The sequence below is a fragment of the Ruditapes philippinarum genome, unplaced genomic scaffold (assembly GCF_026571515.1).
Source record: "Ruditapes philippinarum isolate M1 unplaced genomic scaffold, ASM2657151v2 ctg2126_1_1_1_1, whole genome shotgun sequence".
In the NCBI taxonomy this organism is placed as follows: Eukaryota; Metazoa; Mollusca; class Bivalvia; order Venerida; family Veneridae; genus Ruditapes; species Ruditapes philippinarum.
Genome location: NW_026864613.1, coordinates 1 through 138731, shown reverse-complemented (window position 1 = coordinate 138731; position 138731 = coordinate 1). Strand labels below are relative to the sequence as shown.

Here is a 138731-nt window from a genome sequence, read left to right as displayed (position 1 = left end):
CCCCCAGTCAGTTCTATAAATTTATTTCAAGTTATCAGTTGACTCACAATTAAAAGTTTTAATATTTAGACTATTCTTATAGTGTATCCTTATCATTTGCCATCAAAGTTTGCTCAATTGCCATTTTCAATATATATAGCTTATTCAACTCAAAATCACAACGAAAATAAATCCAATCATGTTACTTTAAAACAATCCGGTTTGGCTTGTTTATTTATTTCATCTACAATTGCAACTCGTTGGATAGATAGATTGTTGCAATGCCATTGTAATACCATTGGATAGTATCATTTTGTGAATAATTGATCACATGACTTTGATGAGGAGCGAAGATAATGAGCTATTTTAATGATTAGAAAAAAGTAAACATTTAAGACTAAGAATATTTAAAATTCTGTTTAATCAGCACTGACTCTATTGCCTAAATAAATAATACCATTTATTGATTAATACTGTAATGATCTTTGCTAAGCATTTCTGTTACATATTGATCTTTAATTGTTTCAAGAAAACGCCGCCTTAACGATTAACAAGTATCTTTTGTTTATTTGTAATGCATTAGGGGTATGCTCATTTGAGCAGGATTTAATTAAAGGAAATTTTAGAAAAAATGCTTAAAACGTATATTATTTGCTTCAATTAGATATCAAAATAAGATAAAAAAAAACTATTTGGTCAAACATTCACTTGACTTGTCCCATATCAATTATCTTGTTTCAACCTGCACATGCAGACTTTAATTGAAATACACTTCAAACTGCTAGGATGATTTGACCGATAAAAGTCATTGGCGCGCCTTTATCGTTGTAGTCTAAATTAAATTAGAAACGTTACTTGCAATTATTTACATGAGGTCTAATTCCTGTGTGGACAAGCTCAATTGAGTGATGGTTACCTATGGCATACAAACAATTGGGTGTTGGCTGGTTTCCTAAAAGTAATTGCTACAATCAAGTACTATTTCATGTCATCGCAAAAGTCGAGTAAGTTTTTTAAAGTTGGGCGTATTAAATATTAGACCGCCGTGTTTGCAAGATAACGATAAACGAAAACATTTTCTTTGCATGCGTACAATTATATCAGATATGAATGAAATATAAAAAATGCGAAAAGTATTGTCCTTTTGTGATAATTTGATTCAACTGTATGTTTATTTTGATACGCTTATCTTTCAAGTGCTACTCTTATCAACAGCATGTTCTTCTCAAGTTATTTACAGAGCATTGAAAATGTCTGTAAACATAACTTAATTTTTTTGGAACATATTGAAAGCACAGATGAACTTTTTGTCCTCTACAATTTTTTCTACTTCAAGTAGATTTTAAGTATTCAATTTCAAACACAGAACTCTGCAGGTTTAGGTTTTTGTTGATACTGCATGTAAAAACATCAGTTGAGTCCCTTTATAACGTTTTTGTCCATTTCCTTCAACACATTTTTACATCCTTCCAAATATTAACAGAAAAGTATTTTCTCACGCACTTAAAGAAAACTCAGTTATGGCATTCAGATTAGTTAATCATGTTCCATATACAAATGCCAATTTGCCGACATATATTAACATTGATTTATAAAACATAAGTAAGCTTAAATGGCATGTTCCTTTCCCCTGTATATGGAAACTAATATTGATACACCAGTCCGATTTTTCGTTGTGATGTATGACTTACCTATTTTAGTCAAGTCATATCGCACTAGCATTTCCTAACATGTAAAAATGAAATCTTCCTACATTTGTCCCTCAATTTATGGAATTGTATCGTTCGTTATTTTATTATTATCATACTTTTTTGAATACATTTCCATTTCTTCAAAAAGAAGTTTATTTTGTTTCTGCACATTCAATGTTGCTATATTATTCATAGCTAGAGACAGATGTCTTTCTGATAGCGAAATAATAATTTTACATATAGTACGAAGGCGTAATTTATCTTGTGCATAATTTGGCACGCATGATTATTATAACAGAGATAGAGATGTATTAGAGTAATAATGTTAAAGCATTCCTTCTGTAATTATTGTCATGTCATAAACAAAGTCATTTGAGACATGCTATTATTGATTGTGTCGATGCCAAACGTGAGGAAGAAACCCCCTTGTTATCTAAACGATGTAAGTTAGCACAGACTGCTCATATTGCGACTAACAAAATAAATATAATGAAAGCATTTTGTCTCATGAAGTGAGCTTTTAAATAATTTAGTTTATAATGTATGTACATTTTATATAAAAGTTCTGGGCGGAAGATTGAGAAACGAAAATCAATTATCGTTAGTTCAAATGCTATTGTATATAGCATTAAATATCATAAGTTAATATACGTATTCAATTAATTCATTTATGACATAAGGCAAAAAAATGTTTCTTTAAATTTTCGGCTAAAATGTTTTTTTATTTTTCATGGACGCTAGTTGTTGTGCAAGCTTCAGTTCACCCCTAGTTCCGGCTTAAGCTGTATTCAGTATTTAAACGTTTAAAGAAAAAGGTAAAGTTTTAACTAAGAATCGTAGAATCGTACATACGAAATCATATTATCACCGGAAAGCAAACATTCCTTCACGTACGCAGTTTTCAATTTAATTTTGTAGGGAAATATACAGATAATGTTTGTTTTATTTTGATAGAACAACATGTATCACATTGTTAAGCATTTTCAGCTCAAATATATTTTCATTCGCACGACATATAAACCTGACCTACTTTTAAGAAGGTATGTGCATAAATTACAACGAACCATCTACATCTAAGGTATTTCTTATATTTTGCTGTTTGAGAGAGATCAGATAACAATCATTGATTAAATATTTCTTCATATATTAATCAGGGCATTAGTAAGTGTTATTATACAATTTGACGTTATAATGTTAGGAACGTGTATTATAATAAAACAAGGTCATAAATTGATATTTCCGTTCAATTTTCTTCTTCTCCTGGATTTGAATGGCGTGTTTATTTAATTTACTGGCATGGTTTATTGATTACATTTCCATGTAAAGACGCGAATTTTCTCTTAATATCAGCGTGTGTGTCTCTTTGTGTCTTTAATTGATATTTACAGAATGTAGAGTCTATAACTAAATTTCATGTCACTGTAAGGTAAACTCGACGTGTTATGAGTGGTAATTATATCAAGAGTACTCCAGAAGAGGTTGTCATATTGACGTCAACTGTATCTTGTTTGCATTATTGCTTAATCTGGTGAAAATACGAACACACAGAAACGAAAACGCTTTCAAACCTTATTTAGAAATTGAGAATAAAAGAAATTTACTACAAGACACAATACATAAAAAGGCAGATTATCAACCCGTGTTATAGACGACTTGTATATGCTTGATTCGTCCGATATCAGATTAATATTAACATCTAAGGTAAAAATTGTTTCATGACGTCTTACCTCGCGTGTTCTCTGACTGTTTTATCTTGAATCTATAGATTTTCCACAGGAATCCTCTGTTTACTTGAATGATTTGAAGTCCGAGCGTGTAATGTCCATAAAGATGTTAAGAGGTGCGCCTTAGTGGTTGATTTTTTCTCATTGTTTGAATTAAATATGTGATACTCTCTGTTCGTAACAGGGGATCTAATTGTAATGTCGACAATCCCAACATGTTTCATTGTGTCGGTTAGTATAATACTGATTAAACCATGTCTGCTACATACTATTAAAAAGAATAAACGGTACGGTTATTTTACTTTTGTAATTGAAACGTCGTCTGAATCTCACTCAATGCTTAGTATGAACCTTGTGTTAAATGTAAACAAAGAGCGAAGGAACAATTAAGATTATTTCATTGGTAGTTGTGAGATATTTATCGACCCTGAAATTTGTGTCTTTCATTAACACATATAACTGGACTTTGATTTATAAATTTTAAAGGGAATGTAATTCTATTTTCTTTTCTTTCTCTTGTGTGCTTTGAAACCTTTATTAATACTGGAGCTTGTTTTATTCCTTGTAAAATGACTTTCTATTGTAAAATTTATTGCACTTAATGCAATATTTGAAAATTATTTAAATTCCAAGTGATGACTGTACAAGACGCATCTTAAGTTAACAAACAGAAATGAATTAAACAAAAAGCATGTCTTATAGACAAATGTACACTCTGACTATCCAAACTATGAGAATCATACAAATAAGATTTTATGTAAAGGAACATACAGTACATGTTTAATTAAAAGCAATTAGCATTACTGTTGATTTTGGGTTCTGTAATATTGTCTAACTAAATGACAAGACACATTTGAAATATCTTTCACGGATATCTTAACGGAATTGATTCATAATTAAACATTTAAAAAAATGAATTTGACTTTACTGCGACTCATTGTTGACATACGTTTTTTAGCTCAGTTGATAAGTTACCAACACTTGTTTGCATGCATTTACATGCTTATGATATTATTTCATAATAGACAAGTTTATTAAAGGCCCGTTGTCCCTAAGAATGTTGTCATTGTATTTTTTTTTTCAAAAAGCTATTCTTTTATGTTTTTGATTTGGTGTTCTGTTTCTGTTCCCCAATAAATTACATTTTGCGTTTTGGCAAGAAGAACAGTTATAGAGAAAATGTATTTTGTATGAAAGTCAAAATACTACTTCCTCTAAATCAAGCTACATTTAACACAAATTATTTCACGTTCAATGCTATTTTCATTAGGTTATAACAATGGTAGGATACTACGTCATCGCGCACCTGCTAAATGCTCCCACTTGGACCATTTTTTCGTCGACTCGAAGGTAAAATACAATTTTATTATAAGAAAAACGTAAGAGTATTAATAAATCATGTAGCGCACCAAAGAATGGCTATAGTACTTGAGATAATTGTAAAAAAAGTTTATAGATTTATTGCCTGGTTTAGGCCTGAAAACGGGATAAGTGTTTTTCTCTGAATGCTCCCACTCGGACTTCTCCCGAAACATATATGAAATAAGGTTGAAAACCTTCTTTAAAATTATTTTTAACGTATCGGAACATAAACCGAGTCATGTATACCCATTATTCTTTATTAGATTCAAAAATTTCTATTCAAAAGTCAGTCTTTTAAAAAAATTTTTATGAAAATGGAAAATGCTCCCACTCGGACTCAAATTCAGAGATGCTCCCACTCGGACCCAAATTTATACATTTTGAAAGCACATTGCTGTGTTAGCTTTTATGGATAATTCTCACAATTTTAACACCATTTTGTCAATAACTACTGTGTTTGGCAACATTAACTTTTCATTCTTTTTACAGAGATCACTTCTTTGATTCTGTAGAATGACGTCGTTGGGCAGGAACAAGGTGCCATGGCAAAGTTTCAACTGACAGGATCACTATACAAAATGGTGCACTTGGCTTGTGTTGCATCCGAAGGGATAATTCAAAATTATTGCCAACAACAAGCTAGGACTATAAGACTTTAAATGAGCAGTTTGGACTTCAAGAATAAAGTTTTGTTTAGATGTTAAAAATTGTGGTGTTTTACAAAGAAGTCATTATACATTGTTTAGTACCATACCGGATTAAGATTCTGTTGGACTCGTGCACATATTAGAGGCCAGCATTTATTCAATAATTGCTGACTTTAATATATTGTTAATAATTTAAAACCCAATGGTTTGCGTGTTTGTTAAACTTGTGATTTAGGTTTTAAAACAGCATAATGGTACGTTTATGAACATAAAGAAGTCAATATCTATCGGTTGATTTGAATAGTTTATTAAAGAACAACATGTAAATCAGTTTTGTCATGAACTGGTAAAAAAGTCAATGTACTGCCATTCTACGGCGTCACAATTATTAACAACTTTGACAATTTTAAGTATGAAAGTTATCATGTGTATGTATTTTTACCTAAATAAAAAAATAAAAAAAATAAGAAAACAAAGATCATTGTTATTTCTTTATCACAGTCTTTACCATATTTTGGTAATTAAAGATCATGTAAGCTATATTTCAGGCTGTTACCAATTGAAATTGTCTATAAATTAAATTTATTAATATTTATGGTACAAAACAATTTTCAAACATAAAGGAATATGTAAAATACGTACTGCAAATGCTTGTCCACATTATATGTAATCATTAAAATATACATGTATGCATAATGCATTCATTTCTTTTTGAAAGATTCAACTTACACTTAATAGAAAATATATTTCTAATTACCTCCCTTTATGAAATGTAAATTCGGTATTATCTTTACAAATAATGCTTTTCGGAACATACGATATTGATAAATCTTCATTTGAGCATTATATTTATGAATAAAATCATAAAAAATGATTTCAGGATATTTGAATGACGTTAAAATAATAACAATAATACAAGAAGGAATCACAGAAAGCAAAATCCCCCGCCAAAAGGAGGAAGTACATTTCAAAGGGGAAGTAACCCTTACATACGTGAAAAAAATCAAAGTAATGTTACTCGTGAAAATTAATGAAAAGTTATAGCCTAGACATAATAAATCATGACAAAAATAACACTCCCATGAAAAAACAACAAAGAAAAACAACAAAGAAGCATTAATTGAACACTTCTGGTCCTTATGGTCTGCTATTCACTTCTATTAAACATGTTCAATATAAAGTTTTAAGTTTATATCTCAAATAGCTTTAGAGGTATGGTCCTTGCAAGCTAATGATAGTGTATACAAAGAGCAATAACTCCAAAACCGGAGAGTTGTCATTCTTGTTTGCGGTATTTTACTTTATTGAAATTTATCCTCCAGTGAAAATTCAGATGATTTGATCCTCTATGACACACTGTCCAAAAATTAACGCAAAAAACTGAACAAAAGACAATTACTTCAAAGAACTATTATTCTTGTGTTTTCTAGAGTACTCCTCCTCAATGAGATATATCCATAGTTGGTATCTAAAATATTTGCTCCAGCTTTGCCGTGCCAAGATGTCCTGCCATGTGCGTCCTTACGTCGCAATGTGGTTTATACCTTTTCCCATACTGGTCACAAATTCAAATACTTTCTGCAAAACAAAACATTATTACATTTTTAAAATGTATAAACAATTTGTTTCTTATTTAAGCGACTCTTTTAAACGAGGAATTGTTTCAACACAACTTTTTTCCCTTATACTAATCCTCTAAGAAGACATATTTACGAGACTGTTTAGTAATTTAAATATTAGTATCGTATTTTAAAAATGCTGTTCCATTGAATTCTTACTGATTATATGAATATATGAACGTGAATATAAAGATATTTTGAAAAAAATAATAATATCTTAAGACAGCAATGTGCTTTCAAAATTTTTCAAAATATTTAGGTCCGAGTGGGAGCATCTTTGAAGTTGAGTCCGAGAGGGAGCATTTTCCATTTTTATAAAAAGAATTAAGAAAAACTGACTTTTGAATAGAAACATTTGAAACTAATATAGAATAATGGGTATACATGGCTCGGTTTATGTTCCGGTACGTTAAAAATAATTTTAAAGAAGGTTTTCAACCTTATTTCATATATGTTTCGGGAGAAGTCCGAGTGGGAGCATTCAGAGAAAAACACTTATCCCGTTTTCAGGCCTAAACCAGGCAATAAATCTATAAACCTTTTTTTACAATTATCTCAAGTACTATAGCCATTCTTTGGTGCGCTACATGATTCATTAATACTCTTACGTTTTCTTATAATAAAATTGTATTTTACCTTTGAGTCGACGAAAAAATGGTCCAAGTGAGAGCATTCAGCAGGTGCGCGATGACGTAGTATCCTACCATTGTATAAGCAACTCACAGTTTCTAAATTTGTATTTACAACATTAAAATTACATGTTTGCCCTTTCTTTTGACACAAATGTTCATATCTGTGGAATAATGTTCCTTTAAAGTTTGAGATAACAATACGCTTTCTTCGTATGCGCCGTGGGAACCGATGCATATATATATATATCGTCCGTACTTAAGTGTCATAGGTTTTTAAGATACTACAAGAATACAATATTAATATGAAGCGTTTTATAAGTTTTAGTTATTCATTTTTTGTTGTGACTAAAACCCGAATACCCGATAGATAAGGTAAGGGTATAAGCGCTAATACTGCTATTACTTTTCAAAAGCATTACTTTAGGTGTCCTGTAATAGTTTCAAAAATATCAATATTTAGCCATTTATCTGGACCATCTTTTAATATCTTTTTATTTTATGTATTCTATTTTTGGCGGGGGCCAATTAGAACAGTTATAGTAATTTAGTATTTTATATGGAAATCAAAGTACAAAGTACTACTTTTCTGTTTTTCATTTTTAGATATATATTCCTTTTTCGCGGTCCAAATTTTGTTTCATTTGTCATACACAGATTTTCAATAAAGTACATTTAGAATTTTCTTTACATCTTAGTAGCTACGAAATGTACCTTAATTGTTGTAGTTAGCTGCTATTGTTCTTGAATTATTTTTACCGTTCTTATCCTGTTAAGGTATTTAATTTCAATGCCAACCTTACGAGCCTTATTGTATTGATTGTGTCGAGTGGTGCATTACTGATTAACTCGTGTCATATGAAAACCTGAGTTCAATCACAAACAAATACTTCACATTAACTTGTTTTACATCACTGAGAATTTTCAAGTGCGTTAATTGAATTTAGACTGATCAAATGTCAGAATTATATGCAAGAATGAAAAAGCAACTAAACTATCAATTAAAACGCTCTATTCCCATGTGAACAGAATGTTGAGAAAAAAAGAGAGAAATCAATTGTTACAGGCAAAAGTTTGCATGTGAATATTACCTTAACTTGATAAAACAGTTTTATGGAACACTTCGTACTTTTTTAAATTCAAGAATCATAAAAAATGTATGTAGACAATGCCACTGAATATTGTAAATATGTTCCATTTGATTTTAGAGTTTGACATTTTACTTTGTAACATTTATTTTTTCATCTTATTATATCGAAATTTAAAAAAAAATGCAAATGGTATTGCATCTCTATCAAGTCCTCGGTTATTTCTTTAAAGTTTTGTCATGATATTCTTTTTTGAACTTGCATTTCCTTATTGATCTTAACTTTTATTTCTGTATTTAAACTCTTAGTTATTGAATTTTTATTTTGCTTTTTGTAACCATCTTCTTAAACCATAATATTCCATTATAATTAAACATTCTGTTGTGAATACAAATATTCAGGTTCCTTTCCATTCTTTCCATTCTAGATAGTTACGACAGAACGTTTAAAGGTTTCTTTATTCGCCGACATATAAATATTATAAACATATAATGGAATAATTTATTTCTGAGTAATATTGTGTTTATTATTTGACATGGCCATCGTTTGTCAAATTCATAAAAGGTGGTTTACTTGTATAATATTCAAAATTCTACTTGAAAAACCTTTGACTTTACTGTTCTGTATAATATATGTTGTGTAATAAATCATGTCTTAATAGACAGTGAGTGTTCTTATGCGTCCAAACAATTAAAGTTACTGATCATTTATTTAAAATATGTTGCATCAGTTCATTTCAATCAATTTTCAATACATTTTAATTTCAATACATTTTGTTCTTCGATTAAGTAATACAATCATATATAAGATGCAATAGAAATAAAATCTCGTTTTCATCGAAAATATCAAAACAAACAAGCACACTTGTGCGTATATTATGAATATAAATCATTTATAAAGGTCTTGCAGGAACACGATTGTGTGAATGATGATGTTGTTAACCCACCGATACATGCCACCAATTGACATTTCCTTTCACTGTTTTCATCTCCCGGATTTGAATAGCGCCTTTATTTAATTTACTGAAATAGTTTATTAATTACATTTCCTTGAGTATTGCACCGAAGCGTTTCAAAATGATTATAATTTTACAAAATATAGATGTAGTAACTTAATCTCTTGTCACTGTTGGATAATCTCAATATGACCAACAAAGATTGAACATGATGCTGTTTACATTCCGTGAATTCCGTGATTTAACACTTATTGACATTTCCCGTGCCTCCTATTGAATGCCAGATTTATTTACCGCCAATTAACTGGTAAGGTTGGATGCTTATAATTTTCTTTGAGAACGCAAGTTTGCCCTACACATCTAATATGCCTTTATAAAATCATTTGTCAGGAATAATTGCTTTGTTTACTTACAGCATTGGGTTAACGACTGTGAACTCATTCGCATTTCAATCCACTTAAATTTAGTAAACATAGACCGGGAATATTGTTCTGCTATTGTTTTAATCACCGATGTTTGAAAAACCAAAATAATACCTTTGAACTTTATCATCATGGAATATATTTGTTAAATTTATATAATTATACTAAGGAAGAAAGAAAAACAACCTTTACATTTATTTGGATTCTTATCACTTAATTGTGTTTCTACTCACAATTTAATTTGGTATAATAATTGTTTTAAATTTTGCATTCTGCTTCACAAAAATAGGCAATTACTCACATGACTGCCGGACAGTTCTGTTATTTTTTTTTTAACAAAAATTTATTTTTTATTTTTAGGCTAATTTTATAGTGTATCCTTATCATTTATCAGTTCTAAAGTTGTGCTCAATTGCCGTTCCAAATATAACTTATTCAACTCAAATTGACCACGAAAATAAATGCAATCATGTTATTTTTCAGCAATTCGGTTTGTTTTGTTTATTTATTTCATCTACAATTGCAATACGTTGGATAGATAGAGTGTTGCAATGTCATTGTAATACCATTGGATAGTAGCATTTTGTGAATAATTGATCACATGACTTTGATGAGGAGCGAAGATAATGAGCTATTTCAATGATTAGAAAAAGTAAACATTTAAGACTAAGTGTATTTAAAATTCTGTTTAATCAGCACTGACTCTATTGCTTAAAAACAATAATACGATTTATTGATTAATACTGTAATGATCTTTGCTAAGCATTTATGTTACATATTGATCTTTAATTGTTTCACGAAAACGCCGCCTTAACGATTAACAAGTATCTTTTGTTTATTTGTAATGCATTAGGAGTATGCTCCTTTGAGCAGGGTTTAATTAAAGGAAATTTAAGAAAAAATGCTAAAAACGTATATTATTTACTTCAATTAGATATTAAAATAAGGTTAAAAAAATTATATGGTAAAACATTCACGTGACTTGCCCCATATCGAGTATCTAGTTTTAACCTGCACCTGCAGACTTTAATTGAAATACTCTCAAACTGCTAGGATGATTTGGCTGATAAAAGCCATTGGCGCGCCTTTATCGTTGTAGTCTAAATTAAATTAGAAACGTTACTTACAATCATTTACATGAGGTCTAATTCCTGTGTGGACAAGCTCAATTGAGTGATGGTTCCGTATGGCATACAACCAATTTGGTGTTGGCTGGTTTCCTAAAAGTATTTGCTACTATCAAGTACTATTTCATGTCATCGCAAAAGTCGAGTAAGTTATTTAAAGTTGGACGTATTATTACTAGACCGCCGTGTTTGCAAGATAACGATACACGAAAACATTTTTTTGCATGCGTACAATTATATCAGATATGAATGAAATATAAAAATTGCCAAAAGTATTGTCTTTTTGTGATAATTTGATTATACTGTATGTTTATTTTTCATACGCTTATCTTTCAAGTATTGCTCTTATCAACAGCATGTTCTTCTCAAGTTATTTATAGAGCATTGAAAATGTCTGTAAACATAACTTAATTTTTTTGGAACATATTGAAAGCACAGATGAACTTTTTGGCCTCTACAATTTTTACTACTTCAAGTAGATTTTAAGTAATCAATTTCAAACACAGAACTCTGCAGGTGCAGTTTTTAGGTTTTTGTTGATACTGCATGTCAAAACATCAGTTGAGTCCCTTTATAACGTTTTTGTCCATTTCCTTCAATACATTTTTACATCCTTCAAAATATTAACAGAAAAGTATTTTCTCACACACTTAAAGAAAACTCAGTTATGGCATTCACATTAGTTAATCATGTTCCATATACAAATGCCAATTTGCCGCCATATATTAACATTGATTTATAAAACATTAGTAAGCTTAAATGGCATGTTCCTTTCCCCTGTATATGGAAATTAATATTGATACACCAGTCCGATTTTTCGTTGTGATATATGAATTACCTATTTTAGTCAAGTCATATCGCACTAGCATTTCTTAACATGTAAAAATGATATCTTCCTACATTTGTCCCTCAATTTATGGAATTGTATCGTCCGTTATTTGATTATCATCATATTTCATTGAATACATTTACATTTCTTCAAAAAGAAGTTTATTTTGTTTCTGCACATTCAATGTTGCTATATTTGTCATAGCTAGAGACAGATGTCTTTCTGGTAGCGAAAGAATAATTTTACATATAGTACGAAGGCGTAATTTATCTTGTGCATAATTTGGCACGCATGATTATTGTAACCGAGCTAGAGATGTATTAGAGTAATAATATTAAAGCATTCCTTCTGTAATTATTGTCATGTCATAAACAAAGTCATTTGAGACATGCTATTATTGATTGTGTCGATGCCAAACGTGAGGAAGAAACTCCCTTGTTATCTAAACGATGTAAGCTAGCTACAGACTGTTCATATTGCGACTAACAAAATAAATATAATGAAAGCATTTTGTCTCATGAAGTGAGCTTTTAAATAATTTAGTTTATAATATATGTACATTTTATATAATAGTTTTGGCTGGGATATTGAGAAAACGAAAATCAAGTATCGTTAGTTCAAATGCTATTGTATATAGCATTAAATATCATAAGTTAATACACGTATTCAATTAATTCATTTATGACATAAGGCAGAGTAAATGTTTCAGTAAATTTTCGGTAAAATGTTGTTCATTTTTCATGAACGCTAGTTGTTTTTGAAAGCTTCAGTCCACCCCTAGTGCCGGCTTAAGCAGTATTCAGTATTTAAACTTTTAAAGAAAAAAAGGTTAAGTTCTATCTAAGTATCGTAGAATCGTACATACGAAATCATATTATATAATTGGAAAGCAAACATTCCTTCACGTACGACGCAGTTTTGAATTTATTTTTGTAGGGAAATATACAGATAATATTTGTTTTAATTTTAATAGAACAACATGTATCACATTGTTAAGCATGTTCAACTCAAAAATATTTTCATTCGCACGACATATAAAACTGACCTACTTTTGAGAATGAATTTGCCGGAACACAGAAGGATAGCATCTGACTTATTTGATGCTTAATTGTTTTATTTGTTTGGGTCGTCAGACCAAACAAATAATGGTAGCGAAATTTCAGAGTCTAATGTTGTTAATTGCAAATGCCGAAAGTAGTCCACTTTTTTGAAACGGTTACTTCCCTTTTGTATGTACACTAACGCCGAAAAATTCAGGGGAGATCACTGCGTAAAGATGGTCAAAGACAGGCGCGTTAATTTTCAAGCAAAGTGATTTCCGAATGGTCGAAGATTTCTAATATTGTTTTATTGTATTTTCTGAATCGAAAAAATAAGTAAATTACAAAGCGGAAATTCAATCTCTGACACAGAAGTTTACGACAAACCTAACAACAAGTAGTTCTTCAAAACAGCTAAAAACTAGCGATTTAAAAGAAAGAAATATTTTATTTTGGTTACAAGTATCCAACAAATTACAACGCATTCAAGTTAAACAATAGCGTTGGCTTATAGAATTGTCAATAAATGCACAATCACAAATTACGGGCGGATGAATATGATTTTATCAATGAAAATAACTATTTTTAGCGATGTGGATTACCGAATACTACACAAAACCGAGTAGTGGAATATATAGATTCTACATGTCGGACTGTTTGGGCGAGAGATTTTCGCTAAAATTTACTTTAATTTTTAACAACAGTTTATCCTGAACAAAATACCTCGAAATTAATAAGGGATTACAAACTCGAAATGCAATGAAAGTTCTAAATTTAGAATGACTTGATGTTATTCAGACTTTGCGTGTATAACTTCATCCGTGGTATAGTGGTAACGCGGCTCGCTTAGAGAGTGAGAGGTCTTGAGTTCGAATCCCAGTCGAGGAAACTTTTTATTTTGTTAAATTCTTTTTTAAGTGTCTTTGTTAAGGAAGTAGCCATGATATGCAAGGATAAAGTGTGGCTGTCGTAAAAAATGAACATAAATGATTTTTTGATGCAACTCTAGTTATGCAGAATTCCGTATGTATCAAACTCTGGTGCCTTGCAAAATGAATTATAATACATGTACATAAAATAAACTTATACAGGAAAATGCATACAGATATACAGTACGATTTAGATTGCAAAGATCAGAAAATACCACAGAACTTGCAGCCCTTTGATTCTTTATAAATATACATGCTTATAGTAAGCTCCAGGATAATTTACATCTGTGTTAAACAACAGTTAAGTCGTTACAAGCCCTAATTTAGAATAATATGGTTTTCTTTAGGCTGTTCACATATAAATTCACCGTGGCTGAAGGGTTTTCGGGCTCGCTTAGGAAGCGAGAGGTCTGGAGTTGAAATCCCAGTAAAGGTAACTCATTTTTTTTCAAATTGTTAAAGTCAAATAAACATTGGATTTGAATATCAGTGTGAAATTAGTCTTATAGCCAATTACTACAATTAAAATGCTGGAAAGCATTGGTGGCACTATACATATAATCTCACAACCTGCAACTTTCTTACATTCTGAGACCCAAACAAATTCAGCGCCTTCTGTGCTTTGATTTTGAATTGAGGTTGGTCTCATAAAGTATTGATGCCATCTACAAATGTTCAATTTATTATCATAATCGCTACTGTTTCTATTTCTTTTATTAATATAAAATCGGGTGTTTGTATTAGTTTTCTTTTATTGTTTTTTTTAATGGGATTTGATCAAGTTTTCAAAAAATTGATTCCCAGATGTTGTAGCATTTATTCAATACTGTATATCAATTAAGGTGGATTGCGGTGAATTTTCTTGTAAGGCTTTCAAAACATTCCTACCCAAACATACTATGAAATCAATGTAACCAATATTTATTTATTTCAAATTATATATCCTTATTATTTAGAAATGGCAAATAGACACTTTAAATTGCTCACTATTGTCTCTTAACCTATAGCTCTTCAGCGCTTCTTATGTAAAATTCTTCCAAGTATAATTTCCAATAACCGTAAATTATACCATACCCAGACTATGGTATAATTTTCAGTTTTGAAAATCGAAGGAGTAAGTGTTTCTGGGCGGAGCTATAGGTTAAAACAGATACACCATTGGTGCGTTGACGATTTCTGGGTTTGCGTAAATTATACCATAATCACGTGACCTTTCTTATGCAACCTCACTCGACTTCGTCTCGTGAGGTTAAGGCATAAGAAAGGTCACGTGATTATGGTATAATTTACGCAAACCCAGAAATCGTCAACGCAGCAATGGTATATCTATTACTTATAATTTATTATCACAATATTGACTCCTGAAATTACTAAGATAATTATATGTTAATAGATTCACCTGTTTATGTGATAGACATTGTGCATTTTAGAGGCCTCCTTGGGTACGTATAGTTAATGTATCATCCAGTGACTATGGTAGTGTAAACAGGGAAATTATCCAGTTAACTTGTTCTGCTCTGGTAAGCATTCATACCTGACAGAATAATAATTCTCTATTCCAGTAAAGCAATATGACCCTTATGGTATCAGTTTAACTTAGAACCCGACAAAATGAAATAAAATGCTTTACTGATTTCGTATCGATATGCACTTAGGTTCTTACGTTTTATGGTAAGGTAAACATAGAGAAGCTGTTTTTTGTTTAATCATGTTATTGAATCATTGAATATTTGGTATTCATCGGTGTGTATCTGCCTTTTGTGTGTGTGGTTTTATAGTTGTTTTTGTTGTCTTTGTCATCGCCATGTATGATTTTGAAAACTACAATCCCAAGTGTATAGTAATTCTGGAATGTTTTCAGGTAATTGGTCTGTTTAACATGGACTTTATAGACTTGTAATATCATCTCAGTCAGTTATGCTTTAGATCTAATTTTTTAAAAATTGACATCAAATGCGATTGGAAACTTATCATAATGCATTATTAAGCTAGATGTTCTGTTTTTAAACGTTACAAACGCACCCATAACGATAAATTAAGTTATGTTATGGCTTACATTGCATCATCGTCTCCATTGTTGTTACAATTTATGAATGAATATTACGTCTTGCACTGAATGATTTTTCCGTTACCAAACTAAACATGATCAGTCTCATGTACATATATTGAAAAAAAAAATAAACGGATTTAAATTGAAATAAATTGAAAGATAATGAGTTATGAGATAAAAAGTTCTTGTTTTTTAAATAGGTATGTGCATATATTACAACGAACCATCTTCATCTAAGGTATTTCTTATATTTTGCTGTTTGAGAGAGATCAGATAACAATCATTGATTAAAATATTTCTTCATATATTAATCAGGGCATTAGTAAGTGTTATTATACAATTTGACGTTATAAATGTTAGGGAACGTGTTTTTATAATTAAACAAGGTCATAAATTGATATTTCCGTTCATATTTTCTTCTTCTCCTGGATTTGAATGGCGTGTTTATTTAATTTACTGGCATGGTTTATTGATTACATTTCCATGTAAAGACGCGAGTTTTCTCTTAATATCAGCGTGTGTGTCTCTTTGTGTCTTTCAAATTGATATTTACAGAATGTACAGTCTATAACTAAATTTCATGTCACTGCTAGGTAAAATCGACATGTTTATGAGTGGTAATTATATCAAGAGTACTCCAGAAGAGGTTGTCATATTGACGTCAACTGTATCTTGTTTGCATTATTGCTTAAACCGGTGAAAATACGAACACACAAAAACGAAAAAGCTCTCAAAATTAATTTAGAAAATGAGAATAAAAGAAATTTATTACAAAGAACAATACATACTTGATATGGTTTGGTAAATAAAAATGAAATACCATTCAAATATCTTTGTGGATAATGCTATGGATAAAAATACGAAATTGTAGATCGTTGCATTATTTATTTGATTTAGTAACGGAACACAAAGAATCAAAAGTATCGGTTAATCATATAGTAATTTTGAAACCAAATGCTACAGTAATTCACTAATTTAATTATCGTTTAAGTGATTTATTGACAAATACATATTAATCTTAATCTGTTTTTGTAGGAATCTTAATAATAAAAAGACAATAATCGTGTCAAGATCGATCATCTGCTGATTAAAGACCTTGATAAACAAATGATGTTAATATCATACGAGTTAAAAGATCGTTCTATACATTACTTCATTTATTCTTCTAATCGGGCTTAAGGCACCTTGTTTATCAGAATGGCGCGAAATTGATATTGAATATCCATAATCTTAATACGGATATTAATTTAATTTGTATTGAAAAAGTTAATATTGTAATGACAAAATTCATATTTGTAATTTAGCCGGTAAAGTTAGAGTGTGATGTTACATTTTACTAAAAATTCAAATTCCTTTGTCCAATGAATAGTATTCATGCATTTCCGTGAGCTTGGGCCGCTAGAATTTTATTCAGTTTTGCCGTCTTTGTGTTTAAACCCATTAAACAATATAAAACAAATGCATTCCTCCCTTTCAGCCATACTGTTCCGAAAATGTTATAAAATAGCAAATATTTAAGTAATTCATCCAGCTATCATGTAATTGAGAAGATTATAATAAAAATGACATCAATTTCATGCAATATATTTTAATCACTGATGTGCGCCTCGCGTAGTGGTGTTCTTGATCGAACATTCTACTATGTGAACTGGATTCTTTCATGTGAGGAAACTATCCAGCTAGCTAACGAAACGTCGGCGATTCTACTCAGGGACCCGTTCGTGCCTGAAATAATGCATGTAAGGGTACCTGAGGTACACCAGTAAAGTTTGAACGTCGCTATGACCTATTCGAGTGTCAGTGTGACGTAAACCCCAAAACAAACAAGAACAAACAAACATCTTAATGCATTTGATTCAAGGATAAATTACCATATGCTCAAAATTGATATTTGAAATTACCGGTGATTGCTTTACAGTCTCTTAATTATAAAATAAAAATTTGTTTAGCACAAAAAAGACGTGTTGTTTTTTTAAACTCTACATACTTAAGGTAAGCACAGTCAATATGAATACAAAGTTCCATTAGGAGTATAGCACTTCTATTTGATAAAAAAACACATATACATTTCCAAATAAAGCTTCCTTAAACATTGTTCATGCAGTCTTTTATACTAAGTTGGGCATTTTCAATAAGATTTTCTAAGATTTTCATATATACGTCTGCAATAAAAATCATATACCAAAACATGGACATATTATATCGTTAAAAGATATGAAATTATATTTTTTAAAAGTAGTATTCGAGTTTAAAAACATAGATGATACTGATAAAAGTTGACATATGTTGTATAGATTCATGATTGTATACTATGTTTAGTTAAGTATACGGACGTATGTGTAGAAAATTTTATAATAATTTAACGATTTTCACAATTTTACACGAAAAAAATCAAAATGTTGCAAGCATTGCCATCGCAATTAAAATTTTGAGTTTAAACTCGGTTAATACGGTGCCAGTGCCGACTTTCTGTAAATCTACCATCTCCATAGAGTTAATTAAAAGTCAAATTAAAAATCAATTTGTGAAATATCTATAAAGCAGAAAAATGCCTGGGTGTATTTATAATAATCATGCGGAGCAATCAATCGTCTGTGATCGGAAACAATCACTTTCGTTTGTCATTCAATTAAACTACTGCTAACACTGTATCGTACCAGAAGAAATAATTACTTTGCACTAAGCCACATTTAATTTTATTGTTTTATTTCTATAACGATATGTTTGCTTCAGTTTTGTTACATCTTTAATTTCAATTGACTCATCCTTTGAAGTTTTCAGAAATATAGGTGCGAAATGTTTATTTGTCGATGGTTCATCAAGGTTGGTTAAGTACTCAAATTAACAAAGCTAAACAACATACAAATGCAACATACTCTAATGTCTGAATAGTACCAGGTTGTCCATAACTAATAAACTGTGTCCCATGAATAAATAAAATCAATTACATTCACGTATTTTTTTTACAATGACTTTATCAATGTCACTGGGAAGACTGAGCACATAAATTGATTTTTTAAAGTAATTGCATGCCATAATTTAATACAGTAGTTGTTAAAAGTAAACAATTGCATTACTGTCCTGTGGAGTTTTTACATTGAGAACAGGTAAAAGTTTTATTCCTTGCATTTTAAAAGAAACCAATATAAGTGAGTGCATGTCATTAGGGGTTGATGCATTTTTTACAATATATTCATATAACTTTAATCACATGAATTAGAAAAAATGATGAAATGTTATGTTATTGTATGATTTGAATCTTCATTAAGAGAATATGTATTATTTTAGCGTGTTCTTGCAATCGATGGTGAACTTCATTGAGCACAGATGTAATTTTCATAATTTCATTTGGTTTATTGACGTAGCATCCGACGCCTCATAGCGTGTTAAGTTTTGTGTAATAATACATTCAAATACATTTCCTTAGTCTGTCAAAAGAAAGGAAGTGTGTGAAGTGTCTTAGGATCATTTATTTATTATTGATGATACATGCGTATATGCTTGATGTTTTGAATATATTGTTTTAAATTTGTTACATTCGCCAAACGTTTCCTGACACACTAGGAAGGATTCATAACATTTGCTATGTTAAATAAATTATCAAATTGTTTCATAGAAAACTAAACTGTTTTCACATATAATAAGAATACCAATTAATTAACTTAATGCTTTCTTTAAAAGCCCTAAATATCCTAAATAGACGAACTCCCAGTATTTTCATAATTTAGCAGTTTATGTGAAATAAGTACCAGTTATATTTTAAGCGAAATATTAGAGAGCTTTGATAAAATTGGAAAAAGGTGAGAAAGCTTGCGTTTTCAGGAAAGAGAATGATTAGGAGTTCACTTGATCGCGTGCGTAGTTTTCCTCCATTAATAAATAATACAATGAGTACAACCAGGCATCTAAAGCTATCGAACTTTATAGTTAAATCAATAGAAGCTATTTTTTCTCTTTTTTGATTGATAATATCTATTTTTGTTTAAAAAGGTTAATAAACCTGTTTTCAGCGATATATGCGATACCGTTAACCATGCAATATAAATGGAATAAAAGATAGCTGTTTTTCTCCTCTGTACGTTTGATATTCAGACGAAAAGCGAAATGCACCACCTTTCTTAAAATACTTCTCTGCTAATTAAAAACAAAACAAACACAGCTTTAACTGTTCTGTGTGCAATCTCAAAGTCATTTTTATCACTATATAAATCAAATATTTTTGTTATTTATTCAATTTTCTTTTAATTCAGATTTTTTAAAGTGTACAGTATGTCTGATATAAAATATCCAATACAATGATAAATATATGTATTTTTAATATATAACTTATTGTTTGAATTATTTGTAATGCTTTTTTGTTGTTGTTACCAGACAAAACTATAAACGAACAGAAACATAAGTATAAGCTCAAGGAATTGTGTGTAAACCATTGCAAAATGCTGAAGTGTTTCAAGTTGTTCTGTTGTATATTTGAATGAAATGTAAATTACATAGCATAGACTTACATCTAATTATGCGTTTCGTCAAGTATTTATTTATTTATATATTTATTTATTTATTCATTTATTTTTATTATTTAAGTTTGTTTTTGTTTGTACTCTAACAATGTAAATCAAGTCATTGGAAGAATATTCAAAATAATAAGTTATACTAGCCTTGCTGATAATTACTTTGATGGAATAACATTTACATGCTTAGTCAGCAATATTTAACAAATCTTAATAATCAAACTTAATATTAATTCCATGAACATGTAATATAAAATACTTTATCCATAATTAAGTTATAAACGACCTTTTGTGGATAAATAAATTTATTCCTAAATATTCATCCAGAATAGCTCTGTCGGGGAATTAGATTACCAATGAATTCAGAAATTGCATTGTTATGCAATAGTTTTGGTTTTTGCTCCTCACAATGTTGTGCTTTAAGATTCAAATAAAGACAGAAAATGATGCCCTTGATTAGCGTTAAAAAGGTATGGCATTGGTTGTGAGAACAATAATTTGCTTTTAATAGGTGATTTTATTTTTCATTATGTGAATATTTGACTTTAAGGTATCATAACTGTAACGATGCATTTTTTAAACTTAATCCATTGATAATTCCAGAGACTTATGCTAGTTATTGTTTCAGGATTTCTCCTTTTATTTACTTTAAACAATATACATTCCATCATAAGTAGATATTAAAACAATAAATATATAACTCATTTTGAAAGATCTTATCAACTGCTTGTATTTTATATATTCATACATGTAAATATACAGGTAAAACTCAGCGGCAGAAATATAGTGTCTACAAGCGTCATTTACACATAACGAAAATTCATCTGCCTGTAAGATCCTTATTCCAGGAGAAAATGACATTTGCAAAAAGGTCTTTGTTTGAGTAAAGAATTAGATAATAGTATGACGAAGAAAAGAAACTAATAAATCATCAGGTTCAAAATGTAACGTTAGGTGTAAAGTGATCAATATTTATGGAACGCCGTGACTGCCTTATGCTATCAATGTTTTTGCTATCTTGTGAAATGATGATATTATTTTGTCATTTAAGCATATTAACATGTGCAATTTACATCATATATTGTCTAAAGACAATGCTGACTTGTTCAAACAGCATGTTAACTTGTCGAATAATCATTATGACATGTGCAGACAACATGTTAACTTGTCAAAGTATCATGATGACTTTTGCAAACGACATGTTAACTTGTCAAAATATCATAATGACTTGTGCAAACGACGTGTTAACTTGTCAAAATTTCATGATGACATGTGCAAACAGCATGTTAACTTGTCGAATTATTGTGATGACATGCTCATAATACCTTAACAAGTTAACATGTGTTTTGCACAAGTCATCACGATTTTTTGACAAATTCACATGTTGTCTGCACAAGTCATCATGATAATTTGACAAGTTAACATGTCGTTTGCACAAGTCATCATGATATTTTGACAAGTTACCAATGCATTTGCACATGTTATCACGATACCTTGACAAGTTAACATGTTGTTTGCACATGTCATCATGAAATTTTGACAAGTTAACATGATACTTGGACAAGTTAGCATGTTGTTTGCACATGTTATCACGATGATTTGACAAGTTATCATACTGTTTGCACATGTCATCATGAAATTTTGACAAGTTAGCATGGCATTTGCACAAGTCATCATTATACTTGGACAAGTTAACATGTCGTTTGCACAAGTCATCATGATACTTGGACAAGTTAACTTGCTGTATGCACATGTCATAACGATAATTCGACAAGTTAACATGCTGTTTACACATGTCATCATGGAATTTTGACATGTTAGCATGGCATTTGCACAAGTTATCATAATACTTTGACAAGTTAACAGTACGTTTTGACATGTCAGCATGATACAAGATAACATGTCATTTGCACAAGTCATCACGATTCTTTGACAAGTTCACATGTTGTCTTCACAGATCATCATGGTTATTTGACATGTTAACATGCTGTTTGCACAAGTCATCATTATACTTTGACAAGTCAACATGTCCTATTCACAAGTCATCATTATACTTTGACAAGTTAACTTGGCGTTTGCACAAGTCATCATGACATTTTGACAAGTTAACAAGCTGTTTGCACATGTCATCACAATATTTCGACAAGTTAACATGTCGTTTGCTCAAGTCATCAATACATTTTGACAATTTACCATGTCATTTGCACAAGTCATCATTATACTTTGACAAGTTACCATGTCATTTGCACAAGTCATCATTATACTTTGACAAGTTACCATGTCATTTGCACAAGTCATCACGATACTTTGACAAGTTAGCAGGTTGTCTGCACATGTCATCATAATAATTTGACAAGTTAACATGATGTTTGTACATGTAAGCATGTTCCTTTGACAAGACATGATATAAATTGCACATGTTAACATGCTCATACGACAAAATAATATCATCGTTTCACAAGATAACAAAAACATTGATTACATAAGACAGTCACGGCGTTCCATAAATATTTGTATGACAAGTTCTGTGAATTAATTCACTTAATCTAAAAGCATGGTGTTTAAACTTTTGAAAAACTGTAAAATGTTCAGTTTAAATGCATTACTAGTGCAAATACATTTATTAACGTTTAAAGTGAATTGGTCTACACTAGACATACGCCTGTTATACGATAAATAATTGATAGAATTTAGTATCGCACATAATAAACCACAAAAGAATTATATGTAGATGTTTTAGGCAAGTGTGAAATACATGATCCGGTATCATATAATTATGCATCAGATTATTAGTATGTCTAGAAAAAATATCATTATTCATTAAAAAAAATGTTATTACTAAATCACTTAAAAATGATAAAGAAGATCAACAAGGAAAGGCGGCGTTCAATGAACGCAACGCCCACACGACCTAGCAACAAGAACCAGTGGCAAGGAGCCTATCAACGTTTTTTATCCTTGAGCAGTAGTTTATAAAAATACCCAAGTAATTCATTTGTATAGTTTTTTGTCAAAATTTGAAATACACTTTGAAAATGTGTCCATTGTAGAACAATTTACTTTAAGGTAAAACAATTCTAGTAAAGATGAAATTTTGAAATTATAACACTACAACTATTGTAACATCATGGGTTGTGCTACATTAAACCTTTTATAAGAAACCAATCGTTAATGGCTTTACGGCATGTAGGGTACAAGCCGACCAATCAAAAACAACGTTACATAAAACATACATCATGTGTAAATTAGAGATTCAGACAGCATTTTTTCTCAGAGAGTAAAACCTAAACTAAAAAAGCGATTTGATGCGCTTTTTAGAAACATTTATATACCCGCTTTAAAATGGAAACGCTTGCCCAAAAAAAGGTTTACAACTTCTACGCTTCTTAGGATTTGTTTTCGTGAAAAGGGAAACTTGCCAAATGAAGAATTTTAATTTGGTCATATAATAAAATCGGTGAAGACCATGCTAATATGATATTCACATTAGCCAAGTCCTTTGATCCTCATCACCATACAATAATTGTACATGTATATTATAAGCTTGTTGCTGTTTAAATCTAATGACAATGATTGGAAGGTAATAGCGTTTCTTTTCTGATAAATCACATATTCATTAATGATTGATTTGAATTTATATGGAACATATTCTTATGTAAGCGAAACATTGATTCATCCAAAAGCATAATCCTGGTAACATGCAAATATTGCATTAATCAAGTACCGGTATGTTTATATTTCTTTGCATCGTTTGAATGGGAGCAGCCAATATAGGGGCATGTTTATTGATTTTATTTTCATGGTGTTATTTCTTTTCTAATATATGTTGACTGGTAGTGTACGAAATAATTCAAGTTGTCATTTATAAGATTATGAATCTAAAGTACGAGAAATTTTCATTGCAATATACCGGTATTGACTCCCACGAAAAATAAGTAGCGGGTCGTTAATGCTGTTGTGTTGTCTTTTCTCTCTCTGTTTTTTGCGGGGGGGGGTGTTCTGTCGTTTTGTTGATTTTTGTCGGAGGATGGTTATGTTTTGTTGTTGTTGTTGCTTATTTTTATTTGATATTGTGTAATAAAATGATAAAACAGTGTAATACAACATTGTTTCAAAGGATGTTATGGTGACGATTTAAAGCTATAACAGGCATAATATTTTCTCTTTACACTAATTTTACTACAAAATTTAGTTATTTATTGAAACGAATATTTAATGTTTTTTGATGTCACAACTTAACTATTTTCAGCTTCTTTTTCTACTATACACCAGACGTCCACCATCTCTCGTAACGATCCACTTTACAACCTTCATAATGTCAGTATAAAATAAAACTTACCAAACAGATGTGTTTCTACCATATTAAAAGACAATTTTATTAAAACATGCAGTGTTATATACACATTGAATGTAAAGAGAGTACAAGTAAAATGGTTTCCTGTGGTGAACATTTTAATGATATAAAGATATTTCATTTAACTATTTTCAACATTATTTGGGGATGGGGAATAAATAAACGTTTGTATCAGGAATATAGTTGACAATTGAATAAACGATCAATATAGAAGAAGGTCTTTGGAAACTGGTGACCGTTGAAGACCGGAGAAGGTCGAACATAAAACAATTATTTCTTTTTAAGAAAATGATTAAATAGGCCTACCATTTTATGAATAATTCCGAGCAAACAATAAATAAAGTAAACACACAAGTTTACGCAGAAAATATCTCTATTTATTATGGCAGATGCCACTACAAATATTTTAATTTTGTAGATTTTCAGTATAAACAATTTATTGTTTGTAAAATTTGAGATAGATATTAAAGAAACATTGATAATTTTCAAACACATCATTCAAGTTTTTCCACCTTAAACGGTAAAATAATTATAGAAAATTAGAAATATCACGTAATAGTTTTTTGTTCTTAATTAGGTGTAATTCGGACTAATTCCCTACAGGTAAATCCGTAACGTACCGGCAAACGGTATTTAGCTAGGTTTTCGAAAAGGTCAATTAACCAATCATGTACGGTTTACAGATCACATGCTCCTCCATGTACCGAAAACCGGTCACGTGCTCCTCCATGCCTCAAAAGTTAAACGCGTACTAATACCCTGCGGTCTCCAGACCGCAGGGAATGATTATTCTTTAGAAGCGTCTTATCTATATTGCCATTATCTAAGCCTTACAACTTCTTCTTAATGTCACAATAAAGTGTCACGATAAAACTAAATAGCAGAACAAGAGACATTTATTGATTATCAATTATTCCTACGAGTTTTCATGTTTAGCAGGTAATAAATCTTTGTTTGTCGGACAGACTTCCGTGTTAAATGTCGATAAGCCAGAAGAATGTTACGCAACAAAGAATTTATAGAAAAACTATTATCTAATTGTTAACAAATTGAAGCCTTCAAGATTTGATTTCTATATTCGGCATTTTAATTGCTTTGTCACACTGTGAAACATTTTCTGAAGATAAAGATAGTTCGTTCCTTATTTTCTCTAGTTTTTAGAACAATTATGAAATACAGTGAAAATATCAGATTTATTTGTATAGTAGCTGAAAGAAGATTTGCTCATCCCGGTGTCCATTCAAGATCGTATTGTTTTGATTTTTTTTGTTATTTAAGTTGCTTATCCGAAACGTCTATAAGATGGGTTTCATTTTAAGTCGAACTACAGTTTGACTTTCAATTCTTATCGGCCATTTTATATTCACTTGAGATATAAATCATATGATTGAAATAATGTCATGAATTAGCAAAAGTAAAAACAAAAAGTATCAATAATATGTTTCTTAAAACATGTTTTTTTCTGAATATTCCATTATGTTTTTACCGCACAGATTCTGGTTTTCTCTATTTTCTGTCCGTTTAAGTTAGAATAATATCTAGATTTGCCATGATAAGTTAAAGAAGATTCTTGCTTATAATATTCAGATATATGTTGCTATTGCTCCTACATTACCCTACAAACTAAGTCATTCGAATCTTTCTAATACAGTATTAATCGAATTTGATAGAAAATTAAACTTCTCCAGCAGCGCATGTCTTGTCAATTTCTTTAATTGAAGCGCATCCAATCCGTTTGGTAAACAAGTTAGGTCGACATTCAATCCTGCAGACTGCCAATCAACCTGATGCGCGGGAAGTTATCATTAAATAAATCATCTAGTTTTCGAGAGGTATACAATGAGGAAAATGTGCCATGTCGAAAATAATGTAACTCACAGAAACACAAAATGATTGCTTCAATGTATTGAGTCAACTTTTGGAATAAAACGTGTATTTTTAAACCTTAATCTTTCGTTCGTTTTCTATTTGCATGTATCTTAATGTATCTTTGCGCTCATCATCTAATAGAAGTTAGTTAATTTACAGTTTTATGGTTTGAGGGCATGATGTGAACTTACAAAATAGTTCCAAAATTTATGACAAACATTTTATAAAACAAATAAATCAGAAACACTCATGTGTAAAGTCAGTGATACGTTCGATCGAACTAGAACAACAAAATTTTCTCCACTTTCCACATGTAACTTTCGATCATACCTGATACTGTATGTGTTGTACGTCATTGATATTTGGTGATTTGGGTCAATGTGTAGCCACTCGTTTTCACCAGAGTGCATATCGTAGCGAAGTAATTGTGTTATACTTTCGCAAAATGTCTGAAAATGGACCGTAATTGATCTCTTACACCTAATCTATTATAAGTCCAGTTTTATGGATAGCTTTTCCCTACAAATCACATTACCCGCAACGCAATTCTATTCTTGTCGATATTACATTAGCCTGTTATAATTGCTCTTCCTTTTTGATATTTGGATAAAATATATACTGTACTTGAATATTGTATATATTTCTAAGAATCTAACATGCTATTAAATGTTAAATAAATAAATCAGTATTATTAATTAGAATATGAAAATGTACTTACATTGTATATGTATTTTATTGAAAATTGTAGTACCGAAAACTATATTCAAAAGAAAATGGATTTATGTTTGCTCAGCATGGCACACTTGAATATTATACATGCTCTGTTTGATTGTTAATTACAGATTTCATTATTTACTTTATTTTATTTTTCATTTAATATTTTTGATCGAGATGAAAATCTATATTGTATTAATGAGTATTTTTTGACAATATTCATCATTATGTTAATTCTATTAAATATCTCGACTCATTACCTGTTACAGAACATAGTTCTGGGTTTATTTTATTAATACAAAAATATTAGTTTTGCTCATTGCGTCTAGACTGTTTGAATGATTATTTCCTGAAAGATTTCTGATTATAAAAGAGGTTCTTTTTTCGCAGAAAGATCAGAAGATATAACAATAGAAGAAAAAAAGAAAATAAGTGTGACATTAAATTAATCTGTATCCCTGTATTCAAGGACATAAATCATACACATGAAGTTATTGTAGTATCACTGAACTAACTTACAGACTTGTAATATAACATCTACAGCTCAAGGGAATGGCATTGATATGAAACGTTTCCTTGTATTTAATCACTAAATATTTTATATTTCTGCTGGTCCTCTAGCTGCAAAGGGAAATCTTTGCATAATGTCCTTATATAATGAATGTATAGAGTAAAATAGTACTTTTAAGTCTCGAGAGAGGCTATGTTCATATGTATGTGATTCGATTAACTGGTAGTCATGAATATTATAAATGAAAAGGCTTTTTGGACAGTTCAGTTTAGGTAATATGTTGCCTTTGAGTTCGTTTTTATATAATATTGATCAAAATTATTCATTCCCACACCAATGTTAGACGATTATTTTATTGAATATCTGCAAATATCTGCGAATACTAATAGTGTAATGTACTGAATACCCATAAGTGTATTTTCTTTAATTGAAAAGAAGTTCATTTCTCCTTTATTAATTATTAATAACTCTTTCTTGAGAAAGTGGTGCTGAAGGACTTATATCTAATATTAACGTAAAATAGGAGTGATTTCAACAATACAAATTGGAAAGAATAGGTATGTAATATACCTATGAGGTTTCCAGATCCAGATTTAAATATATTAAATATGAGAAAGTAATTAATATTGACACGCAAGGGAATAAAGTTGCAATAACGTGTTTTTTTTATTCAAACAGACTCTTGTCGTTCCTCATATTTATCAATGTGTTCACATAAGAAAATTCTAACGTGGATGTTTCACTTTGTGTACATACATTAGCATACCTGTATTTAAACATTTTTATCGGATGATTTAAAGTTACATTTAATAAAATTCATAAAAAGAGAAATAGCGACATTTCATTAATAAATTGGGTTTCATATCGACTCCAGATCTTATTTTGGTGTCCAGACAACCAAAATGAGTTTTATAAGCATAAAAATGGACAACCTCATTGTGGCGAATTCGGAAGTACAATATCTGTTTGCATGAGAAACTCCGCCTTCAGATCATGCGTACATCAATATTAAATCAACAAACATGACTATAAGTAGCAGTTCTAGTTTAACGGTATATTTCCGCATTGTAACGGATGTTTTCATACAAATTCATTCTGATTTTATGAGATGATTACATTTTACTGAACATCGGGCCTAATGCACCGTGAAGTTAAACGGTTAAAATGTGTTTGCACAAGAAAATTTCATATTTGAGCTGCTATAACACTGTGACGTAGCGCATACACAAGCCGATTATAATCTTCATTTGCATGTTAAAATTCGTATACGAACTTTAGTGTTACCGTGGGGTTTTCCGTTTTAAATCCTAATTTATGAACAATATTTGATGATATTTACAACAATACTGTTAAACAGGTTACTGATACTGTAAAATGCTTGATTTTTAGGTCGACGGCAAAATATTTTTACATATTTATTTAATGTAACTTTAACCATAACAGTATAAAAAATAATAATTATATTGATTGGAGAATAAAGATGATGGTTTATAAAAAAAAACCGATAGGCTGTTGTAGATGAGGCTATATCAGCGAAAGATGTTTGTACCACAAACAAGAAAGAAATGTTTGATAATGTCACAGGTTTATTATCGTGATAGGTTAGCCGCAGTTATCGAAATCTATAAATATATAATCGTTTATGTAATATATCAATTGCAATTTCAAAAGAAAATAAAAAAAAACGCAAAGGAATGCTTATAAAAATCTCAGGAAACATATTTTTATTGTCACTTGATTTATTTTCAAGTTCTTTATTCAGCACGTTGCTTTGTTGTTGTTTTATTTATTGTAATTAGAGTTTCCTACTGTCAATGTACAATGATTAACGTACTACAAAATGAGATGAACAGACGAGCAAGTATAGTTCTAATTCTTGCAAATTGAAGCTACAATAAACCTGTCTCCGTTTACCGATATCTTAATTGTCGAGTTTTTAGTATCTCTACATTAATCAACTTTTGTATGGATTGCTACACGCATTCTGTAAATCACTCTACTGGGAATTGTTTGTCGGATTTAATTTTGGTATTCACATATCTTGTTCATATTTGTTTCATTTTATGCCGTTAGCAAGTTTTCTTTGAAATATCTAAGTATTGAGGCTATAAAAGGGCGAATACGTAGTGCATTTTAAATTGCATTGCTGTCCGCATATACAATATATTTGATTGCATTTTTCAGAATCAAAGGTACAGTTGTGTTTTGCTTATTTGAGGAAAATATAAGATGGTCTCCAAATAATTATTCAATATGCAATTAATGCATTGCTTTATTAGTTACATTCAGTTGATGTCTTTTGTATAATAAGTGTACATATATGTATCATTTAAAGAAAATTTTCTCTGTCGACAACGTGTTTCTTTAACAAAATGCGCGCTTATTTGACACTGTCCCTGTGGAAAACATTGTAAAATATATATTTGATGTAGCATCGAATCTAAGGCATAATTCACTTCATTCCATGTTGAGAAACGTAATATTGATAATGGAATTTGATTTTGAAATATGAAGCACTTAGTTAGATGGAGAATGATGTGTGTGAATCTGGGACATAACCTAAAAGGCTTCATTTAATAAACGAGTTGCAAATATCGGAGAAATGTTGAATTGCATGAGCTTATATTGCAAAAGAACAGTACTGAAGATTTTCTAAAGCGCTGTCGACATGTTTTAAATAAAATGCTCAGCTGCTGTTTCAAGAGACATATAGTCCTAAAATGCTAAATATTGTCTATTTTGACCAAATTACATGTATTATGTTTGTGTATTTATTGCATGCAGTATATCAGATCATGCTTATCATAACTAAGAAAGTAGCCATTAATACAATTTGCTCGGTTTTTAAATTTAAATGTCCATATTATCAATAAACAGGTTATGTGTAATCAAATAAGGGTATCACTCATCGGTATCATTTGCTAAAATTGAGCTTATTTTCCCAAGTCAGTTATTTACGACGTCTAAAACTATTTTAAGTCAATTACCGAAAAGTCCAGTATTGGTAATGGGAAACATGTATACCTCAATTAAATCATGAACACAATGACAAGAGCATTTGATTGTTTGCGCTGTAAATAAAGGTTAGACTTTAATAATGATGAAACAAATGCTGTTTCACAATTATATTAATGGATATCAATTATTGACATTTCCTTTTATATGGTAAATTTTCTTTTTTTTTCCAAAGCTCGCTACAGACGATCATTATCAATATCCGATATCTCATTGAACAAAGCAGTAAAATATACAAATTATTGATTATAACCGTTCTATCAGGAGAAATAATTTACAAATAGGTTTAGTCAATGCATATCTAAGAAAGAATTGCATAAAAGTTTATCTTGAATTCAGTAAATAAATTGTGCATTTATTTGTGTTTGATTAAAAGCATTAAAACACGCACATAGCAATACAATTTAATGTTGATAATTGAATACTTTGGTTAAAATGTGTAAGCAAAAACAAAATAAACAGACACACGGGGGAGGAAGTGTTACACGAAGGATGGAGTTCTTATGATAACTTGTTTGGAGTTCTTATGATAACTGTCACGGAGTTCCTGGAAAACGTTACGGATTTCTGTGGAAAACTTTTCTATGTACTTGGAGAACTCGCGTAAAAAATGGTTATTTTTTACTTTAAATGGGGAGTTTGAGGTGCTTAATTAAACTTTGATAATTAAGCTTGCGCTACATATTGTATTATGTTTCAGAAAAAAATCTTTTTGTCCATATTTCGTCGCCGTTTAAAAAAATCTGGTAGTTTTGAGAAAAATTTCCGAATTACTCGCTAATTCGTTCATATTGACCTTTTTATTTGTGATCTTCTTCGTTACTATACATAATCACCTAATTATAGTGGAGAGTTGCAAACATAAAGCCCGGGCTAATAAATGTATACCCGATTTTTCAAATGTTACTCCGTAACATTTGAAAAATCAGGTATAAATTTATTAGCGTGGGCTTTATGTTTGCAACTCTCCATAATAATTAGGTAATTAAGTATAGCAACGAAGAAGATCACAAATGAAAAGGTCAATATGTACGAATTAGCGAGTAATTCGGAAATTTTTCTCAAAACTACCAGATTTTTTTTAAAAAGGCGACAAAATGAACTAAAGGATTTTTTCTGAAACAAAATACAATATGTAGGGCAAGCTTAATTATCAAAGTTTAATTTAGCACCTCAAACTCCTCATTTAAAGTTAAAAATAACCATTTTTTACGCGAGTTCTCCAAGTATATAGAAAAGTTTTCCACAGAAATCCGTAACGTTTTCCAGGAACTCAGTGACAGTTATCATAAGAACTCCAAACAAGTTATCATAAGAACTCCATCTTTCGTGTAACACTTCCTCCCCCGTGAGACAAGCCACACAAACACGAACATTCAGTAATTATTTATTGCATACGTTTCGGCTATATGCCTTCATCAGTGCATTTTTTAAAGCAAAAACAAACAGATTATAATTGTGTTATCCCCATAGTCTAAACGTTGTTCTTGCTGTAAAATATGTATCATATAAGCCTGGGTCTATATTATATGATTTCGGTGACCAATTAGAATATTAACAAGTCTGGCACTTTCATCAATTAACGTTTAGAAGTTAGATAATAGTTAATCCCTTGAGCTTCGCGTCATGTCAGTACAGTGATCCTAATGTGTCTAAGGTGGAACGTGTTGAGTGCAGCAAAACTTTCGTTTGACTTTCAAGAACTACTATATACATAGTCACATATTTAAAGAAAGTTCACATCATGGCTTATGAGTCAGAAATATGCTACAACTGGCTAACCTTAATGTTTGATTTTTGAAAAACCTGAATATTTACATATAACTTTGATACGTAATTTTTTATTGAACACGCGTGAAGCATTGCATTTCTTTCCCTTTTTTTTCTTTTGAATGATATGCTAAAATCTTTAATTTCAGTTTGTTGTTCAAGATTTTTCATGCAAAATGCGATTATCAGAAACATTGAAATATGTGCATTAAAGAATAAAATCACTGTTCAAATCAATCCCTTTTGCATTTTTAGTTATGTTAAACTTTCCGCGTAGATGATCAAATTCATTATCATTAATATCAATTGTTTCACGCATAAGAGGACGACAATGCATCATAACGTCATTATTAATTGCGCTTAATCAACGGTAAGCATATGCTTTGTACTCTTTCTAATTAACTATATTAATGATGTGTTTAAAAAAAAAATTATAATTAACTATATTTTTGATGTGTTTTGAAAAAAGATTTTTACTGTTTGTTTAATTTACTAATCATCGGCACACATATTCATCGCACTTTATGAAATTTGAGAATGACCTTTTGTGAATATTGTATCGTAGATTGTAGTATATACACATTGATCACGAAAATCAAATACTAAAAGCCGAGGATGATTTTTGTTAAACATTTAATTCTTGTAAAATAAGTTGTACAATTATTAATAGAAAAGACGGACTATACAGTCTTATTGACTAATTAGACTAAGAAAACAAAATATTCACATTTATTTAAATTACATTTGCAAACAACGTTAATTGAACAATATCACAAAGTTTAACTCGTGCTATAACAGAAAGGAATTCTCTAGTTCTATATTACTACACTTAAAAACGTAAAATAAGAGTATGCCATTGATCATAATTTGTACGAGCATTAAGAACATTGAAGATCATTGTTTGTAAAGTGCTAAGTGTCATATGCGTGCAAAGAAAAGTATATTACTATTACTATAATTGTTGAACATTAGTAGGCTTGTCTCTATAATTACATGAATTACACGAAAATTGCAGACTCGGCTTGACTTGACTGAGTCTGTACAAGAGTGATAATGAAAAAGTGCAAGGATTTTTACGTTGTGTAGTTGCTTGAGCATTGACAATCATTCATTGTCTGGTTGACAAGTACTTAAACGCACGCATAACCTCCTCAGAAATGAGTACATTTGTCTTCTTTAAAAAGCTCAAACATGTCTATACTATTTTGATAATGGATTTAGAGAATTTTGACAATTGAAACCATTCACTGAGTAAGAATAATGTGTTAAAAAGTATCCAAATGTAAACAAAGTGGTACTTCGACTAAGTTTAAACATTTCATTCGATAAATTGAACTCGTACAACATTTGTATTTATCCAACAAAAAAGACTTGATTGGAAATATTTCATTTCCAGTTAATATAAATACAAAACTGGTATACAAAAACTTATGCAGTTGTAAAGTTATCAAATAAATAAACATTAAAAATGATAAAAGTTTCTTTTTTATATAATAGAAATGTTGAGTATTTGATGTCAATACAAAATACTTATTCACTTAAACTGCATTAAATTTCAAAATGTTAAGGGGGAAGGAAAAGGTTCAGCAATAAAGTCCACGAGTAACATTTTGGAAACAAGGAAACAGAAAGATTTTGTGAAACAAGGTTATATCATTTCTAGGTCTTACAACTTACGCTTACGAAATAAAACTGATGAATCACGATTTAGTCATTCATGCCACAATTGTTTTGTTGAAAAGCCGACTGGGTTAATAAATGCATTTTGTAGGTTTTGAAATTTAAATATCAAATTATAGAAACATTGAGTGCATTGTATTTAAGTACAGCTTTTACATGTCGTCAGCTTGTTTATACTGTCTCGCTATAGAAATTGTGAGCTTACTTTTAACCACTCAATTTCACTTTTAAATTGAATCCTGATAATGGAAATAGAATTGTAAATAAGAAGCACTTGATAAAATAGAAGTTTTATGTAAATCTTGATAGTTTTACGAAATAAAATATTCCTTGCATATACAAATTGTATAGTTTTATATAATTCCTTTGAGACTTTGCTCTGTCTTATATTAAGATAAAGTTGATTTCGATTTTATCAATTATTAATTGCTCAATCTTTAAGAGGCAGTGCTTAAGGACATTTAAATGTCATTAACTTTATTTCCATTCCATTTGTATTTTACAAGAAGGAGCTTTATTTATGTAGGTTTTCATGACAAAATAGAATAGAAGCACAATAAAATAACGAAAGAATGGAAAAAATGTTCATTACGACATTTATTTTGATACTGCAAAACATCGTTGTTGTATTGTATATAACATATATTTCGTTTTCCATAATTAATATAATGTGATTATAGTTATAATAAATCTAGAAAAAGTACAATTATAATTCTATTTAGTGATATGGAATTAAAAAGAAAACGTGAAACAACAAAATACATGCAATTTAAATATGTAACCATATGCGTGTTTAGGGCATATCACATGTCTATACAAGATAAGTAATAGAAAGAGCACCGAAACACGAGGCTATCTGATTTGTACGAGGGGGCGTAGCCCCGAGTATTAATCAGATTGCCGAGTGTTTTGGTGTTCTTTCTCTTTTGTATCATAGTCAAACATAAAAGCATGTTCCCTGTTGTCACAATATGAAACCCCGGCAAAAATGAACCAATGAACGAACATCTGAATATGACATTTCTGTCGCTCGTCACAGTATGTAAACCCCAGCAAAAATGAGCCAATCAATGGGCATGCTCTGGAGTGCGGGTAACTAATACCCGCACTCCAGTTAACGCACTGTGCATGTATATGTAAACGATTTAACCCTGACACATTTTCAACAGAAAGGTCTCCAAACTATGATACAAGTACATTTATGTTTATGATTGTGCATACATTTAATAATGTATAATTATAGCGATATTTTCACACTAAGAAGTCAGATACACGTATTCTCAATATCGTTCAGACAATCAATAAAGTGTTTGTTCTAATTGAAACGAACTTTTTCTTTTTGTAGTAATAATTAATGTTGCCCGATACATGTGAGATAAACCGCTGAGTATTTGTTTTAATTGGAATAAACTGTGTACAACGAATTTTATACTTTCGTCATTTAACTTAGATACGTGTTTGCTGTGGATATATATTTGTTTTAATTGTAAGAAACATCGATTTTTTTTAAATTTTTGTCCTTTAAATTTGATACGTGTTTGCTGTAGATATGTGAAAGCAGTGTCCAACATATGACTCCTCTATAAGAACAATCATCTCCGTTTATCATAATATATATTGCAGCGTCTTTACTTTCTTCGCGTTAGTCTAGTTTGTATGGATTGCCACCCACGTTCTCTAAATAGTTCCACTGGGAAATGTTTGTCGGGATTGATTTTGGGATTCACTTATTTTGTTCATATTAGTATCACTTTATATGCCGTTAGCAGGTTTTCTTAAAAGCCTTTCAGTCACAGGTTATGTTTTTCTGGAAAATAAGAAGAAGAATATTAAATCTTTCTCACGAGTCAACTGAAATATCTTTGTGTACACTGGTTTGATCATTTAACCTGAGTCATCATTTATCATTTATGTACTTATGCTATAGTAGAATATTCTTTTTAGTTCTTGGTATTGACTCGGGTTTCTTGATGTTTAGATATTCATAGATATTTTGATAATGTAACATGATATTATGAAAAGAGTAAGTATTTAAATTCGTTTACCCTCTAGAATGAATCTGTTAAAATTGAATTGAAATCCTTACCCCGGATCTTAGCAGACAATAATGCTTTACAATTTTATCTTAACAAACGTGAAAAATGATGTTTTTATGGGCTATTTTTGTTTGTTAGTTTCTTTGCTTGTTTGTTTTGCTTTTTTTTTTTTGGGGGGGGGGGGTGTTCTTTGATATAAAAACATTAAAAACATTTTAAAACTCATTCAAAAACTGTCTTTAAATTTTACAAAGGGCATAACATGAATAGCAAGATTAACATGTTAAAGCCAGCTATTACCCAATGCATGACGTAATAATGTCTTGTGTTCTCTAGGAGGAATTCAATTTACTCTGAACGAAAAAAATTATCTTATACATATCCTATTTTAGAATAAATATTACAATGAAAAGGGAATGAAGATATAATACTAACAGACATGTATTGATCATTATATATCTCGAGGGACTAGGCATGGAACAACTTGATTATCTTTATATGCAGTGAATTTTTGTGAATGCTGTCGATATGCATAAAAGCAACCTATGTTATTATAGAAAAAACTGAAGTAAAAAGCTGTTTTTATTTATTAATATTCAAATTATAGGGTTATTGTCTTTTTTCATATGAGGCATGTTTTTGCAAAGTGCATTAATTTATTTATATTGTAAGCTTATGGGAAGTATTTGCCACTATTAATTTTGTGATTTACATATATTGAGTCATTCGATCAGCCTTCAGCTATGTTTTTAGACATTACGATCACAAAATTCTTTTTTGTATGCGTTTGTGAATGGAGAATTAATTAATTAAATATTGTCTATTTGATTTACTTGTAGCGTTGCTGCTTGATAACTGTATTACAATTAGTATCATGTATTTGATTTTCATACATTAATGCCAAATCTTGAAATTAACCCTGCTGAAATTTTAACAGTAATGTAATAAATCAATTGTTATAATATACAAAAAAAAAGGACGCGACCTGCTACAAAATTAGTTTGCGTTACCATAAATTGAATCCAATTGAAGATGTGTCTTATTTTCCATGTGACTTGAACGGTATCCTAATATTCGATATATCAAGTTAAGATCTAAAAAGAATTACAAAAATCTTGCTATTGATATTAAACTAACGGTTCTGTTAAAAGTTCAACTTTGTTTCAATAATTAGCAATCCTTCCTAAAGAAACTGGATTTTTACAACTTAAATAATAATGAGACATTTATCATTCTTGTTGATATTATTTGAATATCTTTCTTAGCACACTAATATTCAATGGTCTTTTTATAAGTATACTGGCTAGAAATAATGTAAAATGTTGAAGAAGAAGATAAGCACTCAAAAGATATTATTAAAACATATTATCATATAATCCTCTGTTCTTATTCTGAAAGACTCGATCTTCCAAATTGATTTTTAATATTTCTATACGCAATTAATACATTATTACTATTTGTTTTCGATAACTACCTAATTTTCAATAATAAAATGTAACACGCACTACAATGTATTTTAAAGTGCATTTGCAAAGAACGCATGTGTATTATTTGTCTCAATTTGCAAAATGCACGCCTTCTTGTTACCGTCCCTGTGGGAACTATTTCAATGCATATTTGTGAAACAGCATCTAATCTAAAGCAAAATTTACTTCATTTAATGTTAAGAAATATAATAGTGGTAATGGAATTGGGTTTTAAAACACGAAGCACTTAGTTAGATGGAGTTTGATGTAAATCTGGAACATGACATATTAGGCTTCCTTGCATAAACGAGGTGCAAATATGGAGAAAATGTTGAGCTAAATAAGATGATGTTTTTCTCATAAAATAAACTTTTATCACATTCTCTGTATCTTAGTTTGAAATTTGTATTATAAAGTGAGCAACAAATCTATCGTTGCGTACTAGTAGCGACAAAAGATCATTGGTGTCATACATGCTTTGTCTTAAGTGAATGCAATACTAGTAGTATCAGACTCATCTATATGAGCATCATATTCAACTGTTTTGGGGGATAAAAATATGACAACAAAGATCAGCATGTCTGTTATTTCTTTCACAAATTATTCGCAATTGTTGATGCAATGTCTTTTTAAATTGCTAATGACTTTCACAATAAGCTAAATAGCTGCAGAAAGGCAGTAAAAGAGGGACGGAAAGAATATCCGAGCTTATTAAATCATGAGAACAATGACAGGCCGGTTATATTGTCCACCTTTTAAATCAAAGCTAGGCAGTGGTATTGATGCACAACACAATGATGAAGCTGAGAATGCAGATCATTATAAGTTTTCGATTTCTTATCAAACAAACTATTAAAATATATTTGCGAATAACTTCTCTTCCCGTTTGATACCATAAGAAAGGCGTACATGTTTGAGAAATGCCAGTATCAAAATAGTTCCGATAAAGAAGTATGATAATAATATTAAGTAATTCGACTACTAGTAATCAGAATCTTACAAATTTCATTGAAGTCCCTGCTTAACATAAGATAAATCTGAGGTGTTAGATGTCTTATGGCAGCATAATTGATTAAAATATATAAGTGTTGTACATGTAGCAATTCGAAAATTCGAACATTTGACGGTATAATAGAGACAAACAATATAAGCAACCATCGCTATAAACTATTTTTATACTAAATGTCATAAGAGTGAAAGATTGATTTATTCATTAATATTTTTTTATCATTTTATTAATTTTGTGTTGGTGGGGAAGGTGAACGTTGTTTTTGTTTTCTATCATGTTTTTATTTCATTATGCTGCTCTGAGATTGCTTTTTCATTATTTCATTATTTTAAAATATCCGAATTACTTCCACAGTTATGAGAGCCTATATGATATCATTTTGTTTTACGCATCAAAGGACATAAACTATTACAACGTATTTTGAAATCATCGTGTTAAAAGGAAGAATAAGCTAGCTTAAATCATGCATTTTAACTAATGTCTCATTGATTGATCCGAAAAGCTATTTTGTAAACGTGATTAAGAAAGCCTCAATAAATTCAATATCCCCTAACCGTTATAGAGGTTTAAATGAAGGTAACAATGTAACCTGTCTGTGTCAGGTAATTGAAAGACTTTGTTTACTGTAACAAAGAAGTGACATATCAGAATAAAATTTCAAGAATCAGTATTCATCACAGTGTGTACCTCATTTAAATAAGAGCAGTACCTTGTTTTATGTCAATATGCTTGTCATTTTTTCTACTACAAAGAAGACCTCAAAAAGATGGCTCCGTTTAAGACATTGAAAAGATGTCTCTGTTTAATGATACTTTTAATTGCAGTGACTTTGCCTAATTCGCCGTAGTAAAGTTTGTATGAATTGCTACACGCGTTCTTTAAATCACTCTACTGGGAATTGTCTGTCGAGATTAATGTTAGGATTCACCTATCTTGTTTATATCGGTATCATTGCATACGCCGTTAGCAAGGTTTATTTAGGGGTACTACCAGAATAGTGTAGTTACTGAAATGAATAAAGAGTTTCTTTCTGTTTCTTTGAATGAATGCAATATCTTGATATTCAATGGCCCTTTACACTGTCTTTATAAAGATTTACATAGAGATGTGCATGTATTTTTTAGCAAAAGAAGGTATCCAAGTCAAATCTATGTTTTGTATAATTTTGTGCTATAAGACTTATTTTGAGTAATATAATAATGATATATATGAAACAAACGATTAACTGAATTATTGCATCCCAATTAATAAAATGCTCAAGACCTATACATCTATATTTATTTAGTTTATTCACTTATAAGATGGAATAAGCATTCCTTGTTTAAACGGTTTGAATCATCGTGAATGTGTCAAGATCCAAGAGATAAGGAAATTTACTACTAAGTAGACTAACAATGCAATGTTTTTCTAAGTGCTCGCAAACAGCGAGTTAAAACGTACAATGTCTTTGAAGTCACGTCAATTATTCTCCAAGTTAAATGTCCTTGGTTATCACTTGCCTTGCTTCACATTAATTGCCAGTAAAATCAATCAACAAATAGTTAGTGTAAAGGATAGGTTCTGTCTTAGAATCGTGAGTTATATTTCCTATGGTTTTCTCGAGAGTCAATGCTAACATTCACATTTTCGCTTTTCTTAATAGTTAAGTAAAATGCATTGAAAACTACCAATCATGAATTTGTATTTTATCAGTGAGAAGTCACCCAAGTATGATTCTACGATATGTTGTTGACTTAATATTTGTCTATAAAACACACAACTTCTGAATAAGCTTCTTTTATATCACAGGCTTGTGCATATAACGTCTCATATTACTACATTTATTGTTAACCACTCCACAGGGATATACTTAAATAATCTGTCTGGCTCAGCATCTTATGTTAAATAAAATTTGTCCCTCAATTATTTTGAACATAATTATGCAAGTGGAACTTGAAGATAAATTAAGAATCACTCTGTTTCGTGTTCTTTGATATGAATTGCTCCACGCTTCATTTATTAAGGGTTTACAACATTGCTTACATTTCACTTGCGTTTGGAGTTCAAGTTCTGATATAATTATTTCACGAGAAATTTAATTAGATCTTATTTATTTCATCTACTTTTCCACTCTACATTTCATTTTCTTACATTAACAAAATTTTTAACAAAGACAACGCCGGAAATTCAAACTAGCGTGGATATTTTTAACTTTGCTTGATTAAAAGAATCATAATTAAAAAGTGTTGCTAAGGCGAGATGATAGAAATTCTCCTCTAGTTTGCATCCGTTGCTTTTTCGATGAAAAACAATGCAGTGTGTTTACTCATTGAAGGAAAGCAAATTGAGTCGTAGAATAGTATTGAAGTGTCTTTAATGACTATATATGAAATAATAAGAAATTTTTAAAAATCAAATGCTTGATTTACAGTTATCTGATCTTGCAAATGTCTGAAATGAATAAGACACTTTTTGTCATTCACTTTTTTAAATTATTGTTTATTTTCTTATACGAAGTTTATGAAAATTCTCATTAATCAAAGTTTTACTTCTTTTCATTAATAAAATATGCTTATAATATACAAATTGAGAATTTTTTAGGATTTTTAGCATTGTACATTCTATTGTCGGGTTCTACAATTAAAGTTGATATAGAAAGACAACAAATGGTAAATTAATGATAGTAGTTTACTAGCATCATTGTAACATACATCAGGGCAAATTTGCTGCTATACACGAGTACTAAATTAGGTTTTCTTTCCCGATGAAAGGATCAAGATATTTATTGTCTTTTCTTGTTAGCTTGTTATCTATACTGCCAATACATCGGTAATTAACAACCAGTGATTTAACATCAGAACGTCGTATATGGGCAATGGAAAGAGGACCTGCGCACATTAAATCATTGCAACAATGACAGGTCCATTTGATTATTTGCGTCTGAGATGAGAGCGAGACATGTAAATAATTAATAATTGTTGTTTTACAGTTACAAATAACTCTCTTGTTTATTTGAGTTTCCGTTATCGTTGAACTTGTATCACTTTCTAGTGGATAAAATTTATAACCTAGAGTTTATGCTTCACCAAACAACCAGGTAAATATATACTTAAAATGTATCGATTACGTGTCAGTTACCTGGTATAAATAATGATTCCGCATTTTATAAATTATTGATTCAAATGAAACACGTAAAAGAATGTTGTCAGTTGATTTCAATTTTGAAATAATCTCGTCTTTTCTGAAAAGTACAAGTCTCAAAAATAAAGGAAATTTACACTATTATAACAGATTTGACATGATCGGCTTTCGCATGTCTCATATTTTTTAAAATTTGCGTTTTACTGTTTACCGGATACAATTAAGACGGGCGTCCGTGGCTGAGTGGTTATGTTTTAACCAAAAAGGTTTACTAGATAACATTTTGTTTTAGGACAAACGACAAAGAAACAAAAACAAATAAGCTTAAGTGATCAGAATGTAAGCATCTCTTGACAATAAAAACATTATTTAATTGCAGATATATGAGAACGATGCAGCGACCATTCTTTGTATCTGATGTACAATGATGCGATAAATAACTATATTTAATTCATCCGCATGACGCTTAACACTGTCGATGGGAACAGTGGTATTGCCATGCTGATGCATGATCAGGCTTTGTACATACTTTAATTTAGCCAATCAAATTGCCTGTCAATAAATGCAAATGTTTATTTTGATTTGATCATTTAAGAGAAAACAGAATTTTAATGTTAATTGCAACATTAAAAAGCATTGTCCGCATTTGTTGAAAATCGAATACTGCTTAAGCCGGTGCTAGGGTGGGGTATGAGAAATGTTATCATTATTATGTCTCTTAAACAGATTTAATCAAACCGATTCTACATTTTTTCCTTTTTATTTTGTTTTAAGTACTCTCGAGTGGTCTCTATCAAATGTCTATACATAAAACAGCAGGTGTTTACTGTTGTGCAGAACAGCCGTAAAGAATTGACCCGTCCTTCATCTCAATAATGTTATACTTCCCGTCCCTCCAGATCATCGATGCCAATAGTGTTAAAAATTGAATACTGCTTTAACCAGTGCTTGGTTGTGTTAAGATATGGTGCACATTTAATTATCTCACATGCAATGTTCATGATCAGGACTCTCACCAGTTAAACCCTCTACCCTAATGGGAGCACCCTTTGTTAGACCTGGTAATTTCAAAGTAATTGTAATTGTAATTAAACATAAGGATAACCTTTCCTATACCATATGGAAAATAAAACAATTCCATACTTCTTCAGTGCACATAGTTTTCTTTATATGCACTTATTTTATTGAAAGGAGCATAGTTATGATCATAAGACCTGTTTGTCTCTATAATGCTTGAAATATTGTCCAATATATGTCTCCGCTTGTAAACGAACTTTGGCGTTTTGCCATAAAATTGTCAGAGTATAAGAGTTGGACCCAGGATTGCCATAATTCAAGCTTCAATTATCACTGACATGTCACATCTGACTGAATTATTACAATCAAAAGAGTATTCGCCATGTCTTCCATTGAACAACGTTGACAGTTATTAAAACAACAAAAGTTTCCTTTCTTTTACGAAAGGATTTATTTGTTTATGCTCCTTTGTATTATTTGCGGTGATTATGTTCCATAGACTTTTTCTTGCTTTGTTGCGTTCACACTTCATTGGCATTTTAGAGCTTGCTTATAAAGAATGAATCAGCAAAATTGGGACTGAATTTTGAAAGACAGGCAGAACCAGTGTGTCTAGAAATAAATGGAATTCAAATATGGCTTGAATTGTATGGCAGTTATTCAATAATAACGAGGAGTACTACGTAATCTTTGATTTCTGTCTTTTATATTCTTATTTAAGTAGTTGCATATTTCCATTTCGAGTTAATAAAAATCATAAAAAGGTACGACATTGCATTTTGTTTACATGAAGAATAGGAATAACTGAATTGAAAATGCATTGTAAATGATGATCAAGATATAGATAAGTCTATCACTCTGAACTATTGAATCTCTTTAACTAGACTGACGCTCTTAGACGATTTGTAACTGTGACAATGTATCATAACTGCTGTGTTGTTTGAAATGTTTTATATAATATTATGTAAAATATAGTTCATTTACAATACATTATCGCAAAATATGAATTAAATTGTTTTAGCAAAGGACAAAGCCTTAAAAGTATTATGCTTTTGCAAATCTCAGAATAGTTTTATTGGGCTGATTTCGAGTATAGCAGCGTACAACTTGCTAAACAATACATCATTAATGATAATTGGTTATTGATAATGTGTTTGATCTTCAACAAAGAGAGGAAGGGTACGGGATACTGCAACCAGAACAATAATTCCTCAAAACCAGGAAGCGGACTCGAGAGTGATTAAAAGAAGCTGCAAGCGTTTTTGGTTCAATCCAACTTTTAATTATATGTTTCAACTTAAATATATCGTTCTACGTTACAATATTGCTAATTGTGCATTATACTTATATCACATCCATAAAATTTATAATTATTGTTGAAATTTTTGTTTTCCATCCGAAATATCGTTTTCTTTATAATAAGGTATTTATCAAATGGATTTTTTACAGATTACCTAAATGTGATAGATATGATCAAAATTTATGCATTACTTGCATAGTCATTAAAGCTTACTTTTTCTCTCTGATCAAATAATTATGGACCCGTTATGTAAATTAAGACCGCCCCCACATATAATTTAACATGATTTCATTACTCACTAAAATTTTGTAAAATAGTTCCGGTTCTTTTTCTTCTTAAAATATTACTGTAAATTGCAGTTAACATTTAAAAAAAATACTTTTTTTAAATATTTTCAATATCAAATTCCATGATTGCATTAGCTTATCCCAGGATCATAATTTACTGTGCACGTAAAAGCTGTAATTAAACAGGTTTAAAAGTCCCTATCCACTTAATGAAATATTAGTTTTAGACGATAATGTGCCCGAATTTCCCCATCCTTTATGGCAAATTTCATCTTTTTTTTATAGAAATACAATAATAATGTTCATTCTATGGGAAAAAGTATTTATAAGCAGTTAATGTTCTGTCAATAACGGTTTGTATTCTGGCAGTGTTCGCCTGATCTTCATTGATTTTAGCGTCGGTACTATCTACAGACACATTCTGCCCAGAGAACCGAGACCAATAAGACTGTTCTCTCACATGAAACGAGAGGTATTGTCTCTTTGACTTCTGTAACATATTGGTTAATTTAAGATTACAGTCGTTTTTTCATTTGTGTTTGTATTTCGTAGCGGATTATGTACTCTTTCTATGAGAGATCTCTTCGAGTTGATTAATGCTTTTATCCCGTGGAACTTCTTTGGCTGGAATAAGTTCGTTTTCTCAAGATTGTTTGTGTTAAGTGTTGACAGTAAAGTACGCGTAAATGATATACAATTCATCTTTGTACACATCATCTTAGTTTAAAGTTTTTTTTTTTCAAAAGTTTATGAATATATAGTTATGGTATCGTAAATCGGACTATTGCACTATTTGGAACAGTTATTGAGGTATGTTTTAAACGATTTATTGTACTTTAATAGAATTATTTTTGTTTTGTTTGATTGCTTTGTAATTTATCTTTTCATACTTATCAACGTAAAGGTAATCAATGAAAAATATTGATAAATATATTATTTTTAATGAAAAACGTGGCTTTGAACTGTCAGTGTATTAATTATGTATAACTTAAAAATGCAATCAATTATATTTTGAGGTACAATGGACATTTTGAAAACACTGCGCGACATTGCCATGAATAAATGAATGAGCTAGTACTGATCATGTGATTTACATATATATTTGCAAACGAAAAACTTCTTATTAAATTGATAATATATTATAGACTAATGAAATCTTAATATTTTCAACGACTTTCTTGGTATTGATGTTATTTTATCGGTAAACAAATTTAATACGAGGTACAAAATTACTAAGACTACACCAATTTTCTCTATGTGCGTTTTCATTATTATGTACATGAGAAAAAACAAATGATGGATCAATGAGATCAAATATAGTGTCAGTAAGAAAATAAAGGATAATGTTTTGAGAGGTAGAGCAAACGTTCTGAAACATTTTATAAAGCTCGGTTTTGAATTAAGCCGAGAAGTTTTTACTTTCAAGTAAAATTTACATAGGGATAAAAAAATGTAAAGAACTTTTCATTTATGTAAACCGTGGGAAGAAATTTCAGATGCAAAAGTGTGCGATTAAATCATTAAATCTACGTTTTAAGTGTATTATTAACATGCTCAGACTTTAATAATATGTGGGAAAGATTATGTGTGTTGTGTTTATATTTGACATTCGAGATTGTTGCAGTAGTGAACAAACCTTTTTTACATTTCGATGATAAGGTTTAGTAAAAGATGTTTGTGTTGCTAAAATGAACATTTACTTTAATATAACTTTAGTTTTTTGCCTTATTAGTATAAATGTTTTATGTAATTATGTTATTATCCCGTTTGTTTGTTTTTTGTTGTTTTCTTGTTTTGTTCAGTCAAAACATGTTTCATTGCTTAGTGTCAGTCTATAAAAGCCAAGTTTTATATTACAATGTGTATTATGCAAACATGTCAGACTTAATAAATTGACCACGATTGAACTTCTTTAATTAATCCAAATTATATGATTGTTTTATAAAAAATAATACACGAGCCCGAAATAAATTTGAGATGAGTATAGAACATTTGTCTTATCTTTAATTCTGTCCAATCGTATGTAAGATATGTTCTGAATTTAAAAATCTCTAAAAAGTCGTATGTTACGAAGTGTGATAACATGTCTCAGACAATGAAAAATGTGACAGAAAAGATAAACTGATACGAGCAGTCTTCGTTAATGTGCAAAACGTTATTCTTATCGCCATTTGAATCAACATTCCGTAATCTTGATTTAGCAAAAGCAAACTTTATTCGGACTTAACTTCTTTTTCAATACTTCTGTAAGAGCATAATTACATGTTGTCTACAATAACAAGAATTTACATTATAGAGAACTCAAATAGAACATTAAAAGGTTTTCATTAAAGCTCATAGAAAGATACGGCGTCGGAGATTTGCATGCCCCTATTTTCATTTATCACAAGATTAAATTACAGCCTGCATGTAGCAATTTTCGGTGATAAATACATGTTAGAGTATGCCTAGATGGTTGTTTTGGAGCCACCAAATTTCTCTGTCATCACCGTTTTCTGGTACAAACACTACAAACGTGTGAGTGTTATCGCTTGAATGGTTGACATAAATAGTTAAGTGAATATAATTTTGCAAGAATTATGTAACACATTGGATTATGTCTTTGTACGTCACAGTGAGACAAGAACAAACGTAGACATAGGCTAGAGCTTAAAAATAGCCACCAGTTTATTGCTACACATTTGAAAAATCATGGTTTCAGAAAAAGAAACAGTGATAAAATAAACTTCCCACGATATTTTTACGAAATTAATAATATTTGGGTCATGATAGTGTAAACTATTTTTTGAATTCATGTTAGCATGAAGAAATACAAGTGCGATTGACGTGACTGAATTTTTCCACGTTTAACTCGATAGTGTACCAGCATAAACAATTCTTGCATATTTTTTAATCTTATTAATATACTTATTTACAAATTCGTAAAATTTATTCTAGCTCAACGAGTGCATGAAATTTTGAAATCTGGTTTTGATTCTGTATGCGCTTATGTGCCATTTATCAACAGATTTCATTCTGTCAAGGTTGTTTTACATAATATAGATATATTTTCGTCTCGGTTTCAGATTAGATATGTTTATTTACACAAACTGGATGGCATAGCATTTCCAATGCATTTTATCCCGAAAGAAGGAACTTTTCATTTACTCCAATTTTTATTCATGTACATCTAATTAGACATATCTTTAAGATTTATTTCTCTGAACATTTGACATTTAATTTCATTGATGTATGTTATTAAAATGTTTTCTCCGGAACATAATGCGTTCATTGGTGTTGTCCTAACACGTTCTCGTGAAAGGTAGAAAGAAAATTGACAATTTTCAGTAAGTGATACGCAAATCTCGGAGACGAGGAAAACCCAAGGGAGAGTCGTGATATAAAACCGTGATGTATGGCCGCGAGCGACAATTCTGTAAGGACTTGCAGTAAATGGAACTGTATTAAATAGCATTATCGGTAGTCAATTATTCTACTCGGAATGCTTAAAGGAAGCTATACGCCGGAAAGGCATTTCCTTCATGGAAGTTAATGTCTTTTTGGCATAGTAAGTGAAATATTGTCTTTTCTTTTGAAGGACTAGGAGTTATATTTATCAGTTTTAAAACATGTCATCCTACGTTTTATTGAATTATTCATTTATAAAACTCATCTCATGTTTATGAAATTGAGACATACGCCGTAAAAAGCTTTTTGTTAGCATTTTATATACGGTACATAAATTGTTATGCGTATACATCTTGAGTCAGCTATCATTGTTTAATCAATGCTTGCTAATAAATATATTTCCTAGCTGAATGATAGCACTATTGAGAGTTAATTACTGTAACACACACCATAAATAACTGAGATACATTGATTGCATTAATAAAATCGCAATTTATTTGACACGCTTGCATGATGCAACTGGTTAACTTGCCAACACTTGAATATATGAACCTTTCCTTCATTCTTGATTTACTCTTTATCGCGGGCTTTATATAATATCATTTTTAAACAGTTGCTACATGATGATTTCATCATGAATGCCCGTTTAACGTCCTTCAATCGTGATAAATAGGAATAACTTTCATTCTGATTTCTTCCCCTCGCAGAAGAACGAAATTCCACAGTGTTTCTTCGTATTTATCATACATTTGTTCTTCCTAACAATAAGCAAACTTTGGAAGTTTTGTGAAGCGTTCCTTTCTCTTTTGTAATCTACGTGTACCATCCGAAGATTTGACAATAAATCAGCATACACGTATCAAAGCTACAGATAGGAATATAAATGTTTGTGTAAAATACGAGTTATACAATTTGTATATTTTCATTCTAATTGATTAAAAGCATTGAATAACAAACAAAAGTTATGGCAATTCTTACTCTGATGCAGTATATAAGTAAATTTACATGATTCACTGTACTTGTTTCCTGCTTTAATAAATTCAATGTATTTTAGAAAGAAAAAACATGGTTATTTCACAGATGAGCTGGTTCAGAATATTTAACGCATATGTTTTCCTGTAGTCGTTCATCTTACGTGTTTTATCAAGAACTGCAATGTAATACAACTGTATGTATTTTGACTTTAATTGCTGGAGTCGGCGAATCAACTTACTTTGGCATTAAAAAGTCATTTCAATCGGTTAGACATTTTCTTGATAGGAACCCATTAAATATTTACCAGCAATTCCTTCCAATTTATTACTGTTTCCAGGCCATGCCTTTACATCTGTTCGGAATGAAATGTCGATATCTAATAAATCACACGTTTTCCGAGCTATCTTATCTTTTAGAGTAAGAATTAAAGACAGAAGTAAATGTTCAGTTTTACTGTTCCGAGCAGTGGATGATAAATATTTTAGTAAGATTCTTGTGGATTTACTTTCTTCATTGAATCAGAGCTAGCAGATAATTCTGCTGGCAATAAATATTCCCCACACGTCAAATAAAATCTTTGGCTAGAACAATAATTTTTGAACTTTCTTTAAAAGGTTTAAAAGTGTTTTTCTTTCCAAAGAAATGTTATCTGTCTGCTTTAGAGTAATCAAACATTGTATGCTTATTTCATCGGCCGCAGCGATTTAATGGAAGGCATTTACTTATGATATGTTAATAAGACTTAACTTGCCTGTTTTTTTACTTTCTTTAAGTCATAGAACCCCATACAACAATGATTATAAACTGTATTTGCCATTAATGACGAAATAAATTAGCAGATGTATATTTGAATGATAATAAAATACACGTTTTGAGCGTGTAATAATGTAAACTTAATTGATTAATATATGACAATTATATTAGTGTTCTGTGTAAGCCTTAAGTAAACGTATGACGTGGTGTTTTTTTCTCTATGCTTCAGTAATAAAACAATCTCGCGAAAATATCAATCGGTCGTCGTTTTATTACTGAACAATTCTGTATGAAATGAGCCGTGTCATGACAAAACCAACATAATGGGTTTGCGACCAGCATGGATTCAGACAAGCCTGCGCATCCGCGCAGTCTGATCAGGATCCATGCTGTTCGCTTACCAACCATTTTACAAGTAGAGAAACTGATAGCGAACAGCATGGATCCTGATCAGACTGCGCAGGCTGGTCTGGATCCATGCTGGTCGCAAACGCATTATGTTGGTTTTGTCGTGACACGGCTCAAATGTTATATCTGTTTGTTTCATCATGTGATTAATTCTAACTACTGATGAATATCTTTCACATTGTTGCTGATTGCATTGCTGTATGAAAACAACTAAATAGACATTTGAAAATGACTTGATTGACAGTTACGAACATCTAAAATTGAATTTGATTAATCAAACTTGTAGATGAATATCAGAAACAGAGATTATATAAATGCCACTTCTAATTATAGTTATAATTTTTAGATTATACTTTTATATCAATACAATCATTTACAAATTTTATTAAATTATGTCATTTCTCAGCGTTACAAAACAATAAATTCGTAATTAAAAGCCGAAAGGTATGCCGTTTGGGTCCATCGACAGCTAACATTAACAATTCTCTCTATTTCTCTTAGCTTAGTATGACATTAACTACTTATAATCAAATTGTACCATAAATATATTACTCATATCAAATTCATATTCAAGTTTACTATCAACATATGAAGAATATCAATACTATTCAATTTTATTACCATCAACATAGGACTAATATCAAATACATATTCAAATTTTACCATCATTATAAAACGAATATCAAATACATATTCAATTTTTCTATCAATAAATGAATAATATCAAATACATATCCAATTTTGCCCTCAACATGTACAATTAAATAATATTGAATATATATTCACATTAACCATCAACGATCGCCATTTACTGTTCACTTATTTTTTTACAACATGTTTAATCTACTAATCGTATTTGACTACCATTTTAATTTAGTTATTTCTTTGCATTATTTATTAGAACTTATTCAAACGGAAAGCACAAAAATAGAGTCGTATTATAGTAGAGGAGAGTGACTCACAATAACAAGAATAGTTAATAAATCGCTTTCCCTTAGATACACGACTTCTCTAAATAAGATCAAAGGCAGGTCATATACCGGAAACGAATTAATTAGGACGGTAACACGTGCTTGAATTTATAATGTTTGTGATTTTTGTTCAAAGTATTTTTCATCTCAATATTACATTATTTGTTATATAGGAAACTTATACAATACAATATAATACATGTTAAACCATTAAATTTCATGAGTTTTAAAACATCATACTGTACACTTAATTTACTCTATACTCTCTTGTAGACGTTAACTTGGGCGAAATTATTACATCAGTTTGCTCTTGTCACATTTATATTCACTGCAATTTGTATACACTAAGAAAAAACACTGTTTGATCCACAGTGCTAGAATTAGAGTGTCATGGTGTTAATTTGATAGCCGATGTTATGAACAGGCAAGTTAAGCCGTCTCTTCTGCAGTCTTCACTTTGTTAATGTTGCTCAAAACAATTTTTCTCACAACTTTTATAACAAACAACCAAATTTTATAGTCAAATAAACACTTTCTTTGTCATTTATTACCGTGTATATTCAGTAACACACGGATGTGAAAAATAAAGTAGGAAATGTACAATAGAAACCAAGAATTGTGTAATTCTAGGTCCGAGACGAGAAAAGCGTTAGTAAAAGAACTGATATATTTGAAAGTAAACCAAATTAAAAGAAATCTATAAGCGCATACGGCTTCTTGGACAACATGTTTTAAGCTTTATTCGGAAAACTTTCTGGAAAATGCTTGTTTTGTGAAGATCATTCGTGAAAATGAAGATCATTCGTGGAAAACACGATCTAGCTGGCGTAATGAAGGCGACTTTTGTGTTTCGTCGATATATATAAATACAATAACGTATATAACACTATTGTTGTTTATATTCGGCATAAATGAAACATTTGCCAAACTACGCGTGTCATATATATATTGAAACTGAGACAGTCTTATGTGGTAACGCAGATTTCATGAATGATGCACAAATGCAAGCCTGGTTACCTCATAGAAATTACCTAAACTATATTTAATCAGCTACCTTTTAGTATTATAAGATGACACTAGCAGTTTGACAAATATCTAAGGAATACCAAATATCAATGCAATTTTTGAATGCGTTAACAACAAACAACAACACAGAAGTCGTCTTCAAAACGATAGTTAGATCACCATTTTTAGGAAAGACCTTCAAAAGTAAAAGTAAACATATCCATTGCTGGGTGAATTATAATGTTATTGCAGCCGTATGCGCCACTTAGTCGTTTCATTTAATACAACTTTGATCCTTAAATTACCGTGATACTCATTTGCCCATTGCCTTACATCGATTCGGCTTACTTTAACACAATTCATGCGTTATTTTGTCATTCTTGCGTAACCGGATATACACGATGCTTATTGAATCGTAACAATGAATGCATAGTCGTATAATACAGGTCTTCTTTAATTAAAGCTTAAAATTTCCCCTCCAGCTACCTACCCACAAAAATCACTGCTTCCAAAAATATTTATGTTCAAATAAAAATACACACATTTTTACTAAATATGGAAGTAAATCTATCAATGAGAATCTTAATTTTTAAATCGTGTTTCTGCATTGTAAATATACAAACTGTGATATATGGTGAGGAACACTTAAAAACTTCTAAACTGAACCGGATGTTAAGTATTCACATTTTTAATCAGTATAACTTTATATAGAAAATATAATTTGATGGAAAACATATATTTTTCTTATCTACCTTATCCAAACTGGCATCTGTCTCGGGAGGTAACACCTATATAATTCTAAGTCATGCCTAATGCTTGAAATAAATTTAAAGAAATGACCCGAGTCTCATGATATGCTAAAGAATTGTAAATGCTCCATTCTTTTGGCAGTCGGACTTCTTCACCATGTTAACAAGGGCTTTACAGCACAAACGTCGATATGTAAGCATCCATATACATTGTGTTATTGTATATTAAGACAGGAGAATATCTATCTTTATATTTTGATATTAAATATAGATTTTTACTGTACGAATCTCGATTGAATCCTCAGAGGACTTGGCTAAAGCCTTCAATAATTATGCAATATCAGAAGCAAAGTTTATTACCATCGGTTTTTTGTCTAGAGTTTTCTGATATCAGAATCGTGATAAAATTGACGGAAACAAATCACGTAATTATAAAGACACTAGCCGTGAGATTTAGCGGTCTGTATAAATGCGAAACAGTGATGCATTGCTATTAAAGGATTCAGTATTTAATCATTGAGGCTTATGTTTTGTAATTTACTAGCTAACTTTGATTGATGAACCGATCTGATGTCATAGAAAACGTTGGTATAAAAATATTTTTGAAATATGATGTATATTTACAAAAACACTGTCCGTCATATCGACACAGTGTGTATGAGAAAATAGAGAGAAATAAAGAATCCCCAAAAGAAAGTCCAACAAGACAACATTCAAAATGTTGCAGGCTGGGTTTGATTGAGCCTGTTCATGGATAGTAATGGAAAGTGCAAGTAACCGTCCACGCCACCTAGCACCGGCTTAGGCAGAACTCATTTAATCTTGGTAATGGTGAAATTTTGAATTTAAAAATATCCGCAGATGTGTTCATACGGCGGTTATCATGGAACCTTCAATGTGTCACTTAAGTGTCATTCCATGAAAAGCGGCGTATGGTCCCAAAGTAAAAGAATGGTGTGCCCTAAACGAGAAAACAATGGGCAGAACTAAATAAAATGGAATTTTGAAAGGAGATCAGAGGTTATGAAGCTTGCATATCACAGATATGACGTCAATGTGTGAGAGAAGTTATTAATTGTAAAATTTACGTATTTTGTAACCTCTGCTTTGCTTAAACGCATAGAGTATAGTACATTGTGTGTGCAAATACTAAAAGTTCATATATGGGTCTAACTTTCAGATATATTCAAAGTTGCACTTTAGATATGGGCGATATATTAGAATATTTGGATCGATGATCAGCAACCTATTTTAACGAACTCAATATTATACATCTATTTTTAAAAGTACCATGCTGTTAAAAAGTAATACGCATTTTCTTTATCTATAAGTTATTGACACCTCAGTATAGGGATATATCAATAAATACAGAAATAGGGAAAATAAATAAGTAGCAAGTACATATTTATTGTTTGTATTTAAGAATTAAAAATTAATAGAATATCATTAGATTAGATAGAGGATAAGGAAATTCCTTTCCAGAGCGTGATCGGTGCGTGAATTGATTATTAATATTTGCCTATTCTAGTAACAATATTGTTGCGGAAGTGGGCGGGATTTAAGTATTGTAAGGCGGGATGACAATTATAAACATTATTTGAGCCGCGTCACGACAAAACCAACATAGTGGGTTTGCCTGCGAATCCGCGGAGTCTGATCAGGATCCATGCTGTTCGCTTACCAACTCTTTTACAACTAGAGAAACTGAGCGAACAGCATGGATCCTGATCAGACTGCACGGATTCGCAGGCTGGTCTGGATCCATGCTGGTCGCAAACCCATTATGTTGGTTTATTGTAATGGCGCGGCTCATTTGTTTTCTTGACAAAAACATTGACCGTTAGCAATGAATATCCAGTGCTTTAGTTACATTTACCAAATTCTCATTGAAAAACGAGATTATTTAATTCATAATCAATGTTACTTTGATAATATCACGAATTTGTACAAATGAATGCAAAATTTAGTCATATGTAAAATTGTGTTTTTTTATACGTTTTGTAACCAGCTGTAAACTACCGATACGGCGAATTGTTTTTGCATAAATCAAACCAAGAATGCTATAAAAATCCATTTCAACTCCGTGTTCACCCTAACGCTTACTTTTAAAACATTTTAGCCGTAAACATATTCATTATTGCTTACAAAAGAAGTCTATATGTAGAAATACGTTAAAAACTCATAAAGTGTAATATTTATACGCATATATGAGCTAAGATTTTCTAGCACCGCCGCTTTTAGTAAATCTACTAATTTTAAATCCAGTTAGTGAGGTTATTTGATTGGTTTCAACATTCATTGTGCAGACACTATATGCTTTAAAGCCTTTCTCAACTATTTTAAAGATCTGCTTTAATTGGAAAATGATAAAAAAAAGAAAAACGTCGATAAAAAAGTTTTCTTATTTTAAATACACGTAGTTACATACGAGGTATATTTCAAGTCTTTCAAGATTTCCGGCATACACCGGTGCCACGGTATCATATGAGATTGAAAAGTAAATAAAAATTAAACTATCTTGACAAAATTTGTGTTTTGCTGTGGGCGTCCACAACAAATTACATTTCGCCACTGACGTCCATACAATCAAACCGGTTTTAACTTACTAGTACCTTGTTTGTCGACCTTTGAGATTTCCAATTTTACTTTCTTAAAGATGTTTTAAACATCATGTTAAATAAAAGTTATCCACGCACTGTTTTCGCTTTTTAGCTGCCTCTACCAAATGTCCTGTATTGCCAATATCCATATTGTAATACATATCCATTTTACAAAGCCTTAAGGTGATGAAATGCATTTGAAGTGACAATGCTATTTGGTCACCTTTATATAAATGAACGCACTCTGTTCGTGAAAAGAACATTAAATAGGGCATAGAGATTTTTAAGAACTGTTCATTATTGAGATAAAATAACACAATAATTACATTACAGCTACTAACTTGATTTCGGCAGAGCTGAAAGTACTTTTCGGTATTGATTTTTTGTTCTAGGTGCCATAAGTAATATAAAATGACATAGCATAAAAGAAAATATATGTTTGATATAAGACGTTTAAGTCATTTTGATCAATGTTAACACAATGTCATTGTGAATATTTCCATTTTCTGTCTGAGTTATAAAGTACAGCATTTAACTATAGAATTTACTCGTCTGTGATGGTGTTATGGTATATTATCAAAGATTGTAGACTAACAGACATATAACACCTGTTCTACATGTCAATTTACAAACATTTATACTTTATTATTTTTCCGCTGCATTTCAAAGGTCTTTAGGTGTTAATGATATCACTTGGTGTTTTACATTCTCGATAGTAGAGGGCAAACGAAGAAATTAATGATTTTGTCGTTTACAATTAAATGTCAAATTTCTCTGCTCTTTGGTATAATGATCTGTCTCACAGAAAAGGTATGCCGGCTCGTCACATCTAAATTCAGTTGTTTTGTCATCAAAATCTGCTCATGTTCAATATTATATATCTAAATTGACGTGTCAGACAAATGTAATAACTCAAACATTTTACGTTTGATCACTTATTTATGTTTGGGATTAAACAGAAAGATCCTATGCATAAGCAATCCAGTCGACCACATCTAAATTAATTTCAGTGTCTGATTTTGTTTGATAATTGCATCGCATCAATGTCGTGCTGACGTTCTTCTTTTATCTTTTAGTTAATAATGCATACAATTTTGATATGTTTCTCAGCCATTTTGTATTTGGGAACGAGTTGTCTATTGATGACAAGCTTTTTCTGTATAAAGACTAAATAGGTTATCAGAATTATTTTCTTATATATTAATTTATTCATTTTGGTGGTGTTAGAGATAATGAAGATGTTTAATTTTTAAGATCAATGCTTTGACCACTCTAAGATCTATTGAAGTATCGCATTGATTTTAGAACGCGTGGCACTTAAAATGTACGATTTGTGTGTACATAACGACTTGGTCCTGTGGTATTTGTTTGATATCATTGTTAACAGCTTCTCTGAAATACCAAATGAAAGGATGTCATTGTATACCATTATTCTTAATCGATGTAATAGGATGAGATATGTTGTGTTTAGAATGGTGTTTTTTGCTGTTGTCATTCCCATTTAAAACAGATCGACATCTCCAACTTATATTGATAATTCTTCATGATGATCAATAAACGCTGCACACCTCACTGGTGATGTATCTGCTACATTGTTTGTCCCAAGAGCCATTGCGACACGACAATATGACTTTTTATCGTGAAAATTACTTTGAATTAATAATAAGTTTGTTAAACGGCTGACTTAAATTGCAATATTTTCTCATTATGAATAATAATTCACAAACATTTGAAATAAACGAGAATGGCTTTGCATGAACAGGTTTAACCAAACCGAGCCTGCAACATTTTCAATTTTGTCGTTTTGGAGTTCTTTATGGATTCTGTTTTTCTCTATTTTAACTTCCAGTAAATACTTTTCAAATAAAACAGTACATACATTGCTTGTATTCCAAGAACCGATGAAATAGTCATATATTTAACCTAATTGTTAGGACTCTGTGCCCAGTTATAGTTTTAAATTTTTAAATCATTTGATTTATTATTCTCAAATTATTTTTTATTGTGTCTAAGTACATGCACTAACTTTTGCCATCTTAACACAGCATACACGATTATTTTTAGAACAACATATACATTACTTTCTTTGTCTGACTTTTATTGAATTTCTTGTTAACCATTCTACAATATATTTCCTTCTAGACGCTTTTGATGTATCTGCCAGTTTTGTTTAGAGAAATTGAAAAATAATTTCATTTTTCGACATGCACTACGATTGCTTTCGTTAGTTTTACACGGGCCAATGGTATTAATGGTATTTGAGAGAGGGTATTTAACTTTCTAGTGGCAACTTAAGTCATTGTTTGTTCCGTATATTACATAAATCCTTGCATCGTTCCTATTGTAAGATATTTGGACATAAAACATAAAGCAGTGATTATATCGAGAAAATGTACACTTGATAATATTACATGTGTAATAAAATAATCGGATAACTGTGAAACAGTCACAATATTCACATTTTGAATAAGCAGAACAACTGGGACTAATACGGAATGAAATCTGTGATGAAAAGTGATTCCTGATTTGCAATATGTTAGTATTAAATGGTTTACCCTATTCGCATAAGATTAAGCGGAAAACTCTAAGCGAATATGTAAGCAGTTGCGGTATCAAGAATTTGGCACAAATTGTAAAATTCATGAATGGAATGAATATAAAAGGAAATCGGTGGCATAAAGTTATCAAATTTTGCAAAAAAAAATAACATCAGTATTAGATTTTACAATTCGCATTAAACTAAGCGGAACTCTTTAAGTGATTACGTTATCAGTTGACCGTATCCAGAAATTTGGCATAAATAATAGAATTCAAGTCACGTAGCTTATTTGGAGCGATCTAATCTATTGAAAAGAATCAGCATGTGTCGAGACGCGGCGAAATTAACGATCAAGATTTTATGTATTAAAATGTGTTGTCTGCCGTCGAAATAATCTTCTTAAAAATTTCACCTTATTTGAGTATTACAATTGAAATAGAAATCCTTTATAAAGTAACCATGTACAAAGCATGAGATTTGTACAAGCAAGACATTAGAGTTTTCAATTATGTTACTTCCGAAATATATCTGAGATATCATAGGAAATTGCAATGTGCTCTTGAACAAAAAAAAGGAATCACACTCTTTTTACCTAATGAGACTCTTAGAACGATTTAAACTCTTTTCTGTCTTAAAGTCTGGCTTTTCTCAAGACAATGGTTGCAACCTGTTTGCGCATGCGCATTACATACAGTGGATCTTACAAAATAAGCTCCACACCGGTACATTCTATATATATTTAATGTTTTGACCAAACAAATTACAAACGCTGTCGGGTTTGTCTTCACTCTAGTCCGGAATGGCTGCAAAGTATATACATGTATAACGTATACTTTGCGGATTTACTCTTAACGACGACGGACGTAGCGTAATAACGCTTTAAAATGTAACTAATAGTAAAGCCTGAATAATAACCTAAACATTAAGAAAAGATTTGTATGACTCTTGAAATGAAAATGGAATAGAAACTATTCCTTTTAAATATTATCTAAATTTATATAGCTTACATTATACAATTTAAAGACACACAAACACATTTTAAGGTTGTTTTTTTTGTGATGATATTTTAATGCTTTTTATCTCGTCCTACATTTATTACATTTCTTAAACTGATCTTTGATAATCAGATTGTTAAAACGTTAAAACAAATGCATCGTAAATAATTGTCGATGCTCGACTTGCTGCTATTGTAGGTTTGTGCATGAATTCCTAACGAATGAAATTGTCCGTGTATTATGGAATGGTATAAGAATCCCTGATTATGACGTTAATTCAGACAAGATTGCTCAAGCTAGTACTATTTTGCGTGCTAATCTCATCTGATAGAATGATTGCACAATGTTTCGCCCACATGTAAATGAAAAAAGTCAATATTGCTTTATATAGATAGCGGCATGTAACGCCGTCTACATTTATTTTAATATAAAAATCTATTGTGTGGTTTGACTTCTGTAACTCCGTTGAAAAAATATAATCTACAGACGTCAATGTATAATAGTATAGAGAAATATCGTTCAGATAGACTATTTAAATTCTAAACTTAAAAACCGAGTTAAGGGGATATAACAAGTGGAACAGATCTTAAAATAGTAACAGTGATTGACGGCCGGGCCAGTCTATAGAAACAAAACTTAGGTTTTGGACAGAAAAGAATGAATATCGCCCAGAAAGAGACAGACATATCTCCGTGTAGTGTGATATTACTGAAATTGTAGAAGGTCGTCAAAGCAATGTGCCAACTCAAATGTTCCGTGTCCCAAGAGTCTCATTTCGATCGATTGCAGCACAAACAATAACGCAAAATTGTTCTTAAAACGTGCAGTTATCTTAGGAAGTTTTTATCAAATCCTTTAAAGTGAGACAAGTTTTTTGAAAATGAAACTTGTATATTTCAATTGTTTTAAATCATGTTATGTGTGGTGTACTTTTTATTTAAAGTTATGCTAAGGCAAACATCACAAGTCACCAAAATAAAAATAAAACGTATTCTTTTAACTAAGGCAGTCTTACAACATTATCTCACTGGACTTTATATCAATATTATATAATACTTTACTCACACGATGTTAACACCAGTTCTTTGAGTGCAATGATATAGTCATACCAATACAAAATAATGCATCAATTCTCATTTATTGTATCAATTAAGACAACGTTTCAAACATAATGTAAAGTGTAGTTCAATGGGAAAAGAACTACATGAAAAATAAAGGTCGAGTGATTCGAGCATTTACGTGCTTCTTCTTCAAGCGACCGCCCGTTAATAATTAATGTAAGCACGCTATATATGATTGATTTCTAATGTACCATGGCCATAATTAGTTGCCAATTTTCATGTTTACATCAAACGATTTTCCCGCCTTATTAGTAAACTCAGAAGTTCGTGCTTTCACATTACTAACGTATATGCTGATTAAAAAACGTGCATTTTAAATCAACAAATTAACAAAAACAAAATGCAGACAACAAAAAGTGGCAAGAACCCGTAAAAGATTACAGTGTCGGTAAAGATTTTTTTTTTTAAATGGTGATTTTCAGAGAGCGTTATCAGCATTGTATTTTAGTGTTTATATTACAATATCCTTAGTTTAAATGTTAAATATTGATTCCTATCTTACATGTATACAGTTATTATTCTATGTTCTTTTTAAAGTAATTGAATTAGTTAGAATAGATAAGTTCATGTTGCAGCATTAAAATATGTGATAAATGCACACACTTTGATAATTATATTCTAGAAAAAATGTCTTAAAATTGTAAAATTTAGTAATTCTTGTCAGTAAATAATTGATGTTTATGATTCATAATTATTACATACTAGTAAAACTTTTTCTTATTTACCAACATGGAAATATACCAGAAAAAAGCTTTATCTTACATGTCATTGAATATTAATTTAAAAGATTATCAAAGAAGATCGATGTAATAAAATACCGCATGCAGCGGCACATATTGATACAAAAGATGCCGCTCAAACTTGGGCGAGCGAATACTCGTACAAACTGTGCAGCCCTTCACGTTAAATTTATGACAATATTTTTTATAAATTAATCAAGTAGCAATTGACCAGAAAAACCGTTGATTTGAATATTCAAATAAATATCTGCATTTATCCTATTTCACATTTTATTCGCACACTTTTTGTATAACACAATTAATCACTATAATGTTTTTGAATTATTTCTGCCTGTATTGTCTTTATAATACTTCCCACGAGCATTAAATCTCTTTTTATGTGAATTATTAATGTTGGCTGATTGTATTTGGCTCCAAAATGCATTGCATTGAGATAATGCATTCAAAGTGTGAAAGCTATTTTCATTTGTCAATTTTGCATTGGTTTAATGTCATGAATGCGTGTGTCTCGCTGAAGTTCCTGTGAGCGGTGTAATGCTGGTATAAAATTGGCCTTTATGTTGGATGGTCTTCTTATATTACTTTTATTCTATATATAACAATACAATATTTTGGGTTTATAATTATTTGTTTGTAAAAACTACTTCTTTTGAAAGTTTTACCTACTCAGGCATGTTGTCATGAAACTCTGGTTTTATGTTGGAACGTATATTAAACCTTTTCATGACATTTGTAAAAAGATGCAATTATGACCCAACGATACTTTCATTTCAAATTGACATAACCTTGTAAAACTATTTACATAGATAATCATTAACGAAATATTTCTTAAGATGCTTATAAATAAGGATCATCTGATAATGTATTTCTTGTACTACTTTCTTATGTTCCTTTTACTTACTGATGATAGCAACCAAATACTACTTATGTTTATATTAAATGTCTTGATTTGGACTAAATTAAAAACACAGTTTCATCTGTTATATATTTCACGCCAGTTTTTTGCTATTAAATTAAACATGTCCAGCAAAGTGTAAATATCTCTCAACAAACATATTGATTACAGAGCTCTGTCGGAGTCGCTCAGGTCGGAAATTGAGAATGTTTTGACGTAAAAAAGACTAGAATCTCAGGAAAACTTGGATAATGCCATTGATTAATGTCTTTAAGGTTTTAACTTAAATACACTAAATATCATCATGTTGAAAGAAAACTGGAGGAACTAAAGTTCACGCCTATAGAACGTCTTAAATATTTAAAAGATATAAAGGAATGTTAAAGTTGACAGTAAATTGGAACAAGTTTTTTCAGAGTGATTTACTTGCAAACCATTTCTTCAATTTTCTCCAATTCACATTCGAAATATTAATGGATTTAAGAGAGGCTTCCATCAATATTTTTGTATTGCAGTATTGTAGATTAGTAAAATTCATAAATATTATTCTGGATGTTGTTGATAGGCAGTAAAGTTTGTATGTTTAGACTCTGACACGCAAAAGATATAACTCAAAATATTTTTCTAAAGATTCATCAAACTTTTTATATGGTTTATTATTCATTCGATGCCCTGCAAATTCAAATAATAATTTCCTCGTTTTTTACAATGGAGCATAAAGAACAGTCAAGCTTGGTTTATGCAATTTAATATCACTGCCAACCATATTTACTACCAGCTTTAAAATCATTTTGCGAATGTTATTGTCCTTGCTTCATTGGTCTAGAAATGTCTAGATAGCTTAAAAGCTTTATCGATAATTACTTTTTTCCCATTAGAGAAAAAATAATTATTGTTATGCGTAATTTAGTAGTATCAGCTTCTCCTATATGATATTCCTATCTCATCGAATGCTCAATAATTTCACTAAAGTCGATCTTGCATTGAATCAGACAAGACAACTTTCAAAGCATAAAACTTTTATCACTATGATTAAGTCTTGGCACAAATTTATGTGCAACACTTCATCATTTTTCTTTTGTCATTTAGATCTTGAATTTTAAAGGATTGTAAAAGTAAGACTACTTAACTTACAAAACTATGAACTTTGCATTTTATTTATTTATTTTTTAATTTTTTTTTTTTTTTTGAGTTTCCATCCATTCCTTATTCAAGCTCTAAACAAGGAAAACAACGTTTAAAATGTAATTTGTCGCAGAAAAGCTGGTTTTATATTTTCTATGAAAATTATGGGTGTTCTAATAATGCAAAAATATTGTCTTTGCACATGTTATGAGCGTATACAACTATTTTACTTGCGTATTTTAAGTAAGTAGAACTATGCGACTTCATATCCTAAGTTATCATAAAAAATACAATTTCGGGCATTATCTATTCTGAAATCAAAAGTAAAGTTAAAAGACAAATAAAGAAAATTAAATGTCAAAATAATAGTTTGTTCGAGACATATTTAAAACAATTATTTTATTCCCATGCATTTTGGTTTAATACAATTTAATACAAGTTATGAAAATAATTGCTCAAAATTATGCTGGTTCTCGTTTTGGAATTATTTCCGTGAGCTTTAAATATTTCTCTTTTTTCTAAATTATTGATGCGATGTGATTGTATCCTAACATAACTGAATTAAAAGGGGATAATGATTTGTCAGAACTGAAATTTGCCTTAATCAACAACTGTGTAGTGAGATTGTGCCATGTTTCCTTCATCATTCATTGCATACCATTTGTTAAACGAAAGAAGATACTATGATGAATGCTATGATAAGGTTTAATTTTAGTTTGTTTCAGGCAGCAATGCAAGGAATTTTAATTATTAATTTTTATTTAAGTACATCGTTGCTAACTTCTCCCTTGTGCCTGAGCGGTTGCGTTAAACGGTTGAGGCATCAGAATCACAGCCACCGTTTATTCCTGCGTGATCGTAAGAGGCGCCTGAATGGGTCCAAATTACTAGAGTCTATGCATCACTTAGCTCAAGTAGGTGAGATGGTTTTGACCACAGGTGTTGCTTTAAATTGTAACATCCGTGGTTAGCCAAAATCATAATTCCTGTTTCAGTGCCATATGGCCTAAATTGTGTTTAGGTGATGATTGACAAATAAAAAATTAAAAATGTTTAAGATAAGATATAAAAGTTGCCTGAAATATAAAAAAGAGTATCCCTCCTATTTCTTTTAACAGAGCGTAACCGAAAAATTATGAAGGATATTGATAGAACTGTCCATGTAGCACGTGGGTTATTGAATATCAATTAATAATTGAATATTCAATAATATTCAACACTTCAGTGTTGTTATAGTTTTCTGGTCCATTGGGATCATTGATTCCAGCACTTTAAAGTTTTGAACACTGAGAACCGCTCACGCCGGTGCTAACGGGCGTGAGGTATGTTGTACTTTTTCATTATACCACATGTTTAATGAGAATTGCTTGCGAGGAATCACTATTTATCAAAGTTTTTTTACATGGTTTTATGTTGTTAGAAATACTCCAACCAAGAAATAGTATTTCCCTTTATTTACATATTGTCTTTTAGTTTCATCAGGGTAGACAACACAAACGAAATACTTAAACATATTTCTATAGTACTTAGAGACAACGTTTTTCATCAGAATGTGTTGTTTGTACTCAAATATCATTAATAAATGGACATTTTCTATGATATTACTACATTGAATTATTTTAGGTTATCATAAGGCATTAAGAATCTTTTTATTGTATTGAAGTATTAAGTGTTGTATTATGATTTTAATCTTGTTAAAGACTTATCAATGATTTTGTAAATGAGATACAAGCAATACTTCTTATAGTCTTTAGATTTCGTTGACTTCCTGTGCATTAAAATGGTGTTTCAAGAATTATTACTATCCATAAAATAAAACTATAAGGCATCTATGTTTTTCGTTTTTCCTGTTCTTCTCGTTGCATTTATTTCGATCCATTGATCCATTAACTATTGTCCATAATTATTCTGACACATTTTTGTGCAAAGAAAATCTTTGAATATGTGTACAAACTATTGAAAAGTGGGGAATGTTCTCGGATAGACGGTATTTATCATAGTGTATAGTTATGTCTTCCCAGGCCGATACTCAATGGATAATTGTAGTCAGCACGCCATCTATGATTGATTTCTAATGTACCACGACCGTTATTATTTGCCAATTTCCGTGTTTGCGTCCGAACAGCTTCCCGTTGTATGATATAAGATCACTCTGATGTTCTGCTTAATTCAACACCCTGAAATTCTTTAGTGTAGCAACTGCATTATATGTATAATTATCTATATAGACTAACATGAATATTAGATATATGAATACTTAGAGAGTTTTCAAAACGAATCATGTACATTCGTGTATTTTTTTTTTCGAAATGAAATATGAGAATTTATCACACACCCGTGCCGATTTTGCGACTCCGTAAATATGGTATTGCACGGCCGTGCATATATTTTGACGTGACGTCATTAGCGTTATACAAACATAGTGTAAAGACGCGCTAAATGTTAGCGTTATACTATAGGCGCGTCAATGAAATATGACTCTTATTTCACCTTAAACGGTCTTTATTTTTGGTATGTGATAAATAGAATATTAAATTCGTGTAAGTTCATTACTGAATTTATTGCACTCGTTGAATAAAATAATATTATGCTCGCCAGAGGCTCGCATAATATAATTTTATTCAACTCGTGCAATAAATTCTGTATTGAACTTACACTCATTCAATATCCTCTATATATCTTACATTTCTCGCAAATTATGCATCCCTGTTTATATATTTATAATAATCCACGTTTGTAACGTCGATTTTCATTGGATACTCATGACGTTTATATTATTAGTTATAAAGATCGTTGACAGGTTATATGGCCCTATATAAACGGCTATTTGTAAATATAACCCGAGCCGCTAGAGAAAAAGTAAGATTTCTTCATGAATCGACAGCAGCCGTGTATATTATTAGTTATAAAGATTGTTGACAGGTTATATGGCCCTATATAAACGGCTGTTTGTAAATATAACCCGAGCCGCTAGGCGAGGGTTATATTGCAAACAGCCGTTTATATACGGCCATATAACCTGTCAACAATCTTTATAACGAATTTATATTACAGCAAACATCATTTTTTAGTGAAAAAAGTAAGATTTCTTCATAAATCGACAGCAGCCGTGTATATAAAACTATATAAACGTCACGATTATCCAATGAAAAGCGACGTTACAAACGTGCAGTATTATAATATTAGTTATAAAGATTGTTGACAGGTTATATGACCCTATATAAACGGTTGTTTGTAAATATATTGTAAACAACCGTTTATATTCGGCCATATAACCTTTCAGGAATATTTATAACGAATTTATAATACTGCAAACTTCCTTCCTTTAGAGAAAAAAGTGAGATTTCTTTATAAATTGACAGCAGCCGTTTATATAAAACTATATAAACGTCACGATTATCCAATGAAAAGCGACGTTACAAACGTGCAGTATTATAAATTTATAATACTGCACGTTTGTAACGTTACAAACGTGCAGTATTATAAATTTATAATACTGCACGTTTGTAACGTCGCTTTTAAATTTTATAAAACTGCACGTTTGTAACGTCGCTTTTCATTGGATAATCGTGACGTTTATATAGTTTTATATACACGGCTGTTGTCGATTCATGAAGTTATCTTACTTTTTTCTCTAAAAATTGATGTTTGCTGTAATATAAATTCGTTATAAAGATTGTTGACAGGTTATATGGCCGTATATAAACGGCTGTTTGCAATATAACCCTCGCCTAGCGGCTCGGGTTATATTTACAAACAGCCGTTTATATAGGGCCATATAACCTGTCAACAATCTTTATAACTAATAATATACACGGCTGCTGTCGATTCATGAAGAAATCTTACTTTTTCGCTAAAAAATGATGCTTGCTGTATTAAAAATTCGCTATAAAGATCGTTGACAGGTTATATTGCCGTATATAAACGTCTGTTTGCAATATTACCCTCGCCTAGAGGCTCGGGTTACATTTTCAAACAACCGTTTATATAGGGCCATATAACCTGTCAACAATATTTATAACTAATATGATATATTCCGACCTACATTTTAGATTGCAGCATATTTCTTTCTTCATATTTTCTCATTTGACTCATAAATACATACATGTAATTTGCTTTCTCGAAACATTTCCCGTCTGGTGGTTTTGTAACATGTTTTACATCATTCACTCTATTATTTGATACGGATTCTCTGTTTATAACATTAAGTCAATCATAAAATATGATCGCTTTAATAGCTTGTGTATAATTCCCAACCGCCACAATTCTATATATCTGAGACTAAAACCTCTTATCATGTGAATAATTAATGCCAGCTAATCTTATACACACGAATAATGCACTGAAATGTGGCGAATGTTTCTATAGTGTAAAAGCAATTTTCATTTGTCACATTACGATTGGCTTAGTGTCATACCTACTTGAATATTTCGTTATTCGAAAGATCATTTCATGTAATTCCATAAACGAGAAAATATAAGTTGTTTTATCTTGAAGTTATTTCTCTTAGAAAAGTATTTATGGAAGGTGTTGTTACAGCTTTGCTATAAAAGGTTCATTTTTCAAATTGTCCTTTTGTTACGAGTCATTGAGGATCATCAAAATGTAAAGGCTCAATATATCTATATATAGGCGGCGTAGCTGTATTACATTTATTTGTTAATTTTAAACGCCTTTAATACTTAAACAGTAAAGTTGTTATAAAAATGTTTACACAACTTAAAAGTAAACGTCAAAATAGAACAAATATTTCAAAGGGCTTTACGTATAATTTAATTGAAATCGACACCCTGGTCTATAAATACTTTATTTATATGTATGAAGGTCATTGTTTGACCAAAACCGGTCGATAAAAGTATCTCATAATATGATAAACAAGATCAACAAGAAAATGCGGCGTTCAATGAACGCAACCCCCACGCGATCCAGCAACAAGAACCAATGGCAAAGAGCCCAGTAGGCCCCAAAACAAAAACCGGACAGGGTGCAAGGCGAAGCACGGACAGGCTTGTCACTAACTATAAAATGAAACCTACTCTGGTGTTTCTGAAGTGTAGTTCTACATTCTTTCCTTCGTTATACTATATTATTTGTTTGACTTTGAGCCACATGGACACCGTAAAGATCAATCATATTCCTCGCACGTACAGTATGACAACACAATAGTATTATGTTGCCGGCTCGCCACGGCGAGCCGGTATTACGTTAGGATTTTACTGAGAAACAACCTAAAACTCCGAATCCATCCAAAAATTTAATCGAAGCTTGGCTTCCAGCTTTCCACAAAATTTATCTATCAGGGCTAGGATCCAAAATTATTTAGCCAATCAAATTTAATCTTACATAGCGTCAAAAAACCTTCAATTTTCACGCCATTTTTAAAAAGCAGCAAGTATTATTTTGAGCGCAAAGATATAATGATGATTAAAATGTTTGTTTTCAATAAATAATATTTACACTGACTTTTGATTTCGCCATTTCACCTGTTCCTCTGTAGTAAGTTTTCGTTTGGTTAATAAACATATGTGTACATCTGGTTCTGTGCATTTTTTTCTTTTTCCTTTTTTCCGGTCATTTAATCCTTTCCGGTATTAAGTGTATACATTTACTGGCCGGGATCCGGGACGCCCCGGATTGGCCGGGATCCGGGATCGTATAAGATATAGAGGGAAAACTAATAAACTATATTTGTGTTGATTATTGTCGTAATGAAAGGCCATTAAACATTAAGTTTTTTTATTGTATGTAATAAACGTTAAATTAATTAAACTTAGGATATAAATATATTTAGAGCTATTTATTAATAAACTTAAAATGCGGAAATCACAATACTTATAATTATATGCCTAATTAATTGGAAAAATCAAAGACTACATTCTTGAATTGGTCAAATCCTGGGACCCCTTTATGTTTTAATGCGATCCCAGCTTTTCTGAAAACTATATTCTTGAACTGGCCAATTCCTGGGATCTCTCTATATTTTAATACGATCCCGGCTTTTCTGAAAACTAAATTCTTGAACTGGTCAATTCCCGGAATCCCTATATGTTTTAATAGGATCCCGGCTTATCTGAAAAACATCTTAGACTGGTCAATTTCCGGGGTTCCTATATTTTTAATAGGATCCCGGCTTTTCTGGCTGAATTGATAGACAACTTGTGTTTACTTTAGGACTTATGTCTGTCACTCATTCCAATACTAAATAACATATTACGACTTAACTTCGTATAAAGAGACATCTTTATGAATTCTACCTATCTAACATTTATTTGGTCAAGGTCAACAGGCCATACAGTAAATGTGCATAGACATAGGGACTTCATTATATCTGTTTACATGCATCTTCATATATACTCATATTCCTCTTTCTTAAACTGAGAGAACTGGCTTCCATAACTTTATGTCACTTTTATTTTGATGTTCGCTGAAGTCTCTTCAGCTAACAGAACTGTCATTTTTACATTTAAACGCACCCCTGGAAAAAAATTACGAAGCGAGTCGCTACTAGCTTTTTTAAAAGCTAACCTTGTTTATCCCTACTTTATATACGATTCATTCAAATGACGTTGTCAGAAAAAAGTTTCAATGAGGGCAACAAAAGGTCTCATTATTCTGAATTTAGAAAGGAATGGTTTTGTTTTATTTTTAATTTATGTTTATGATCTTTGTTTTGATGTTTTGATAACAGAGAATATCTGAATAAAAACAAGTCCTATTATAGGTTATAGTTAAGATAATTATTGAAAATTTTAATAATGATGAAAATTTTAATAAATCACCTTTGTTTCAATGATAACTTTTTGAAATAAACGTTAATTTTGGCCATACATGTGTTTCTATAATAATTTATGATTATTGTTTTCTGACGGTCTATTTTCAAAAACAACAACATATACGTTTATTTATGTATGGCTCATATACTGTACAGGGCAATATGACACAAAATGAAGTTTCAAACAATATACTGGTAATTAACATGTAGACAATGATGCAATATCAAACTAAAGAGTCATGTCATGTGAAGATGTATGAAAATAATTTAAATAAGAAGAAAGTTAAACTTTTGAAAGAGTTTACCTGGAGATTTCGTTTACTGACAATGAGTAATTAAGCATAAAAATTTAAAATTTCTTTATGAATTGAATACTTTTTTGTGAGAAAAAGGGAGATGATTATGTATCGCAGGGTTTTCAGTCTGAAAATTTTTTGTATGTATACATACATGAGCACGACATTAGCAAAGTTGTTATCAGAATTTGCAAGAATGTATTGACCATACAATGGTTTGATCAGAATTTGCAAGAATGTATTGACCATACAATGGTTTGATCAGAATTTGCAAGAATGTATTGACCATACAATGGTTTGATCAGAACTTGCAAGAATGTATTGACCATACAATGGTTTGATCAGAATTTGCAAGAATGTATTGACCATACAATGGTTTGATCAGAATTTGCAAGAATGTATTGACCATACAATGGTTTGATCAGAATTTGCAAGAATGTATTGACCATACAATGGTTTGATCAGAATTTGCAAGAATGTATTGACCATACAATGGTTTGATTGGTATTGATATAAGATAATTATCTTATTTTAGGTTCGTATAAATATCGGAAGTTTGAAATGAGAAATGTGTAAAATTATGATTTTAACGCTTTCTTGCCTTGTTTGGCGCGTGTAAATTATCAGTATTTGCTATGTACATTTTATCCTTGCACCAACAAAGTGTTTGAGACTAAATGGACCTAACGTAACGACATATGTACTTAAAAAATATATTTTCAAAATGCTTAGTATTCAAACGCACATGAGGCAATTACAAAAAGAAAAATTATGTATTTTTTATTTTTCATTCCTCATTTTTTACACATACCCAAAGTTTTGTTTAATCATATATCAATTAAATATCAGTCATAGTCAATGCATCTCTGCAAATTTTGATATCAAATATGCCAGTATTTTGCTTAATAAGTATCCAACATTTCCATGTAGCCAAGTGCACACTTTCCTTTGCAACTCAGTATCTATGAGACATTTTCTTGAAAATTTGATATTTTTTTTCAACAAATACTCAAGGTCCATGTTTTGTTATTAAAGAGATTTGCAAATAAACTGTTTTCTAGAACAATAGACATAAAACTCATTTTTCCAGAAAAGTAAACATTTTAATTTGAAATGATCGTTATCGTAGTGAAATATTGTGCTTTGAATCTGTGACTGTCAGGTATAAGTTTTACATTAGAGAAGGGCTATAGAGTGCACTTGCTATTATGTTGTTTTCTTTTTCTCATTTCTCCTAGAAAATACAGTTTTCAAAACATTTTGAACAACGTCTACATGAAAATGTTCGTAATCTTCTTGATATTACGAGAAACCTCTAGTCTAGGCCGGTAGCAGTATTCGGAACTAAATCATTCCCCTTGTGATAACATATATTGATCTTTCTTCAGAACTATCTCCATATAGGCATTCAGTCTTAAATATACATCTCACTATCACGTCTTGTGCAGTACTGTTCTTCTAACAGCAATTAGACAAAAGCTAGAAATTGTCAGATTAATGAAATTTACAAAATACGTTTAAGCAAAATAGAGCAGATTTTGAAACTAATGATGTATGTTCGTGTAAAAGATCTTAACATTTATCTACAGGCTATTGTGCTGGAATTCACAACTGAGATTAATCATAACGAAACTTTCTCAGTAATGTTATTTGAAAAGTTTCCTATAATATTTCTTACTTCTTTGTTCTGTAATTTTACTGTTAATGGTTAAATGTTTAAACGGGCCCGAAATATAATAGAGAAACACCAGGTTCCTATGATCATCCTCCTATTTTTCTTGATGATTTTCCCATTATCTGTTACGTCCTTTTTATTTCTTGGCATTGGTTGGATAAAGTCATATTTTCGTTTCAACAAAAAAAATCATTACAAATCAAACTATACGGGAACTTTTTTATGCATCGGAAACTTCTAAATCTAAATACGTATAAATTTTATGCTGTTTAAAATATGTATCAAGATTTCTTTTTAATTTAAGTCACGATTCCAGAAAATATATCGAAAAACAATTATGTAGTCGCCAAACTAAGCATATAAACGACTACTTCCCTTAGAATGGCAGATAAGTGCTAGTTTTGAAGTACCATCTCGTGGTACAATCGATACTGCTTTATTCCCATAAGAAATCAAACACGAATTTGGTTCAATTTTATGGACAGTGAATATAAAGTTCTTAATTCTAGTCTACAGAAATGATTTACATGATCGAAGGAAATGAACTAAATAAATACAATTTCGCCCAGGATGAATATAATACTTATTTTATCTCAGCTTTTCTAATATTGTAAATCCCTATGCTACAGAATGAATTGGTTCAAGACATGATAGAGTATTTCAATTGAATATTTTGATGTGAACACATATAATGGAATAATTTTAGGCAACATATGAATTTCAATTTGCAACAATAATGAGTGTTTCACATGTACAAGTAACGTGCTAAAATATGCTATATTTACTACAGGCTCATTGATTCGAGGGAATTAAGATGAAAAGCTATAAGACATACTTACTTAGACATGTTAAAACTTTAGCAAATATATTGCTATAAGAGGGGGTCCTTTCATAAAAAAGCGAATTTTGGAAATATTCCATACAAGTATGTATAGCGTCATGTAATTAATTCTTTGTGTATATCAGTGTAAAATTCTGAACCGTCATTCGTGTCCATTACATACAAAAAAGTACAGTTTTATATCATGAAAGTGTCGGTTATTCATGCCAATTTGAATATGTATACGCATAAGCTAGCTCTTACTTATTACAAATGTTGCAGCTCGGTTTGATTGAGCTTATTCATGTCAAGTATAGTGTCAGTATTGCCGTGATAATGAATCTTTAAAATTCATATTCAAACTTATTTAGTTACAACTCTTCAAAGTATCTTAAATTTCTATCACTTATCCCGGTTTTATTTTCTTATATTTCAGATAGATGGAACGATGGTTTTAGAAATGTAAAAAATGTGATGATAGTGTACTGCCGTATATCTGGTCATTGTTAGAGGTAAGAAACATTTTTTTCATTCAAAGCTGTTGGTTGATTCCTCCACATTTTAGCATTCATTTAAAGCTATAATGCAGTATGTTCTTTAACGAGCTGAATTATTAGACCAAAGACAGCAACATATGCAAATGTTCAATGTCTGAATTATTCTCTGATCAAATTCAAGGGAAACCATCACGATGCGCTTTTATATTCTTTTGAATTTTCTATTCATATTACATACATGTATTTCTGCTCTTTGCTCAAATACGAATTTATATATTTTTTTTTTTCATACATGTAGTAATATATGCCGATGCAGTGTATAGAAAATTTATATCCATGCCACACTACTGATGCCACAAATTGACAGTAGCATATGACCTTGAATTTCACTATCGCTTTAATATAAATTACACAGATTGTGTTTTATCCGTAATTTTAAATTGTCCATACTAACTTTGATAACAATTATGATGGCGTTTTTTTATTGATAAGAATACAAATATGACATTTCTACCTTTGGTGAACGTGATCATGATAACGAACATTCATTTACGTGTAATTTATTTTTAGGAAATCATGGTTAAAATCAATTTCTTTCACCATTGAATGAACATGTATGATCTCTACGCGTTAATGGAATATATGGTTATCTAACGTTTAGGAAGCTGCATTTTCTTTTCATCTTGTATTCTCCCTGATTGTAAGATATTTGTAGAGAGGTTTTTCACAAAACATGTATTATCTCCCCCTTTCGCCTTGTGAGAACATTACCAATATATTACGCATGTAAGAAATCTCTCACAAGTATTTAAGTATTGCTATAATGATATGTTCTTCAAAAACGTAAAGAAAATTTACATTTCACATGAAGCGTTTGTTTTCTTTTTCTGCTGATTTTCATACTTTGTCTTTTATATATAATAGAAAATTACCCCGAAAATGTCTGTCAGTTGGTGAATTGAGCTAAGTATTTTTAAAAATCAAAAACTGTCCATATAACTGTAGTTTTAATTATGTCTTTCATGACTAACTTTCCATCAGTGGAGGAGAATATGTACTTTATTTTTCAACATTTTGTCGAACATGACACATTATAATACATTAGTTGAGATGATATTGAAATTCTCGAGGACATTTTTCAAATTATGACACATGAGTTACAATCATGTTATACGAGTATTATGAAACTAAGAGCGGGAGTTGGCAATGTTCTTCAAACCTGCTTATTACCATTTCAGGAAGTCGTGCAGTAATCAGCTTTATTACCAATTAAAACTTAATCCAATTAAATGATTACATTTCCGCACGGGAGTGTTCACATGTGTTAAATTACTAATATTACTTGCCTTCGCTAGCTAATTGACAGTAATTTCTCGCCAAAATTCAGATTAATCAAGTTCGGTTTCATTTCGATATTTGACAATAAAACGCAATCAGATTCAAGAACTTCCGAAATGTAGTGCATGTTTTCAAACAAAACAATCTAATTATCGTCTTCCGTTTTAACAACTTTGTGTCCCTTACACAATTACACGTCATAAATTGCATTGGAAATAACAATACCTAGCAGTCATTAGATTTTTTGTAGGATATTATTTTTTCTCTGAATTCATTCCACACATTTTCGAAAAACACTTAACATATTCAGAAATTAGAAGTTTTCTTCTAACATGTTAAACGTATGATTTAAACAATTGACAGAACATTTTAATTTTACTACATAGTTAATAGTTCATAGTAAATATCTCTCTGGGAATATATTCAAACATTAAATTACAGTTTTATTATATAATAAACTATACGTAATTGGATAACTAGGAATCATTTGTTACACATGTAATACTTAAAGCTACACGCACCAGAATTTAATACTTTACAACTATATTTTGCACTGTTCAATAAAGTGGTTTATAAAACTCTCAAATAAACATTTTATTGCTGATGCTTCAAAGATCATTTACAGCTCTAACAAGTTGAAAGAATGGTATTTTATAAGACTTTGTCTTCCATTCTAATCCTGTTTTGAAAGAATATTTGTAATGCTTCTTAAATAGCGTAAACTGTAACAGGTTACATATATCCTGAGTAATAAAATATGTTTAAACTTCCAACTTCAACAAAGCGAAGATACAACAAGAATGAAATGATTTTTTGTAAGAAAAACTAATCTTTTCTCTGTATAAGGAAATGATTGTTAGAGTGATCCAGAAGTAGTCGTATGACACCTTTGTGTAGTTACTGTATACGTTTTCTGTATATTTTTCTTTTGTGAAATATTCAATTTCAAAATTTTCATTTTCTGTATCGGTTTTTAATGTCAATATATTGCAAAAAATCAATTAAAAACAAGAATGAACTTACTTAATTACCACTTTTTACTGAAGGGGATTTTTTCAGGTGTACCGTAAGTTCAAAGTATGTGACAATTAAATTTTCCAGACAAAGATCAGCCGGCACATCTATTGAGTCAGCATAAATTTTGAAATTTTTATTGAAAGGATAACTTTTTTTCCAAATTGAATGATGGGCACGTCCTTTGAAGTTTTTTTAACGTGGTAAATGGTTTGTCAACAACTGTTTTCTACGAATATTTTTATTTAGAAAATGACCGAAAGTTCAGTTTTGACAGTGGTTGGATACTTGCTATAACTGAAAATGATTAGCTTTTACCACTGGCATAGAGCTAGGCCAGCCAACACTTCAGTATATCACAATAAGGGTTGTCTGTAGCACAATATATCGCAACACGGGTTTCACCATACACATTTACCCTAAGCCTGCTGGAACCGAAAGCGCAAGCCTTAAGTGCAAATTTAAAGCCAGACCAGCTTTCACATCCATGTAGTCTGACCAACCATTGGCTTATATATTCTGCTCACAAAGACAAATGAATCACTCTCTGTCGTAATGTCTAATATAATTTAATAACATTGGCAAATTTGATGATTTAATATCTTCATTTCTATACTTAACAGTATTAAATGTTTTGATCTACATGTGACTTGAATATCAATGTAAAAAGATACAGTGAATAAATTAGAAAAAAAAACGTATTTGCAAGTAATTTCTATCTGCTAAGTGGAAGACTTGTCTGCATAAAACATTTTAGTAAAAGCTTAGGCTTGATTAAAAATCCGGTTCAATCACGATGCATTTGTTATGGATCAATCCTTTCTATCTGAATTAATGTGAGGATAGTCTGATGTCGACCAGTGTCGTCTGCTTTCTGTTACTGACCGGCGTTAATGTCCATCATTTGCCACAATATACATTTACCATTGTGTTCAGAGAATAGATATTTTCCAATGGATATAGCAAAGGCCATGATGTAAAACCTAAACAATATTTAGCTTACTTAGTTGTCGAAAATGTACCAGGAATCTTGTTCCATTATTATAAATGTGGAGATATTTTGTAGTGTCACACAAAACATAAGCAGATCTAGACGTGTTTGATGGAAACTTTGCTTTGTTTGTTTTCTAATATATGTATATGATCAACATTCGTGTCATCCTTTGTAACCCAACTGATGTAACGAATTGGTTTATTAATATATACATTCACAGACCTAGCAATAGCTTAATCTATATATTCAAAACGTGCTAATCTTAAGAAGAAAGAAAGGAAGTGCTATCCCATTGGTAAAAGTGGCTGTGTCTCAACATAAGCTCGGGGACAGTCTAGTTCTAGAAAACGAACCTTTGCATACTAACTAAAAATTAGCTGCAAAACAAAAATGTTTTAAATCAGGTATGAAAAACTGGTATTAAATTAACTTATCAAAATATTTTAAATTGCGTATAAATATTTTTGTTTGCTTTAACATAGTTCTAAAAATATTCTTTAATATAAATCCACCAGTATATTTTATATACATTTGTTTTATTCAAAATGTAAGGACGCTCTTGGCAGCAGTCGAGGTAAACGATATTATATTAAAATAAATTGTTGAACAGCTAGACAGATAGATGGTTATAATGATATGAGTAGACGTATTCTCAAAGTTTGAGTTGGCAATCATTTTTTCAGGCATTGGTTCATAAAGAATATTTGTTGTTTCTGAAACTATTTATTTGTTTGTCAAACATTAAAACTTGCAAAAGGAGTTGCCTAATATCATTTATTCAATACAAAAAGTCACATTTGCGAGAACGAATTTTAAGAAACTCCACAAACATGTACAGGATATCCTAATGTTTTCCATAGAATTATCAGTGTTTTATTTTGGACTTTATTGAGGAAATGAAATGCAAGTTATCACAAATCAAAACTGTAATGCAACTTAAAAAAGGTAAATATATTTTATAAAATTGGACTCGACATGACACATTAAAATCATTTTATTTCTTTTTTTTTTCAAATGTTACTGAATGATATCTTTAATGGTTGCCAAATTTTGAATTAAGTTGATAGTGTCAGCTTAAAAATAACTGACGAGATACAAGATAAATGTCTAACGTTGCCTTAGTGACATTGTGCATCTCAATTAATCTCAGAACGCGTCTTACTTCCAGACAGGATTCTGCTACAGCGACGCTTGTTTTGCCTTGTCACATGGTTCGTGTTATAAAGTGTTGCAGAACTTTGATTGTTTTGATACGACATTGAAATTAGCCATCTGGGAAACATCAAACAATCCCTGAACGATTTTCTTCTACTTCGATGTTTATAGTTTTGTACAAACAACTTATTTGCTTTAACTATGATTTGCTTAACAAACTTGAAGCAAGTCATGAACGAATGATTTAGTATTGCTACTAAAAAGATGAATGAACACTTTAAGTTCAAACTCACTCTGGACAGAATCTTTATCCAACTGTCTCATTTCTCACAAGTATTTTAACGTGGCATCTATTCAGTTGCACAATTGCTTTTCAAATTCAAGCTTGCGATTGGAACACTTAATTACATTGTACATGCTTGATTGCTTTAATTTGATTTAAAAGGAGATAACATTTTGGTTAGTTAGCGTCTTGTCACAGCTGACAATTTAACAATTATCTTCCAGGCACTATACGTTACATTATTTCAGTGGAATTCATCCTCAACATTAGTGAAGTAGCATATCAGTTTCAATAGAACAATTTAATTATTGATTAACGAGAAACCTAGTTGAAATTTAATATTTTCGAAACCCACCAGTAAATGATAACAACATAATGTTTTTACTATGCTCTGTTGCATGTTATTTATGTATTTTACTACCGTAATTAAAATTATGAGAAACATTTAAATCGACGTTTAGCTAAAGGGCATGAAACAGTTAGGACATTTTAAATAAATAAAAAGCTTTATTTAATTGTTAGAAAATTTCAAAAACCAGTCAAAAGACTTAGGCTGTTTTATTGCACTTTATTACCGATGATGAATATTGTATTTTATATTCATATTACGAAAAACGAACAAACACAACCGTTCAATTGTCAGTTCACTGGTGTCATAATATTGATGATATTTGCCACAGAAGATGAATAACAGAACCTGATATCAATCTTATACTGGTCTCCTGTTCAATGTCAGATATATGACATTCTTTCTGAACATTTAGGAAGTGGTCTTATATTTTTTGTATTCTCTGGTTTTCTGTGAGACACGTACGCTAATAAAATGCCACCCATTCGACGTAGAGTAACAAAACAATACAACAATTCTTAATTAGTTAATATAAAAAGCTTTAGTCGCGACATTTATAACTTTAATATAAGATACAAGATCTGAAAAATAGTTTACACACCAATTAACATTTTTTCTATTAGTTCACTTTCTATATGTACATGTTTTGTGGAACTGTACACTAAATCTCATTTCATCCTGGCCTAGTTTTTCTTCTGTAAACAGTTTATTATTAATATAATAAGATTTATTGGTATTCCCATCATGTACCGTGTTATTCCAAATCTTTTGTTATCACAATATCTTTCGTTTATCTGCGGCATTATTAAGAAGACAGAATCAATCATGGTACATTTGGTTAGAATCATTCCATTCTATTAGAATCAATCTCTGGATTGTCTGAGGTCACCCATTGTCGTCTCGGATCTATATAGGTCTAACCTTTATGTCCATCAACCGCTTTATTGTACATTTAGCCTTGAGTGCATCAGCGGTTTGGCGGTAATCTGTAATAACTTTGTTATCTTGTTCTTTTGCTGTGGCACTCTATAAGTAAAACGTGATTATTGTATGATTCCGACGTTACAATCCATTGATGATATAACGATGATAAAACATTATTAAATGATTTTTTAATTAATGTTTTTTCGCTTTTTTTTCAAAGAATTAAACCAAAGTTATATGCATACATTTCCTTTCTTCGCTTATTTACATGAAACTGTTATATGAATATTAAATATAAAGAACAGAACAAGATATTCAAACACCTAGAAAAAACTGTAGCCTAAAATAAGCGAATAAAGTAAATTTCAAATATAGCAATAAGGATAGATAATTATTCGAAAAACTCAATCAGATACAACGATGCCAATATAAAAATGCATAAAATCCATTTGTTTATTCATAATGAAATTGTTCAATTGATATTTGAATAAAGTTTATCATCAAATTTTCTCAGTTAGTAAGTTTCACAATTAAAGTACATTGAGACGTTTGCATCCTTTAACATTTTGCGCAGACGAATATCACGATAACCATTAGTTAAACATTTACATTGACACACGAGTTGTGTACACCCAAAAGTAAAATATAAATTATCTTGATCATTAAGTTAAGTTCAAGAATACAATTCAATTAAGAAAATTATACATTCTGAGCGCAGACATCCAGAACAGAGCTTCTTTATACATCCATAATTATTTTGCAATGCGCCTATTTACTAAGTAAATTGTAATTTGACATCCAGACGAACTGACCGCGCTGTAAATCATTTCTGATGTGATAGGTTTATCACGTGACTAATTCCTTGATAATTTGGGCAAGTGTGTTTGTTTCTTGGAGTCTGGAGTCTGCGAAAAAGGCGACAGCAAGGTTCATTGACTCAAACTAATATACTGTTGTCTGATGTCCTTACCTTTGCCAGAAGGCTATTCTATGTTTCAGACAGATGCAAATTAGTTTATGCTTTATTAATGTATTTCAAATGACTTTACATCAAGTTTTTGACTTTTAAATAGGATTTTTAGAGAAAAAAGTGAGATGAATCACTAGAACATCTGTTTCTTTTTAAATAAAGGTCTGTATAAAATTTTGGGGACTTATGTAATAACTTTAGCAAGTTCTTTTAATATTTAATGCTTGCAAATACCTCAAACTGCTTCTTATGGCTATACAATATGATGGTTATAAATCAGAATAATGTAAGTAAGACTGTAGAAATGCGGTACAATTGATTTCCTTTATATATTACTAATTTCAGCAACCGTTTCAAGCAGGGAGACCTGATATGTCAATCAGTCCTTAAACAAACCAGTTAAATTTGATCGCATACATTTGTTTGTGCATTGATGGAAAACGTTATATTTTATTTTTTTTAAATCTAATTCAAATATTCTTAAATTACATTAGATATACGTTAGACATGAACATATCTAGAACAAACGGAATTTAAATCTGGCTCAAAACAAGTGTCCTTGATTGGTGATTCGGCGGATATGAAATAAGAAAATTTGCTTACTGTCAAAGAAGTTTTGTTACCTTTTCTTGGAATAAAAAATGCACAAGTCTAGCTTCTGTCATATTACTAGAAATTATGTGTCTGTGAGTCCTAAAATATTTTATTAGAATTCATAAGTCATCTTTCTGTCCAGACATGTTTTGTAAATTACTGCTCACATTTTATGTCGAAAAGGGTACAATTTAACTTGCATATGATTGGGCTTAATATTATATTAATATAGTTATTAAATTAACAATAAAGACATCTGATCGATTTACAAATGTATTCAGTTCAATTACATCTGTAAAAATCTTTCACCGAATTTAATTTTGCTTTGAATGTTTGTGTTTTAAGCTTGTTACGCAACGTGAGTCATCGCTTTTAGTCATTTCTTTTTTTTTGTTGATTTGATTTGTGCAAAAGAAAATGTGGCATTTTAGGAAATAAAAAAAGACATCCGTTAACAAAAATTGAAGTTCTATACTTCATTGTTTACTTTAACGCTTTTCTTTTAATTTTACATTCCGAAAGTATTTCGACGATTTCTCGTTGATTAAAAATGACATTCAACAATTGAAAGGAATAAAATATAAAAACTGATGTTAATCAAAACAAGAAAGAACCATGCTGCGTATTCGAAGAAATTGGAAAGTACTTCTTAGAAATTGTGTAACGTAAATCATTGATTATGAAGGAGCTGAATCGCAAATGTAATGTGATGTAGTTGAATTTGTGTAACTTTAAATATCATGTTGATTCGTTTAATTGATTACTTGAGATTACTTTGCCATTTTGCATTCTCGTTCATTTTTTCCCAAAGTTTTGTGCGTTATATCGTAAAATTTAAACAATTACACTTTAATCTGTTTGATTTATAACCGGTATTACAAAGTTTACTTTTTCAATTCGACATTTTGTTCAAATGATTCGGAACAGAAAATCAATTACATGTCTTTTTTCTCTCTAAGATATGTAATAAAGCTGTTGCGCTCGAGATGTGCCTGTCTTCATATTTCATTTACAAAAGTGCTGGAACTGACATTCGAATGCAGAAGGCACGCCGAAATAATGGAAGATTCAATCAACCTAAATGGAAATGTTTACGACATATTAAGAAAAACAAGTCACGCATTACGACCAAAGACTGAAGCGAAATCTCGTCTTGACGTTTCCTATTGCTTCTGTAATACATTATCAAAGTCAACTGAAGAAAGATTGATTGTGTATTTCGCTACTTTATCGTTATTAAGCCGGATAAAAAACGTTATTTTTGTCATTACTTAAGAAATGTTAAGAGCTGAATGGCCACTGGAAAACGCAATGACGGTTTAAAGAACGTGAGGAATTTAACAAAAAACTGTCTGATGGAAGCCACATATATGAGAGATTTCAGCATAGCTTTATTTTATAGGACTTCCTGATCTTAATGAAACAAGCCATGTTTATAATCTAAAAAAATCAACAAATATTTATGAGAGATGCGTAGCACGATTTTTACGGACTTCTTTAAGAAGTATATTCTGCTAATAGTGAGCATTAACTTATTCTTCATGAATCTCGTGGAAGCAGGTGCTTATTCCTATTCGCAAATATATGTCTAAGGTTACACTTCCTGTGGATTTTGATCTCAGCTGCTATTATCAGATTTAGTGACGCGACTTAACTTCCGAAACAGCGCTTGGTCCAAAATATCTAAAATTTATTTAAAGAAACTTTGATGTCTGATTAGTGAATTCGCTTCCTTTCAAAAAATATACAATTTGCTACACTGAGAATATAAATGTGTCTCTTGGGTCATATAATAAGAAAATATAATCTTTTTATAACTAAAGTCTACATATTTTTTATTATCATGAATTTAAACAGTCGATTTAATCTACAAAATATGTCGAATTCTTTACTATCGTATTCGAAAATTGGCAAATAAAATGGAAAGACGCAAGTAAATATTTCATAGCTATACATGTACTCTTAAGACAATAGTAACGCTTTCAAATGTTTATGAATGTTACATGAACTGTAATTACATTTAGTGTTACACTGTTGTACATTCTTTTAAGTATTTAATATTATACATGTTCTATGACTAATTCACATTAAGTCTAACTTGTTGGTCTGCATTATTTTTTTTTCAATGCTAAATTGATATTTCCTGAAGCCAGTTTCCAGCCAACTAACGTCAGAGGAGTTCTTGTCTCGGAATGACAGAACATATAATTGTTGTTGTAGTCACGAATATCATGTAGAGAAACGCCTTGATTATAACTGTCAGGGAACATGCTACATTAACTAACATCATTGTTATCCTTACTTTCTTGTTTTCAATATTTCTTAACGCACATGTTCAAACTTAAGCATTACTTTTTCCCCAAGCTCTTCAAAAGAAATAATTTTTGCAACGTTTCCTTTTTTTAATGAGTCTGTATTGGATTTTATTTATTTTTACGCTCTCGTAGGCTGTGTGGATTTGTGAAAAATAACATTTAGATTTGACACATTTTAAAAATTGGTTCTCATATCTTCATTTTTACAAAACTATTAAAATCTAACATTACTCATTCTGTTTTCTTACGGTCTCTGTTCTAGGAACATTCGGCTATATTTATTACTGGTAACCAGAAGAGAGAAACATTAAAGCGTCAAATTATTTACACATTAACTATACATGTTAATACATATACTTAAGGGATTTTTCATTTGTTCGTGAGAAACTTTGCCGATTACTTATTCCAAAGCATTCTTAATGCTATCTGGAGGAGTGTTTTCAATTTCCTATTACTTCTGATGTTTGTCTCACTAAATTGTGTTCCTGCGGCTACACTTTATTCAATTTGTGTCAATATATTGTTCTTCTCCGCCAGTATTACTGCACCAGACTTCCACCATATATAGAACTGTCTCTGAGGAACCCTGCAATAAACTTGCATATACAGTAATTATAACATTGTTTACGTCAGTTTAATGCATACTTCTTACGTACTTTTGAATGTTTTTTCAAGCGTTGTATTAAAGATTAACGCTAGTTTTCGGAATTCAGTATCAATTCGATAATAAAAACTGGCGAATGTTATCAAAACACTGGACCAGCCTCAACACTCAAATGGACTACATGCATTTCAAACAAATATCTCCGTAAGCAGGTGTGTGTACTAAAAGAATGGACATCAAAATGAACCATGCATTACTTTCACATCGTATCCGTTGTCTTTCATAAACGTTTTATTCTAAAACAGTTCAATGCACTTATATCAGTTCATTATAAATGATAGAAAATACGTTGTTGAATAATAGTAAGGGCCTATTTTTGTCTGCGTTTTTATCTTGAAACTTTTTGGGTCAGCTCAATTTAACGCGATAAATTGCATTCTTATGTCATCATTCGGATCCTGCATACACATATTCATACATGTATATTTTTAATTTGTCTTCATAATTTTTTGTGTTTAATGATAAAAACATTCATACATACACCTGTATTCGTTGACCTCACATGCCAAGCATATACTTCCCTTTATCTGTATAGTAGCGTCACGTGACGTAGGGATATGAATAGACTGTAGAATGGAGGAGATGTTTAGAATTACGTCAATCAAAACCTATTTTTAATAGCATAATGGAATGGATATTTTGTGTGATGACAAATAATATTGCAACAGCCGAAAATCGGTACTTTTGTTTCAGAAGAGGGAAATGGCCAGTTCACTATGTGTTTAACTCTCTAGAAAATGTTAATGATCTTTTATGATCACTCCAGTTATGTTGATGATAATTATAATTTGACCCTCGAATAGCGCTTCAGTAACATTAATGATAATTATAACCTGATTCTCAAAAGGGCTGCAATTACGTTGAGAATTTGTTGACGCCGGGTATGATCAGTTCATATCAGATGAGCGTTCCTCGACACGCAATATTGTTTTTCATTGTGAACACAGACCTAGACATGTTTACACAGTTTCTTCTTTTATTTATTAATATTTGTCTTAGGCTGCTGCAATGGGTTGATAATGTGTCTGGTATAGGTTATTTTTGATGTATTAGCGGCGTGTTATGTACATTTAACATCAAAATAAATACAGAAAACTCACCACGTGTAGGGGCCACCACCTGCGTTCTCAGTCTAGGTTGACATTTTCGTATTTAAAACATATCTTCCCTGACTCTTTGCGATGGAGGATGTAAAGTTGAGCTTGCTATGATTGTAATACAATATACAGACTAGAAATAGCTTTCACCTTTTCATTTTGCAAGTCATTTAATAAATCCAAATGAACCTTTCTATTCTTAATATTCATTTTCCTACAGTATAGTAAAATAGAGACATGTATAGTATTCCCATTAGTATTACACTGTAGGCTACTTGGGGAACTGGTTATTATTTTATATTCGTCCACAGAGAGGAAACAGAAAGCCATACATATGTAAATATTTAGCCTTATTATAATATGATATCCTATCTGGTATTGTAATGTAAATTTCATCATCAGATGAATCCGTTGCATATGAACATAATGTTAAGTTATTGTACACACACTGTTAGGTGTTTATATAGACTTCGTATGTTGTTTGCAAGAAACGCCAATGATTTAACATGTTATGCCTATTTGACAAGTTATTCCTGGTATGTAAGTAACATGTATAATAAATTGAATTACTAATACTGTACTTTTATATCTGCTTTTATGTTAAATTAATTATCAATTAGAAAAACTAGTCATATGTTGTCCATAAAGTAAACATACAATAAAAACGTTATTCAGTTTTCAACATTTTTAACTATTAGGATGTTTATAACGTGATAATGATAAAGGTTTGAAATATAAGCCATTTCTTTTTCAGATGGTGTATTGGTATGAAAGTTTGTTTCTGTACATCGTTTCCTTTCTGGTACAAACACAAGGTATAGATCCATGTAAGTATATAATTATTATTTCCTAAATATGATCATGTATATAAATGTTTCCAGGGCTTGGATAACGATTTAATATATATTTTGTGTTTTGTATGAGAATATGGGGTGTCCGTACTGTCATGACCTGAAAGGGCTGGGCTCATTGACCCTCATTTAGCCTAGAATACATGCATGGAAAATATGGAATTTCGTCGGAGAATATGTAGAAACTGTTGAAAGTGCAATTTTAAGTACAATTTTAAGTAAGTTATGTTGACAAAAAAAAAACGTAGTGTAAGGAATATCTTAGAAATCAAAGTGTCTTTTTAGACATTGCACATTACTCTTGATAGTGATACTAACCGCCATATCCGACATTATTTGATGCAATCAACATATATAGTATATCTTTTATATCCTGGGAGAATCAAAAGATTTAAATAAGGTTGATATGTTGTTTCCTTTGAAGTATGGTATTATTTTGTAAAAAAAGTATACTTATTAAAGCTTTAAAGTAAAGGACATTCATCCATTTATATTTTCAAATTATTTTCAACTTAAGAAAAAGAGGTAAAATATTGGCATTCCCAAGTATTTAACTTTGCTATTAGCAGGAATTTATATAGAAGACGTTCGTTGCCAAAATTCCAGACATGTAAAGTGTTCTTTTTAAATATTACTTTTGAAAAATGCGATCTTGGATGCCTACTATTTTTATTGTAGCACATAATATGCCTCTTAATCGAATTTTTAATTGACGGTTCCCGCCTTTATGTAACAAGTTTACATATAGATTGTAACAACTTACCTAACATGGAAAACAACAACATATTGACGAGTGCATTTTCAAAAGTAGTTTTCAAAAGGAACACTTTAAATGAACGCTCTCCAAAATTATGTATGCATTTAATTACAAAGTAGTCATATGTGTGTCAATGCGGGCTTTTTAAATGATAATATAAAAATGAACAAGACGTTTGTCATAAATGTCTCGAGGGAATATGTTTTACTCGATGTCACTGTTCCTGGCTAAGTTTATACAGAGTATCAATGCTGATTGGATGTCAATGAAATATATATAATATCTTTCTCACTGTAAACATTATCATATTTGCATATATTTGCATACCATGCTTTTTGGGGGAATCGGGGGAGACATTTGTTTTCCTTGGTAGCATGATTAGTTGTTTATATATTGTTATACAATGGTACAAATGATCTAGTATAACTAACGCATTGTTACCCAAATGATACAAACGGAATAGACATTTTAACGGTCACTCAAAATAAACTTTGTCATTCAATGCGATTTAAATGAAAATTGTAACATGGCACCTTCTGTATTTTGTACACGGGTAAATTTTTGACACTAAAGCCATGTAAAAATCAATATCGATGCTTTAAAGCGCAACGTTCAACACTGGAATATTTAGTTTTGACGATAAACATGATCTTTATAAAAACATTGACCTCACCATTTATACCTTATGGAATAGCAATAATAATTCTGCGGTTGGCAGTAATATTGCATTTATTGAAATATCTGGTAGATCATCTGCATATTTATAGAGTAATTCGAGGTTGATGCACATAAAAGCATTAATCAAAGCTTGTCTGCACATGAAAGAATAAATGAAATATTCCATTGAGCATTGCAATCAAAATCAACAGACCTAAAATGTTTACTTAATATGGACGTTTCCATATTTTGTCTGTGCAACAAGTGGAGATTGAAATAATATTTTATCCGGTATATTATCAAATGTTTTGCCTTATAAATACAGAATAATGCATTTGATCCTTTGATAGAATCCCTAGTGGGAGGAAAATATCCCTTAGATCATTTTGAAACTCAAAAACACATTATTGATCAGTTAGGATGCTTGTTTGTGTTCTGGTGCCTTCAGATGTTTTTGTGAGTTTGAATTGGTATAACACATTATAAATCACATCACTAGACAGGCCATTATTTGTCTGTACTCCAGGAAATGAAGACAAATAGGCGTGTTTGTTTTAAATTTATCATCCTCCTCAGTTTGCCCATACTTGTTAATATTTTTTATATGAATGATCTGAAATGGTTTCCTAAACTGGGAAACAGATTCCAAATTTTAAGATGAATTCAGAAAACTTTTCCTTTTACACTTGTTTTTGTAGTAACTTGGGAATGTAGTCGGGTTAAAGTATTTAAATTTTAGAAATAATCAGTTTCCTATGAGAACTGAAATGATGGGTTTCCTCTGAAATAACGATGCTTCACAAAAATTAGTTATGCTAATCTTGTAATAAAGCTTTCGTGTTTCGGTTTGAAAAACATATTTAATGTTTATTATTTTTGTCATCATCATCATCATCATTATTTTCATTATCATTTTATTATTATCTATTGTTATTGAAATCATTCTTTATATAGGATTGGATTATTTTTCTTCTTGAAAACAAAATCATCTGTACGTGAAGATTTCCTTTTCTTCAACGGTGACAGTAATGAGTTCATTAAGCCGGAAAGTAATCCTGAATTTAGATCAAAGAAAAAAAGCACTTTAAAAAAATGTTTCTATATTTTATGCTTATTATAATGTTTTAGGTTTTTTGTGCTGTCTGATTGTCATAAAAATGATTCCTTAAACTGATTCAATGTTGTTATTTATGTCATCTTCAATGAAATCGTTTCGTGATTTCAATCGTTGAACCCTCTCCTTTGCGGATCTAAAATTTCTTTGTATGGGCATATCGACTTTCGGTTTTTGAAAAGTCAAAGTACATTAAAATTGCCAAAATGAATAGCCAATGAAAGGCACTGAAAGAAAATTAAGTGAACATTTGTTTTAACTGCATTGTACAATACATGTGTAGATTTATATATTAATTTAATATATCAATGACAGACTTAGTCGCTACCTAATGAAGGATTTACTGCAACTGTATGGATAATTTTAACCTTGAAATGTTAATAGATTTGTATCAATATGTGTGTAAATAACATGTATTTAATATGAAATGACGACCATTTATTTGCAGCATCGGACGCTTGTCTAAACATTGAAAGTGATTACAATCAACCTAAAGGTAACATAACGGAGGAAAAGGACCATTTGAAGATTATCTTCTCTGCTTACTTTGCATATTTTTGCTCTGTAGTTCATATACTTATTCTGAAATGTATAACATATTTAGACAAAACATTTAAATACATTGTGACCTGGTGATATTATTTTATATAGATTTACTTGTGTATGGACAATCAAAATTACTATTTGAAATTTAATTTTTAAAAGTTAAATATTTACACAACACAAAAGTGACAGATTTTAAGCGAGATAAAACTGAATTATCATTTTTGCATTTTTTTTATCTTAAACATACTCGATATTGATTTATGAATAGTATAAAGGTTGGCAATTCAAAAAAAAATTGTTAAAGGCTCTTAGTTATTTACAAATACAAAGTCTATTCTTTTACGCTTTAATGCAATGAAACAAAAGTGACATCCATTTTCTTTTAACGTGTAATGAAAGTTTTTGTACACATGCGAATACAGAATGACAATGTTTCAATAAACAATCTAAAAATGTAATAGATATTTCGACAGGCAGATGTATTTCCTTTGATTTATAACGGGAATATATTCTTATGTGTTATACAAATATAGGAAGGAAATTTATAAAGCTCGTATTTCGATTATTTCGATACTGGTTATAAATGGCCTTATAATGCTGTCAAACACAAGATGTATGAGGAGACACAAAGTCCTTGTTTTAATAGCTTTTTGTGTGTGTTAATACTGCATGCAAGTGATACTCTGAGTTTCCTCATATTGTCTAAGTAAGAAATCACATTTTAAAGGTGTTGAAACATTGCCATGTTCTACATAAAACAAGCGCGTTGGCGTAAAATGATATATTTATACACTTTTTGAATTTAAGTATAAGGAAACTCCGATAAGATAGATTATAGAAAGTAAATATTGTGCAGAATCATTCCTTATTTTGTCAGTATTCATTAATTGTGAAATCCAAGTAGGAATTGACGTAGAGAATCAATATTGTTTATTAATTTTGACATTGCTTTTTGTTGATTCTTTCAGCGTGTGAGTGTGTCACTTTCCAAAGTTACGGACTATCTACTGGCCAATTTCATTCTCCAGACTACCCGATTCCGTACCAAAGAGGGATTAACTGTATCCTGTACAACTTTGTCGGTGACGTCAACGAAATTGTTGAAATCAAATTTTTAGATATGGATCTCAAAGGCCCAGTACCGATTGGTCTTAGTCAAACACAGTAAGTATGAGCTTTTTAAATAGTGAGGTCTTTATAACATCGACTCTAGCATTGGATTTAAGTATTTTGTTCTTGTTTTATGAAACAACAAACCATCTTCATTAAACAAGTACAATATATTTGATATAGTACCGGTGTCTTTCAATCAAAGCAATCATTATCAGTTGTATCGTCGCGCTTTTAATTATAAAATTAGTGATTAAATGAAGTAAAATCCTAAAAATTGAAGTAATAGGATACAAGGATTATGAAATATACATTACTTAAATAAGACATTTTTCTTTAACCATTTAAATATTTAGAGAAAAATAAGAAAGACCTTGCTAGAATCCATAATCGTTGTTTTTTCGGTGGCTGCATTCCGTTTACGTCGTCTTCTATTATACACTCTGTATAATATAAAGTAAAGAATATGTCGTTTACTAGTCTTGCAACTTAATGACTACTACTACTAGTTTGTGCATTTAGTGTCGAAGATTGCTTGAAACTGCTTATACCGTTGCTAGTGACAATTAGGGATGATTTACATTACATCTTACAAACTCTATATAAACTAATAGCAAACACACAGAGTCCCTACAGGACACTCATTCAGCAACACTGAAACTGAAACAGGTTCACTCTGTTCAAATGAGTCATTTCTTGGACGGTAGTGGTATATGTTATCTACCTCCGCGCCTACAGCACGCACCGGCTAATGCTATTCTTCAGTTTTTAGCTACTTGTGATTTTCAATCCTCTCCAAGCAATTCCTCTTTCTATAATCCCTGTATTTAAATCTGTACTTGTCTGTCAATTCTGATTGAGAGAAATAGTATGAACGATAAGATGTAATATTTTAATTCGCTAAAGTTTCTTTTAAATGTTAACATTATTTCAGGACAAACAGAAAAGTTGCTTTAATCTTTACGTTTTAATGTCTACATATATTAATCTCTAAAAATCAGCATAATGCCATTAAGAATGTCATTATTTTAAGTAACTATTAATTTCATTTGGGCTGTAATAGGATTTCAGCTTCTAAAACATAGCATGTGCATTCTTTATCCAAATCCGACAAATTCAGTAGGCATTTCCTAGACTTGAATGAATTTCTGCAATAAAAGTAGTTTACACAAATTTTTTTGAGCATAGTATATCTTTAATATTTCATCTTTCTTGAGTTATTCAAAACTTATTCTTGATCCGACAGGCTTCCCATTTCGTTAATAGAACTGTGGCATGTAAATATTTAACTTTAAGTTCGTGCAATTTGTTTACTTAACAATAAAATCATGTAAGAAATTAAACGTAAATGTATTTCAGCGACTGAATACAAGATTTATGTATCTTTTTAACAAATATTATACAGTGTGTCGATTTGTTTGAAGACAACTTTGTACTTTTTGTCCCTTTTTAAAAAACGATGCTGGCTTTCTGTGAAACAAGGTACATAAATGGTTTATTGGCGTCCGCGCCGAAGCGCGGCGCTCTTATGGAATGAGATCAGATTTTGTGAAAGGGCGACAGCAACTTCTCGAGCCTTTTAGTCGGTCATAATAAAAGCCGAAAATTCCGATCGGTATGAGGGTGCTTGATTATTAAAAATAAGAATGAAATGTCGCGATTATGTTACAATGAATTTTTCGCAATGCAAACATTAAAAAATGAAATAACCTTTTCCGTCAATAAAATCGCGCTCTTCGGGGTTTTTTATTTATCATTTTTAGTACACAGTCGGTTATCATGTCATGGTATGTTATTGTTGTACATGTATCCTAGAATGATCAGTTGATGACCTAATATTCCAAAAACCTATTTATAGATATATCTTTTTATCACTCCTATCGGTAAATGCCGGTCTCTCCCGGTCTATTTTGACCAGGATTTACTAGTGACCGGCGAATAGTACGCACACGTTTATTGTCCGGTCTCTCCCGGTTTTGGAGTAGATGTTTGATATCGTTACAATTAGAAAAAAACAAAGCAATAGCATGTTTCATTTTATCTATATGAGATAAAAACAATAAATATGTACACGGATTAATATGTAATATAAATCCGTGATATGTACAATAATTGAGAAAAAAGGTACATTTTTTATGGTATTAAAATGACATTATCAACTTTGAAACATTTTATTTAATTATTCAATTTGTTATCCGTGTTAAGTAAAGATGCCGAGGAATTATTCAAAGTTACAAATTAGATTTTAATGAATTATTCAATTGATCGATAATTTAAAAAATGATAAAGAAAAATACAATGTACATGTACATGGTTTTAAGAATAAACAATATTATATATTGAAAGATAAACCATAATTTACTGACTTTTTCCAGTTAAGCTTTGACTTATAATCGTCGGTCAATATGACAATTGAATTCTTAAAATTTATTTTACAATTTAATAAAAAAAGAGTAGTAAAAACTCAGTATTAAAATAGCACATAAAACACAAAAAAAGAATAAAAGAAAACAATATTCATAAAATTTGTATTTTTTTTTTAAATTAAAATTAATAGATATTACCATTATTGTATTAATTTAAACCAATTAATTTCATTCTGTCAACATGGTTATTTAAACTAGTGTCATTTTTATAACAAAGTCCAAACAAATTAAGTAGGGCTTCGCTAATTAATGAACGAATAAAATGAAAGTTTAGCACAAATTTGTTGTAGCATAGTATATGCTTTAATATTATCTGATTATTAAATTATTTGATGACAGGCTTCCATTTGCTTAATAGAACTGTCATGAAAAATTTTTAACAAGTTAATATTTCTTTCTTAACAATAAAATTCATTAATTAAACAATGTCTTTCGTCGCTGAATACAAAGTTGTATCAACATTTTCGTGTGTCGATTTGTTAAGAAAATTTTTGTCATTTTTGTCCTTTTTTAAAACCATGCGGGCATTTCTTGTTGGAAACCTTTGGTTTCATCAATGTTTTCTTTATTGTTTATACTAGGAAAACAGACAATGTTTATCCAGACAAAATCTAATGACTGTCATTAAAGAGGGACGCCTATATCTATAAAATAACTGTAAAGTCCTCTCTCGTGTAGTAAATATGTCGAAAGAAGTTGATTCACATTCGGCGGGTCGCACAAAATTGTACTTTTCACTGCTAAAGCACAAAACACAAAAATAAACATTTCACTCAAGTTATACATTGTACATTTGAAATTCAATTTTCTGTTTTGAAATGTTCATAGACACGAAATGGCTAAAACATCAAATAAATGCACCGATGTTCGATTTTTAATTAAATTCCAACGCCAACCTTTTTTCATTTGGTGTGTTTAATTGTCTCCTACCATTATTAAATGTCAATCTTGACTCTATAAAGCCGTTCCTCTTTTTCAGATGTGTTTTTCTGTAAGAAAATGCTTTATTTTCTAAGGAAAATAACGGGTATTCTGACAGTGCAACTTGAACGTATTAATTGTTATTAAGAAAATATTATGTCAAGCAAATAAATGTATACATAGTCTGAGCTACTATCAATCTGAATCAGTTTAGATATTTTCTACAGTTCCTTCATTATATATGCGCTCGTGCTGTTTTCATATAGTGCACAATATTTTGTCATATTTCAATATATATATTTACATAGATAATCATTATTTGAAATATTGCACCATATTTCAAATATTTGGACATATTTCACAATGTTTTGATATATTCCTACATGGTCTGTCTTAGAAAGTAAAAGTTTTAAAATCATGTAAATTGAGGAAAAATGAAGCAAATATTAGTTCAGATAAACAGCAGCAATCACGTTATTAGGAGTATTCGTCCTGGAATAAGAAATTTTTTTTGCATCTGCCTCTGGAAAAAGACGCGGGACAGAAATGGCGTTGTACAATATAGTTTTCGTCTCTCTATTTTAGTAAGTCCACTATAATTGAAACAACATTGTTATGTAAAAGGAAATTGTTGAAAAAAATAAGTTGAAGTTACATTGCAAGAGTTTCACGAATTTATTAATGAAACTGCAAAATCCTGCATAGTTCTTTGATTTATTTTCTTTTTTCCCTAGATTTACAAGCACGTGCGATATAGTGTATAATTATATTATTTCATCAAATACTCCCTGCGTTATTACTAAGTATCCACTATTTACTTCATACAAAAAGAGCAGCTCAATTGTTTTACTTCAACATACTTCACTTCAGTTTTTGTCTGTTCATTCATCACTAAGTCCAGGACTTTTAAGTTGTTTTCAGAACTGAGTACTGCTCAAGCCGGTGCTAGGGGGCGTGAGGGATGTTGTATTTTTCATTATCCCCCATGTACAGACTCAATCAAACCATTTATGCAATTTTAAAGTAATTTTGCTGTTCTTAGTGCTTTCCAGTGATAACTTTTTCCAGATATATATTGACATATATATTGGCAAAAAACATATAGCATATAAACCTTAACTTGCCAGTTAAATCTCACAGCCAAATATGTCATGCAAACAAAAAATAATACACTGCAATAAATAGGTTTCTTGTTCTGTTTTCCAAATAATTACAAATTTATCAAAAATACAACTTTGAAAACTTTTAATTGTAATAACATAAAAATTGTATTCCAAACACCTTATAATAATATTGTTGTTTTCAATGCAATGATGTAAGACAATCTTTAAAGCCTCAAGATCAACTCATATTTAAAACAGTATCATATAAGTAAATGTAAATGTATTTCATTACAGTATACCAAGACCGGGGACTTATTGATTTTCCTAACTTATAAAATGTTTTTCATACATGAATGTATTCATATGAGAGATATTGCAAGAAAGTGATCACTAAAAACTGTAAAAAAAGTAATAACAAGTAATACGGTTACACAATAAAAACACATTACAGAAGCTGCCTAGATCAATTTAGTAGACAAAATGAATGAATTTTACCCAGACTGCTGACACCCTATCTGTTTGTAAAACAGTCGATGCTGAAAATACATCTTCAATACAAGTAATGAAGTTTTAGTATTTGAGTCAATTGAAATGAGACAAATTATATGAAAGACAAGATTAAAGTTTCAGGGATCTTGCATAAAATGTTAAGAGAAGGTGTGATCCCTTAGGGGCAATTAAAAACAGAAAAAGGTGAAAATTACAGACACTGTCTGAGTGTGTAGATAAAAAATGAAAGTAACTCGCAACCCAAGACTTCATACACCCCCAATACACTCACTTTTGGACTGGCTTAAGGGGCATTCAAACCGAATCTGCAAGAATTTCAACTTTTCTTGGTTTTAAGACCTTTAATGTTTCCTTTTTTACACAAAAAAGTTGATTTTGCAACATTGTAATTAAATCTTATTTACCTATAGTATACCTTATGTACTTTATTTTGCTTCATTTACTATGATTTTAAAGATGATTGAATCCACTTTGTGTTGGTTTATACAATGAAAACCGGCTAAGGCAACATAGAAAAACAAACAGTAGTTGTTCAAATAAAGACACCCAAATCTTCTCTAAAGAGGTTCTCTGCAAATAATTAAGATATATCGGTATTCTTAAAATTCATAAATATGATAGAAGTGCATTCCTGACTTAGTTATTTCAAAAAAGACTAGATATAAAACAAAGACAGTGTTTGGAAATAGGGTTTATGCTTCGGTTTTATCACAATCTTCTATCTCGGATATGTCGAGGGAATAATTCGTCCTAAAATTGTGCTGTAGTTTCAAGAGCAATGTGGCATATAGTAGTACATTTTTATAAACAGAAAGTACCTTCGTGGTTTCGCTTGTCACATAAGATATTCAAGTGGCACTTTATATACGTGCAAAATGAGAGAAATGAAATCAGCTTAAGAAAATCAGCTTCATAACTCCGAGAAACTTTGCCTTAAACAAATTATTCTGACTGGTACAAGCTTCTAGGCGACACGTGCAAACGATATTCGGGAAAATCAAGGCGACAGTAAATAGAAAACATTGAAGTGATGTCAGAATGCTTCTAAGAACCGCCCACTTCTTTGTCTTTATCTTCATTGATTAAGATAGGTGTATGTTGAACGAAATTGTTCTCCGTTTATCATTTAGAAGGATGATATAAACTATTTATTATATGTGTCAGAATGAATTGTAGATCAGATATAATTATTGCAATCAAAAACCTGCCAACCCTTTTTAAAATATACTATTGTTGAAAAAGTGTGAAAACATATACATTGTTCTGATCTAAGTAAAGATACTCAGATGTATCAGGTATATCAAACTTATTTGGACTAGATTGATTAGATGCTGGATCTAAATTCTAATTAATCATTTAAAAGAATAATCAATCGTCAATATACGATCTTTTTTTCTTGCAGTAGCAAACTGAGAAATTATATTTCTGTCCCTATTAGTATTTATATACATAGGAAATGTAATAAAGTAATGATGCTACACGTTTTTTTTTTTTTTTTTTTTTTTTTTTATAATTACAAAATCAGCCCCCCCCCCCCCCCCCCCCCCCCCCCCCCCCCCCCCCCCCCCCCCCCCCCCCCCCCCCCCCCCCCTCCGAATGAGAAGGAGATGTTTTCTAATAGAAAGAACTAGACTTGTTTTTTTATACTTTCAAAATGTGTTATTGGTTGCGTCTATTATAAACAAATGTAGTCTGTTCTTTTTGATAAGCTGATTTGTTTGAATTAAAGATTGTTAAGCTAAAGCCTAAAGCTGGAGTAGGCTTGAATGGTGTCAGTATAAACAAATAATATCCACCAAACAGTGTTGAAAATGTATCTGATTAGCTTATGAATACTTCATTTTAATTTTCAAACACTCGTTTACTCAACATATCTTATACTCAACATATTCGCATATATGACATTTTGGAAAGCTTGGAAATTTCAGTATACTTTAAATCATTATACACTTTATTTTAAATTAGCACGTGCTCGTATCTATTGATATTCGCGTAAATTTACAACTGATATAACTGTCTTGAGCAAAGTTTCAATTGATAAGTGTAGTCAAAATTGAGAGAGAAAGACAATTTCTTGCATAAATAAGAAAACAACACATCCATACACAACTAATAAACGACGAAATGAAGAAAATAGAAAACCAATGTGTTTACCATTTAACCCTTCAAATGACAAGTAAGATATCCTTCAGCGTACACAAGACCTTGAGAAAAATACATTTGGCCACAGCCTTATTTTGGGATTTTTTTCCATTGGTAATAAACTCTGTTTGTAATCAAATAAAAGCTGCGTCACACCGTTCAATAAATGTCAACATTACTTTTCCTAAATGTGTGTTTTTATAAACCTTTTCCCTGAGGTATTATTTGGTAATCAGTCTTAATGTAATAACTTAACGAAGCTCTAGAGTCTGTGTGACATTCGTGAACAGATAATATAGGATACAAGCCGCTTCTACTCCGGATATGCTCAGTGATATATCACAAATCCTGCATACCAATTTTTTGTTCTTTTTTTTCTATTTTTTCACCATCAATGATCTCTGCGAGAAAGCATGCAAACTCCAAATAAATAAAAGGGAACAAAATGATTGATAGCTGTCGTTATGTTTACCGAGTAAAATATACAGCTGTCTAGTTTAATTAGAAACGTGTATATAAAAACTGTAAAACACCAAATCTCGAAATTAGCTTTTGCTTTAAAGTGTTACTTTTCATACCATGAAAACGTTTAAGTAGATAATATAAGTTAAACGAGTACATTTTAAAATGAACAAGACATTATGTTTCTGTCTTTTGTAGATGTAGGGATTGGTTACGAATTTACAAGAATTTGGATCGAGGGGAGATAAATGAGAACGTAAGACACCAAGATGAACTATGTGGAAGTCTAACAAGCTTAGAGGATAAAAAATTCTATTCTAGCGGCCGCGCTCTAATTATGGAATTCCATACAGACACCGAGGAGTCGACAAGAAGATTTACCGGGTTTAAAGGCCGTTTTACATTTTTAGATAAAAGTAAGTAGAGTCGTATATGAAGTAATAGATCAGTTGCTACAACTTTTCCCCCGATACATTTACCAAATATAGACCTATCTGTCATTGCCATTCTAATCGAGATAGTCCTGTGAGAGAGGAAGTTCGTCGTTTTAGAGAAAACATTATCACAGGTTTTATACTTTTACTGACAGGAAATCTCGCTGGGACTAATTAAAACACGGACGGGTTTCTGTTACTTCTATTTCCAAGTGCACACCAGGGCTGCTATTTTTATGTTTGTAATTAGCATCAATCTCAGAAAAAAATATATTGCAGTCAATTAATTAGACATTTAATTGTCTTTATTTAGTAATTATTCGTTATAAAAGAGATCCAAATATATATACTGGTAAGTTAGGCATTTAACCTACACCAAACACATATATAGAATCAACCTTAAAGCATTGTTGTGTAAAGATAGCTGTGTTAAGCTGTATCACTGTGATAGATAATTGTTTTAAAATGACAAAACTATGATGCAATATATATGCATTGATATTAATGTTTTACAAATGATGTGGTCACAAGAAGCATCTCAAAATCTGTTCATTTTACTTTATCTTTATATGCGGCGATGGAACATGAAGTTATACATCTATTTTCAAATTTTTTATGCGGCAAAAAAGAAAAAAAGTCTAAATTATAATAATATCATATCATTTACTAATAAAAAAGATACATTAATTGAAAAATAGTTTTAGTTTATGTTTTAACTTTTCCTATTATTATATACTAAGAATTATATTCAGTGACATTGATGTAAGCTCAGATCAATTAGCTTTGAAAATATAACCATATAAATAGTAACAGTCGGAGAGACATACTTGTATTCATAAATTGTACGGTGGGGCAAATCCCGATTGTTTTTAGCTCACCTGTCACAAAGTGACAGGGTGAGCTTTTGTGATCGCTTTTCGTCCGGCGTCCGTCCGTCCGTCCGTCCGTCCGTCGTCCGTCCGTCCGTAAACTTTTGCTTTAAATGACATCTCCTCATAAACCACTGAGCCAATTTCATCCAAATTTCACAGGAATGTTCCTTTGGTGGTCACCTTTAAAAATTGTTCAAAGAATTTAATTCCATGCAGAACTCTGGTTGCCATGGCAACCGAAAGAAAAATCTTTAAATATCTTCTTTTAAACAACCCTAAGAGCTAGAGCTTAGATATTTGGCATGAAACATCTTCTAGTGAGTGTCTACCAAGTTTGTTCAAATAAAAGCCCTGGGGTCAAAATTGGCCCCGCCCCGGGGGGGGGTCATTGATTTTCCCTATATGCATATAGTAAAAACTTAAAAAATCTTCTTTTAAAGAACCGTAAGAGCTAGAGCTTAGATATTAAGCATGAAACATCTTCTAGTGAGTGTCTACCAAGTTTGTTCAAATTAAAGCCCTGTGGTTAAAATTGGCCCCACCCCGGGGGGTCATTGATTTTCCCTATATGCATATAGTAAAAAACTTAAAAAAATCTTCTTTTAAAGAACCATAAGAGCTAGAGCTAAGATATTTGGCATGAAACATATTCTAGTGAATGTCTACCAAGTTTGTTCAAATTAAAGCCCTGGGGTCAAAATTGACCCCGCCCCAGGGGGTCATAGATTTTCCCTATATGCATATAGTAAAAACTTAAAAAATCTTCTTTTAAAGAACCCAAAGAGCTAGAGCTAAGATATTTAGCGTGAAACATCTTCTAATGAGTGTCTACCAAGTTTGTTCAAATAAAAGCCCTGGGGTCAAAATTGGCCCCGCCCCAGGGGGTCATTGATTTTCCCTATATGCATATAGTAAAAACTTAAAAAATCTTCTTTTAAAGAACTCAAAGAGCTAGAGCTAAGATATTTAGCATGAAACATGTTCTAATGGGTGTCTACCAAGTATGTTCAAATAAAAGCCCTGGGTGTCAAAACTGGCCCCGCCGGGGGGGGGGGGGGTCATTGATTTTCCTTATATGTGTATAGCAAAAACTTAAAAATCTTCTTTGAAAAAACCCAAATAGCTAGAGTTTAGATACTAAGCATGAAACATCTTGAAGTAAATATCTACAAAGTTTGTTCAGATAAAAGCCCGGAGGTCAAAACTGGCCCTGCCCCAGGGGTGTCATTGTTTTTAACTATATGTGTATAGAAAAAACTTTAAAAATCTTTTTTTAAAAACCCAATGAGCTAGAACTTAGATGTTTAGCATGAAACATCTTCTTATGGGTGTCTACCAAGTCTGTTCAAATAAACAAATAAAAGCCCGTGGGTAAAAATTGGCCGGGGGGTGGGGGCCTATATACAGGTGAGCGACCTCAGGGCCATCATGGCCCTCTTGTTTTTAAAGCACTTGAATTGAACTGTCTGTTGGATCCTACTTTAAATAAGATAGGACTTATTCCGTGTGTCAACTTAGCGTTAATTACTCGACTAGACATTTCTGTAATTATGTTTCCTTCCCATAATCGTTCCGCAATTTACATCAGTTGATTTTAAGGTTAAGTGTTAAGGTTAGTGAGACTTTTCAGTCACAGCCGAGGCTATGACGTTTTTTTAACTGCGACAAAATAGTTGTTATATTACACACGACTTTAAAGGTTAAAAACCATTTGTTCTTAAAAATGAAAATTATTATTTTGACGTTATCAACCGTTATTTACAATCAAAATAGACTTTTGTGTAAAGAAGAACGATAAAGTCCCGGACATAGATATTATTGTGAACATTTCCAGCACAAGAAATCATAAAATCAAAACTCCAGGTCGAGCAGTGACCTTGAGCCGTTTTATATCTCGACCAAGAGGTTGTTGGTTCGAAGCTTATCACAGCTGCACTGTACATCTAGAGAACGATTAGTATGTGATTAAAATCAAAACAAAATAAAGCTAACTACTCATCATCTTTATCTCTATAATTATTTTTACAAAAAATGCGCCTTACGGGCTTGATTAATAGTATACCAGTATGAGACAAGATTTGAAGTTAATTTTATTTGCAATTAAAATCTGAATTAAAATAAAAGCATTTCATTCAAATTATTTACGTCATAGTTTAATTAGAGATGTTTAATTCTACTGGCTAGCTCTTGATTATTGATTTCAACTACATGTATGTTAAGAAAAATTCAAGCTTAAAATGGGTCCAAATCTTATTTCAGTGCAAGGCCTGCCAAAAACAAAACATTATAAATACTTTACCTTTTTGCTGTTTGTGCAGCCATATTAACAATCTAGTGTATGCAGGTACGCTCATGCTGACCATTCTTTATACTGTCTGTCTTGCTTCTTTATTATAGTTTATAATATTTTAACAAAGAATCAATTCCAAAACATACTAAGCTATAATACACACTTGTAGTAGACCAAGCAGGTGAACATATTCATTCAATTTAAACCCGCATTTTTTCTTAACTTGTTTTTATTACTTTTATTGATAATTGCGTTCGTGGCAGAGTAGTTAAGAGCGTTGACCCTGAAATGCTTGTCCCACATCACTGTATGTTCTTATCCTGCCAAAGTCGTTGTATTCTTTCAATGAAAGACGCTTTCCCAACCAGTAAAAAAACACGTAAATTCTTACGAACGCATGCCTAGTGTTACTTTTGCAAATTAATAGGCGCTTTGCATATATTTGTTTCCTTATCATTGAGTTGATATAATGATGTGGTTTAAACAAAGTAAAGTCAGTATTTCCTGATGTGGTTTAAACAAAGTAAAGTCAGTATTGAAAATGTGTCAGAGTTAAATCGTATACATATCCATGCACAGTAGGTTAGTTACCCGCACTCCAGAACATGTCCACTGATTGGCTCAATTTTCTAGGGTTTACGTATTGTAACGACAGAGAAAGGGGTAGCAATAAAAATATCATATTCAGATGCTCGTTTATTGTTTATTGTTTTCTGGGGTTTCATATTGTGACAAAAGGGAACGTGCATTTATTTTGCCTATGAGAACATCAGCACACTCGGGAATCTGATTTATACTCAGGGGCTACGCCCCCACCCCCTCGTACAAATCAGATGTCCTCATGTTTCGATGCTCTTTATATTACGTCGCATTCAATTTTTTTCTGCATCGTATAAAAAATCTCACTTTATCAATGTATCAAATATCAGTAGGTAGCTGACGTATAAATGATCTTTATAATGTGTGTAATCGACCGGATAATTTTGCACAACTGATGAATCAATGAGTAAAAGAGCAGACTATTATAACATATCCTGAACGAACAATACTGACTACAATATCATGATGGACGATACTCAATTGAAATGATTGGCATAGTGGTCTATTTCACTGTATGACTTCGACGTGCCAATATCTAATCTACGCTAGAATTTCCAAGTTAATATCCGCTTTAGAATTACTCTATTAAGCGTAATGGCGCATTCACGAATATCTTGTTTCCGAATTGATTACTTAACACATACATACGCCCAGATTCCGAATAGATTATAAGTAATTCAATTATTTAAAACAAAGATGCATTAACGATACAAAACTTCCTTGTTTTAAACAAGGAATCGAAAAAGATGCATCTTTCAATAAGCATAAGATACAAAATTACCAAATAGAAAAGAGAATCATCCGCTCAAAATGCCTGTGTGATATATAATTGCACGACTTTTTGTATAATAAACTGTCTAGTTATTACAGAGACATTTCTGTGTTGTATTTGTTATATTTTTTTATTTAAATTGGATAACAATATATTAATTGGCGAACTGTTATTCGTTATATATCATATTTCTGGAACATATTTCTATTGTACAGTTCTTAAACATAATTCTAACATAACACCTCTTTTAACCTAAACAGACAGTATTTATAACTCTGTTTATCTGTCAGAATTAAGTCGCATTGTAAATGAGTTTCCAAGAATCAATGTGAGGACTTGAACAAAAAAAACTCCACCATAACTATATATGTTTAAATCTGTACAAACAAAGATCGACTATACCATCTATACAGTTGCAACTGCATTTTATGACTTATGGTTTAAATTTAGAAGTAGACTGTTAGGATCAATATCAAAAATCTTACGTTCATACTTTTTTATATTTTTGTTAAATCCCACCAAAGTTCACATATAATTATCATTCCTTGTGTTAATGCTCAGAAAATTTTATTGATTGGAGAGAACAGAACATGGCTGTTAGAGTCTTTTAATATTATAACTTTTATAAAGAGACCATTCGAAATGTTGGATGTTACTTTTCCAAACATATTGGTGTTGTTGAATAATAATTCCTTTTGATTTTTTAATATACATATATACGGTGATAAGTTATACATAGCAATAGAAAATGTCCGACGTCGGCGTCGAACCAGTGTCACATAAATAACGCATTTGAACTACTTTAGAAATAAGCATTAGTTAATCGTTCACTTTTTTATATTTTGATTTATGTAAGCTAAGAAGCTAATTATGTATCATGTTTTCCGTCAGATAGGATAGATAGGTGTGGCTCATCTTTTGACCATCATGTTCCCGGTAGATGTAACACAGGCAAGCTCCAACAAACACTCAATATTTTAACTTTTATATGTGTTTTTATATATTTCACTTCAACTTTTTTCAACAATGCTTGTTCTGTCCTTCTGCTCTATTTTAACGTTTCGCACGCTTAGGATTTCGAAAAAGAATAAAAATTATAAAAAAATGTGTGCTTCAAGAATATTATGACTAGGTAATTAGTTAGTAGGAACTTATGTTGTTTTAATGAATGTTATTTAAATTAGATGCATAGTTAAGCGATTTGATATCTCATAAAATAATTCATACATGTATCAAAGATAATTAAACTTTAATGAAATAAATAGTGGCATATTTCTGCAAACAACATGCTGATCGGAATGTATTTTTGGAAATATGTTAATTTATCTGGAAAAGGAGAACAGTATTATGTGATACGGGACAGAACACATGTTTTGTCTTGGCATGTTCAATTTCCGTAACTCGAACAAGTTAAGCCTAAAGTTGTGATTCAGTTACATCCCTTGGTATTTCTGTCTCCTAGCGTGTCGTCGGTTGACTGACAGGACGGCAAAGGTTAAAGATAACCGGATATTTAGTTGCGAATCAATGACAATGTCGCCATATCCAATTGAAAGAAGATAATATATTTTCGGCAGAAGTGAACTGGGAAATTACAAAGAGTTTGAATGCTATACTTTTTAATTAGTAAGCACAACGATTATATTTGTAGCAGACGCGCGTGTTTTAAATTCAGATGTAAATGTTGTTAGTAAAAATATGCCACCATTCAACTATTCAATTAAATTATAGAAAGCGGAAAAGTGATATTTCAATTTCAATTGATAGTATAGTATAGAAGAAAAAAAAATATTTAGACGTTGAATTTTTATCTATTTAGTTTCTATCTCTAGTATATTGCTGTTTTACTTTTTTATATTTTGTGAACTTAATAATGTCCAGGGGAAGTAATTCAAGTAAAGGAGAGATCTAAATATCGCAGAAGTTGTATTTCCTTAGATGTAAAAGATAACTTGATTGATTTATCAATTTATAACTGATTAATTTAAATTTGTATGTATGATAAGTAAAAATTAAATTGGTATTTGCTTTAATTTAGATGTATAAAATCAAAATACTTCGACGTTTTATTTTGAAGTTTTTGTTTTTTTTTTTTTTTTTTTACTTTTTTAAAACAAATTTGAGGAATGTTCGGATTATAATATGTACCCGGTTTAAAACATGAAGTTTCTTCTCTTTAAATATTAACCAGGTGCTTTCAAAACAGACGGTATATTACGGTATGGTACCCAGTGTACATACGATATTCAGAACCGTACGAAAGGAAAGTTTTTCTCACCAAGATATCCTCAAAAATATCCGAAGTCATCCGACTGTCAGTTTATGTTCATGGGGAATGTCAATGAACGTGTGAAAGTGCTTTTCAAACTTATAAATCTGCCTAATCGCAGGTAGGTTTTTAGCAGTCCCTTTTTATTAACAGTTCAATACATAGTAAACAATTAATGTATGCTTTAGTCATTATACGTCATTGCCCGACATATCATTTGATTAGTCCGTCCACTAAACTAGTTTTACTAACAATATTCTGTTTACTTTATTCAATGACAGTTTAACTGAACTGGAAAATACACATAAATAAATGAATATATTAAGTAAACAAATTCGCTTCCATCTTATTTGTTTGTATGCTAAGTTTAGTTTAAACTAACTTTATTTCCTTATTTGCGAACACTTTTCAGTCGAAACACGGATTTATATTATGTAATATAAATCCGTGGTTGAAATGAAACAAAAATGTATTTTTATTTTGTTTTATCTTATTTGTACTTTGAGTATATATTTATGTTTGTTTTATTTTCTCATTTTATCAGTTGTGGTGAAAATGGAGATATGATAAGAGTATATGATGGCAGTGATAAATCTGCTAAATTACTGCACACATTTTGTGATAATACACATAACCAAGAAACATTCGAATCCAGTGGACAATACATGTATATAGAATTTCATTCGGATAGACACTACGAGGCACAAGGTTTTGCTGCTGATTATGAATTCATAGACACAAGGGAAGGTGGGTCTCCTGTACCTAGCGATAGTATGTATACACAGCTTTTTCTCAAACATTAATTCTTAAAAAGTCAACATAAGCTTACTCTTCTTTTAAGTGTAATTCTTTCCTCGAAATTCTCATTTATTTTATAAGGGCATACCTCGACAAAGTGATGCCAGGTTGTTTTCCTATAAATAATTATTAACATTTTGAAATGCATTTCTAAAATAAAATGCCTTTAAATGTGTACCACTACTTTATTAGGGCTTTTGTCTCGATTCTCCAAATAAAAGTACAGATACAAATAAGTCGAGTTGGCTCTTTAATCAATTAATCTTTTTCTGATATTTTAATTATTTGTGCATTTTAAATTGCATTCTATGTGACTCTGCTCTAAATAGATATGTTTTGCTTTGATTAAATTTGCTTTTAAGTAAAATGGAATAAAACTTTCTCTTATTTCCGAGCACTTGAAAATATTTGGGAATAGAACAACAAGAACTAACATATGCTCTCAACCAACCCATCCCCCCCCCCAAAAAAAACAAATAAAAAAATGAACTGACTTTAGAGAAAAGCAACAAATTTGCACCATTATATTAAAGTCGTCATGTCTATGGTTTATTTTACAACTGAACACATGCAGCATTTATAAATATGTTTGTATATTCTAAAACTATGTAACGGTTCTTTTTGTCCTATGAATATTTTCATACAGACGTTTTCAACTTCACAATCATTTCTTTCTACAGCAGAGATGCCTGAGAACCCCCTTGGTAAGTTACTATAGATATAGGCAAGGTAAATTCGGGTAATATTGTGTATCTTTCTTCTATTAAAACAGCTATAGTTACATGCCGATGAAGAAAATTCTGATCTGTAGTTTTCCAATGTACGGCTGGTTTCCTTGTTTTAATATATCAAATGATAATATCTCGTTCGTTTAGGCGCACTGATCGCAAAACCGTGGTCTTATACAAAAAGGACTAGTGACAGTGATTTTCCGTTTTTTAATTACGCCCTGTGAAAGTGTTTCCTCTTAAAAAATTTATTTGTCAGATATTTTATTATTATCTTAATACATTTATTAGTGTTTATATACCCGAATTTGCCTTTGGAAAACACATAAAGAGCATCTTAATTTGTAGTTTTAGGTCACATTTTTGTGTTTTGTTGCTAATTCTGTATGTATGGGTACGGTGGTATTATTACTGATTTATTGCTTTTGCAAGGAAGAGATTATTTTATGTTACATATAGATCATGAGTTTTACGCAATAAATTAATTACTTCCGATATTAAATTTACTCCCGATATTACATTTTTTTTGTGTTAGCCGAACCATGTTTTTAAATTTTCCCTGTACATGTTTCAAGGTCTATTGATAATTTTATGAGACTTAAAGAATTGAAAAAAATGCATTTTTTGTAATTATTTATGGAATTGATAATGATATATGGAAATGATTATGGTATATGGAACAATTATGATAATGATATATGGAATATATATATAGACTCAGATAATTTATCTGATAACAGATCGGATAATCTTATACATATATAAAATAAAGGAACATAGGATAAATGAGCCGCGTCACGACAAAACCAACATAATGGGTTTGCGACCAGCATGGATCCAGACCAGCCTGCGCATCCGCGCAGTCTGATCAGGATCCATGCTGTTCGCTATCAGTTTCTCTACTTGTAATAGGCTTTTTAAGCGAACAGCATGGATCCTGATCAGACTGCGCGGATGCGCAGGCTGGTCTGGATCCATGCTGGTCGCAAACCCACTATGTTGGTTTTGTCGTGACGCGGCTCAAATTATCGTCAAATTTCAATTTTATTCAACGATATATTGACTCAACTCTTTTGTAAAAGAACTAAACCATACGTATCGTTGATAAAGAAATGTTCGACTGTGAAAATGCACATTATAGAAGTCGTTTAAAGTCCTTCATATGTAGTCGTTCCTTCTTGTATGTGCCAACGACCAAAAATATCCATGGTAACGGTTTACCAAGTATGATTTTAGTTAATCAGAACAAAATATAGTTGAAATATGTATTGAATAATCAATTTCATTTAAGTTCATAGAAAAATTCTCAACATATAGCATTTGTTCATGTTTCATGAAATGATAATATCACTGCATTCGTTGTTTGTTTCAAACAAATACAAATTCTTTGTCTATATAGATTATGACCTATCTGCAGCAATAAATTTTCGTCTTCAGTACAGTTGTGTAGCGCGAAATTGCCGCGGGTTGTGTGGATTGTAACAGTCTTAAGACTAACGAAATGATTCTTCTAATGAGAACTAAAACTCTCAATATTGAAAATTTCAAAATAGAAGAAATATTTTTTCATCACTTAATCAAAAGCTTTGATTTTGTTTGTACCGACGCGTTACGTCAATGCAGGGAAGTAATCAAAGTTTTTTTTCTGGAATAGAAACGTAAAAGCAGTTGCTTCCCTTAGATTAATGATTCGCTAACTTTTTACTACACATGTATGTGCTACATACACTAGCATGAAACAAACCGAACTTTAATTGGAAGACAATGTATTGTAATAATAATACGTATCTAAATCAAAGTAGTTCAAGATTGTAATCAAATATATTTGTGAAAATCGTAAATCCAATCATTGTTTTATCCGATCATTATTTGCAAAGACTCTTAGCTGCAGTTGATTTAAAATACAACACGCCAGGTAATGTGATCAGAAATAATTGCAAAAAAAAAAAGATCATAGAATAAAAACTAAGTGATAAAATTATAAAAGTTTATTTCTATGCATATATAAGGTAAAGTAAGCTAAGTTAAGCTATTTCTGATGCAAATCATTCTTTCAGAGATATTACAACAGATGACGTATTCAAGTAATAAATACACAGTCTTACTGAACATAAAATACTCATTACTTTTGTCTTACTATTTCTTTTCAGAATCATGTAAACTTTATTCCTTGATACACGAGACTCCAATCAATCAATCTTTTACACTGGCATTTGACCCTTCCTATTTGGAAAGCTAATATATCTACCACAAATCATTTGTATTGATTGAATGTGAATCTAATGCAATATTCAGAAACTTTATCCTAGGAATTGTTTAAGCATACCAAAGTAAGATGGATATTAGGATATTGTACTCCATCTCTTAGAAGAAAAAAAGTTTTATTGCAGACGAGTGCAAAAGTTTCCACAGCCGCAAACGCTTGTATAACATGTATCTCAAAGTAGACATTTGTCTAACATTTAGCGAATATTGTGCAAATAAAATAATCCGCTTCTATACTTGGTGTGCAGTCGTCTTCAGATAGTTTTTCACTCTTTGTGTTCTGTATCTTTTATCTCGAGACATTCATCAGTTTTATAATCAATAACTCAAAACGCTTTCATATATAATAGGCTAGGCATTTTAGCCAAAAATAAGACCCAACCTCAAACAAATTCCTTCAGAAAAGATATTTGCATATTTGTTATCTACTATATATGTGCTGCTACAGGAAAAAAGTCCTCAAAAAATTTCGAAGTATAAAATGCTAAAAATGTCATGTTTTGAAATAATGTGTTTTCAATTAGAATAATCTGTGAAATTAAACAACCCAGATATTCTACGCAAATATGGTAATTAACAAAGTAACACATTAATACACAAACATGCTTTATTTAATCCAAAACATTTCAACCAATGTTGATTACATTCAAAAAGTCGTAACACTGCATAATCTATACATCATCATTTAGACTGGTATAAACATTACCCCACCCACTTAAGATAAATATTTTTTTTTACTTTAACTCAGATTCCATTAAATATTCTTACAAATTAGCTCTACCAAGATTAAAGTTGTATGAATCTATCTAAATTCATATTATAATTCAAAATTGCAATACATTTTACACAAATAATTATTATAATTATTATTTATATACATTGTATTTGCATTTCTGTTCTGAAAAATTAATCCTTCAAGTAAATATCTTACCAGTGCTAAATTGCACTTACTTTACCATGAAAGTTTTGTAAAAAAAAAAAATATTGTAAAAAGACATTTCAAAATAAAATGAATCTTGAACTGAATGTTAAGACACTGAAAAAACACAATGTTATTTCATCATTTTTTGTCACCGAGGCCCGACTATCCATATAGTCTGACAACGCTACACATGTATATATACATATTGCCCTGCTCTTGTTCCATGCTGAAATTATATCTCCACTTTTTCGGCCGGTGCTGTTGAAACCTTTAGCCTGCCCTTTTCACAGAGACACATTGTTTCGCATCTGTAAAATTGTTACAACATAATATGATAAATAAAAATGCGAACTTTGCATTCTGCTGACTGTGAAACATCATAATGTGCCATATAAGTAGGAAATACTGAACAAAACGGCACCTATACTTTCATACAGATAACTAAATTGGAAGTTTTGGTCGAGTGTTTAAGGTCACTGACTTCAAAACACTTGCTTCTTACGGTGTAGGTTCGAGTCCTGTCTGGGTTTTGGAATCTATTATCTGACATAGCTATCCCAAACTAGCTTTAGAGAATATTGGTGATTCTACGCGCTAAAAATAATACCTATGTCACACTTTTTCCTTTACCAGTAAAGCTTGAAAGTTATTATATGACCTGTAAAGTGTTGATGTGACATAAAAACCAACAAACAAATCTCTGATCTTAGTAATTCCGAGAATGTAAGAAAACTGCAGTTTTGGACACTAAAAATAAAACACTTTTAAAAGAAAATCATTTAACTTTTACAAATGTGAATTCCCTTTAGAAAAGTTATATATGCAGTAGCACACAAAATTGAATCTGGTACACCAACTGTGTATTAAAAATATAGAGGGATTTTCTTTGATTTACCTGTTAATTGCTTTTCAAAAATGCTGGATCTTTTCAAACAGAACCCATTTAGCCTCTCCTAACTTGGAAATATGGAAAGCTCTTGCCACATCCAATCAACGGATTGATTTATGTTTACCAAAATATAAAAGGCTGGACTCTCGCTAAATATTGTCTTCTGCAATCAACCATCACATACTATGTTTAGCCCTTTCTCTGAAAATAAGATATATAAGTCCATAAAACATTATCAAAAAGAAATAGTATTGACATGATATAGTAGGGAAACGCCTGAGAAATCAGTCCAATATTTACACATTGACGGACATTGTAATAATATCGTTTCACATATTTTTTTCCTTATGTCAACATAGCATGGGCATATCAAAACAAAATGGTATTCATCTTCTTACAACATAAACAATATCTTTCACTCCTTGGGATTCTATTCTGACCATATAACCCGTTTGTACTCTTAGTGTATGTGCAGACAATCTAATTCTTGTGATGTAAAATCTAAGATCGTTTTGTAATATGTTAAGATAGTTTTCGTATAAATATAATTCTTTACAATTTTTATAAAGTTCTAAAACAGAATTATTTTCTACAGATGAATGCCATATTTGTATATAATTATCAATAACTCTTTGTTTAAATATTTTTGGAAATAATTTACTATCTACGATATTATTTCCCAAAAAGTATTCGGATAAACCATATAAATCAAGCATTTTTTTAACATTTGATACCCAGTTTTTTTTACCTTTATAACAGTCAGATAAACTTAATTCATATGTTTTCCGTAAAATTATATTATCAGTATTTATCAATTTGCACCAAAACTTAATTATTCTTACGTATCGATTTATATACAATGGGAAATAGCCGAGTTCACCGTATATAAAAACATTGCTTGTATTGGCTCTAACATTTAAAATTCTTTTACAATACTTCAAGTGAATACGCTCAATTATCTTTTGATTTGCCATAACCCCATACTCTCAGATGCATATGATATGATTGAACCTACAAAAGAATCAAATAATTGGCATAATAATTTGGGTTTTAAATCCATGTCTTCTGTTAAGAAGTAAAAGTAATGTATAAAGTTTCAGTAACAGCTTCCTCATTAATAGGTAATAGTTTTAGCTTGATTACACCCTATTGGATACGCTGTCTATTTTTCATATAACATGCTGGAATATTATCATTTCGCTTAGAAATGCATTATGTATTACAAAATACGTTTGTTTACATCAAGTTATCATATTATTTGATTTAATTATGATTTCCACAATTCATAAAACATGCCAACTCTTTGAGATAAGTCAAATTTAACATTTTAAAAAATATCCCTAGATTTTCGTGATTTTGGTCACAACACGCTTCCGTAGAGAAGAAAAATTTACATAACTTGTGCATACACATTTTTTTAAATATTCAGTAAGATGTGTGGTTAATTCTGTGTCATTTTAGATAATTGTACAAAAGAAAACAATATAGAACAGTGAGTAAAAGATAAACTCTCTTTTAATGATTACTTCATTCAAAATTGTGTTTAAAATCGCGAAATTATATGACAGTATAATGACACATTTTGTCATCTGCATAATCGATTGATTGGTGGTCAAATAAATCTATCTACTGACATATTTTTCCTAAAATTTATACAGAAGAATATAAAAATGACTAAAATTACTCACCTTTGCACTAGGAATGCTGGAATTGAAGTAACTTCAGATCTTTCAACGAAAATATAATAAACGTGACGTCACCGAACGTGCATAAAGTAAAGTATGGTGTAATTTAAGAGACACATTTAAATATTGATTTTTACTAAATCTTTATGATCGATTTTTAAGGATTCTGCAAGGAGATTTTTTGAGGACTTTTTTCTCAAAATGTAGATAATGTTTATCTTTTATTTAATCGTGAAAACATTTCTGAAGGAATTAGTTTTACCATAATTTCTATTATGACTGGCCTATAAGGTTTTGATCGTACATGAAAATTCTCTACGTGCATTCCTGTTTTATTTATATGAGTCATAAAATTCTCAAATATTGAAATTCAGAACTTACAACGAGTGTATCTTATCTGCTTTAAAGTCGAAAAATTCTTATCTCATACGATAATGTCTTCGAGCAATAATTATTTTGTTAGACCAGGCAAATAATTAAAAGTCAATAAACAGTAGAGAAACCATCTAACTTAATTTCATCATTATGTAAAGTACGTTCGGAAGTAATCAGTGGAAGGCAGTCTGTACAGTTGATTTCCGTCTGAAATCTCAGTGAAATTACCTCTACATTGCTCTATGAGATGATGAACATTTTACGGAAGACAGCTGAATGTGTTTTATTTAAGAATGTTCATATGAGCCGTGTCATGACAAAACCAACATGATTGAATTGCGACCAGCATCGCACAGTCTGATCAGGATCAATGCTGTTCGCTATCAGTTTCTCTACTTGTTATTGGGTTTTTAAGCGAACAGCATGTATCCTGATCAGACTGCGCGGATGCGCAGGCTTGTCTGGATCCATGCTGGTCGCAAACCCATTATGTTGGTTTTTGTCGTCACGCGGCTCATATGTTATTTACGAATCAATATCATAAGAACTAGATAAAAGAATATATTCTCTTATTGAAGGATTTTATATGAATGTATCAGTAGAGTTTTCTGCAGTTTTGATCTCACTCTTGGCAGGTTGTGATTTAATCAGATTATTTTGAGATAAAATCCTCCCTAAAGCTATTCTATAAATAACTTAACAACAGAGAAAACACAGCTTGATATCTTTTTATTAGATAATTTTAAAAAATAGACAATGAAATCATGTAGGTGACAAATATATGTTCCGTATGTAACATTTCGTATCTATACTTCACGAGAAGTCTTTTAGCACGTTTGTAGTCTATGTGACAAGATTTGCATGTTTATTTCTATAGCTTATTAGTACGACATTTGTTATAATGCAAATCAGCTAATGTAGAAAACAAAACATCACGATGACAGTGTTCACTTTTCCTTACATACTTCCACAGTCTATCTACAAGCACTTTTATTTGTTACTTCCTAATTGAGATGTTCTTTGTTTAAATTTGTTAAAATCGGACAAACTCGGATCTCCCTAGATCATTAGAATAAAATGTATAAATAGTTTCTGTTTTACACCATTTGATTAAAATCTTGAGGACATCATGAATCTTTGTTCGACTGAAAAGGACAACAATTGGGGTACTTGACAAAATTCCGGAAACAATGTTGATTTGAAAGAAAGAATTTTATTTTCTGTTTCTTCTAAACTTGGCTTGAACATTTTGGATAATTTTTAGATTATGTTATCTTGCTGATAAACATATTTTAATTACACAGGTTTAATACATGTTATGTCTTGAAATAGAGTCACATTTATATAGTCCCATTACGCTGCAAGCATCATCTGTTCTTGATTAAACTTCTTAATAAAAATTGAGAGTTTCATCAAAATCACACTTTGAAAGTTTTCCCTGCCTATCCCTTTTATCTGAAATTGAAATAAATGCGTAACGATTTTGCTTAATGCATTGAAAAAAGCACGAAAAGTGTTATTAAGGTGTTTGCATTAAGAGTTTATTTCTGGCTTAAATATCATCCGAGAGAAAACAAAAATAAGATGTCGTCTGCATTTGAGTCAAATAGACGGTGTCATATCCTCATGTCTGTGATATTCATTAATGGTTCCTTTTTAATTCTATGTTTAATTTCGTCTAAATACCAGTAGTGTCAGTTATACGTATGGCAGTCGCAAGGTAATTAATTAAAACATTTAAGATTCAAAAGAAAAACAAAATGAGTAAAAACTTAGATGTTTGCGGGTTATACGATTTTAAAGATCAAGTAATAACGGACCAGTAAAACGCTCATACTCATTAAAGGAACTCTACTGACGGTTTTTGAAATGAGGGACTGAACATATGAGCCGCGCCATGACAACACCAACATAATGGGTTTGCGACCAGCATGGATCCAGACCAGCCTGCGCATCCGCGCAGTCAGATCAGGATCCGTGCTGTTCAATTACCGACTCTATTACAAGTGGAGAAACTGATAGCGAACAGCATGGATCCTGATCAGACTGCGCGGATGCGCAGGTTGGTCTGGATCCATTCTGGTCGCAAACCCATTATGTTGGTTTTGTCATGACTCAATTATATTTTTCGAGATAAAGTTGTTTAACATTTAAAGTAGGTCTGAACAAATAACTTGTGTTTACAAGTTCACATCATTCTCTTACTCCGCTTTGAATAATTTTTTTTATTGCGCAAAATAACCACAAAATTTGATGCATGATACTATAGCAATAAATATACGAAAATCTTAATGCTGGTATTTTTCTGAACGAACGCCGCTTTGTGATTGTATTGTTTCCAAATATAAGCGGAGTATTGCAATTTTTGCTCTGGGACAAAAGCTATATTTCACATGCCTTATCACAGGCAAATCATGTCTAGGAATATTTGTGGGATATGTTTTTGATATAGGTTTTTATTGTTTCCTTTTTAATATCTATAAATATAGATTTGTATCCCGGTTTGGATTGATATGTCATGAAACTCCTATATTTTCTCGTCGTTGTTTGAGTTAAGAGAATATGTTCAGCATCTTTTTTTTTCTGTTTAAAATTGAAAAACGTCAATGAGAATAAACGTTTCCTTTGGGTCCTACTGAGTTTTCTAACCTGTTTTTATAGAACTAGTTCGCATCGCTACATGAGTTAGTTGCTTCATTAACGTAATAGTTGAAGTTCTTGGCTGTTTGCACCTGTTTCACTTGAAAATAAATGAGCCGGTCACGACAAAACCAACATAATGGGTTTGCGACCAGCATGGATCTAGACCAGCCCGCGCATCCGCTCAGGCTGATCAGGATCCGATGCTGTTCGCTATCAGTTTCTCAACTTGTTATGGGGTTCGTAAACGAACAGCATAGATCCTGATCAGACTATGTTGGTTTTGTCATTACGCGGCTCAAATGGTTTTTTATATTCTTCTTTACAAGATGAAAACGGGAAATTATCAGTGTCTTGTCTAATATAAGACAATTCTAGTATTCATTTATTACTATGTTGTTTTGCTTTATCTAAAACGTTTGTATCAATAGTTTTTTCGTCTTGCATTAAACTAAAAAGAGAGAAATTCTCATCTTAAAAATGTACATGTGTAGGAACGGAAAAGTGAAATTAAACATGAAATTGCATGTTCAAAAGAAATAACAAAACTGTTCAAAATCATCGTTGTTCGTCAGCTCTAATGCAAAAATTTCAAATTTCAATATTCTTAAATGTATTCTCAAATTGTGTGTGTTTTGCGTGTGGTAAAAAGGGAAATTTAATTTGTAAACTAGAACCAATAAGATTTTTTTTTAAAATGCTTGTTTCGGTGGCATACATGATCTCCATTTTATAAAATGTTTTGTTCTATATGAAAGGAAAGAAAATACTTGTAGGTATACACTTTGAGAACACCAGTTTGAATGTAGTTTAACCCATTGCTTCATGAGCATTTTGTGAAAAATGGCTGTTTTCATTGAAAAGTCTCCCGTTACAAGTTCAAATTGCTATAATACTATAAAAACTGCTTCAACACTAATCAAACTTGGCACAAATGTTGACTGAACCATTGTCCTTGCAACAACATGCTCAGACTTAAATTTTCCGTTACCATGGCAACGAGGGGACATCTCAAAATTGCCAAAAATCACTATTTTGCGTTGATTTTTTCCATCAAAATTGATTTCAAAGTGCTGCAACTTATCAATGGATTGAGATAGAGTCAAATGCTTTTCAGCGTTGGTTACACCTTACCTTATGATCAATCTGGGGTCATTTACAGCCTCTCACAAGTCCAAAATTTTCTTGGCGATGAGGGGGACTCCGCCCCCCCTTCAAACCCCCCAAAACAGAAGGGGGCACATCCCCCTTCTGGCAACCCCCTGATGTGTCTTTTGGTTGGGGGGCCGCGCCGAAAAAGAGGTCAATTTTTTTTAACAACATTTCTCAAACAAAAACAAGTGTTTGGGGCCTAAATAAGGCATTTTTTCATCATTTGAGACAACAAAAAGGGGGGGGGGGTGAAAAAAGGCGTTAAAAGGCGTGTATATGAAGTAATGGGTTAACTGAAAATGATGAAAATACTTGAAATTACCCTAAATCGCGTTTTTTCATGTTTAAACATGGCCTGTCATATAAATTTGAAGAAAAATTGTTGTTTTGTAGATTTTTTTATTTTTTTCATTAACCCATTGCTTCATGAGCATTTTGTGAAAAATGGCTGTTTTCATTGAAAAGTCTCCCGTTACAAGTTCAAATTGCTATAATACTATAAAAACTGCTTCAACCTAATCAAACTTGGCACAAATGTTGACTGAACCATTGTCCTTGCAACAAACATGCTCAGACTTAAATTTTCCGTTACCATGGCAACGAGGGGACATCTCAAAATTGCCAAAAATCACTATTTTGCGTTGATTTTTTCCATCAAAATTGATTTCAAAGTGCTGCAACTTATCAATGGATTGAGATAGAGTCAAATGCTTTTCAGCGTTGGTTACACGTTACCTTATGATCAATCTGGGGTCATTTACAGCTCTCACAAGTCCAAAATTTTCTTGGCGATGAGGGGGACTCCGCCCCCCTTCAAACCCCCCAAAACAGAAGGGGGCACATCCCCTTCTGGCAACCCCTGATGTATCTTTTGGTTGGGGGGCCGCGCCGAAAAAGAGGTCAATTTTTTTTAACAACATTTCTCAAACAAAAACAAGTGTTTGGGGCCTAAATAAGGCATTTTTTCATCATTTGAGACAACAAAAAAGGGGGGGGGTGAAAAAGGCGTTAAAAGGCGTGTATATGAAGTAATGGGTTAACTGAAAATGATGAAAATACTTGAAATTATCCTAAATCGCGTTTTTTTCATGTTTAAACATGGCCTGTCATATAAATTTGAAGAAAAATTGTTGTTTTGTAGATTTTTTTTTTTTTTTTCATTAACCCATTGCTTCATGAGCATTTTTGTGAAAAATGGCTGTTTTCATTGAAAAGTCTCCCGTTACAAGTTCAAATTGCTATAATACTATAAAAACTGCTTCAACACTAATCAAACTTGGCACAAATGTTGACTGAACCATTGTCCTTGCAACAAACATGCTCAGACTTAAATTTTCCGTTACCATGGCAACGGGGGGACATCTCAAAATTGCCAAAAATCACTATTTTGCGTTGATTTTTTCCATCAAAATTGATTTCAAAGTGCTGCAACTTATCAATGGATTGAGATAGAGTCAAATGCTTTTCAGCGTTGGTTACACGTTACCTTATGATCAATCTGGGGTCATTTACAGCCTCTCACAAGTCCAAAATTTTCTTGGCGATGAGGGGGACTCCGCCCCCCTTCAAACCCCCCAAAACAGAAGGGGGCACATCCCCCTTCTGGCAACCCCCTGATGTATCTTTTGGTTGGGGGGCCGCGCCGAAAAAGAGGTCAATTTTTTTAACAACATTTCTCAAACAAAAACAAGTGTTTGGGGCCTAAATAAGGCATTTTTTCATCATTTGAGACAACAAAAAGGGGGGGGGGGTGAAAAAGGCGTTAAAAGGCGTGTATATGAAGTAATGGGTTAAGTAAGTTGTGCATTGTTCTGACATGCAATTATTAAACAGTAGCACTACGAAATAAGTAGATTCGTTTTCACTGTTTTATTCATAATAATGAAAATATCTCTTAGTTTTATTCTTTTTAAACCCCTACCATACATAGTTGGTGTTGGGGGCTATATAGGAATCACTTTGTCCCGTCCCGCCATGTCCTGTCCCGTCCCGTTCAATCTCAGGAAACTTCATGATCAAAGCAATATCACAATGCAACTATTAATGTCAAGTAACATAACTTTGATAGTTAGCTTGATATAATGATGCAACTTTTTATCTTAAAAATATCCCAAAGATGTACCAAATTGCTATAACTTTATTGTTAAATAATGAATTGTATTCACACTTGGCCACAAGTGTCCTTTGGACCGTTCCTTCAAATTGACTAGGCCTTGACCAGACCTTGGTTTATAAATTGATCTTCTAGGTTAAAGTATTGAATTTTGCTGTAACTGGCTATAAATTTATTTTTATATTTAGACACACCATCCTTTAGGACATGACCTTTATATTAAGTCAAATGCTTTAGTTGGCGGTTGGGGTATAAATCACATTTAGTAATACATTTGTAGTTCGAGTTCAAATTGCGCACATATTACCGGTAAATTGTCTAATATTTGCCTAATTTATACAAACTTTATTATAAATCGTTGTAGGGTTGCCTTCAATAAATAAAATTAAACATATATTTGATTTATCACGTTATTGCAGTACAATAGGGATAAAACACGCACAATGATGTAATGGTATGCCATCAAACAAACTATATGTATTGGCTTTTATTCAGGTTTGATTCTATAAACATAAAATGTAACAAAACAGATTAAATCAGACTTTTGTTTAAGATTTTTCTTCTCGTTGAAACTAAAAAATCCCTTCAGAGAAAGAGTTGATGAAACAGATATTGATGCATTTTAAAACATTTTAAAACATGTACTTTGATGAAAGTTTTTAATGTATTCTGTATTTTTGATAAATGTTTGCTTAAAAATGCCTTATTTATTTTAGATCTAATCAGATTGTTTTGAACTACAAAGCAAATTATTTATTCTAGCATGGTTTCTACGATATGCACCCAGTTGTATAGATTCATACAGTAAACTATTATTAAGGAAACAATCATATGAAATCTCACAAACCAATGTTTGAAACTAGTATTAACGATTTGGACATAGAGATATGTTTTCATAGACACATGATTGGATAAACCTTAAGAGTAAACGAGGACGATAATTGTCTTTATTTAAACACTGTTTCCTTAGGTTATAGGCATATCATGTTTCAGTTTCCAAAGATACTGATTGGTCAATTACCTTAATAAAATGTTGCTTCTGCTGCTTTTTGGCAATTAGTAAAACTAAAGTGATTTAATATTTTGTATGACAGTCAAAATACTTCTTTGTTTACATTTTGCAACATTTACTACTGTTATAAAAAAAGCTTCGCATTCAGAGCTATTTTCGTCAAGAGATTAGCATCTTATATGTTTTTAAACCATTATTTAAATGTTATAAAGCTCATATTTGATATTTCTAAAGACTGAAACGAATATTTGTTTCTGAAGTATAATGTGTCTTTAAAATATAGTGTCTAGGACAGGCAATGACTAATTTATAAAGCTTGCAATGTAATCGCACATTTGAGCATGTACTTCGTTTCAAATTAAACAAAACCATTAAACCATTTGACCGTTTTTATTTGTAGATTTAATCATTTTTATACAAAACATATGTACTGGTATAAGATAAAAGCAATGCAATATATTAAAACGTTTTATCCTTTTAGCAGTAAACAATCTCCATAAATATCCAAAATTAAACATTTCTTTTATCATATTTTTTATTTTGTGGTTTTAAATTTCCCCGGGATAATGAAGAAATTTCAAAATTTTAGTATCTGAGTAAATTTTGGGATATTGAAAGGTTTTTGACATTTTTTGGTAAATTTTTTTGCCTTTGTACTGTTTCTTTTAATTTAATTTTTAAATCGTGGTTTGAAAAGGAAAAATAGTGATAATGTGATTATTCTTAAAAAAATCAAAAAAGTAAAAATTTTTAATTATTGAGGGCTAAATTCCTTTATTTTGAAAAAGTTTTTGAATTTTAAAAAGGAAATTTAAAAATTGAGTGGCCCTTTTTTTTACGATTTTTTTTATATAAATTTTCTTTTTTCCGGGGCCAATTTATTACATTTAAGTGTTTGAAAAAGTTTCTTACCCATGGTGCTGGTGGGCGTCTTGCCGTTTATCTTTTTTATGTCTCGCATAAAACGATTCATTCAAACCAAATCTCCTGTTATCATTTAAGTAGTTTTGATTCCATTTGCTGTCCCTGGAATTTGTCGTTTCCAAAATCGGGGATTAATTAATATGCATCAAATTTGCAATTACAAATCTTTACTTTTATCTACAAAGTAATTTAAGGGAGTCCTTTATTGTTTATGTTTTGTGGCAAGGTTGAATACATCACCTATGACAACATTTTTCGACGCTGTGGTAGTCGAATACTAATCTTCAATATACTGTAAAAGACCATTTAAAAGGTCATTTTTCCATCCTTATGTATTCATTTATTTATTTATTTTATGTTGTCAGTGAAATTAGTATCAGTAAAAAAATAAAGATTTTCTTTTCTAAAGTAATTTTAGTTTTATAAGGGGAACGATTTTGAATTTGAAAACTTAATGTGTAAAAATAACAAACACTTAAAGTAATTCCTTGAAATCGAGTGATATATCGGAGTAAGTTTTTCTTAGATTATTCATATACAAGATTTGATATTAAATAAAACATAATGAAGATTCTACAATTTTTTTTGGCAATATTTTCTCTCAAGTTCTTTTCTGAAAAAAAAGGAAAAAAGAAATAACAATTTGTTTACCAAATCATACTCCAATCAATATGATTTCTGGCATTTAACCTTAAAATCTAGTGTATGATATTTCAACCACAAATCATCTTTGTCAATTTAAGGTCAATCAATATTCTGAAAATGAACTTAAGAAATCGTTTAAGCACATCAAAGAAAGGAAGATATTGTTTCCACTTTCAATAAAACATCAGATTGTATCGGCAGATTGCAAAAGATTTCATTACGGCATACTGGAGTGTCACGTGTTTTCTTAACGCAGACTCGACTCTTGTCGTTCATTCAACATTTGGTTGATGAAATATGCAGCTTCTATTTTTGATGTTTAACCTTTGATGTTAGTATATTTAGTTTCCTCTGTTGTACTCGACTTTTTATATTTTATCTGTAGTTGTTTATATACATTTTACCTGTTTTATTTTAAGGGCTTTAGTTACTTCCCTGTTTTTAAATTTTATATGAAATTGCAAATTCTTTGCATTCTAAAAGAGCAATGATTTTAGTTTAGATATATTTAATGTTACGTCACATTCAATGTTATCACAGTCATGAATACTTTTCCTCAATCGTACTAAGTTATATTTGTATCTCATCTGCTTTTAAGTAGAAATAACTTACCGGTATATCTGAAACGAAGATGTCTCCGACTTATACTTTATAAGATAGCTGAAAGTCAATAACAAGTAGAGAAATCACCCAGCATGATTTTATCATGATTATGGAAAGCAGATTCCGAAATAGCCAGTTAAAGGCAGCTTCATGTACTAAGAGATAAATGCACACAATAGGACTGAACGGTGATAGTCGGCCATTATTTATTCAGGACAGATTACATGTATCACTTTCCGGCCAATTTTTAACGTGTATTTATGTCTTTAAATCACATGCTGATAAAGTTGTGCGTAACTCTCTATCAAAATTGCTTTGTAGTTGTAAATATATTCGTAACTTTCTATCAAAATTGCTTTGTAGTTGTAAATATATTTAAAATATAATCAAAACAAAATTATTCTGTGTCGATGAAATAAACTGTGACCTCATTTGTGAACGTTTGTTACACGTGCCTATGTTCAGCGGGCCAGTAATAAAAAAGATCTTAAGACTTTGAACCAAAGATTCAAAATAGGTCAAATGACGTTCATAATTAGTTGAAATCATTGCCTATGTGCTACCTTTTTAGTCTCAAGTTATTTAAGTTGATTCCTCGATGAACGCTTAATTAGGTTACTTCCAAAAACATTTCATATGTGTTATAGAGTAAAATCTAATCATATAATTGAAATATTTTTATACCAATTTCTTTTATAAAGTAAGGTGATTTTAAGTCAAATGCTTTGTTAATTAGATAATTACTAATAATACGCAGCCAAATGTAGGCCACAAATATATATGCTGTATGTTATATTATCTGTACCACATATCTTTTAGGGGTTTTTTGTGGTTTGGAAAATTATATTTAAAAAACTTTTTTTAGCAAAATAGATTTAAAAATTATTTTACTCCAAAAGCATTTAGGGACGCATATTTAAAAATATAAAAAGGGGAGATGCAAATTTAATATCTTTTATAAAAAATTTGGAATCTTTTTACTTTTTTATGAACAGTTTGAAAAACATGTATTTTTAAGGTTCCAAATTTAAGGGTTAACGGATTTTTCTGACACAAATAGGTGAAAATTTTGCTAACCAAAAAATTTATTTAAAAAAAAAAATGATACAGTAAACGTAACAGTATTAAGTTTTGCTGTTGTTTAACATTAATAATACATTTTAAATTCTTGTCAATAATATATGTAACGTCAAGCATATTTTTTATAGTGTTGCAGTAAACATTATAAATAAGAGTAGTTTCTTTTTCATTTTTTTTTTCTAAAACAAAGACAAAACTCACATTTTAATGCAAGTTTAATCTTCTTTACGCTATTGCTGATACTTTTTAACAATTAAAATGCACGAAATGACCAAATATAGAAACACATTACTTGACTGGTAATGTTAAAATTGTGAGAATTTCAATAAAACAATTCCGCATTTTTTACTAATCTATTATTTATAAAACATGCAAAATTTTGATCAAAGTATAATGATTCTTTTCATAGTTCTATTAAGATGTATTTGTGAAATTGGAATACCAAAAAACATTTCATTAAGGCGTTTGCATTAGGAAATTATTTTTGATTCACAAGAGAATCATTACATGCCGCCTGCATTTGATTCATTTAAACAGTATTAAATTCCTCGATTCAGTGATTTATCTTTGTTTTTCATTTAGGTTTAATTATTTATTCCGTTTTCACATGCACAGTGCACAGGTTCGTGTAAGTGAAGCGTACTTTCCCTATAGAACATATTATGATTTTTTCACGATTTCACAAATAAATGGTCGAAAACATAATTGCTGGGTAGATTCGATGAACGATAAAATTAGAATAAAGTATAATCGACCTGTATATAGGTCAAAATAATTGATTTACTAATTAAACCCATGGTCATATGAGTTACTTATTTATTCAAATAAACTTGGTCTATATATAAATTTTTAAAATAAATACATTTTTGCTTTGAACAAATACGTTTACACTTTTGAGACTTATGCATAAAAATACATGGATTTTTCAAAACGAATCACGAAAATAAATTCTTCAAATTTATTTATTAAATTTCTCCTTTAATATGAAAATTAGAATGTTGTTTTGTTAGTATACATGTATTTTATCAACAAATGTAAACCCCCAGTATGCTCTTTGTTTCCTTGGAGACAGAAGTGATGTTTTTTCAGAAAAAAAGTCTAGAAACATTTGGAGAATACACATTTGATTTGGTTTTTATTGTTTCCTTTTTATTATTCATAAATATAGATTTATTGCCTACTTTAGATTGATTTATATTCAATAGTTTTGTTATTTAATGTAAAAGAACGTGTGTAGCATCTTGTTTTTTTACTTGTCGATGGTATATAATATTATGTGACGTCAGTAACGATCAATGTTTGTATCTGTATAGTAGCCTGCTATGTGTTTATACCTGTTTTATAAGAATAAAATTTCTGCTTTGTTGTTTGAATCATATTTTTCAAACACGATATAATTTCTTCTCCTCTGTTAGCACTTGTTTAACATGCACTTTTTTCACACGATAAAACAGGCAGAAGCAAAGTATGTAAATGAGAAAATTATCATTTATTACTTTTTGTTTGTCATAGACAAAACATTTTTGTCATAACATAAAGATGTCTGACATTGGTCAAAAAGGGTAAACATTAAACAATAATTTGATAAAGCATTATAATCATCATGAAATACGTGTCGATGTTATTTGTTGTTTTTCTTGTTTGATGGGAGGGGGGCTGAAAATATATTGATCGTAAAATCGACCTTTAAACAAAAACATACATGTCTAGTTATTTTCCTCTCTTTGAAAATTATGTATCGTGCTTGAGTATAAAAGTTCAGAAGATTGTTATTGATATTGAACAGATGCTTCAAACATTTGATGTGAGATGAATAAGTTAGCTTAACCGAATAACTTTGATTGAGTAAAACAGATATATTCCATGTATTTCTTACATAAATGAAAACAAGAATGTTTTGTCTTTTACATGCGTAAATGTTTCGTTCTGTTAATGATAATTTGTTGCCTAAAATTGTTCCTATGTAATTGTAGACATAATATTTGTTGTATCAAAATAAGCGTAAAAAGCAAATTCTTCATTCATACACATTAATCACGATTTGCGTGTGATAGGATATTTACCGATTCTAAATTTCATTAACTACTTCCGAACGAACAGCTGATGACTATTTGGAAAAGGTTTTCCATGTAAATTGTCGTTTTGCGTTTAAATTCTGTTTCAAAAGAAACCAAACTTTTGTTCCTAAGACAAATCAATCAATGTCATACGCTGACATTTGACCATTCTTATTTGTAGAGTTAATAATTCCACCACAAATCATCTGTATTGATTTAAGATGAAACCAGTGTAATATTCAAAATATTTTGCCCTTGGAGCAGTACACAATCTCTAAACAAGACGGATATTGGGATACTATATCCAGAACTTTCGAACAAAACCATTTTACGGGAGAGTGAAGATTTTCAATCCCTGTAGATAAGAATATGGATTGTGCTGAGCAAAATCAAACTCGGCAATTATCTTGTGATTCTTGAAGAGGAAAATCTACTCAAGCCGAAAAAGCTTTCCATATCAACCATAACTCTTAAATGATTTACTATTTGTTTGTTAATTTACCGTTATATTGAACAAATGTTGCCACCTTCATTACAAAATTCTACCAAATATTTTAAAGTATCTGAGAGGCATTTTTACACTCATATATTTTAAGTTTTATGAGAATATATACAATGGAATGTCTCGCACTAAGTTTTACTCTTTAATTATGAAAATGCATTTACGATAACTGATCTAGAACATTCGACCAATATCTATGAATTAATGTATCACAGTTAAATAAATTTAAAGTTATTATTACTTGTAAATATGAAACACAAGTATTGCCCCACGTATAGAAATTCTAAATAAATGAAAACTCGCTTTTGATATTTGATCAGTTATATTACTTAGAATCAACACCAACAAGTTAAGCATTATTTTGGGCTTAATGCGTTCAAGTTACTTTGTTGAAGTTCAGTAAACGCATCAAAAAACATAACATCAGCTGTCATTGCTTAATCATTGTCATTGTTTGCACTTATAACACTGAAATTAAATGGGTGTCTTCCACTTTTTAAACTGGCTTACTCTACAATTTTACTAAAGAATGTAACTTCTTCAAGTTGTCAAACATACAAGTATATTTATCTTTCATAATTTTCTGTCATTTTTTTTTAAAGCAGAGATGATTTCTATTGTTAAAACTGTTTGTATTCTTTGCCAATCCGCATGGTTCTTGATAATACACTATAAAACACTCTGTACGCAGGTGTAGAAAGAAGCTTTTAATATTTGCTTATTCCAAACAAATGACATTAATTCTATTTTTATGTATCTGCGTGAGATAATACTCTGACAAAAAACAAGCATAATCAATGTTTTTATTTCACATTCTTGATGTGAACGGCAAGAACATCATAGGCATTTGATATTATTTTATAATATTTCTTTCCTGTTTAATATGTTGCGTGTTATAAACGAGTATAATGTTTTAGATATTACCTTCTTCCATCCTATCCGCATGTATTAGCTTTATGTGCAAGTAAAATAGATATAGATATTATATTGTTATTGATACTGTTTCTTTTTATGTGCTTGACTAGAAAATGCAGAAACGTTCAGACTTTATGAGATATGTCTGTGCTTTATTTCGATATGTTGAATATTTTATTGGTGATACATTTAAAGTTTAGGACATGAGTGATGCAAACCTTTATATTTTCCTATCTCTCAAAACTTCAAACCCACCTATTTATAGTTCATTTATTGTGTCGTGGAGGGTGATACTAAACAAGATTGATGCTTTAAATTTATTAATATAAATTTTAACTTTGATGCAATTTCATTTTAAAAAGTTGGTAAAAGGTGGCACGAATCAGTTATTTCGATAATCAAATCAATGACTACGGTTTACTGAAAAGTCCATTTGAGCCCCGTCATGACAAAACCAACATAATGGGTTTGCGACCAGCATGGATCCAGACAAGCCTGCGCATCCGCGCAGTCTGATCAGGATCCATGCTGTTCGCTAAGAAACTCTATATTAAGTATAGAAACCGAAAGCGAACAGCATAGTTTTTTTCTCTTTCCTTTTTATTTTGTCATTTACTGAATCATTAATTTTATCATTTTTATGTCAATGAGTAAAATGTGTATTAATACAATATTGATTTCTTTAATGAAATGAGCCGCGTCACGACAAAACCAACATAATGGGTTTGCGACCAGCATGGATCCAGACCAGCCTGCGCATCCGCGCAGTCTGATCAGGATCCATGCTTTTTACTATAAGTTTTTCTACTTGTAATAGAGTCGGTAAGCGAACATCATGGATCCTAATCAGATTGCGCGGAAGAGCAGGCTGGTCTCGATCCATGCTGGTCGCAAACCCATTATGTTGGTTTTGTCATGACACGGCTCAAATTATGTTTTGAGTAAACTCGTACATCTAGAATGTGTAAGGATTGCAAATACTTTGACGAAGAAAAAAAACGACTTTGATACCGAATTTAATTCTCCAAAGGATGATTCTTATAAGGATTTTAAAAAATAACACAATAACGATTCAGAAATGTTTCTTTAGATCATCCAAGTTTTTTTTTTCCTATTAAATTCTTTCTCATTTATTTTCAAAATAAATCACACTTTGGTTAAAGAACGAGATTCAAATCAATAATTTATGATGGCATGAAAGTTTTCATATCAAAACAGCTAAGGGTTCCAGTATAGAGTTAAGACAAATCTAATGCAATAATCAGAAACTTATATTAAAACAGTCTTTGGTGTCCATTTTCTGGTAAAGAACATAGAAATGAAAAGACTCCTCTGCAACAGACAGCAGTATTATATGTGTTTCAAACGCAGACATATATCTTACATTAAGTGAAGTAGCTGATGAAATATGCACATTTAATTCAATTTTGTTCATCCTTCATTTATATCTTTTCCTCCTGTTATTTGTATTTTTTATCTTTGGTTTTTTATATGCATCTTACCAGTTTTATTGAATGGATTTTGAAATGAAAAACTTTCTAACTAAATGCATTCATTTTTTTATTGCGTTTTAAAGAGCATTGTGTTTAGATATATAATTTAAATTTTAGTCAAATACATACAAGTCAAAGTCATTACGTTCAAAAAACATTTAGTTCACTTTAGTAACGATCATAGTTATGTTTGTTATGCAGCTTTCTTAAATCAATTACCTGAGTTAGATATATCGTGATATTACATCAGCTTGACAATAAGTCATTGCAATATGTAGGCAACATAAATGTTTGCAAAATGTGTTAATTTCTGTTCTGCACATATATTATAGTATATTGAGTTGACTTTATAAGATAGACGTTAAAAGTTTTTGTGTTGCAGAAATGCTTTTATGGAGAGTCATAAAAGCGCATAAAGGAAGATGTAAATAGATATTATTCTATTTGTATCACAATTTTGTTTTACTCATTAGAAACCTTGATAGTCGAACCCCTAAAGAGATATTAATGATTTTTGCAATGTTTTGTTGTTGACATTTTAGTTGAATGCAACAGAAGAATTATTGAAAGACCCCGAATTAATTTTTCATAGCCAATCGAAATGAAGTCAATCTTGTGCCTCTAGATTGTTCGATTATGAAACTTGTGAGGGAGATCATTTTAAGGGTTAACTTTTTAAAATTAACTTAAACACTGGTGATTGTTTATGTGATAAACAAAATCCCCTTTCTCCTTTGACATTACTTATATCTTATACCTTTGTTAAGATATACCTTTGTTAAGATATTTGTTCTCATTTATATATATTTATATAAAGGTTTTTTGACTTATTATTATAATCATTATTATTAATATTATTATTATAGAATAAAGTATGCAGACATATTTTATTTAAAAGATTGTTTTCCTTTTGATTTTCTAAATTCGACACTTTCACTTGAAAGCAAGTCTATTTTTTTTGAAACATTGATTTTTTTTTCTTGCTGTTAAAACACAATTTTAAAAAGCAGAAAATTTTTTGGAAATAGACAGCGTTGGTATTTGTTAAAGCCGGAGATCGTTTAAAATTAAAAAATTTGTTATAAAAATTTAAAATTTTTATAAAAAATCCTTTACATTTACCCAAAATTTTGGGATTTTAAAAAAATCGCTTCAACTTTTAATCAGCCCATCCCCCTTTTATTTCAATTAGATTAAAGAAAGAAATATTGTGGGGTTTGTAAAAATTTTTAAAAGAAAATTTAAAACCAAAAAACATGTTATTAAGGCGTTTCTTGGGTTTATTTTGGTTTTATTTTTAAAAAGGGATTAAAAAATGTGTCTGCACCTGCGTATTAAAGGTCCCAAATTCCCCAAATTGCTTTTATTTTTTTCACTGTTGTTTTCAAATTGTTCCCCCCGCACGATAAATTTTTTGTTTACTTTAAGGTATTTCTTTTGAGCATTTCAAGTAAACATAAACTCAAGGTGCAAATTGAAGAATATAATCATTTCAGTTAACAATTATCGTCATGTAAAAGGCCAATAACATTTTTTAACTAATTATCACATGGTCATGTGTTGTAATTATACATGGTATTCTTTAAAGTCCGCATGATCACCCCAGGATAATTTCAAACAGGTTGCAATACATGTAATAAATTAATGATATCATAAGTATATCTTAAAACTTTGATATTGCGTTTGTTTAAAAGGTAATGCTGTTTTTAGCTGTTTTACTAACACATGCCCAGCATTAACTGAGATTATTATTGACGTTTGAACCACATTAATGTTAACGTGAAGAGAATCTCACGCTAAGATATACTTCATGTTTTGTAATTGACAGATTCATTTTTGTTCTAAATCTTTTTGCATCAATCCAATTTAAATGTCTATGTATCCATTTTCAATACACATAACTCTTTGTACTGTGCATCGACTTTCTCCGAGGTCCCTCCTTAGCTATGTAAAAAGTATTGTAAATACCTTGATCTTGGGCTGACTGTTGCCTTTCTAGATTTAATATATGTTGATTATTATGAACAAAAATAAATATCATTCATTGTGTTTTGAATTGAAAAGAACTATATGTTTATACCTACTAAATAAATTATACAGCTTTCTCTATAGCATACATATGAACTCAAATCCTTCAATTTTTTTATCGAATTGCTCTGTTGTAACAAATCAATAATGCAAAGTCTGCACATATGTTTTGAGAGATTCTCTTTTCTTGAATCATTCTTGAGAAGCAAGTTCAGATTACAGATCATTGTTATAGATATGTAACAGTTGTTACTATCAACAGGTTTATGGATATGGAACGCTAAGTGAGAGTTTTATTTGTAATAGTTTTATGAATTGCCCTGCAAATCCAAAAGAAATTTCAAGAACTCCTTTAATAAAATTGAAATAATGATTTTTTTATCTTTACAAACATAAAGTTTTAAACGGTTGCTGTATAACTGTTGATATTATGAAATAGAAATACAATCCCCAAAGAAAATCCAAAACGGTTTGGTTTTTATTATTGTTGGAATGCCCAGTTTTCATTATATTGGTTATGCAATATTACAATATATAAAATTTCAAAAATTGTTACAATAATATCAATTCAAACAGCTAAATGTAATCCGAAAAACAAGTACTTCATGTATATATTTTGAAATCCAACAAATCAATGTCTGAGTTAATGTGAAAAGATGTGTTCAAATTAACTTCAAATTTAACGCATAAATGTTCAAAGTGATCAAGTGAGGGAAAAAAGGTCCATTTAAAGTTTGATTTCTTAATTTCATTTTGTAGTGTTTCTATTATTTAACACAGGTGTTAGCATTTTTCAAGTGTTTTTGAAATATTGCCGATCCTTTTGCTGTTTGAAAAAGAATTGTCTTGCTATAACAAACTTCGAATCAATGCTGGCATTTGACCATTCCTATTTGTAGAGTTAATATTTCCACAACAAATCATCTGTATTGATTTAAGAGTAAGTTCCCAATATTCAAATGGTATTATCTTTGGAGCAGTATGAAATCTCAAAACATGACGGATTTTGTTGTGATATCTCTTGATTCTTCGAACAATCCATTTCATAAAAGAGTGCAAAGAATTCCATCTCTGTAGATGAAAATGAATTTTGTTGCATCGAAGTGGGCGAGCAATGTCGTTTACCGGAGCCACGTACAGATCCTATATTAGATATAACTCTTGCTTATCTTATTTTATATGTATTTAGTTGATTATACTGTTTGATTTAACACGAACTGTCGTTTTCCTTCAACATTTGTGTGATGTTTTGAAGTATCTGAGAAAAAAAAACTTGTATGTTCTTTCTAGTAATAGGAAATTCAATAGTTTACTCGCTATTATCTTTACCTTGATTATTAAATAAGGCAATATGAATTTATTAGTGGTTTAATTGAACGTTCATTGAACGCCGCCTTTCCTTGTTGATCTTGTTTATCATATTTTAAGATATTGATATTTCATTAAGTATTTTATTTGGCATTTATTAGTGTAAACAACTCTATTTCTCTTTGTCTTGTCTGCGTTTATGTCACTTAATAGCTTATCACACGAAATATCACTAAGCTGTAATTAATTTATTATACAATACTGAGACAATAATAAGCCAACACTGAGAAAAAAACATCTTATAAGTGGATTCCATCATTATGTAAAACATGTTTACCAATAAGCAATGAAAGTCTGCTTATAAAGTTGATATTCTAATTGTATACTGTAAGAACTTTTAATCAATAACTCCAAATTAATTTCTCAGAAAGAAAATAGTGCCTTTAGTGAAGTGTATATGAAAAAGCATTGTATGCCTGGTCCTTTTTGATTAAATAGAGAAAAAAGAAAGGCCTCAAAATCACCTTTAATAGCAAAATTAGAAAAATGTTGCAGGTTAATATACTGTATTAGAATGTACAAGCTACCGTCTACACCCCTGTAATTGGCTTATGCAGCATTTAACGTTTAATCATGAAAAATGGAAATTAATGATTTAAAAACCTTTCAAACATAGAAGAAGAATACTTTAATAAACTGTTATTTTTAGTCAAAGTAACTAAATAAAAAAATGTTAAAGCACCAATGAAATCTAGCTGTGTCTACCTGTTTGTTGTTTAGAAATATATTTCCTCCAAAACGTCATATCATTTGTGGCATTTATAACATTAGCATTATCTTTAACTGAATTCATGATAATTTGAATAGTGTTTTTAAAAGATCTAATATATTAATGAACACAACGGCATTTCATATAACTAGAAATAATTCAGCTATCTATTCCCCAATAAATATATGTTCCTCTGTTTTGACTTGGACCACTTCAGCTTCTTGGCCGATTCTCCTTCCTTAAACTGAAGTTCAACATTGTGTGCTACCGTTATCATGTTATGCAAGTCTGAGATAAAGTCATTAAAAAATCTATTCTTTCTCTTTAAAATCCTTCAGAACGACTGCATTTATTTGATAATAACATGTAAGAATAATGTTTCTTATATATCTGCTTGTTAGTTAGGATGTTTTATAGAGTCTTTAACATTTTTGTCTTTGACTCTGTCGATATGAAAAATGATTTATAAGTAAGTTGTCTTTAATGAAAATGCACTAGCTGACAATAGGCTCAAAATTAGTTTTACAGATATGTCAATACTTTGAAGCTAGGTAAATACAGAAGAACTGGGAAAACATTTTTTTTAATGTAAGATAAAAAAAAAATTCCAGTTTCTAGGAAATATTAACAGTTAATATCTTCAATGGATTCTGTGAATAGTCAAAAGTTTTGTGTTGAAGACCGACTTGCCTAATTGCTTCGAATGCATGCAAGTAAGGAGAAGATATGTATACTGTTACTGTTTGTTTTTATTTATAAACGTTCTCCTTTTCAACTTCACTTTCTTCCTGTTAAACAACTTGCCCTCACATGAACTTTACAAGTAGACTTTTGTTTACTGAAAATAAGATTATAATGTTTCCAATTAGCCTTTTGACTTGAATGTGCAAAAATAAAATTAGATATTATATGATCCACGTACCACCACCCCCTTTTCAACATATGATTATATTAAGATTACAAAATATATATAATTTACACATATAAGTCTGGATTCATCTTGCTTCTAGTTGTTAGTTTCTACATGATATCACCTTTGGTTTATTGCGTGTTTGTCTTATTTGTTTCTTCAAATTGGATTAAATATTAATTAAAGATGGTAAGGTTACCTAAGTGCTCTTTTTGGAAAAGGAAATTGTAAAAACATGTCTGCAAGATATTTTAATAAGAAAGCATGTACTCGTATGTATGCCTTGTTTAATTACAAATTGGAAGGCATTTATTACAAATATGCAGCTGTGTCCTGTAAACGATACCTGATTAAATATCATCTGTAGTTGTTATGTATTTAATTGCGTGTCTCAACATATCATGTTATGTTTATGGCATTTATGAGATTTTTCTCCTTCAACATTATTGTTATAATGCTATCTGAAACAGGAGACAGAGAATATTTTCAAAGTAATTGTTTAAACAGTTTCTTAAATGGTTCAAGAATGTCATTCAATACTTATAACCTTTTGTCCCTGAAAGACAGTGCTGTTTTACGTATAGATTCGCATTTTCCTTATCCACCAGGACCGGGTTGTTCAAAACATTTGTTAAAATTAACCAATGGATAACTTATCCACTGGCTAAATTCTTAACCAGCGGCCAGCTATCCAGTGGATAAAATTTCATTGTTCGACAGTTGGATAGTACACTGGCTACCTAACCAGTGGATTGCGTATTTATCCACTGGTTAAGTACCACAATGCAACAGGGCCGGTTAGTGATTCTGGAAACAAAATGGCTGATTTATTGATGAGTAATAATCTTCTAATAGTCAGGAAGCTCCCAAAGACTTAATTTTGAATGTTTTGTGCGTTCATGTTTTTGGAATAAAGCAAAAGTATATCAAAGGCCTAAAAGTATCGATAGATCTATTTTTCCCTTAGACACTGACATAGGCAACAAATTCAAAAACTATTTTTTTCCAAATTTTGAACTGAAATTACTTCCATTAGATAGGTAATGTTCTAACTAAGAAAATGAGTACTGACACTTGTATGTTTTATTAAAAAATAAGAAAGTTATGACTGTTTAACTGAATTTTCTGAACTACAACAACAACAAATTCAGGTTGAAAAAGGTTCTAAAAGCACTTTTTCAGAAATGTTTCAATTTAATCCTATGCATTTCATATGAAATGTTCTAGTTAAGACAAAATAAACATATATTTGTAAGAAAAATCTGGTTTCAAACAAGATTTTATGGTTTAGACTGTTTTAATGATGATGGCTAACCACTGGTTAAGGGCTTTATCCGGTGGTCCTCAGACTGGTTAAAGTTAACCACTGGATAACGCATTTTATCCGTTGGATAAGTTTTGAGCAACAGAATTTATCCAACGGACAAAATTTAACCAGAGGATAATGAATTTAACCACTGGTTAACACTAACCAATGTTTTGAACAACCGGATCCAGCTATCCAGTGGATAAAATTTCATTGTTCAATAGTTGGATAGTGTACTGGCTACCTAACCAGTGGATAGCGTATTTATCCACTGGTTAAGTACCACAATGCAACAGGGCTGGTTAGTGATTCTGGGAACAAAAATGGCCGATTTTTTAATGAATAATAAATTTATTAGAATCAGGAAGCTCCTTTAAGAAAATAATTTTGCATGTTTTGTGCTTTCTTGTTTTTGGAATTAAACATAAAGTATATCAGAGGCCTTAAAGTATTGATAGTTTTATTTTTCCCTTAGACACACAAAAGAAAAAATTCAAAAGAACTTTTTTTTCAAATTTTAAATTGAAATTACTTCCATTAGATGGGTAATGTTCTAAACTAAAAAAATGAGTACTGACACTTGTATATTTTATTACAGAATAAGAAAGTTATGACTGTTTAACTGAATTTTCTGAACAACAACAACAACAAATTAGATTGAAAAAGGTTTATAAAAGCACTTTTTCAGAAATGTTTCAATTTAATCCTATGCATTTCTTATGAAATGTTTCTAGTTAAGAAAAAATAAACATATTTTGTAAGAAAAATCTGGTTTCAAACAAGTTTTAATGCTTTTTTACTGTTTTAATGAGGATGACTAACCACTGGTTAGGGCATTATCCGGTGGTCATAGGACTGGTTAAAGTTAACCACTGGATAACGCATTTTATCCGTTGGATAAGTTTTGAGCAACAGAATTTATCCAACAGACAAAATTTAACCAGCGGATAATGAATTTAACCACTGGTTAACACTAACCAATGTTTTGAACAACCGGATCCTGATGTCTTTGTCATTATTTTATAAAATCTGAGAATATAAAATGCATTACTTTTACTAGTACTTATGTTTAAAACATTCAAAGCAAATGCATAAAACCAAAAATGTCTTAGAAAGTTATGTATATGCTATTACTATGTGTGGATGAAAGCAACATTTAATATCATTATGCGTTATACTTGATTGTTTTCTTTACTGTATGTATAAATCAGTTTGAATTGATTGAAGGATTTCATGGTGTATTATGTTGTTAAATTGTTTTCTTTCATGTGGTATGATATAATGTACTATAACAGTTGAACATTGTCCGTATACATTTATGCCAGCTGGGGTTTCTTATCTGGCATATTAAAGCAGTTTGAAATCCCAGCGTCAATTATTTTTATAGTAAGCTGTCTGTTTTAAATGATTTCACTGCAGTGTTCATCAACAGGGTCGCTTGGTTTTGGAACTTGTTCTGTTATATGTTTCAATGTAAGTTCAAACAGTTCTCTTCACGTCTCCTAGCTTACTTTAACCTCTATGTATTTGATGAATTATTGGATATGTAGTAAAAAGTATGAATACAGAAGGTATATATTTTTCTTCATATTTAATAGATATAGATAATAAGAATACAGCTGTAATCATATTGACATTTCTTAAACTATGTGTTTGCCACCTGCTTAATATACCTGCTTATTAAATACTAAATTCATACAAATTATACATCTTTACCAACATGTGAATTTCATATTAATTGTTAAAGTATACTGAAAATTAAAAAAAACTATACTTTTTTATTTAGAAATTCGATTGATTAAACATCAAATGCTTGCTTTGCACTTTTATCCGATTACTTTATGCTAGGTGTGTGTATAAATATATTTTCATTTCTATAGAAATTATTTTATTATATGAATAAAATATAAAAAATTTATATATAAACTTTTCAAAATTTGACAAAAAACATACATTTGACCCTTAGATTAAGAGTAAAAAATACAGGAGGTTATTTGTTCATAAACTTTCAATTATACAATAATTTTTCTTTTTGAAAGATATTTTCATTACCTTAAAGGATAAAATGAAATATTTTTTCGCATTTGTCATTTATCTATTAAAATATATTCTGAGTAATCATATATAGATTTTCTAAACAAACATAGTAACATATATTTAAAATTCCTTTGCTAAACAATATATATATATATATATACTCGTGTAGTGCAAAAGAGTCGGGCAACAAGTAATATCCGTCATCTTAAAATCTACAACTACATTTAATATCCCTGCTGTTTCTACACTTGATGAATTAGTTGTAATATTGCAGAAAAGCATTCTATTCGATGATATATTAATGACACATTGTGTATACGGAATGAGCTGTGCTCTAGACAACTGTATCACATAGTTCGTCATCGTTAGATGATGTCGTGATATCGGCGGTGATACTGGTTGTGCCACTTTCCAATAACTCATGTCGATTCTGTTTTCCTGCATGTTGCATGTTACAGAACTTTAAATGAAATGCTTACATAATTTGTGTTGGCTTTTGAATATATTTTGTATAACGATCATTATGAAGAATTATAACACCAAAAAGTAAAACCAAGACTGTAAAGTTATATTTGAATCTTTATGCTTTTTAAGTTCCTCTTTTTTTGGTTGCATTTTGAATGCGTTCTACAGATTTTCATCTACAAATGAATTATTTGTAAAGGGCTTCAACCCTAGCCCGCGACAGTCTATTATGATGATATTTTGTCAGTCTCAAATTCCTTCCAGTTACACTGGACCACAATGTAAAAACTTTATACCAATAAATCTTTCACGCTGGCTTTCGACCTTTTCAATTTGGATAGCTAATATTTCCACCACAAGTCATCTACTATTGATTGCCAATGCAATATTCATAACGGTTTATCCCAAGAACAGTTAAACAATAGCAAAGCAAAATGGAAACTTTGATTTAGTTTCTAAGAAAGTATCAAGAGGAAGAGCAAGTAATTCCTTCGCGGAAGATTAGAGTAGACGGTTTTTACGTTTGTAAAGTTTATAATGTTCTTCCAATGTCAAACCTATATTATGTATCACCATTGTCGAGTATTATATTGTTTTTTTTTTAATTCTAAATATGATTGCCTCTAAATAATACCTAGTATTTCTCCTTTATAAGTCTGATAATGCTTCATCGATCTATGTTTCAGATGTAATCGGCGTTTGCACAGAATATAGATATAGTTTTATGTGATTTTTATTTTGAGTTTTTCTTAATTATGTACTTGTATAGGAAATATAAACCATTCAAATATTCTGAGTAGACATTTTGCTTTCCCGTTAATTTCAACCATAACTGTCATCTACTAAAATCATGAGAGATGATAAATTACTGCAAACGATATAGCAATTCTGCTGTAGTACAGTTTTAGTTCAAATAAGAGATCTGGCATAAAGAAAATCGTCTATTGTGAATGACTGTAAGCTAACAAAATACAACAAAATTTTAGATGCGTATCATAATTTGTATTTATGAAACTTAACTATCTTAAGTTATTGCTTTTAATTTTACAATATGAAATTAAGGTAAAGATAAGATAAAACATGTTTGCTTCTTAGCTTTCAAATGTTTTCCAGGCAATCATTTTTCTTTGCTTTTGTCCATGTAAGTATTTAATTTTGAATAAGGGTGAAAGTGTCACATCAATTTGGGGTCGAAAAGTAATGTAAAAAGGGGTCGAAGAGTCAGGGGATTGAAAAGTCATCCAAATACCGTCAAGGGAAGAAATGTCAGGGAGCACTTGTTGTCTTATTTTCCATATGCGTGTATCATATAATTTCTGAGAAAGAATATATCATCATTCATGAAATACTTTTGGCAAAAATCCTTTTTAAGTAAAGATACGTCTAGATGTATTGATGTATCTATTGTTTGTCATTTCCTATATTTGGTTAATCGTCAATGTCTGCGAAGAATTGTAGAATATATTTGATCTTTGTTTGATTGTTCACTTTGTGTTTTTCATTATTCATAAATATAGATTTATAATTTAGTTTGTATTGATATGTTGTTGTACTCGTTGTTTTTGATGTAATTACATATATAGTTTAGGTGTGATATACTTCTTTCAGTAGACATGTCAGTTAGTATTACTGTCTTCCGAGCCGTAATTTTCTGTCTAACTAACACTTATACGGATGTTACAAAATCATTAATTACACTATATCTATATCTAAAAGTTTTACTCGGATTCCGTTTTTGTTAGGGAGCATAAAACTTTGCAGCAAGTGAAAAGGCTCAGTCCGTTGTAGCCTTTACAATTTTAAAACTCATAATGCACTGCACTTTATAGGCATTGGTTTAATATATAAAACGATTTTTTAAATTTTTTTGTACACATTAACAGTGTTGACAGGAGGTTATTAGGAAAAAGAAAACGAGAAAAAAGGAATGGGTAATTCACTGTATAATATACAACTTATTAGCCCCCAACCGGTTTAACCGAAAATGAATTAAGCATAACCCTCCGTTCGTCCGTCTGTCGATAGGTCTGTCTGTGTGTCCGTCCACAAAATTGGAATCCGTGATAACGCAAGAGGTTCTGAAAATATTTTAATGAAACTTGATAGATGTCGGTCTAAGATTTGGTTGCTTTGGCAACAACTAGAAAATTTAAAACAATAGTACTGATAATATTTTTATAAAACGTAAAATAGGTACATGACAGTCTACGGATTATGCACGTCTTTTGCTTTTTTTCCTATGTTGAACAAAAATGGTTACTATGGCAACAAAACGACTTTTTTATGAAATTTGAATAATGGAAAGATGGCAGTATTTTGAGAGCTGTCCTAGTCAGCCAGCGTCGGCAAACGGGTTCAGATTTCTTTTTAAGTTTTTACACAGTACAATATTTTCAAGATCTTCATTCATAATTAAATGGTCATGGTCCTTCTGAATGTGTTTGAGGATCTAGCCGATAGGTGACTTTTATATTGCTTGCAGTACTGTGATATTTTGTTTTTTGGAT

At 30.7% G+C, this 138731-nt stretch overlaps 1 protein-coding gene across 5 annotated transcripts; it reads left to right on the top strand.

The window, feature by feature from the left end:
- Nucleotides 1-45084: 45084 nt before the first annotated feature.
- LOC132726261 (suppressor of lurcher protein 1-like) lies at nucleotides 45085-105421 on the top strand. 5 transcript variants are annotated; one of them, XM_060711543.1, is made up of 9 exons: nucleotides 45085-45219; nucleotides 73010-73085; nucleotides 85522-85594; nucleotides 88595-88642; nucleotides 89661-89856; nucleotides 97565-97782; nucleotides 103226-103285; nucleotides 104526-104724; nucleotides 105148-105421. In XM_060711543.1, the coding sequence occupies exons 3-9, from the start codon at nucleotides 85522-85524 to the stop codon at nucleotides 105404-105406; spliced, it is 1053 nt and encodes a 350-aa protein (XP_060567526.1). In that variant the 5' UTR covers nucleotides 45085-45219; nucleotides 73010-73085; the 3' UTR covers nucleotides 105407-105421. The 5 variants fall into 5 exon arrangements, with proteins under 5 accessions (XP_060567526.1, XP_060567525.1, XP_060567527.1 ...); XM_060711542.1 differs by having other exon boundaries at nucleotides 45109-45557; XM_060711544.1 differs by lacking the exon at nucleotides 88595-88642 and having other exon boundaries at nucleotides 45111-45557.
- The last annotated feature ends 33310 nt before the right edge of the window (nucleotides 105422-138731 follow it).

Bases quoted from the DNA above. Each gene is read 5' to 3' on its own strand.
- LOC132726261 (XM_060711543.1), top strand. From the start codon at position 85,522: ATGGTGTATTGGTATGAAAGTTTGTTTCTGTACATCGTTTCCTTTCTG. The intron at 88,643-89,660 runs GTAACATAACGG...TGATTCTTTCAG, and splicing joins TGATTACAATCAACCTAAAG to CGTGTGAGTGTGTCACTTTC. The intron at 103,286-104,525 runs GCAAGCTCCAAC...AATATTAACCAG, and splicing joins TCCCGGTAGATGTAACACAG to GTGCTTTCAAAACAGACGGT.